The sequence below is a fragment of the Meleagris gallopavo genome, chromosome 3 (assembly GCF_905368555.1).
Source record: "Meleagris gallopavo chromosome 3, MGAL_WU_HG_1.1, whole genome shotgun sequence".
NCBI lineage: Eukaryota > Metazoa > Chordata > Aves > Galliformes > Phasianidae > Meleagris > Meleagris gallopavo.
Window position 1 is genome coordinate 87,648,707 of NC_139406.1, and position 144,179 is coordinate 87,792,885.

Below are 144,179 nucleotides of genomic sequence, written 5' to 3' on the forward strand. Positions count from 1 at the left end.
GTACTTATAAAAAACAACTTGAGGATATTTGTCTGGTAAATCATTTCCCTACACAAATATGGCATTTTTTTCCAAGCAGGTGCAGTTTTGCCTTGTTTCCCCAATAGCCCAAAGCACAAGCTCTGTCAGGATCCAGAAAACAGGCATTGCAATGCCTAACTCCCAAGACACCCAATCTGGAAGGCGTCTGCAGCAGCTAGTGGTGACACATACTCAATAAGACAAACTCTGCCAAAGTGCACTTGTAGTTTCCTTCTATACAAACAAAACCAAAACAACACCCCTCCCCCCAAAAAAAGAATGAAAAAAAAAAAAGAAAAAGAAAAAAACACACAGAAAAACCCAACTGAACAGAAAAACCCAATCACCTGTATCTGTCATTATAATGGCCCAGTAGCCACAGTATTTACGCAGGAACTACTAAGAACTACCTTGCATGCTTTGGGAAGATTTGCTCCATTCAGAAAGCTACTCTAGCCAGTTAGAAACTTGCACTTCCACAGTTTCTCCTGATGCCTTCATGAATCTTTCATTTTCAGTACAGGAGAACACACTGAATATGCCTGCAGGCTACTAACTTTTTTGTTCAACAGTCCATGCATCAAAAAAGAATGAAGAATCTTGAGGGAAAGGGGAGACTTTAGAACTCCACACTTTGAAGTCAGTGCATTAGGCGCTACTGTAAAAGCATTTCTGATTAAGTGTCAAAATTAGGCGATTATTTTGAAAAAGGAGGACATTACAATACTTGTAGCACATTTTTTTCATTCTTTCAGATTAGGCATCTTCCCTCAAGAGTAGGTTCTGGGTTTGGATTTTGAGGAGGTTGTATAATATCTCCTTTACAGAACTGGCAGTGGTATGTACATAAACAGGACATAAAAATTATATTTCTACTGGTAAGTGCTGAAAGTGCTAGCAGTTTCCTATTGAATCTGAGTGTCTTTGAATTTCATCTCTGAGGGAACTAGCAGTCCTCACTGCATTGCATAGAAAGCACACTGAGAGGTTTGGCTTCCATTTTTGTGATCAGACACCTAAAAAATCACTGTTTCAAAAAATCACTGCAGTTCTTTACCCATCTGTCTTTAGTGGTGATGTGAGATAATTTCACTCTAAGTTGCTAGAATGGAAGGAGTCCTACTTCACCGAAAAACTGGTATAGGAAAAAGGCTAAGCAGTGAAGCAGTTCTCAGAAAATTTTTGATCACAGAAGCAGAATCATGAAAAAGTTAGAAGATGCACAAGGCTCATTTTGTCTAAAATTTCTGAGGCTCTCTGTCTCCATTATAAACATGCTCATTAGAGGCCATCATAGCAGATTTGTGTGTATGTTTGAAGTTAAACACTTGCATAACCTTTGGCACACTGTGACCATAGTAATTAGCAGTTATATTGGTAGATATTTTCATCTCTTCTCATGCTAGCCTGTTTTAAATTCTTTAAAGAGGGTACCAAAGCATCATAACATCATTAAATATTGTCAGAATAAGAAAAAATTGGTGAAGAATTTTAATTTCCCTACTAACCCTAGTGAAAGTACAGAGGAACAAACATTTACATTCTTATTTAAATATGTCTTCTTAATAGTCACTAACCATACAGAGCAGACTCAGTTGGTGAAAACAAATCAGCAAATGACAGATTTCATTGGGGTTAACATCAAAGAAACAGAATGTTGTCACTGGACACATCTCAGCCATTTACAGAAAAGTAAACACAGTCTGAAGTCAATATAACTGTTTTCTTAACTAGGATGAGAAATCCCAGTCATTCTAACCATAATTATCTGTCAAAGAAGATAGTGTCTTTTCATTGTTTTTTCATGAGCTAGAAATAAATTTTCCAAGAATGGGAAGCATTGAGTTCAACCATCTAAGCACGAACATCTGGTGTTACCTTAGACTCCTTGAGATAGGAGAATAGAGAGATTCATTTATACAGGGAGAGGCAATGACACAAGATCTATAGGTGATCCACATACATCTGCAACAGTAGCTGGAGGTCAAATCTGCTAAACTAGACATGTCAAGTTGCATTAGAGAAGCTTTTGGTACCAGCTTTCCACCCAAATGAATTCTGTGTCACCTTCATGCTGAAAAGGAGCATAATCCTCAGTGAGCTTTCTATGTCGTGTCACTGGTGGCAGCATCACTGCCATGTTTGTAATGAAAATAAAGAAGTCAGAAACTATAGTTATGGTTGTCAGCACTTTTAACTCACTCTCAATTCTCTCTCCTTCCACTCTAAAATTCATGCTAAAATCACATTGAGAGTTAATTGTTTTTCATATACGAAACACGTTCTACATTTTATTGCTTAGCGTTCATGCAAGATTAAATTTAGAAGTAGGTATTTTGTTTTAAATATCCATTGGATGATTCAGATTGAAGATAAAAAGCATTCACTAAGAATTTCTGAAAAATATTATTCATTCAGGTAAACCTACTTTAAAAATGTAAGAGATTGTGTATCGTAAACTGGATAATCTAATTTTCCAATAAATTCTGTGACTTTCAGATATGAGGGACTAAAAATATTCTCAGGCAGTACAGCATCACCTATCTGCAGGAACACTACAGCATCAGTGTTGTAGAAAACTGAATTCTAGGGTGTGTAAAACTATTGATTTTATCATACAGAAAGCGGATAGCTGTAAGCAAAAGCTATCACCTCTTTGTCTGAATATTGAAGAAGTGTCATAAAATTCAAGATTTCAGCTTTTACCACAAAAAAAAATTCTTAACAGGTTACAGCAGATGATTTATTGCATGTTGCTCACATAGTCTTTTGTTAAACAAGTGAGATAAAACCAAGTATCCTACATTACACTCACAGAAAGAATCTTACTACTTTAAAGAAAGCCATCACAGCACTGAATCTAGAATCTCAGATAACCTGTACAAAACACAGCACAAATAAGTTCATACACTGTTATTACCCCCTGACACTGTGTTGCTTACTGCCAAGTTGTCTTTAACTGTAACACAGTTCAATCAAGCACTCCAGCTCTTCATCCTTGTTTAGCAGTGTGCTTAGAGGTTAATTGCCAAAATAATCACTTTCTGCAGAACTACATTTCCCAGCCTGTTTTGCAAAGCAGTTTTTCCTAATAGCTCTCAAGACCCACATAAAAGGATACCTCATTGATGAACCTCTGTTAGGAACTGGATTTTAAAAGCCAGACAAATCAACCACTACAGCAATTGGCACTACAGTTTTTCTCAATTTGGGGTCTGCAGGTATTTTTTTAATAAAAAGGAAAGAATAATTTTTTATAGAGATCTTATCCTGTCTCAGCTTACTGTACTGTAGCATCTGCACACTGTTGCTTATTGAAACTAATTTATTTATAACAAAGTTTGGAGTGGGAACAAAATTTTTTAAGAATCTCAGCAATACAGTGGTGTAGTACGGGAAAAACCTATGGCTATATTGAGAACTTCCATTTGGGGGCCTTAAATAGTCTTAAAAAAATCATAGTGTTTGTTAATGAGAGATAATTTGATTTTTTATATTATTAGTCCATGCTGTTTTCTATTTCTTTCACACTTAACAACATCTGAGCCCATCCCCCCCAGTTTGGTGAGTTGCTTCTAAGACCATGGACTATCAGAAACGGATTCAGAATTCCAGAGCTTTTCCTTTCTCCGTTTGGATAAAGAAACATCTTACAAATATCAGCAGTGGTACAAAAACTTATGAGTTTTCTGATTTTTTAAGAGTTTGATGGTTCTTATAAAATCAGGCCAGAAATCACTGTAGTAAAGACTCCTGCTGTATCAGTATATCTGAACAAAAGTGAACTGTGTAAAATGATGTATGGATTTTCTTTGCTGTAACTGAAACAAGACAAGTAAAAATTGAGAGCTCAGTGTAAGTAAGAAAGAGCTACCTGTGATAAAGATTATATGAACACTTCTTAGCTTACAGTTATTTTTTTCTTCCAGTGTCTTTTATGCTAACTTGATATTACACATTCAGTGTAATTTTATGTCTCTGAAATGTAGATATGGGCTAGCGTTTCTTATTTAACAATGTTTTTAATAGTTGATTTTTATTTTTATTTTTTCTACAGAGGGATGCAAATATTCATACTGTTAATCACAGGACAGTCACAATAAAGAAATGCTACAAGTCTAGATTGTGCAAACTGCTGGATAAGGATGAACCATCCTCTAAGTTCAATGGTCAGGCTGCTTTCCCTCATGAGAAGAAAATAACTTCTTGTTCCTCAAATTTAAGTTTTGTTTATTTGTTTGTTTGTTTGTTTGTTTCATCTGACTTCTGGTTTCCTTTATAATAGGAAAAAAAAAAAACTAGACAAACTTTGACTTCATTTCTTTCACGGAATTAATATATTTTGTTTTACCACATCTGTAGCAATAATTGTCTCCACTCATTTTAAAATTGATTTTCTGAGTCCTTTTGTTTTGGAGCAGCTTTAAGATTAAACACTGTTTCTGAACTTCACCCATCCCATATTCCAGTGCATAGCAATTTAACATGGCTGAAGCATTAAAATTTTAATTACAAATTTTTTTTTTCCAGAATTTACTCTTCAAAAGCCCATAACTTTTTTGTTAACCTTTCAAAAGTCTGGCCTTTACATTTAATGGGATATTGAAGACTATTAATCTGCAGCTATTTTATTGCAGTAGGTTTTAAAGTTAAACTATTCTAAGAAATAGAGAAACATTTTTTCCTAGAAAGGGGTTAATTGGCACTGCAAATATTATTTTCACAGCTAGACTTGTTGAAGACTGAAACACATGGAAGTTGATATAATAAGGGGTAAAGATAGGCTTTTTTGTTGTACATTTCATATAAGGAAGGGTAGTAGGCAGTTGTGTACACTCTGTGTACACTCTTATGTTCTAAAAGCAAAACATAATCATTCACATTCCTTGGGTTGGGTGAATATTAATGAACATGTTCAGGGTGCATAAGAACAACCTCTATACATAAAGTGAGACAAATGTTATATACATTGCTTCATAATGTTAGAGCAAAAGCTCAAGTCCTACAGTGAGCTCTGTCCTGGCTTGCTCTACTTCAAAGGAGTTTTTAAGTTTAAGGAAAGGCCCATACTTGGAATCTTGCATCTAATTTTTATCAAGGTAGTTCGGCTGATACTACTGTCTCCTGGATTCTTTCCTTAGTTGAACAGATGGATTTCATATCTGTGTGGGGTCTGTTCCACCCTGTTTTTCTACCATTCTGCATCACACAACTCGCTGTTAGACTGCTGTCAAAAAGAAAATACATGTGGATTTTTTTTCTGCATGTGGAATACAACTGCATCTGCCAAGACATTCTTTTATAAAGCTATAATTGACTACTGGCCCATCTTAAAGAAATTTGACTGCTCATATATTCCTCTGTATGAAAAAAAAAACAAACAACAAAACAGCAGGACATTAGCAATGTCGTAGCTAAATACGACAAATCTTGGAATGGAAGCATATGTTTCTTTCACACATTCCCACTTTTATGCTTTAATTTGTTCCAGCCTACCTGAAGTGTTTTTACTCAAATTAGATCTGTTTCTAGAATAAAATTTCAGCTGTTCTATTTATGTGCTATAAAAAATGAGATAAAAATTTATCTGGATATATTTAGGATTGGATATTTTTAGGATTGTTTCTAATCTGCTGTGAAAATCTAATGCAATATAGAGCTGAAGAAATCATTTTATTATCCTTATAGCTATAATATAAGACATTATAAAGTAAAAAAAAATTAGGAATATTAAAAGTCAAATCATCTTTGTCATTTAGAACACTGCATTACAGCTAAGAACATGGCATATTTGTGTAACTTATTCTGTTTATTGAAAAACAGACAGAAAATGAGGTAATTTTAACTGCATGTTATGTCATGTGAACAAAAGATCCGTGGCAAAACACCAGAAAAACATCACAATAATAAATGAAAATATCAGTAGCCAAGAAACTTACAGCAAGGGACTCATTTGTTCTTTAGAATTGCTATGCTAATTTTTGTGACTTGCTGCAGCAGCAAAGTTGAGATTTAGGATGAATGTATCAATTACTAAATAGTGATGCTATAAAGATATCCTTAGCTTCTCAAGGTAATTTAAAAGACCCATTTATACCCCATTTCTCACACACTGCACTTTTACTTGAACTGTTTAAGAGGTGAACTCTCCAAAAGTCAATAAAATTATGCAGTTTCATTAAGAAAACAGAGGTTATTTCCTTGGGAAGTATTATGTTCTAATTCTCTACCAATTAAAAAAAAATCCACTAGAAGCATGTGACTAAAACCAAAATTCAGCATGAGCCCAGATATATGTAACTTTTAAAGAAATTTGTGCTTGGATAAATTTTAAGCTTTCCTGAGCAATTTCTTTTTTTTTTTCTTTTTCTTTTTTTTTTTTTTTAAAACCAAAGCTAACATTCCTTGTTTGTCATTGCTAAAATAGTAAGACAAACTATTGATTTCTAGTAACTTGTTTTTCTTCTGACAAAAATATATTTCTCAATTTAAGTCACAGAATTTCATTAAGTCAGTGTTCCAAATAATTAAGGAAAATGATTGGGTGAGGAAGATAGCTACACTTAATTAAAGCCTTCAAGCAGGGAAGCACAGGCATATTTTTTTCTTAATATTTCACTACATAGAACTGCAATGAAATAGTCTCGCATCTCATGCTCCCTCACTTTGCTAAAACATAACATGTTGACATAAGTGCTCTTACACTTGCAAGCTTATGATCGGGACTATCATTTTTCAATAGAATTATAAATCAAAAATCTACAATAATTCTTATCCACTGAATTCTCAGAATTATTTGAAGAAACGGGTACTCTTTTTGGTTCAATGGCTCCTCTTCCTCTTCTCAGAGATGCATTTCCTTTTACCAGCCCCCAAAGAAACAGAGCTCTCTCAACTCTTATATTAATGCATTCTGTGTTTTGTCTTGTTTCCACAGCACGGTTAGGACTGCCAAATCTGGGACAGCCTCTAGAATTTTTTTTTTTTTTTTTTTTTTTTTGAGACAATCTTTTAATGTGCTACTGCCAGACTGCATTCCCAAACCTCTTTACCCTTGATTTTTTCTCCTAAGATGTTGGCTCATTTCCTAACTCATTTAAATACATAAAATTGCACATAGTTGGAGACAGTAAGATAACTATCAAGATAACACCTCATACTTGTAAAGCTAATACAGTGGTTGCAACAACAGTCTGAACTGTTTGAACAACAGTCTGACCCCTCTCCCTTTCACCCCATCTCCATGTAATGCTACCTAACTTTGTCACCATTCAGAATTTAAACAACGCATGATAAAAACACTTTTCCTCCAGCAGTGAGACAAGTAATGGAAAGATAAACTCTGATAAACAATTTATATTGATTCTTTCTCCCAGATTAATTTACCTTAAGTAGAGAAATAAATATAATGCCATATATTTGATACAATTATTACAAAATGTAACTCAAAATTTCTGTTCTAATTTACTATTATGCTGCAGAGCATTAAATGTCAGTACATATCTGATATAAAAAAATCTACACGTGAAATCAGACTGTTACTGAAATGGAACTTTGCTAATCTATTTACTGCCTAAACTTTAGACTATAAAGCAAGAAATTATTATACAGAGATAACATTCAATTTGCTTAATTCAAAAACTTTGGGAAAAAAAGTATGGATACTTGTTATTTCAAAGTATAAGACCAAAACACAATGAGCAAAAGATGCATTAGTCCTGAAATTAAGACTGTCATGTATTAGATTTAAAAAGTGATTAGTGCAAGAAAAAAAAAAAAAAATCATAAATACATTATTTGCATAACTCTGCCTTTCCACCAACACTTTTTTTTGTCAATACACAATCATGCTCTGAAAGTAATGCCTCATATTTTATTATGTTGGTCCACGACATCAGAGGCAAATGTTGGTAGTATGGCAGCAGAGGTTGAACCTTCCCATCAATATTCCATTACATTTTTTTGCTGTGTGACGGATGGCAGCAGAGGGGCAGACTGATAAAATGTCTTCAGTCATGGAAGTCCATATGAAACAAAGATGTGGAATTGAATTTCTCCTCGTGGAAAAAATGCACAAATTGACCTTCATCAATCCTGCTGAACATTAATGGAGACCAAAGAATGGATGTGAGTACAGAGAGACAGTGGGAGGTGCATTTCAAAGGTGGTGACAGTGACAGTTGGGCACTTGCACTGGCACAGATGTTTACAAGCTTGGCATGCAGGCTGTTATTCATTGCTGGTGAAAACACATGGCTAATGGTGGTGATTATGTTGAAAAATAGCATTCTGTAGCTGAGAATTTGCTATATCAAATAGTGCTACTGTGTTCTTTGTATCTGTTGTCATTGCCATGGAAATAAATAGGAGGTATTACTTTCAAGAGCAACCTACATAAACATTATCACTATATACAGAGCTTAAAATGTTTTCAAAACAGCTTTTTTGTATATATTGATTGCCTATTCCATGATATTACAAAATGAACCACTGAGATACTTCAACATTTCATGGAGGAGCTGGTATCAGTAGTCCACTTGAAAATGTTGGGCCTTAGAAAACACAGTTATGTTGTCTTAAGAGTACAAAAGACTTTACTTGGAAGTCATGCTAGCCTGTGCAGCAATTGCTAGTAAATTGAGCAAATCTCTGACTACAAATGCTTGATGGCTGTTTTCCTCCTTTTCCCCTCTGAATCACAAAAGATACCAGGAACACATGACTGTGAGAACATTTTCCACTGCTTCATACTTTCACTGTAGCACACATGCCTGACAGACTGAGAGTCCTTATAAAATCAATGTTTCACATACTGATTTGCCTCAATACTTTGAGCAGGAGCTAAAATATTGCTGTCTTTCATGGTGAGTTCATTTCCTTTCGTCTTGTTGCCTGTACAAAGCTTAGAAAGAGCATGTTTCCCATCCACAAACAGAAGATGAACTGTCTAAGTGTGTTGTATATAAATTTGATTTCTTTTTCAGTGATTCAGTTGGGGCTCTCCTAACACTGCTACTTTTCTTCAAGATTTCACTTTAGATATGTAGACTCTTGAAAGTCACTCATAAGACTCATTAGTGCATTGTGGACTCACCATAACCTGCAAAGTCCTTACAAAGCATTCTCTGGTTCATTCTAGCATTAGCTTTTGCAGCTGAGTACCTGGACAGAAAAAAAAAAAAAAACCCTACAAAAAACAGTACTTGGTGCAATTTTGGATTTTTTTTTTCCAAAAGAAAAATGGACATTTTACTGTTGTCCATCCCCCCCTTAACAGAAGTTTGAGAATAGCTATTTATAAATTGTTCATGATTACTGTATCTAAGTTAACTCTGTTTAAAGGCAAATTCAATAAACTAATATCACAAAATGGTCTCTATTATATAACTTTAGATTACCCTGACTCTCTGAGGAGTTGAGACTTGTGGAACATAATGAGGATGATAATTTAGACCAGGAGAAATGTAGAGTACTAAGAAGAGAAGAAAATAGTTCTGGGATCATAGTCAGGATGAATTCAAAGATGTTACACAGATGTTGCCCATTATATAAAGAAAACAATTTACTTTTTTTTATTATTATTTTATTTTAACTGTAACAGATATGCGTACACCCAAAAAGAGAAATTAAAAAAAATTGATTCTAACTCAAGAAAAATACTGAAAAATCCCTAGATATTTTCATGCTGGCTCTACAACAACAAAAAAGATGTACGATGTGAAAAAGGCATATAATTCTCTATTAAAATGTGTGTAATAGAATTACACACATTCTTAAAAATGTATTCTATACTGCCTTTTTTCCAATCACCATGGACTTCATCTGACTACCATGAGTTTTCAAGTATAATCAGGAGTGGTTTGGTGACTATGCCAGCCAATTGCCTCAGGACTCTGCAGTGCATCTCATTGGGACCCATAGGCTTATGGATGTTTAGGTTCCTCAGGCAGATGCAGACTTGATCTTTGCTTTGCTCCCCCAGTTCCCAACTTCCACTCGAAGGCTGTCTACAGAGAAATCGCTAGAGAAGACTGAAACAAAACAAGTTGTTTGACCATCAGTTCCTGGTTCAGCCAGGCCAGTCTCTTGCTTTCCTTTTGCTGACTTCCTACACCTGAGAATGAGACCTCTCGTGTCTGAAGGAAAGCTTCTTTAAAGATCTGTGAACCTAATGAAGTTCAACAAGGCCTAGTGCAAGGTGTTGCACTTGGGCTGGGGTAATCGAGGGTGTTTATACATACTGGTTGAAGAACCCCTTGAGAGTAGCCCTGCAAAGAAAGACTTGGGGGTCCTAGTGGACGAGAAGCTGGACATGAGCCAGCAGTATGCACTTGCATCCTGGAAGGCCAACTGCGTTCTGGACTGCATTAAAAAAGGGGTGGGCAGCAGGGAGAGGGAGGTGATTGCTCCCTTCTACTGAGCTCTTGTGAGGCCCCATCTGCAGTACTGCGTCCAGGCCTGGGGCCCCCAGTACAGGAAGGATGTGGAGCTCTTGGAGCAGGTCCAGAGGAGGATGAGATGAGCATAGGACTGGAGAACCTTTCCTGCAAGGAAAGGTTGAGGGAACTGGGCTTGTTTAGCTTGGAGAAGAGAAGGTTCTGGGGAGACCTCATTGTGGCCTTCCAGTACCTAAAGGGAACATATAAACAGGAAGGGGAATGGCTGTTTATGAGGGTGGATAGTGATAGAACAAGGGGGAATGGTCGTAAACTGAGATGGGAGGTTTAGATTAGATATTAGGAGGAGCTTTTTAACACAGAAGGTGGTGACGCACTGGAACAGGTTGCTCAAGGAGGTTGTGGATGCCCCATCCCTGGAAGCATTCAAGGCATGGATGTGGCTCTGGACAGCCTGGTCTGGTGGTTGGTGATCCTGCCTGTGGCAGGGGGTTTGAAACTAGATGACCATTATGATCCTTTTCAACCTAGGTCATTCTATGATTCTATGATCTGCCAGCTCTGCTCTGTTCCTTTGTTCTTGAGAATAGATTCCCAGAGGGTTCTGTTGACTAACTTCCTGAAGAACTGCAAGTTGGCTTTCCTAAAAATTAAGCTTCCTGATTTTATTCTTTGCCTGTTCGATATCCCTCAGGAGTGTGAAATCCACCATTGTATGCTCACTACAACACAGGCAGCCTTCAATCCTGATGTCACCAATCAGTTCCCTCTCATTGGTGAGTAACAGGTCCAGCATTGCATTCCCCCGGTGGGACTGTCTATTACCTGGCTCAGGAAGTTATTCTCAATACATTCCAGGAGCCTCCTGAATTGCCTATAGTTTGCTGTTCTACTTTTCTAACAGATGTCAGGGTGATTGAAGACTCCACTGGACAAGAGCCTGTTATCACAATGTCTCCTGTAGCTGGAGGAAGAAGGCTTTATCAACTGGCTCCGCTACCAGGCAGCCTGTAGTAGACCCCACGTGACTTTGCTTTTCATAGAATCATATAATAGTTTGGATTGGAAAGGACCTTTAAAGATCATCTGCCAGGAGCAGGGACATCTACTCCTTGTGGAACTCCATAAGGTTCCTGTCAGTCTGTTTCTGACATTTAATACCATACAACAAGGTACAAAAGAAAAAAAGGAAATTTGGATGAATAGGTGCCCACACATGCTGCAGTAGCTGTCAACATGGTACCAAACAGCTTGTATGACTGAAAATTTCTATTTCTAATGCAATATGTTTGTTTGTTTTTTTTTTTTTCCTGCAAATCTTGTTTCTCTTAAAAGTAAATGCAATAAAGTGAATAAAACACATAACAAATCTTTTAAAAGAAACAGCTCTAGCAGTAAGTTTCATTGGAGATGAAAGTAGTCTTCGCTTTTAAATGTGGAATAAATGAGGTAAAAGAGAAACCTACAATTTTTTAGAAGAAAGATTCCAAAGCATTTGAAAACATTTCACAGTACGTGTACAGCTACCTGAAAGGAGGTTGTAGCAAGGTGGAGGTCAGTTTTTTCTTACAGGTAATCAGCAAAAGGACAAGAGGAATTGGCTTAAATTGCACCAGGGGAGATACAGGTAGAATATTAGGAAAAATTATTCCCAGCTTTCCATATTGGAATAGGCTGCCCAGGGAGATGGTGGAATCCCTGGAGGTTTTCAAGAAAAGGATAGATGTAGCACTGACAGACATGGTTTAGTGGGCATGGTGGTGATGGGCTGATGGTTGGATTAAGTGATCTTAGCGGCCTTTTTCAATCCTAATGATTCCATGATTCTGTGATTAATAGTATACTCTTGTCTGTTTCTTCATACCCAAGTGCAAGTAAAAGAAAAAAAAAAAAAGAAAAGAAATCAGCCACAGCAATACTAGGGAAAAAATGTTTACTGATAATTTCAATATGCCTAATAGAAATTGACAACTGATATATTGGAATACTAAGGAAGCCAGCACCTACTTAGCAACATGCTAATCAGAACTATGGTGAGTCATATCAAGGACATATTCACTAGATATTTGTGACAAATTATTCCTAAAATAAACCCTGCTTCTATAGGTCTTTAGCTGCATGCATTACAACGAGCTGAAGGCTCAAATAATAATTTCTTAGCAGTCTTCTAAGGTTTGAGCTTTAAATCAGTAAATCAGAAATAAGAGCTATATTAAAGTCGTGTAAAGTCTACAGTAACAGATTGAATTAATGAAACAACATCAGCCATGAAATAAAAATGAATGACAGTAATTTGGGCAGGATCATGAATATTTAGGTGTACTTAGAATATTAGGAAAGAAGACGTAATCCTGAGAATACTGCTTGTTTTGCTGACCCAACAAATACGGAAAAAGGAATTGCAACAAGTTATACTGAAACTCTTAGGTACCAGAGAAACGATGCAACACAGTTACAGCCTTTTCACACACATCACAGTTCTTACCTGTCCTTTTGTGTGTGTCGAAAAGTCCAAGAAGTAAGGAAGTGAATTGCATCGCAGATAGCAAGGGTACTAAAATATCCAAATGCTTCTATTACATGTGGATATAAATTCTGGCTTCTACCATTTTTGCAAGCAAAGATAGACACACTGCCAAGTCAGATAACTGGTGCTTTGAAAAATGTTACTCTGATGCCAGTTCCTGACCAATATACACCTACCGAACTAACTTCCCGAGACTACTATGTATGTATATACACAGCAAAGTGACAAGCATAAAAATCTTATTTATTTTACTGTTGGAGAGTAGTTGTAAAAACAGTTGAAGTGTTAATTTTGAAAATTCAGACTCATGTCTTATGCACATTTGTGCAACTGGTTCTAACTAAATGATCTTCGAGGTCCCTTCCAACCCAAGCCATTCTATGATTCTCTAAAAAGTAAAGCTAACATTTACTGGGAAGTTCCTTAATCAAGTTGGTTTTCATGTCTGTAGCAGGAACCAATCAATCCTTAAAGATTTGGCGCTTCCTGTTTTATTTTATTTTATTTTATTTTATTTTATTTTATTTTATTTTATTTTATTTTTTTGGACAGCAAGAGCTATGCTGAGGAGGCTTTCCAGCTAACTATATCCTAAACTGCCTTCTATAGCTTGCATTTGCCATCTTTTCTGTCATCTTCTATTTTTATTACATCCTAGTGAATTTCACTTGTGAAAACAACATACAATACTTCTTATGTGCAAGTTTTGATTTTCAACAGTAGGATTAAATATGGCAATTTTACACTTCATACATTACTACAGACCTGATGAAAAACAGGTCTACAGACATCCAGTAAGTCTTTTTGTATTTTAAGTCAGGGAGAATTGTTATACTTTGGGAAGAAATATTGTGGTTTTCTGAAACATTAAATGTTTATTTAATCAGTTACCAGGAGGAATATGACTTTTTCCAAGAAATTTGTGTTTTATGCCATTTCTATAATATATCTACTTTTCTTTCTGAGGTTCTGTTTGCTGTAGAGGGACTGTAAATACGTTTTTAGTTTTACTAGCAGAGGTAGGGATTATTTTGCTCCAGGTCACTCAATAAAGATCGCACTCCTACATATTGTCCTGTGTCACCTTCTGCCTGTTTCACAACAGATGGCTGCCTTTCAGGAGGTTTTTTTTTAATAGAAGATGTAGATGTCAGATTGAAGTAAAACACTCATTGCAACCCAACTTTCTGCAGTTGGTTGCATGCTTTTTGTATGCTTGTATGTCTGTCAAGTTTGATGTCATGCAGGAGAATTTTCAAGAATATATTTCTGCAAATCTATTTCTGGTTCTTGTTACTGCTGGGTCAGATTTATTTTGGAAGGGTCGGAAAGAGAATGTAAATCAAGCAGATGTTATACTGTAGCACTGCAAACATTGTTTTATGAGGTACTCCAGTCCATAAAATATAACAAGAAGCAAGGTATCTTCAGTTAAGGGTGAAAGAGCGCTCGTCTTTCAGGAAGGAGCCTTAACCTCTGCTTCTAACTCAGAGTGATTTCTCTCACGTTTTTTCAGTGCTTTCTCCCCCCATCTTGCAGGGTATGACTAAAACGCACCGCAAATCTATTTTGCATGAAATACAAAAGCCAGCGTGACATTATTATCATCACAGAGACAAAACGCTTTCAGTGGTCTTTTCACTGCAGCTAATCGGGTGAAAGTGATTTCGAAATTCAGCATCGTGATTTTGTCTTCAGTGATTTGGTACTTTTATGCTGTGTTACAGAGAATGCATGTCCTCGCTTCCCATGGGCTTTGTGACTGCATGAACCGAATGACCACTATCTGGGGGAAGAAAAAAGTTAAAATCGTGGTTTTGGTTCTCATTTGAAAAGCAAAATTCTCGCCTTTTTTTCGGAGTGACCCCACCCCGCCCCGTGAGAAGCCGCCTCCACAGCCCGCCTAGCGCTCTCAGGGGGAAAAGATGGGGGCGGGGCTTCGGAGTATCCACCAATCGCAATCTGTGGCCGCGCCTTGACTGACAAACCGATGTACCCAATGGGAGCCGTCACAGAGATAGGCGGGGCGACACGGAAGGGGGCTGACGCAGCACCGCCCATAGGGCGGTGGCGGAGCAACGCCTCGGGGAGTGGCTCTGCGCGTTCGGGGCGTGGCTTAGGGCTGTGGGGGGCGTGGCCTGCCCGGGGGTATTTAAACCTGGAGCAGCGGGATTTGTTCACTCAGTCGGTGCGGCGTCGTGGAGTGCGTGCGTTTGTTGTTTGCGTTCGGTGTCGCTTTTTCTTTTTTAACACGCTTTTCTTCGGCGCGCGCGTGTACGCGGAAGGGGCGCGTCCCGGCTGGGCTCGGCGGCTCTCGGAGCCCGTTTTTATCCTTTCTCCTCCGCCCCGTGCGCGTCCACTGAGGGATTTCTTCACGTCCCGCGCCCGGGGGGCTGTCCCCTTCCCTACCCCTCTCGGCCGGGAGCTCGCGGCGCTTCCCTCTGGATGCGTCCCCGCAGCCCCAGGCGGGAGGCGGCCGGGGGGAAGCGCTGCCTCCAAGGATTTACCGCCGCCCGGCACTCAGCCCCGCGCCTTCTCCTCCCCTGCGGGCGCTCCGTTGCCGCCCCGGACCGCTATCGCCGTTATGGACGAGAGATACCTGCCCGAGCTGATGGCGGAGAAGGACTCGCTGGACCCGTCCTTCACGCACACCCTGCGGCTGGTCAACCAAGGTGAGGGGTGCGGCGGGCGGCTGGCGGCGGCCCCTTCTTTCCATCCTTCCGCGCTGCTGGAAGTTTCCGCGGAGACGCCCGGCGCGGAGGGGCGCGGAGGCCGCACGGCGTGGGTTTGTTCTCTATCCTGTGGCTGTTGCTGAGGTGCTGCCCGGCTCCTGAGCCCCGTCCTGCTCGAAGGAGACTGAGGGTGGTTTCCTGCAGTCCTGCTCTGGTCTAGGGTGGTTTAAGATAATCTTCCGTTGTTTAATTTAGAGAGTATTTCAAGTTGAGTTGTTGTGTAGCATGGGTTGAAGTTCTGGGGCGGTTAAACCCTTAAGTGTTTCCCTCTCTTACCCCGAGGTGCTCCGGTGTAATAGCTTGCTGGTTGTAGATGCGTGACTGTTGGCCGGAGCCTGCATCTTTGTCTCGGATCTGGTGCCTCTATAACTCCTGTATTAGGGAGCAAACAACGCGTTTGGTTGCTTTTTCCCAAAACAGCGAACACGCTCTTTTTCAAATGCGCAGCTCCAGACAGTCAGGATGATCGCTCTGCCTTTGACGTGTCCGATCGTGCTGGCTCTTTGTTTCGATGATGCTGAGTAGAAAAGCCATGTGACTTAAGCTGTGTGGCTTCGTGTAAATCACCTGCCTGTTACACATCTCCAAATTTACAAGTCCTGCTCTGTAGATAAGCCTCCGAGTATTTGGGATGGTGGGGTGAAACAAGTTAGGAACCGGTCTTCCAGTGTAACTCAATAGCAGCTAAGTGTTTTTTTTTTTGCTTCAGTTGAAGTGACTCCAAGCTGTATGATGTACTGCATGCTACAGGGATAGGGCTAAATCAGTGCGGCTTCTTCAGTGCATTGACATGCTGCTTGGTGTGTAATGGACTGCAAATGCCAATCTCTAAATTGGATGGAGACTTAACTGCTGTCCAAAATGTTCTGGAGTTACTGTTAGTTTCAGCTGTGGAATGCATGTACTGTGTGACTTGCAGCTGCCTGCCCTTGGGCTGTTGACATTCTGCCTATTTATTCCAATTTTGAATTTGTAGGAGTGCCACTGATAGTGAGAGAAAGCTCTTTGTTAACACAACTCTCTATTTGCCTACTTTCTATTAAAGAAATGCTAAAAGCTAAGCTCAATGGCTCAGAATTTAAGGCTGCAAGTTAGTGAAGTTACTATAAGTTAGTGTTGACAGAACCTTTGCACGATTCATACAACCAGATGTAAGTTGTGGAAGTATGTAAATTATTTCAAATACTACTTATAGAAGTACATACAGTTCTCCAGTTATTACTGTAGAATCATCATTTTTGTAGACTGATAGTTTTTGTAGTTCTCATTCAAATGGGCAGTTAAGAGGCAGAAACATCTACCTGCTTTCGTTGTATAATACTTGGTACCTACTTGTGTACTTGTAGCTCCCAGAGCAAGCGATGTATTCCATAGGAAAAGTGGATGGTTGTGGTTCTAACCTCTTTATTCTAGTCTCATTGGATTTTTTGCTTACACTAGAAGTCTTGCATTAAATCTGATTGAAGTGTTCATGTGTCAGGTAAATGAAGCAAGACAACTATCAACCAATTAACTGTAGCTTAAATAACTGCAGCTTAAAATGTGTAGCTGCTATCTAAAACCCTTTAAAGCAGTAGTACAGTTGAGGAACCAAGTGAGGTGAGTTGGATGTCTAATAGAATTGAGAAACTCACTATTTTGAGAAAAGATGTTTAACAGAACTTTTATCAGTGGCTGGTTCATTTATTTCAGTTGATATTCACATTTAAGTGAATGCAGTCATTAGTGGCAAAGTGTGTTATTTTTGCTCGTTCGTCATATGCCAGGTCCAGTGAGTTCTTTCTGCGATAGAACAGTAAGGCAAATGAAGTGTCTTGTCTATTTCTTTTGAAGCTGAAGTTGCTTAGTTTCTCTGTTTAGAATGAAACGTGTTTCAGAGTTCAGCTTAGCTGAGCTGTGTCAGAACATCTTTAAGTGCTTAAAATAACTAGCTTAATTACGTAATGGTGTTTTGATGTCTTAAGAGCATTACATTTAGGATTTGCATTTACTTTAACTGAAATACTGTAAATAAGCCAACTTTCTTCATAAACTTAGGATCAATGTATAAGAATTCTGTGGTAGAACTTGCGAATCTTCCTGAAATGCTGCACCCTCATTTCAGTTGCTTCAGCACTGACAAAAGAGCAAAATAGCTGAAATAGCTACCCATGCTGAAACTCAGCTTCTAGGCTAGGGAAAAGTGGTCTGTGTACAGACTTCCAAAAATCAGTTAATTACAGCTTTTGCACAGAAGTGGACACATTTGCATGTTATGCTTATAATTACAAACTGTAATTTGGATACATACAAATTACGTAATTGCAAATGATACAAAGAGCTTGACATGCTTTGTTTCAGAGGAGTCACTTGAAAAACAATACAGAGATGACTAGGGTGCTGCCAGAATACTTCTACAGGCAGTGTTGTTGGTCTCTCAGAATTAAGGTGTCTATCTCCTCTTGCCCTAATAAAAATTTTCAGCATTTTGAAAGTATTAAACTTGGAGGTAGTATTTTTCATTTATCCTTCGTGGTATATTGCAGTGCTGTTGCAATATTTTTTTTATTGGTGTTGAACACTGCTCAGGAATTCGGTGGCTGTCTTTTTTGGGATGTAAAACCTATTAAAGATTTTTTTCTTTAAAGAATATTGGTATCTTTAACTGCTACTTAAATTTTAGTGTAGTAGGAATCTTTTCTATTTTTTCTACTTTGAATAAGATTTACTTGTATGCTTGAACATTAAGACTCTTTAAAAATGATTTTTGTTAACCTTTAAGCATGCTATATGTTGGAAGCAGGCATGTTGCTCATAATTGTGTCCATCATAATAAGATTAATTTGCAGCTGATATCAGGCAATGGGAACTAGAATATTGCTTGGTTACTATCTTACAACTTCTGTAAGTAAAGATGAAAGGGAAAGATATAGTTCTGTGAAAGAGCAAAAATCTGGTATAGGTACTGTGTGTCTTTGTATTTTTTCCAAATTACTGTCAGCTACTCTATTTTATATGCAAAAACTGGAAAGTATGTTTTGAATGTAAAAGTGATACTTCTGAAGTAAAACCAGTTCTTTATCATTGTGTAGATACACTTTGCAATGTTTTTGAAAGCTATTAACCTTGCATGTGTTTGTACATACTACAATCAACACTACACTTGAAAAACTTCACTAATGGTACTTTAAGAATGTAAAAGAAGAAAAAAGTTGCTTTATTTGTCATCCTATAGATCTGTGCTGATCTGGCAAGTGTGAATTCTGTGAATGTTGGGTAAGGGATCTGAGACTGCATGCTACCAGAAGCTCACTGAAAACATGTTGATACAGGGCGCGTTTTTTAATAAGATGACATTAAAACTGATGTTTGGTGCTTGTTTTATATAATGTTAGCTATGTAGGTTGAGGGAAGACAGTAATTAAAGTCAGGGCAGCTGAAATCCTTATGTTAAGAGGTAATGAGTCCCAGTGTCTTGTCTGAAATGCAGCTTTTACTTCCACGTAGGCTTGTCTTAAGGAATTTTTCCTTAAGATCTTATTTTAGCTATATTGAGACTTATTTTAGCTATATTGCTTCAGTTGGCAAGGCTACCTTTAAACTCCTCTCAAGAGCAAGATATACAGGAATAACAAGCCTTCTGATCAGTAGATGGCTGTGTGTGCTAGCTGGATGCTGGATCACTGTACTGAGCCATGTGACTGTCTGTGATCAGCACAGGTTTGCTGACTTCTGTCCAAAGCTTCATGAGTTAGTGATCAAATTGCCATCTCTTAAAACCAGTACTTTCCTAAAAGCCAAGGAGGATAGACTGTGTGAGAAGTGTACTGGCTTCCTGCATTGTAGAGAATATTAACCTGCCTTATGTTTATAGCTATTCTGTGCCTGCAATGTAAAAATTGTTAAAGCAGGAACTCAATTTATTACACTAACTCAGGGATGTGAGTTTCTGGGTGCTTACTAAGGATTTCCTTTAATTTTTTCAATGAATAGATGTGTGAAGAATTAAATTTGTCATCAAGCACACTTTTTAGTGAACTGATACACTAACTTTGTGATATAAATAATCTATTTTGTGGTGAATCATCCTCCTGCTTTGAGCACAAACATGGCATGGGACGGACAGATGTGGTAACTTCAGTTCCCAGTCCCTCAATGGTGTTGCACATCCTCAATTTGTTTCTCATTGCATCTTCCACAAGCAAGGAAGTAACTCCCCTTTTCAGTATTCAGCTCTTGTAGGCTGGCAAAATGCTCTTTAGAGGCTATAGGCATTTTTGTAAAGCCAATGAAAAAAGCTGATTGGATTCTGTATGTTCGAGTAATCCTGAATGAGTTAATTTTGTAGTACATGCTTCAGACTGAAAGATTTTTTCAGACCAAGGCCATTGAAGTTGTCATTCCTGGAGGTTAACTAGAAAGCAGAAACTCTGTTATGTTCTAAGAATCAAACTTCAAAGCAATAGTATGTGAAAGCTTACAAGGGTTACTTGGCAGGTGCAATGCAAGAGAAGTTTGTGTCAGAAATACGGATGGGTATGGCTTGATGGCAACCCCATAAAACCAAGCAAGGCTGGCTTAGGTTCTGGTTCTTTTAACATAGCTTAAAAAGTAGTAGGAACTTGAAGAAGCCATCAGATTGTCTCTTCTTTCATCCGGTCTATACCTTCTCTATAACACTTCAGAAGCAGACATTTGTTGTGGTTGGCTCATTGCTTTTTCTGCAGTGAAACTGCCCTGGGAAAGTTGTAGCTTGTTAACAATTAGGTTTGAGTCTTAGTCTCCTAAACGGCGGGGGAATTGATTTATCAGGTATTCCAGTCATGTTAACAGTGAAGCTGGGAAATGCAGCTAAAGATAATCATACATACTTCACCCTGGACTCATCTGCTATGAAGCGTGACTCTAGCCTGCAGCTGCTCACCCATGATCACATTGAGACCAAAGCTGACTTCTAATTTACTTGCACACTTACTTTGGCAGTCAATGAGAGAGATCAAATTTAAAGGTTTCAAATTTAAGCTGACATGGTTTGTCACTTTCAATCCTTTTCGACACCATCCATGCAAATTAAAACGGTAACCTTCTGAGCACTTATTTACTGAAGAAATCAGAGAAGTCACAACACTGAATGACTGCTCCTCTGGCCCATGGCTTGCTCTACTCTACTTGCATGTACTTATAATAATCCGTGTATGTGATATTTGTGGCTATTGAGTTCTCTCTGATTTCAAATTGAGGTATAATTAAGAAACAAAGTGATCTCCTTCCTTCTTCAGGAGAGTGAGGTATCAAAGTTCAGAGTTGAACAATCTTTGTAAAGTGTGGTACTGTGTGTGACTTCTAATTAATACTAAGCAATTTCAGTAAAAAGCATGCTTAAATGGATTAGCTGGTAACTGATGTAACTAATAGCTTACGGTAAATGGGCTGGCTGTTCTTAGCTGAGCTTAATGTTTGTTATTAATAGTGATATAAAATTAAGGATAGATGCGCTAGGCAAATGGTGTACTTTGATAAAGTAGGGAACTGATCTGCTTGAGCAGGACTGTATTTGCTTGAGGTTAGGAAGGATTTGTGGAGGAATCTGGGTTTTGTTGGATCACTGGACAGAGTCCAACTGTGTGATGTTCAACAAGGTTAAAGGTTGGGTTCTTCTCTCATGTCAGAACAACCCCATGCAGTGATACAGGCTTGGGGAAGAGTGGCTGGAAGCTTGCAAATAAAAAAAAGATCTAGAGGCAACAGCTGGCTGAACATGAGCCAGTAGTGTGCCCAGGTGGCCAAGAAGGCAAAATGTGTTCTGGCCTCTATTAGAAATAGCGTAGTCAGCACTAGGGAAGGGGTTGTCTCATTGTATGTGGCACTAATAAGAAGAAACTTGAAATACTGTTTTCAATTTTGAGGCCCCTCACTACAAAAAGAATGAACTTAATGAGTGTTTGCAGATAAGAGGGACAAAGCTGATGAAAGGGACTGGAAAGCAAGATTTGAGGAGTGGCTGAGGGAAATAGGATTGTTTCCTCTTGATGAGAAACCTCATCATTCTTTGTAGTTTTTAATATATAAAGGGGAGCTACAGGAAAGGAGACAGACTCTTGAGCAGGCTTTGTTGTGTTACAACAAGGGGAAACTGCATTAAATTTGAAGGGAGATTTAGGCTGGATATAAAGGAAAAAGTCTTTACAGTGATGGTGGTGAGGCATTGGAACGAGTTGCCTGAAATGTGGTAAGTGCCTGGAGACATTCAGGGTCAGGTGGGACCAGGCTCTTGACACTCTGATGTAGCTGTGGATGCCCCTGTTCCATGTAGGGGAGTTAGATTAGAGGACCTTTAAAGGTCCCTTCCAACTTCAAGGATTCTGATTCAGAGTATTCTGCAACTTGGGTGTTGAGTAACGGCGATTGTAGTTGAGAATGACCTTAGTTAGATGCTTTAGCTGAGCAGAAGTTCCAAGTACATAATCATGTCTTTAAAATGAGGTCATATGGACTAGAATTTCATTGTCTTCTGACATGAATTCTAGATACAGAATTGTCTTCGTCTTCAAGAAGATCATAGAAAAATCAATGGAAAAAAATATTACAACCTTGATAAAAGGCCTATAAGCTTCTTGTTGATCCGATATGTTTGTGAAAATAATCATTAACTTGTGGTTTGCGTGCATAGGTGCCACCACAGAGGTAAACCTGCAAAAAGGCCCTTCAGAATTGTGAAATGTGAAGCAAAAAATAAAGTGAAAACTAAAGCACAATATTTTGAGTGCCTAGTTATTTAATAAGATACTAAAATAAATGGTTCCTTAAGATCTTTGTCAAAATTCATGCATTTCTGGACATTCAATCTTGACTAGTTTTTTTTTTAGGGTTAGTATTGGTAACTGTCAATATCAAGATGCACATGAAAGAACTAGAAATCGTTTCAGTAAACCTATTGCTCTTGCACTTAACAAATTTTCTTTCATATTGAAAGTTCTGCTGTGCTGATCCTGGTATAGTGTAGTGATAGTGGAAACTAGAAATTCAAATCCTTCGAGGGTTTAGTAATTTTCTTCAATTTTGTCAATCCATTTTGGGCTGTACAATAGGAATAATCAGTAGGGGAAGATTCCGTTCCATGTACTAGACAGATCTAGAATGAAATCAAAATTGCTGTTGTTGCTCTGACACTGAACATTTAGCTGCATTCATTGACTGCTCGGTGTAAATGCATTTGTAGTGAAGTGCTTCTGATCAGATGTGATCCAGGAACAGTAACTGTACTCTTGAAAGCAAGTTCTTTTGAAAGCAGATGCTTAGTATTTTCAGCTTTATTTTTCTCCTGTTTTGGGATAGTAGTTTTATTACTTACAAAAAATAAAATACAGAAACCAAAGGAATTTTTGTTAATGGCTTTTTGATTACTTTCCTCCGAGGGTGACAGGAGGACTTGTCAGCCCTCTGCACCCTCAGGGCTTCTGCAAGCATGTTTTGGTCTTTTCCCCTGATTTTTTTGTCACTACAGATGAGATCAGTTTCTAAACATAATGTAACTCAAGCTTTCTTCTCTACACCAGGAATCTCCACTGGGATAGATACGTATGCACAGAAGTAGGGGAAAGTTTGGCTCATTTTGCTTAAGTGAACAGTCATGATCATTTTGAAATCATTTCATATGAAACATAACTAAACATTATTATTATTTTCAACTCTGTCCACGTGATGGGGGGGGTTGGAACTAGATGATCTTTAAGGTCTCTTCCAATCTCACTCTATTACAGTTAAAAAAACTCAGAAAGCTAGAATGGTTTTTCGCTGTATTAATTGATAGTTTCATGCCTACTTCCAGCCTGCCTTGGTTTCAAGAGAATTATCAGAACTGAATTCTGTGTCTTACAAGGATTTCACAAACTTTCTGTGGGGGTTGCAGAGGTTTCTCAAAGAAAAAGTTTTTTTTATGAATCATTTGACTCAGTTCATCTCTTTAGATCCTGTTGTTAGAGAATCTAATTTGCTTCACTTTCAGTGGAGGATCTGCAGCAGATAAGTTGCAATTGCAATGATACCTCTTGCTCTAGTCAGTATTTTCTAGTGCTATCCTAATAACATCCTAGACAGAGACTGGAAGGTAAAATGTGGTCCTTAACACTTGGACTTTAAGTCTGAAAAGAATTACTGTGATCCTGTCCATCTTGTACAACACCAAGTTCTTTTAAAGATTCTTTTTGCTTAATGTACATTTATTACACCGTGGTTGGAAAAAAAGACTAAAGCTTCTATTAGCCTACTATATAAAAGCGTGCAACAGAGGATTTATTAAAACTTATTAAGTTTAATATTTTAATAAAAAATATTATTAAAACTTAATGTTTGTGTTTTTGAAATGTGTTTTTACTGCAGCCTGTCTTGAAGACTTCACAGAAACCTTTTAAGTCCATGTGAAGCTTGTATCAGGAATTTCATCGGTACAGTAAATGCTTGAGGGAATAAATGTATTTCTGAAACTTCTTCCAGTCTTAACTTTTTTCTTTGAATTTGGGGTTCTCAGGTAATTATGAAATGTTCCTCTGAAGTAAGGAAAGAAGTGTTCCACAGTAGAATCTGCTGCAGGATAACTGAAGAGTATCTTAATAGTTTTGAAAATAGGTAACTTTTTTGGTGTCTTTATCAAGAAACAGTATTGTTGTCAGTTGATCACCAAGTATTAGCACTATCATGCAGTTGTTAATTTCAGTCTTTTCTCTCCTCAATATTTTGATGTTCAGATGTGGTGCTCAGGGCCATGATTTCGCAGTGGGTTGTTAGAGTAGGGTAGTACGGTCAGGTTGGATTTGATGATCTTCACCAACCTGAGCTATTCTATGATCTCTTGAAATGCAGCCTGTATCTTGAGCTTGACAGCTGTGCTGTGACTCGTACTGTCAGTGTGTCAGCAGGGGGAGCCGGCATTTAGCCTAACGATTGTCTACTGATGCTGTGAGGGAACATAACTGGGAAAGTGATGTTGGTCCTATTGAAAGAAAGCAGAAAGCTGAACCTGGGTGCTGTATGATATCAGTGTTCATCTGTCATAGTGACTTTTGTAGCTGAATATACTGTCTGTTCCTGGAAATGTGGGTCCCTCCTGAAGAAAGGCAGTGTATGGTTAACAGAGACTTCATTAGTTAGATAATCATTTTGTTAAAATGACTCAATTTAACTATGTAAGTGTGAAAAGTTGTTGGTCAGGGTACGAAGGCTCTAAATGGCCTGCAGAAAGTGGTCTTTGCATCACACTGCTCCTCTGTCCCATAGATTTTTTCTTTTGTTGCTTTGTTGCTCACTGTTTGATCACAAGCATAGGCTTACACATAGACTGCTTATTGTAGTTATAATAGAGGTATTTTACTTGGGATTCAGGGTTTCTAAATACAACAAATTGTGGATAGGAACTGAAATAGCTTTGACCTGTGCTGTTCTCCTGATGTATGTTTTAACTAGCAAGGCTCAGGCCAATTTGGTAAGTGTTAAATTGAGATTTAAGAGCAACACTTCACCAAACCTTTTAACTGTAAGCTCTTAGAATATCATGTAATTATCACTGATTAAATGGAGAGTCCAGGGCAACTATCATTATTTATAAATCTTATGTTCATAGATTGTGCTTAAAAATTTACACATCTGAAATAACAGACCTTGTTTGGAACACAAAATAATAGTTCATAGTTCTGCATAAGGTTAATTAAACGCTGATGTGCATTTCATTATCACATAAGTGGCAAGTAGCAGGTTGAGATGAGTTAGTTCAGTTATTAATAAAATAACGTGTCTGATAGAAATTGATATGATCTGCTCTCAACAAGTAAATCATTGTTTCTCTAAACTTCAGTGGATATGCTCAGCATTGTTAACATTATTTATTGTACTTAAGTAACTAGTAGTCCTGAGAATGTTGTTTCCTGTTGCTTGTGTGCTCAAGGCAATGACCAGAGCTTCCACTGGCTGGCTGTCTTGGCTAGAAGGCTATTAATGATATCTAGATAGAGTGCAAACCTGTAGTTTGCAGTGAGTAAATACTTTGGAAGTTCACTCATTCATTATTCATAAGTCCATGCAAATAGTGCTAATCATGTGGCAGTAGCTTGTCAGCATTTTCATGAAGTGGTTTTGGCACATCATTTGGAAGTTTTTGGTGCTGTTACCAAAGCAGGTTTGAAATCCTTGAGTAATCATCTGATACGAAACTGTGAGAGAGAAACTGTGATCTTTCTCTGTTCAAGTTCAGCACCTTGTAACTTGGCTGTAAGCACTTGTCGGTATTGGATGTCAGGCTGTGTTGTAATAAAACAAATGCTAGAGAGGGTTATTTTCCCTTCACTCCAGTGATGACTAATTAGCTATTTGAATTGTATAAATTACAGTCAATCAGCTTTTGCTAATAACCCCTTTTCCCCTTTTTTTACCTTAGAGCATTTCATCCTCAAGACAGCTATCCTGACATGGTAGAAACTTTTACATGCAACTAATTGAAATACTAACAGAATAGTGAATGCAATTTCAAGCTAGTACATGAAATGAAGAAATAAGAGCAGATGGCCCCTTCAGAAAAATAGATTAAAGAGAATAGATGCTTCTGGCCAGCTACATAGTTAATCCCTTGCTTCTTGTCAAGGGCTACTGCCAATAGAGTTATTATACCAGGGTAAAATGGAAGCTATATGAAATTAATGGGAAAAAGCTTTTTCTGTCACTGCTCTTACTAAGAATTTAGTGTTCATATTTTTGAGTTATTGTAAATAGGAATAATAACCTGTTCAGGTTTTCAGCTTCAGAAATGGATGCTATAATAAAAATAATTCTGAGAATGTAGTTTTGTTTATATCTATATCCAGAGTCTAACGTTTATTTTTCTCTGAAATGCTGACTGTTCAGTCTTTAAACCCTCATGACAGGGATCTGGTGGAAATGTTTGTGATTACTTCTGCTCATGGCTTGATGAGAAATAAAACTTTCCTTGGTTAAATGTTCTTTCTAGTTTTTTTTTGTTAATGGGCAGTCTGATCTTATTCAGTTCATTTAAGAACCTTTATTTTCTAGCTTTATATTAAGCAGCACATTCAAGCATTTTAGTTATTGTTTTTTAACTAGATCAGCTGTTCCTGCACTTGTTCTAAAATACTGTCAGTGAATTAAGGTAAGTGAGGTGTGAAACTCAGCATGATCGATACATTAATGTGTATCTCAATACAAGATCCATGATTTACAGATGCATTTGTAGGACTAATGCACATTATGATTGCTTTGATATTTTCTTTTCACATGCACCCTTAAACTTTCGTTTCCCTTCTTATCAGTGAAACATAGCATACTGAGTTTCTTCTCAGCTAATGTTCATCCTGAGAGGCCAGACCCTGCATTTCCTGAATAGAAGCGCTTGTTTTTTGTAGATTCTTTCTCTTCTCACATCTAGAAATAACTTACTTTTGAAATGAGAACATCAGTGTTTCCTGTTCTAATTCTGAAGAAATGTAAATGTAATTGAATCACCAAGTAGTGATGCCGCAGGTTCTTGGTGTTTGTGCTTTTCATATTGTTCCTTGGCAGACAGAAGTGATGGAGCAATCTGTGAATCTGTGGGTTTATGTAGGCAGAGCAAGTGGCTCTGTGGTCAATGGTAGCTTTGGCATTTTCTGGCATTACTCACTTTATCTCAAGCCAATATAACCAGTCCAGCTTGGGTTTCATTTCACCTCGAATGTAGGTGTACTTGATACATTAATTATTCCACTAAATTTTAATGTGTTGCTTACCATAGAATCACAGAATGACCTGGGTTGAAAAGGACCACAGTGATCATCTAGTTTCAAACCCCCTGCTGTGTGCAGGGTCACCAACCACCAGACCAGGCTGCCCAGAGCCACATTCAGCCTGGCCTTGAATGTCTCCAGGGATGGGGCATCCACAACCTCCTTGGACAAGCTGTTCCAGTGTCTCACCACCCTCTGAGTGAAAAACTTCCTCCTAATATCCAACTTAAACCTCCCCTGTCTCAGTTTAAAACTCTTCACCCTTGTTCTATCACTATACACCCATGTACACAGGTGTTCCTCTTCCTGTTTGTATCCTCCCTTTAGGTACTGGAAGGCCACAATGACATCTCCTCAGAGCCTTCTCTTTTCCAAGCTGAACAAGCCCAGTTCCCTCAACTTTTCTTCACAGAAGAGGTGCTCCAGTCCTCTGATCATCTTAGTGGCCCTCCTCTGGATCCATTCCAAGAGCTCCATCTTTATGTGAAAGCATCCTGAAGTTGCCTGTGAACTGATCCTTGCTGCCTTGTTGATCTATTACATTTACTGTATAACAAACTACAATTCCCTCAGCAAATATATACATATATGCATTTATGCTTTCATATGATAACAGAAATTGTCCATGAGTAAGTACTAGCAAAAGGAAAACCTCTGGAAGCCCTTTGAACTGTCTGGACAGCATAGTAAAAACAAAATTGGAGGTATTAAGTGATTTTTATGTTTAGAAGATTTGTGTAATGTAAACAGTCATCCCAGTCTAATTCCTCCAAAAGCAGAGTGTGTAAACATGACAATTTGTGATAGGTATAAAGCTACTTCACGTGTGGATTTCAAATGTAAATTCATATTTATTTTAATTCGTAAAGGGATCAGACATACAGACAATCTTAGGGCATAGTGTTTTGACATAATGAAGTAAGGACTCTTAATATATAATAACAAAAAGCTTCTCCTACTCTACCATTTATATGCACAAACATGATCAGGTAACCCTTGGACAAGATTTTACTTGCCATTTTGGTGAGTCATCAAGGACCCATATTCTTTCTTCCTCATAATGTGTATTGCACTTCAATTGAATGAAGTTTTTTTACTGATTCCTTTGACACCATTCACAAGTAGGGAAAGCCTAAAATAAACCTCATCTGAAAAAATGGATACAACGTGCAGCTCTTACCAATATTTTGATTTGTGATGTATGCATGTTAAGTTGAAATAGTTCTCATTTAGCCACAGAACACTTGTTTACTGAAGACTAAAGCACACAGAAGCACTATTAGAGATCTCGTATTTAAAGCTTTTTAAAGCACTGGCAAAGATCTCTGAAGTCTTCTGACAGTTTTAAACAACCTACATTTAATACCTGGAAGATACCTGTACAACCATTAGTCCAGTATTAGGCAAGATTTATGCAGCAATGAACATGAAGTGTCATCTTCTTCTCTTTAAAAGATGCTTTGAGAAATGCTAGAGCTTTGCCAGCAACCTCCATCTCAAATGACAGAAGGCTATGGTACAACCTCAAGCTGGTAATCCTTAACTCAGCAATATGTCAGATACCCTTCTGATAAATTCTAATCACTAGTGATGGGTTATAGAAGTCAGTAGTTTAATATCTTCGTTAATACCTTGGCTGATGGAACAAAGCAAAACTTCAAGTTAGAAAAAAGAAATAATATGGCCACAATAAGAAACTGGGAAATATGGTTCAAATACCAGAGCTCTGATGCCATCAAGATGTACCCTGACAGGCGACAATAATTTAATTAGATTTAAAGGTAAGTACAAGCCCCGTACTATAGGAGGAAGAACTCCATGCACTGTGACAAAATGGTAATCAATCATACAGGAAGTAGGTTTGCAGAATTACTGACATTGGAATGTATTGAAAGAACTGAATGTGTATTTGTGAAGAATTTAGTAGAATGGCACTCCCAACAGTGAGCGAAGTGATCCTTCCTTTTTAACTCAGCAGTGGTACAACCACATTTAGCATAGTGTTTTATGCTGGGCTACTGATTGCAGAAGTGACAGAGACCACATCAAGTCTGTTTGGTATTATATGATTAGTACTTCACTATTATCTGACACAGCTCCTTTTTCAGAGATATTTAAAACCCATCTGGACTTTATGCTGAGAAACCTGCAATAGTTGCTGATACTGTGGGAATCAAAAGGATTGTGCTAGGCTCTTTTCAGTGGTGTGCAGAATAGAACAAGGGGTAACAAGCAAAAGTGAGAACACAGCAAGTTCTGTACAAACAGAAGGAAGAACTTATTTACTCTGAGGGTTACAAAGCACTGGAACAATCTGCCCTGAGTTCATGGAGTCTCCTTCCCGGGAGGTTTTCAAGACCAATCTAGATACTTACTGGAGAGCCATTCTGCTCTGAACCTGCTTTGGCAGGGCTGTTGGACGTGACAATCCCTGGAGGTTCATTCCATCCCTTAAGATTGATTGGATGGTTGGAATCCAATAGTTGTGAGCACTGTCCAAGTGAGAAGTGGCATTCTTCTGAGGTCTGTACTGAAAGTGGCATTACTTAATGTATTTTTCAGCAGCTTAGCAGTGGGATTGAGTGCTCCCTCAGCAAGTTTGCCAGCAACACCAGTGTAGTATGGCTGATGAACTGGAGGGAAGAGGGGCCTGGAAAAGCTTGAGAGTTGGGCTTGCACAGACCTTATGAAGTTACAGATGATCTTGAGCATGATCACACAGCATGCACAGGACAACCATGAGATAAGGCCCTACCAGCTTGGGTTCATGAAAGGCAGGTCCTGTCTGAATAGCCGAATGCCTAATATCCTCTGGGCTGGTGACTCAACTGGTTGATGAGGGAGAGGCTGCTTGAGTAGACTACATAGTGGCTAAGACTGTGGTGAAGTCTATCTCCCCCAGTATTCTCTGGGAGAAGCTGGCAGCCCGTGGCTTAGACAGGTCCACTCTTTGCTGGGTAAAGAACAGGCTAGATGCCTAGGCCCAGAGGGTGACAGTGAATGAGCTTGTGATTCATCAGGGGTGCTGATCCCCAGGGGTCAGTAGTGGAGCCCATCCTGTTTAATATCTTTATTGATAGTTCGGATGATTGAATTGAGGGGCACTTTCAGTAAGTCTGCCAAGCTGGGGGGAAAAGTGTTGATCTGCATGAGGGCAGAAAGGCCCTACAAAGGGACGCAGACAAGCTGGAAAGATGGGCTGAAGCCAACTGTATGAGCTTCAACAAAACCAAACAAGCCCAGCATTTTGATTGTAACAAGATGTAAAACTACAGGCTTGGTGCAGAGTGGCTAAAAAGCCATGTGAACAAAAACCATCAGGGGTATTGGTCAAAGTTCAGCTGAAGGTGAGCTAGCAGCATGCCCAGGTAGCCAAGGCTCAGTGCATACTGGCTTGTATCAGAAACAGTGTAGCCAGGAGGAGCAAAGAGGTTATAGCTCCCCTGTATTCAGATCTGGTGAGACGGCAACTTGATTGCTGGTCACAGCCAAAGGATAACAATTAACAGCTCTGTCTGGGTGGAGGTGGGTCAGAAGTAGTGTCTCCCAAGGGCTTGTGTTGGGAATGGTGCTCTTCAGCCTCTTTATCAATGACAGACAATGGAATCGAGTGCACCTTCAGCAAGTTAGTAAATGACACCAAGCTGAGCGGTCGATACATTGGAAGGAATGTGGGAGGGACCTGGACAGGCTGGAGAAGTGGGCACATGAAAACCTAATGAGGTTCAATAAGGCTAAGTGCAGGGTCTTAAACTAAGACAGAGGAGGTTTAGGTTGGATATTAGGAAGAAGTTTTTCAATCAGAGGGTGGTGACGCACTGGAACAGCTTGTCCAAGGAGGTTATGGATGCCCCATCCCTGGAGGCATTCAAGGCTAGGCTGGATGTGGCTCTGGGCAGCCTGGTCTGGTGGTTGGTGACCCTGCACACAGCAGGGGGTTTGAAACTAGATGATCATTGTGGTCCTTTTCAACCCAGGCCATTCTGTGATTCAGTGAATTTCTTCTCAGAAAGAGTGGTGAGTCATTGGAACAAGCTGCCTGAGGAGGTAGTAGAGTCACCATCCCTGAAGGTGTTCAAGAGAAGGGTAGATGTTGAGTGATATGGTCCAGAGCAGTCACAGGCATGGGTTAATGGTTAGACTAGACAATCTTAGAGGTCTTTTCCAACCGTAATGATTCTATGATTCTGTGAAGGACAGGATCACAAGGTACTTGAGCCTTTAAGAAACTTCAGAAGTGTCCAATCCCCTTCTCAATATTATTTTGAATATTTAGAAAGCAACGTGAGGCATATTTGGAGCAGGGCAAGATATGGAAATGAAATCTTTTTTTTTTTTTTTTTTGTGATGGGATAGTACATTTAACTTCTATAGGGTATTAGATATTGTTTATAGAATCATAGAATTGCTCAGATTGGAAAAGACCTTAAAGATCATCGTGTCCAACCATGACCTAACCATACTACCCTAACTTACCCTAACTCTAACAACTCTCTGCTAAATCATGTTTCTGAGCACCACATCCAAACGGTTTTTAAACACATCCAGGGATGGTGACTCAAACACCTCCCTGGGGAGCCTATTCCAGTGCTTAACAAACCTTTCTGTAAAGAAGTGTTTCCTGATATCCAACCTAAACCTCCCCTGGCACAACTTGAGGCCATTTCCCCTTGTCCTGTCACCAGTGAGAAGAGACCAACCCCACTCTTGCTGTAAGCACCTGGAAGAAAGATCCTGGAAGAAAGCAATAAGGTTTCCCCTTAGCCTCCTTTTCCCCAGACTAAGTAGCTCCAGTTCTTCATTCTCTCCTCGTAGGCCATATTCTCCCAGTCCTTCAAAAGCCTTGTTGCCCTTATTTGGACCTGCTTCAGCACCTCCATGTCCTTTCTGTACTGAGGTGCCCAAAACTGAACACAGTACTCGAGGTGAGGCCTCACCAGGGCTGAGTACAGGGCAGGATGACTTCCCTAGTCCAGCTCACCTTACCATTCCTGATACAAGCCAGGATACCATTGGTCTTCTTGGCCACCTGGGCACACTGCTGGCTCATATTCAGCTGACTGTCCATCAGTACACCAAGGTCCCTTTCCATCAGGCAGCTTTCCAGCCACTCTTCCCCAAGCCTGTAGGGTTGCCAGGGGTTGTTGTGATCAAAATGCAGGACCTGATACTTGGCCCTACTGAAACTCTAACAGTTGCCTTAGCCCATCAATCCAGTCTATCCAGGTCCCTGAGTAGTACCTTTGTCCCCTGTGGCAGATCAACACTCCCTCCCAACTTGGTGTCATCTGCAAACTTACTGAGGGTGCAGTCAATTCCCTCATCAAGATCATTAATAAAGATGTTAAATAGAAGTAGCCCCAGTTCTGAGCCCTGGGGGACACCGCTCGTGAAATGTATGAAGGCTGCTCTGAAAGTAATACCTCCTAGTTTATCATGTTGGTCCACAGCCTCAGAGACAAATGTTGATGGTATGGTAGTAAAGATTGGACCTTCCCACGGCTATTTGGTTACATGTTGTTACAGTGTGACAGATGGCAGCAGAGGGACAGTCTGGCTAAATGCTGTCTAACACAGAAGTGTGTGTGATGTAATGATGTGACATTGCATTCCTCCATGGGGGAAAAAAAAATTGCACCCGTTGCTATTCATTGATGCTTGCTAAGCGTTTATGGAGACCAAGCAGTAGACCAAGCAGTGGATGTTATCAGATTGAAAGGTGGACTGCTTGGGCAAGATTTTCTTAGTGATGATGCTGTTGTAGCAGCTGTGAAACAGTGAATCACTTCCACTGGCACAGATTTTTGTGAGTGTGGTATGCAGGTGAAAATGCTTAGCTAATGGCGGTTACTGCATTTTAGCATAGAGTTTTGTAGCTGAGAATTTGCTGTATAAATAGTGTTACTGTGCTCTTTGTTGTGGTTTCCAAGGAATAGGAGGTGCTACTTTCAAAGTGATCTACATAGGGTGTATATGTATATTTCAGTTGCCTTTGGAATTTTTTATGAAATCATGGAACAAAGGAAATGATCTTTTTGTAGTTAGTGGATTCTTGAACTAACTATGCATGAGTTTTTTCTCTGAAGATAATTGTCAACATTAGCTGAATCATTTGGGAATTCTTTGCGCTTTTTTTTTTATAGATGAGCTCCAAAGTTCTACTCACAATAAGACAAATAATAATTTTTAGTGAAGTGGTGAGTGAATCTGGGGCTGGAGCCTATGTTTATGTCTTATTTTCCTGAGCTGAGACTGAATGAACATCTGCTAATATCTCAGTTGCTAGTTTTCCTGCAACAGTTTCAATGTTAGTAAGTCTGAATAAATTTTTTGGTGTGAAGTAATAGGTGTTCAATTAGTTTTAAATTGCTTAAATAAAAAGCCTACTCAAATTTGTCATATTGGTGACTGAAATGTATTTTCAGATCAATGCAGACAGTAGTATTCAGATTGGGTAAGAGAACTTAAAATGCTTTTGAACACAATTTATTATCAAGATTGGTTTAAGTCCTTCAACATGGATGTTATTAATTTGAATATGTTGAATGCTGCAGACATCATTCTAGCATGAACCGCTTATTTTATTGTACATTTAAATCAGATTCATTGTCAATTGCTTCTACAAAGGTAATGGATATAGAGAATATAGTTGTTCTGAATTCAACTATTGTAATAATGCGCATTTGTTAAAATAAATTCCAGTTTCTTATGCGTAGTTCATGATTGAAATATTTCATTTTATACCAATTACAAATTATGGACTACTGATCAAGCTAAATTTGTGTTAAAAATTACATTTTTTCAAAGTACTAAAATGGTGACTGAAGAATATGGGTGGAATTTGTGGAATAATGAAGGTGGATGGGTACAGTAATAGAGCAGCTGCATTGAACATTTACAATTTTATAGTATTTTTCATTCAAGTCTCTTATAACCATTCAGAATGAATCTAGATGTAATCATTACCACAAATATTTGTCCATTATTTTCAAGTCTGTGAGGCTATTTTCATTTTCTTGATTACTCTTGTTCTCTAATTTGCCTTTGCCAGTATTTTCAGAATTGGTAAACTTAGAATGGGAGTCTCCTGAGATCCAAGTGTAGATTTGTTACAGTGAAAAATTTCAAATAAGAAAAATAGTATGGAATGCAGGAGAACTTCACATATGGCATAAATGTAGTCCTTTAATCCCAAAGGCTGCCTCAGAAGTAGTTAATGATGTTCTGTGCTGGAAGAGTTGTAGAAAGTTTGAAACAGGGCAGATAATATTGTCCTTGTTCTTTTTCCATTAAACTACTCTGAAATACTGCTACCACTGAGAATACTCTTTCTCCTTTGGAAGCTTGCTTTTCTGAAAACTAATATATGTTCTTTAATGTAGATCTGTATAAAAATGCAGCCTACTGAGCCACAGTGTAGTACTATTGTTTTTACTGATTTTATTTATTTGTTTGTTTATTTTCCCAACATGATAGCTTAAGGAATGACTGTACTGTCAGGCCACATATCCATCTAGATCAGTATTTTATCTGGTCAGTAGCAGAGGTTGTTTTCTGTCTGTCCTTCTGTCTGTCTTTCTTTCACAAGATGATACTTTCTGAATGATCGAAGTTGGAAGGGACCTTTGGGTCCATCTGGTCCAATCTCTGCTCAAGCAGAGACGCTCAGAGCAGATTACCAAGGACCACAGTTTTTAGAGATTTCAGAGGAGACTTTGCAGCCTTTCTGGGCAATCTGTGCCAGTGCTGTCATCCACACAGCTCTCTGAAGATCAAGGAGAAGTTCCAGTTTTCCAGTTGTGCTCCTTGCCTTATGTCCTTTTGCTAGACTCTGCTGAGGAGAGCCTGGCTCCATCCTCTTTGTTGTTTTTGTTGTTTTAACACTGTATTAAGTATAAATGCAATACACACTTATTTTCTTTGAGTTTTATATTTTGTCTTGCATTGATTTACAAGTTGATTTACAAGAGACAAGTACGCACTATCACATCATTCTACATTAAATGCAGGTACTTAGATTGGCTTAGCAGAGGGATCTGGAATACTAGCTTGTAGTTCTTCTATAGGAAGATTACTTCTACCTTGAGATTAACAGGAAGCAATCCTACTTTGTCATTATCTAATGTATCTAGCAATGTTGTTTGGTGAATTAAGTGAGAAGTAATTGTTGCTTAGATCTCTGCTATGATTAAATGTAAAGAAAAAACCAACATAGCAACAACAAAAAAAACATGCAATTTTTTGTTCATCAGCTAAATTCCTCTACTATTGTATTAGTCATATCCTTGATCTGAGAACATGGGATTTTAATATCTAGTATTAGGAAAAGCTTTAATCACATGTTCATTTACTATTTGTGTTCTCAGAGATGTTATTACTTCATATAGCTAAGCAGCAGTGAATGTAATCTAAGGATTAAGAAAAAGTAAATCTTCCTGTCCATTTGACCTTGGAAATCTGATTGGATTTGCTATGTGATTGGGCATGATTTTTCCCTAATTATCTAGAGCTTCATGTATGTGGATGATAAAGAACAAGTGACTTGTGCAAATCTGATTCAATGCTTAATTTTAATGCTTAGTTTTATTTCGTATTCATCTTAGTTTTGAGTATAATGAAATCAGAGGAAAAACAAATCTGTGATAAAATTTTTTGCTCTTAGGATAACTTTTGTTGGTAGTTCAGTGAACATTCAAGAAGTCTTAGGCTGTTTTTGATTAAATTTTAAATAATATGAGTCAATTCTTGTTTTATAATGCTATGTCAGTGCACTTTATGGCTGCTCAGAAGGAAAAGAATTCATTTGAATTTGAAGTAAAATAGGGGAAAATGTAATCCATTTTCCTAACATTGTTTGTCAATCTCATGAGTTTCAGTAGCTTCTTCAATCAAATGGAAGTTTTTTTAAGCAGTGGGAATTAAAGTAAATACGGAAATGGCTGTTCTTAACATGGTCAATAAAAGTACATAGCTTATTTAAAGTACAAAGGCAGCTCTTCAGTCAAATGAATGATTTTTTTTTTTTTTTTCAAAACTTATTGGCTGCTTCATGTTGAGTGATTATTAGTGCAAGAAGATGATGCTGTTCCTATGACCTTTTGAATCTCACTGTCTTAAGTAAATCAAAATAATGAGTAAATATTGCATTGAGGTTGTCATCAACAAGTTCCTCTAATACTAAACTCCAATGATAACATGAGCTAAGATTTAGGAAATGCAAGTAACATTGCACTGAACTTGGAAGGAATTTATGCAGTTGGTCATCTGAGGAATGTTACTGAGACATTTTTAGGACCTCACTCGTACCACTTAAATGTTTGTAAGTCTGAGAGACCTCTGAATGTTCCTGAAACATTCAGTTGTGTCACACTTATTAGCATTTTCCATGAATATCCTTTAACAAGGATTAATTTGCGAATTCACAGTTCTAATTTGGAATTTTTTAGATCTATAAATGCAACTTCTATGAAAATTTTTCTGGGAACAGGGTAGGATTGCACTATGTACCGTACTGTAACGTTGCGTTCTCAACAGGAGAAAATGAATGTTTAGCTGTATCTACCCATTGATAAAAACACAATGAACATCCAAATTTGAGTCTTAAAGGCGCTTCTTCTCCGTGAGCTTAGGTTACTCTAGAAAGATGACTTGAATTCATCATTAATTACAGCTACTGAAAATGTCTAAAGATTTTATATCTACCTTACTACTGGGAGTCTTCTGTGCGCTGATCTGTTTCAAAATGAAATTAATGTGCTGTCTTGTAGTGTTTGGGTCTTGAATGCAGTCCGATTGTTATTCTGCTTTTCTAAACAACTTCTAGTCCTCCTATTAAATTTCAATATGATTGTATTTGCTTCAGTCATAGGAATAGAACTCTTTTTATTACAATTTTACTATGTGGTAAATATTGGTATAAAATCTTGCTAAAGATCTTCATCCTTCTGGTTTCATAGTTCTGAGTTTTGAGGATTCATACTTGGCGTATACAAACTGTAGTGCTAAAAATCGATGTCATAGTTTGCTTTGCACTCCCAAAACATAAAACTTTGGGTGTCTGATCTTGTTATCTGAAAAAATGAGAGCCTTCTCCTTGTTGTCTTTGTTATATGAGGAAGCAGAGGTGTTGGAAGAAGCTCATTTATATTTCAGAGTACTGCAGTAGTACCATACTTCAGGTATGCATGGATTCAGAAATTCAGAATTCTTAACACATCATTCACCTGCTTTCTGTGAGCTGGAACATTATGCTCTGCAAAATTTCAGTCTTGATTTCATCAGGGAGTGAATTTCAATTTAACTTTACATCTATCTTATTGCTCGTAATTCTCCAGTTCATAAAGTGGCATCTGCAAAACTTCCGTTGTTGCTGAGATTCAGTGGTTGAAATATTTCTCTGTTACCATTTTGCAGGACAGTGTACTGAAATTCAGGGTTTTTCATTAGTGTGCTGCAGCAAAAAGGGCACTGGAAGAAGGTTGCTTTACAGAATATTGATCCTCCCAAATGTTTACACTGTTAGATTCGTATGATTAAATTTTCTAGGGTTTTGCCAAGTAGATTTGAAAGTGTAGTTAGGGAGGTCTGTTCTTTCAGAAACCTTCAGGTTAGATGAAGGAACTAGAGAACAAACTTAGGAGGAGCAGCAGTGAGGGAAATGGAGTTGTTCAGTCTGCAGAAGAGGAGGCCTGAGTTTCTTCTCATTACTTTTAAATCTCATTCCTAATTGTCATCTTGGGTTGTGTCTAGAGATCTCAGATGAGTGTTATTCCAATGTGCTTTAGTTGCAATTCTGAAATTTTGAGAACTTGAATCCACACTTTTGCAGTAGACAGCCACCATTACAACTGCGTACTTTATAGAACTTTATATACAAATGTTTATGTAATAACATATAATAATTAAATTATGTGATATATTTTTAAATTAAAAAAGTAAAGTATCTAAGACAAAATAGTTTTTTCCTTGCTTGAGCCATATGATTCGTAAAGGTATCCTAAATATTATGTAAAAAAAAATATATTTAAAATGCTTGCACTGATAATTTAAGATAATAATCTAAGTATTAAAAACGCTATAAATGAAAAACATGGTTTACTCCATTTTTTATATACAACGGGAATTATATATAATAGTGTCATGCTATACAGTACTGTTTGTGAAGTTATTATTTTTAATTTATATTGCTTTTGAAGATTCTTAGCTTTCAAATAGCAGTATTAAGCTAAGAAAATAACAAACATTTTTCTTTTAACAGAAATTGAAAAATACCAGAAAGGAGAAGGAAAGGAGGAAGAAAAATATATTGATGTGGTCATCAATAAAAATATGAAATTGGGGCAGAAAGTTTTGATTCCAGTAAAGCAATTTCCTAAGGTAAGTGTAGTTTTCATACTACATAACTAAATGCTTATAAAAAGATAGTAATGGTATATCTTAAGGAGATGACTTTTACGTTTAAGATAGTATTAACTCTCTGTAGTAATGCTGTCCTCTAGTCTGCTGTATGGGAATTCTAAGGTAGGAATGTTTCTTGAAATAAATGCACAGAAGAATGTTGCTAGCACGCAAAAAAACATGTTGAAAACAAATTATAAATCATTTCTTAGAATAGTAGAATCCTTTTTGGATAGAAGAAAGAAATAATTACATTTAAATTAATGCTGATTCTGGGCTTAGGAACATACTTTATTTTACACACACAAAAAAAATACAGCTTAAAATGAATTGCCAGAGGAACTCGCTGTGTAAATTTCTTTCTTGTCTTCAGTTTTAGACAGTTTTAGTCTTGAACTGGGTATATGCACACTCTGAAATTAGGCAGTGTATTCCAGGGGAAGTAGAAACTGTTTTGTTGATATTTTTGAATTCCCAGTATTTCTTTATGGTCAGGTGTTAAAATATTGCTGCATGGAAGCATGTTAGACATGCAGTGTTGTGTGGAACTTGATTCTTTTGTGTCTCCAAAAATGTAACTACTAATGTTTGAAAAAAGAACGCAAGCAAAATAGAAGATTGTTAGAATTTGTCAGGTTGGATGGGGAGCTGGGCAACCTAATAAAGTGCCTGATTTATTGGTTACCAATCCTGTCCATACCAGGAAGATTGGAACTAGATGATCTTTAGATCCCTTCCAACCCAAGCCATTCTATCATATGATTCTGCAATTTCTTACTTCCTTGGGATAGCTTTCATTGGAAATGTCAAGGCTACTTCTGTTTCTGCTTGCATCTTCATTCCTTTCCTCCACTTTGCCTGGAAGACTTCTTTCTAAATAGTTTTCTTTGGACTATCAGTGTTTTTCTCTTAGATCATGCCAAGTAATTTGCAGGAGTTTCAGCTTTGAATAAACTTTAGTGAAATACCGTTTCAATGAATTTCTATGTGCTTGCATACCTTTTATACTTGGGCACCTTTTTGGAATCCTGACATGGAATTCCATGTTTATCTAATGATCAGGACGAACTATCCTATAAATACCACATTAAGAATTGCAAAAAACCGGAAGGTAACAAATAGAGGAAGCTTACACGGATGGTATTTCTAATCAAGATGTTTTTCTTCATTTAAATGTTGAGATGTGTAAGCAGTCGAGATTGAAAGGAGAGAAAGCAAAGTGACAGGAAGAGGAGAAAAAATGTCTTTTGAAAGATTCTCTTTCTTTAGCATCAACTTTCCATAAAGATCTAAATACTGAAATTCTTGTTTACAATAACTATTGGGAAAGCCTATGCAGTCTTTTGAAAGGACAGGGATGCTCTTCTGTATGCCGGTAGTAGATGTGGACTTTTTTTGACTGAGCTGGAGTCAAGCCTTGTCTGCGCTATGGAAAGGAACCTGAACTTATATCCAAAAATAGGGCTTTATAATCCTGTATGTTTAGAGGAACAGGATCCAAGGGACAGTAACAGCTGCTGTGCAGAACAAACTTCCCATGTGAGTTCATATATCTCCACTTTTACTTTTTCTGCAGAATGGAGAATACTGGTAACTCCTCTCAAACAAATCTCTTCTACCAAAGGGAATAAAACTATAATATTTTCTGGTTGAAGAGTGTTTTTGCTCCCTAATGGATAGGGAGATGCTCAATATTTCTTTCAGAAAGTTCAATTTTATTACTTATAAGTGGATAATTGTGTAAAAGCTTGCTCGTTACAGATTAAATATTGTCAAAAGGATTTAAATCTCACTGTGTGGGAGTAGCCTGGGAGGTGGGCATGAATTCAGGCTTGTCACAGGCACTCTTGGTCTTCTCTGAAAGAGACCCAAAATACAAGCAGACACTGTAATTGTGTGCCATCGTGTTTACTAGAATTGGGCTTGCTGCTTTATTTCAGAACTGTAATAAATTTAAATACTTTGTACCAGGTGGCATAGCTTCAAATATGACAAACTGAGAGCCTTATTCTGATGTACTGTAGTCTGCAGAGCTTAGAATGCCGTGAACATGAGGGGAGAAAGAGCAAACATTACAACGCAGAAGGTGTAAATACTAATTCTATTCCTGTTAGATACGTTCAGAGTAGGGTTGAATTAGTACTGCTTTATCAGGTCTGTCAGGGGAGATATGAAGGGATTCCAGACACTTTAATGAGCTGTGCTTTGAACACATTTATTATATATTCAGATGGTGCAGAATTTAAGCAGAAGACATAATGTGGTTCTTAAAAAGCCTGAAATGATGCTTTATGCCTCTAGGCCATGCTTTTCTGTGCTTGTATGTGCTTTGCCAGACCATTTTGCCTGCTAGAGGTGTTAGAGTTAATGCAAATATGTCATTTGAAGAGGGTGCCAAATTGATAGTACCTCACAAAAATGGTTGAAGGTTGATTCTGATTTGTGAGTAATTTTCTCCTTTCTGCTGATCAGTATTGGTTACAAATGCTTCAGAAACATGGAATGTAAGGCAGATAAATATGGATGACAGCTGTGTAAAAAGCTCTTCTGCATGTAAATATTAAATCTAGAGCTGTTCTCATCACAATTTTTCTTCTCTCTCTCTGCCAACTGTCCATGCTAAAGCTGTCAGTTAGCATACAAATCCTGGACAAGGATACTTTTAGTATTTCAGATTTAGTCTCTTTGTTAATGAAATGAGCATCGGGTGTTTAGAGCTGACAAAGGTACTATGATAATTTATAAATCCATCAAGCATCAGGAGTACCAATTTGACTCTGACTAACTAAGGTATCCAGACAGTGACAAAAAAAAGGTTATTTCAACTCTGAAATGGTGCAGCTTTTTCAACTTAAGTGAGAACAGAAAAGTTGATTATTGAAGTTATTAAACCCTTAAGATGGTATAGTATCCAAAAATGTTACTAAATACAAATGATTTTGCTAAAAATCAAAAACCATTCTGCTAATGTTTGCCAGTGACTCTGGTAAGTCGTGATGTCTCTTCTATTTAGATAAATAGATGGGATCAATGAAATACCAGTGTATTTTTTTTTTTTTTTTTGAGTTCTCTACACCAAATCAGCCCACCCATGTGCTACTCACCATTCAAATACCTTACTAAAGCTGACACAGAGTAAACTTTAAGTATTTCATCATGCTTTCTCTCTTTAGAACCTCTCCAACTCTGACTCCTTGAATAAATCATAATAGCCTCAACATAGGTCAGGCAGTTCTAGCTCCGATCTGATCAATGCATCATTGTAATGACTGCTTACATTACCTGTCCTGTCAGATGCATTTTTGCAGGATCATGGCTCAGTCCTGTGCATACTCAGCCTCATCACCTCTGACAAACCTAAAGGCGACAGGTTTACTGCAGAAGAAAGCTATTCAACTGAAGTTCAGAGCTGCTGGTTTTATCTCTGAAGGAAATCTGGTATATCTCATGTTGAAAAGTAGTATCTCCCATTTTCCTTTGTTTGTTTATTGTTGGTCTCCCTAAAAAAAATCTCCTTGTTTTCTTGGTCTTCTGCTTAGTAGTTCAACAGTTCATACTGATGTGGATGTGTTAAGTTTGCCTAACTGTAATCTCTCATATTAGAGAGAGTTCACAAAATCACAGAGTTGTAGGGGTTGGAAGGGAGCTCTGGAGATCGAGTCCAACCTCCCTCTAAGGAAGATTCCCTACAGCAGGGTGCACAGGAAGGCGCTCAGATGGCTCTTGAATATCTCTAGAGAAGGAGCCCAAGGAGCCCTCCCCCCTCTACCTGAGCAGCCTGTTCCTAATTGTTTTTTTTCCTATCTTCCATAAGTTAATTGCCATTACTACAATAGCATTTAGTCTCACTCTAGAAATACCTGTACACTTGACAAAGAGAATGTTGCAGTTATTGCTGAATTATTTTCCAGTACAGAAGAAGATGCTTGTGATCAAATAGACAATATATGGTAACAAGGTCATATACTATTCATTTTACTCTCTTCCTGCAGTTGAATTCAAGAAGAACTGAGGAACAAAATTCATGTTGTGTGGTTTTAGTGGGCCACTTTGGTGGTAGGTGGACAGTTGGACTAGATGATCTTGGTGGTCTTTTTCAGCCTTGATGACTCTATGATTCAATGACTCCTGTCTGAATCTTCACAGAAAGTGACAAAATAACCAGAACAGCCTGAATTTTGTCATTTCTATGAAATAATTTATGATACTTGAAGGAATTACATTCTGGTTTTATCTCAAGGTTGGTTGTGCATTTGAATTATTTTTATTTGCGTTCCTTGGAAACACTTGTGCCATTAAAAAATGCAGCGATTATATTTTAGTATGATGACAGCATTATTTGGTGAGACAGAACTGTGTGGGAACTCCACTGTAGGCTGCAGGCCCAGCAAGTCTTTTCTTTTCTGATTGTATACAGTCTTGTTAGGAGTAATTCAGGTTGGCCTAGATTGATTGATTCCTCTGAAAATTTTGTATTGCTGAGATGCAGGAATTACTCTGAAATATTCAGGTGAGGCTTCTGTATGTTCTCATAATGCTGTCTGCAGTCCTGTTCTGAGACATATATGATGAACAAGAGTAAGTGGGAAACAGGATTTTATGCTGCCTCAATGGAAAATTTTTTGAGGTAGGATTCCATTCCAGATTGTTACCTATCTTAAGGAGTCTACATGAATGCTGGATGTCTAACTTGCTATTAGTTTAATGAGGTTTTGTCCAGTTAGGAATTGGAGCTTAGGGGTGATTTAATATACTTGCTATTTCACCAGCTGAATATTTTTGTTGATTCCAGGTCAAGTGTGAAAGTGCAACCCTATAACTTCTGCTGGATATCATGCTTGAAAAATGAATCTTTAAACTTGCACAGACATAGTGGTAGCAACGAAGAGTTGAAGAGAAGTGCTGGCAATGGAAGATCATGATGTGGCAGTATGAGAGTGAAGGGGCTCTTAATCTTTCCTACTACTTCTATGAAATGCCTGAACTTCTAAAAATTTTCATAGCTTACAGATGCATCAGGAGAGTATTATCCTCCCCAGCACATGCATCTGATAAATATGCACTGTGAAATAGTCTGTAATCTCAGACATCTGATTTTGTTCTTCCAGCTTAGTAAACTAAGTGTTCTGACTTCAGAGAAATAGCTTTAATGGATGATAAATAGAATGATGATGATTTTTCGTGGAATCAATCAAAACTGCAGAAATAATCACTTCCACCTTTTGACAAGCTACCATTTTGAAAACTGCTTACAGAACTATATTTAAATACCGAGTAGATTTCCAAAGTTCATAAGAAGCGATTTGCACTATTTCCCCGAAGTGGTACTCTATATTCTCAAAAGTTACTTTCTTAAAGTGTTTTAACTCAACATTTAAAATTAGAATACATATTTAAAACTGACTGTCATGTATAAGGTATTTGAAATATCGTTTGGAGAGATTCATATTTTACACTCCAAAATTAATGCCTCCTATTTTTTTTTTTTTCCTTGGGCAACTACAACAGATACAAAAAGCACAATAAGACTATTCGATAGAGCAAATTCTCAGCTGCATCACTGGATGCGATCCACTGTTTCACCACTGCTGTGATGGCATCACTGCTAGGAAAATGTTGCTCATGCAGTCTGTCTTTCATTGGCCTGGACAGATGGAAGCCAGATGACACCAAATCCAGACTACGTGGTGGGTGTGGTAGGGCAGCCCAGCCAAGTCTGACAGTGTCTTCATGGTCTTCAACTGATATGGGGCCTGGCATTATTGTGTTGTAAGGGCAAAGTTGTTGTCTTTGTCCTTACTGGAAGTTGGAACCTTTGGCTTCGTCAGTGTCATGATGTAGTCAGAATTGATGGTTTGTCTAGGTTCCAGGAAATCCAGAAGGATCACTCCTTTTTCTTTGATGGGGAATTCATGTCCCCACTTCATGGACTGTCATTTTGAGTCTGGCTCATAGTAGTGACATGACATCTCGTCACTGGTAGCAATGCAGTCACAAAACTGTCACCTTCAGCCTCTTATTGGTTCAGTACATTGTGACATACTTAATGCGGTCTCCTTTCTTTTCCTGTTTGAGCCCAGTTGGTGCAAACTTTGATTTCCAGCATTGCCACCATTGTTTCCAATGTATTGAAGCCGATACTCATATCCATACCCAGTTTCATGGTTGTAATCTGCTGATTTGCACTTAAAGGGAGATGCTATTCATTTCATACTATATATGGCCATCCAGTACATGGCTAATCTTTCACGTTGCTGTTACCACTGCTGAAATGCATGTACCAGCCACCATCTCACTGTGCCCAAATTCACTGTTAGGTCTCCATAAATGTTCAGTGAGCGTTGATGAGTGTCAGTGGATGCCATTTTTTTCACATGGAGGAATTCAGTTTTACACTTTTGCTTCCTACTCACTTTTGTGTCAAGTGCCATTTAATCAGACTGCTCCACTGCGATCTGTTGTACGGCAACAAAATGTAATATTAAAATATATCAGCCTCTACTGCTATTTCACAAACCTCCAGCTTTGAAATTCTGGTCCAAAGGTAAAGGAATAGGAGGCATTACTTTCAGAGCAGCCCTTTTAATTATGTGACTATTTAGAATATGCATTCTTATTAAAAAAAAAAAAAAAAAAAAAAAAAGAATTGAACAAAAGAAATAAGAAATAGAAATAATAAAAGTATCTGAAGTCATGGGAAAGAACAAGCCTTAGATTTAGCACTAGAGAACTGTTGAATAACTTTGCTGTAATCAACCAAGTTTCAAGTTGGATAGATGTTTAAAGATCTATTACTGCTGAGAGCTGTGTGGAGCAGAGAGCAGTGTGGTACAACATAAATGATTGAAGCACTTACCTTCCTATAGAAACCATATTCTCTTGGAATGAGTAAGGAAAATCTTGAACTCTTCCTGATTTCAGGCCATTGGAAGGGAAGGCACACTGAATCATATCTTAAATACTTTTTCTTCTAGTGAATCTATCACATATGAACCATTGCAGAAAACTAATACGCCAAGAAAACTTTCTACAGCTTTGGCACTGGATTGCTAGAGCTTTACAGCAAAGCATTTGGTCTGATATTTGTACTTTCACTAAGTATTTTAAGCTGGATGAACCAGTCTCAGCAGACTTGTCTTGATGGGGATAAACGAGGATTACTTTTTCTATTATATCCTACTTCCTGTAATATATACACTTAAACATGCAGCATTGGCATTAATTCCTTTTTTTCCTGAAATTCACAGAGAAGATTAAACGTTCACAAAGAAAATACCTCATTTGTATTTGTAATATTTGTAGAAGTTGCTTTTTTTTTTTTCTACAACTGTTTTCAAGAAATAGCTTCAAGCATTGCCTTGATAAGGAAATACATATCTAGGTAATTGTTAAAGACATATTTTGATCTGAGAATTCTGGAGGAAGGAAGAGCTAAGCAATGATGTCCATAATCTCCAATGTACTTTATGTGCAAAAATACTTAAAATGAGGACTTAGGAATATCTCGAAAGAATACAATCTTTAAGCCAAAAAAAAAAAAAAAAAAAAAAAAAAACCACCAAAAACAAAACAAAACAAAAAAACAAAACCCAAAACAAAGAAACAAACAAAAACCTTACTACTACTTATCTATTAGTGTAAAATCTTCTTACTATGTTAAAAAAAAAAAAATCTCCTATATATATATAGGAGATTCTTTAGTTGTGCAGCCTTTAAAGGTAATTTGTGCAAGGGAAACTAATGCTTTCAGTATAGTTAACCTACATTTTTGGGCTAGTGGACATCATGGCCAACAGGCAGAATCTCATACCTTAGGAATGAGCGGAGATTGTGTTGAATTTAGTAGTACTGATGTGAGACTGAAGGGGTACCATTTATCCACTCACTATTGGAGTGTGTTTTTTGGCGTTAACTTGGCAGTATCTAGTGTTTTTTCCAATTTGGTCTACCCAAAATGTTACTCTCAGTCTTGATACTTTTTACTAAAATGTCTCAACTTTTTTGTTGTTATCTGGTTTCCTAAGGTTGAGTATCTGGCACAGTCTTCCGAATCTTTCTGAAAGCAGTTAAGAGATGACTTCATCTTATTTACTGTAATCCATACTAAGATCCTAATTCTTACCTAAGATCCTGGAAGCTGTTTTAATGTATAGATACCTCTTGTTTTAACATGGATTTATCCACACCACGGAATGACATTCATGGCTGACACTTGTTAGTAGTGGAAAGTAATGTGACTGTTTTAGTACAATGTTAATCTGAAACTAGCAAATTTGAGTACAGTTTTGACTAATAGTGTACAATTCAGTTATGATCATGCTATACTGAGAAGACAATGGAGAGAAGAATCTGACAGCTTGAATTTTGCAGAAATAACAAAGTGACTGTTTGATCTTGCTTGTCCATAGCTGCACAAATATCTTGTTTTTACTATTCATTGCCTAATTCAGTGAGTTTATAGACTTGAGTTCAATACTAGATCAGAATTTTTTTTTTTTGGTCTGTGTTCAGAAGGACAAAAGAACTTCAGGAGTGTGAGGCATAGGAAGCAGCTGTGAACCTATGTAGAAACTTGTGTAAGAGCTAGCTTGGATTTACCAGGTTTACTGCCTTACGTTCCACCATCAGCTGGGCTGGATTTGTTTATTTTGTAATGAAAATTTGTGTTACCATGTTGTGTTTTTTTATCTTAGGTTCAAGTCTCAGTTGTTGATTACTGGGGATCATAATATACTCTGTATACTGAAGGTGCTGGTGAAGGTGGTGGTTATCTTTTTAAGCATTTCAATATCTCAGTGAGATATTTTATGCAAAGCTTTTTAACAGATTCTTCCTATTTAATGTTAATCCGTTCAAGAAATCTAGTACTTGTTCAAAGTAACTTTTGTCTACTGAAAGATTTCATTCAATTTCAAATGGGCTTTATTTACGGAAACTTAGTTATTTTCTTTCCTTTCTGAAATTGACATCTGAAAGTATCATAGAATCATAGAATCACAAGGTTGGAAACGACCTATAAGATTATCTAGTCCAACCATCTTCTCATTACCACTACTACCGCAAGCTACTAAACCATATCTTGCAGCTCTTCACCCAGACGCCTCTTAAACACTGCCAGGGATGGCGACTCCACCACCCCCCTGGGCAGCCATTCCAGTGCCTGACCACTCTCTGAGAGAAAAAGTTTTTCCTCGTGTCTAACCTAAACCTCCTCTGGTACAACTTGCAGCCATTTCCCTGGGTTCTGCTCGTTGCCTGGGAGAAGAGGCCAAACCCCTCTACACCACAACCTCCCTTCAGGAAGTTGTAGAGTGCAATGAGGTCTCCCCTGAGCCTCCTGTTCTCCAGACTAAACAATCCCAGCTCCCTCAGCCACTCCTCATAAGACTTGTGCTCCAGACCCCTCACCAGTTTCGTTGCCCTTCTCTGGACACGTTCCAGGGCCTCAACATCTTTCCTGTAGTGAGGGGCCCAAAACCGAACACAATACTCGAGGTGCAGCCTCACTGGTGCTGAGTAGAAGGGGATGATCACCTCCCTGCTCCTCCTGTCCACATTATTTTTAATGCAGGCCAGGATGCCGTTGGCCCTCTTGGCCACCCGAACACGCTGTCGGCTCATGTTCAGCTGAGCATCAACCAACATCCTCAGGTCCCTTTCTTCTTCACAATCATTCAGCCACTCGTCCCCAAGCCTATAACGCTGCATGGGGTTGTTGCGGCCAAAGTGCAGGACCCGACACTTGGCCTTACTGAACCTCATCCCATTCACCTTAGCCCAGCAATCCAGCTTATCTAGATCCCTCTAAAGGGCCTCCCCACACTCAGGCAGATCCACACCACCTCCCAACTTGGTGTCATCTGCAAACTTATTGAGGGTACACTCAATCCCCTCATCTAGGTCATCAATGAAGATATTAAAAAAGATGGGCCCCAGTACTGACCCCTGGGGGGCCACCACTCATAACGGGTCGCCAGCTGGACTTAACTCCATTAACCACTACCTGTTGGGCACGGCCCTCTAGCCAGTTTCTTACCTAAAGAAGTGTATACCTGTCCAGATCACGGGCAGCCAGATTCTCCAGAAGAAGCCTGTGAGAGACTGTGTCAAAGGCTTTGCTGAAGTCTAGGTAGACTACATCAACAGCCCTTAAGTAGAACTCATTTCTATTGTTGGAAGCATGCATTTGTATTTGTATGTTAAGATTTTTAGTTTTCAATGGTCAACTAGTTTGTTTCAATTAAATTTTCAGCACTATGCTCTGAATAGTTAATTACCTATGTCTAATTATGATCATTTTTTAGTAAAATTCCCTTTGAAAACATAATAAAATAGACTAAAAGTAGCCTATATCAGAGTGCAGCTACTCAACATTCAGAAATATTTTTAGTATAGTCTACTGTAAATGGAAAAATCTCTTTTAAAAATATATGTAGTACTTGTTTTCCTAATTTAGAAGAGTATTTTACTGAAAACATGAGTAACCTGAAATGTTTGAAAAGTTGATGTAGTATTCCATTACATGAAGGTTTCCATTTGTGTTTAACTATAAAGTCCCTGTTCATTAGTAGTGATCATTTATTTAAGAAAATGGCTGATTTGAAAGTCCAATGTTTGGGTTCCCTTCCCTTCCCTTCCCTTCCCTTCCCTTCCCTTCCCTTCCCTTCCCTTCCCTTCCCTTCCCTTCCCTTCCCTTCCCTTCCCTTCCCTTCCCTTCCCTTCCCTTCCCTTCCCTTCCCTTCCCTTCCCTTCCCTTCCCTTCCCTTCCCATGGCAACTAATTATGAGTGTTTTCATTGCAGTTCCACATTTGTAATTATAAAGTCAAAAGTATGGGTAGGAAGGGACTTCTAAGACATGTCTGGTCCAACCTCCTGATGACCTTATGAATGCTCTCAGCTTGGCAGATTTCTGTTCCTTTGGCCAACCTGTTTCCAGTGTGTTTTCCTTGACAGTATCTAAAAAAACTGTAAGGGATAAAATGAGGTACCACAGCAGTTAAAGGTGTCATCTTAGTATTTTTTGAGATTTGATCTCTTAGTTTCAGAAAAGGCTAGTTCATGAAAGGCCTTATTCAATAGCTTGTGTAGACCAGTCATCCATAGCCATTCATTCAGTTGTATCCTGTTTCTAAGTCGGGAATTGAGCTTGCAGGTACTAAAGAGAGAAGAATTACATTTTCATTTTTAATAGGCTTTTTTTATTGCTTGCATTTCTTTTTGTCTCAAATTGAAGTAGGTGAACTGGAGCTGTAGACTTTCTTCATTGTAGGAGAACTAGAGCTGGACTACTTTTTCCATCAGCACTTCCACTGTAGCAACAATGGAGTTTGTAAGAGCTGCTACTGCCCCATTGTCAATTGCTATTGGATTTGTCTAGAGAAACAGGGAGATCAAATGAGCCGTCTAATTATGGAGAGCTCTAATGAGTCTTCCATTGTGGTTCTCTAGTGTTACAGTACTAGAGAAGAGACAACTAGAAAACAGTTGTATAAATGAGGCCAGAAAAACAAGTAGTCCAAAGGTATTTGTTTGTAGTGTCGCTATATATTACTTCTGCCTAAAGCTCTGTTACCATAAGTGGGTCGCTTTAGATTGCAATTGTTTGTGAATATCTTGGTTTTATAAAGCTTTACAGGGCATAGTAAATATACCTGAAGAGTAATCTCCAAATTTGTGTATTATTTATAATAGAATAAATTAGTGCTTTAAATAAGTGCCATTCCATACAAATTTCAAAGTGTACCTCATGTTTATTGGCACATTTTAGTATGCAAAAAAAATCAAAATAGTGGATGTTTACTTCAAATTAATCTTAAAATCTTCTCTAACTATCTTTCAGATTTCATGCATCTTCAAAATGCAACACAGATGGACAAAAGCGACCTATTAAATTTACATACCTTTTCTCTCTGTATACATCTGGGAATATATGTGTTGTGCAGATCTCTCGCGCCTCTTGACTCCATTGAAACCAATTTTGTATCTTTAAATGATAGCAGACAGATTCTTTTTTCTTATTTCTCTGCTCTGGGTGGGGTTTTGAATTTGTGTTTTTGATTCATCTTCCCTCTGAATTACCTTCTGGGCTGAAGGAGCACCAGGTATTCACAGTAGCCAGTTTTGATGTTTTGTGCAAAGGGAGGTGTTTGGATTTTCTCCAAGTAATATTGTTGCTTGATATTTGTGGTGCTCCACTAGCTTCCCCTTAGTTAACTTAATAGTGTTTTGCCCTGGTTATGAAGTGCAGCTGGTTTTGGTAAACTTCAGTGATAATAGAAGTTGAGTGACAGTTGAGAATGCCTTAAAGAATGTTCATTTTGGTTTGAGACAGAAAATATAAGCATATAAATTCTGGATTTAATTCCCTGTTTGTTTCTGTGTTTTAGTGTAGGGTATATGAGTTGCTATATTACTTCATAAATCTTACAGGCAGCATAAGGCAATTCAGATTTTTTCATTTTCAAAACTTTTGTTGGGTGCTACTGCATCTGTGAGGGATTGCTGCCAGCTTTGTTTTTATGGTTATATACCTGATAACAACTGTTGAAAAACTGAATTGCAGTTTGAGCACATCTGGCTTCAGCCTTGAATGTGTCATTTATCTGTGCTATTTGAAAGTTCTTTGAGTTCAGATACTTCTAGGTTTCAGTTGGCATCTGGTAGTCCGTAACATGCTGTTAACTGTCCTACACGTTTCTACTTAATGACTGTCATTTATGATTTAATACTTGTCGCTTTTTTGCACCTAGAACAAAAAGTTTTTTCAGCAAATTTTGCTTGTTTCTGTGCTTAGAAATCCAATGGTCATAATGTCTTTTTGTTTTCTTACAGTTTAACTTTGTGGGAAAGCTTTTGGGTCCACGTGGCAATTCTTTAAAGCGCTTGCAGGAAGAAACACTGACAAAAATGTCTATTTTGGGAAAAGGTTCAATGAGGGATAAGACAAAGGTAAGACTTGAATATTTCAGTAGAGAGTGCTTAAGATACCTAAATTTCTTCCTAAAATTTTTGGAGAGGTCAACAAGTCCTGTGACAAAAAGTCAGGGAGCAAATAAAAAACACCAAATATGCTTGTATTAATTAGATTCACATGGAATCTGTTTTCTGTAAGGAGCCTGTTGTCACAGTCAATGTTGAGGCTACTACAAGTTGTATGAATGGTCCCAAAACTAGAGTTCCTGGGAGAGTAACTGTGGCATTAGCAGTAGCTCATTATAGATCAGTCCTACTCTGCTTATAACATATAATGTTCACGTCACAGTGTTTGTTTTCACCTCAGAAAGACTTTTAGATGAAGTCAAACAAAGACATTTCACAGAAAAGAGCACTTAACATTTAATAACAAATAATAGACAAAGAATAACAGGCAATTAAAGCAAATTAAGTACAAGTAGGAAAAAATAATCACAGCCCTGATTTAGGATGCTGTATACAGCTTAAGCCAACATCTGATTGCAGTTGTCTTAATGGAAGGTATTTGGTTATGGTGACAGTATGCATTGCAAGAAGCCCTAGAAGACAGCAGAAATCTATAGGTTCATGTATGTGTGTGCAAACCAGCTTCATTCTCACTGTGGTAACATATCTGTGAGAGTGGTGAGACACTGGAACAGGTTGCCGAGTGAGTTTGTGGATTCCCCCTTTCTGGAAGCATTCAATGCCAGGCTGGATGGGCCTTTGAGCAACCTGGTCTAGAGGGAGGTGTCCCTGCCTATAGCAGGGGGGTTGGAACCAGATGATCTTAAGGATCCCTTCCAACCCAAACGATTCTATGATCATGTGATTCTGTGATCCTATGATCTGACTCAAGCTGTAGAAAACAAAGGCAGTGCAAATCAGTAACACGACAATCACCATCACCTGCCTAGTGAATTGCACTTTTTTACTGATACAAATTAAAATACTACTTTGCCTATAGTATGTCATGATTTACTGGCCTCCTTTTCTGGCCAGTAATGTTTCTGGCCACTAATGTTATCTAAAATATAAAATCACTTCTTTCTGTTCCTTCTGTATGAGAAGGAATAGTAATCTACAGTGAAGTGCAGCTTAGAATTTAATTACTGATTAACAAGTTACTGGTTAGGCTGCAAAGTTCTGAGATGTGACTAATGCATGCATTTCTTAGAAAATCATAGAATCATAGAATTCTAATTGAAATTTTAATGTGATATTTAACAAAAAATGAAGTTACATCATTCTGTATGATATAATCCTTAAAATGTGGAGAGAAGCTTTGTTTGTTCCAGTAGAAAAATAGACTACGCATCTTTTTCTGTCTGACAGTAATGCAGGTACTGAAACAAGCAATTTAATCATCGCTGCCTGAGCAGTGCTCAAAGCAGTAGTGATTTGGGTTGAAAGGGAGCTTTAAAGATCTAGTTCCAGCCCTCCTGCCATGGGTTGGAACACCTTGCACTAGACCAGATCGCTCAGAGTTCATTTTCTTGTGTTTGGGACCCCAGAGCTGGATAGAATAGTGCAGGTAGGGTCTCTTGAGAACAGGAAAAAAAGAAGCAGAATCGCTTCCCTCAACCAGCTGGCCACGTTTCTCATTTGTTCTTTGGGAACTCATTCATCACACCATCTAAATAAGAACAGAAAATAAATGAGAAGTATTTGAGCAGTGCATTAAAACTAAGAGATGGAAATAATACTGGCAAAAATCCTGCCATTGGAAGAAACCTACTTCTAAAGATGTTACCTTTGAGCAAAGAAGCTTTCCGTTTTATCTTATTTATTTATCTTTGTGTTTTCTATATAAAACTGGTGCACTTGGGGAAAACTGAAAGCTTTCTGCTTTGTAGTACTATTCCTGTATATGAGAAGGAGCTGCTGAGTCCTATTCTGGGTTATTAGGCTTCTAGTGTTGATAAGCAAATTGATACTATTCTGATATTTGGCAACAAGCTTGTTTGAAGTGTATTAGAAAAGTATAAAATTCTAAAAGGCTTTTTAGTTGTTGATATCTAAACATGAACAGACAGTAAGCATAAATGCATCCAAAGCAATTCTAAAGCCTACATTAAAATGCTTAAAATGATGAAGTGAAAAAAAACAAAAGCCTTTGTGTGTTTTTTTTTAGGAGGAAGAATTAAGAAAAAGTGGAGAGGCAAAATACTTCCACCTAAATGATGACCTTCATGTTTTAATTGAAGTGTTTGCTCCACCAGCAGAAGCATATGCCAGAATGGGGCATGCATTAGAAGAAATCAAGAAGTTTCTCATCCCTGTTAGTATTTATTTCTGTATTTCCTTCTTAGGCTTTGATCAAAGTAATAAAATTGTGCGGAATAATCAATTCATAAGGTATTTTATCTTGATGTTCATTAAAGTTATTATCCTAATATCTTGATAATCCCAGGAAAAATAGTTTTTAATGTATAAGGCAACTCTTTTGTTTAGAGAGTGTGCTACCCAGAATTCAGAGAAATCAGAATTCTGAAATAGTTTTATTGAATAAGCATGCTTTGATTTCTATATTTCTTCAAGGTGTATTGATTTCACCTTCTTTTTGTACAATGCTGATAATGTTGCTAAATTTTGTTCTTGATTGGTGTAAGATCTTGAAAATGTGAGAGATTTAGGTAGAAAACTTTTCAGAGGTGCTTATCTTGGAGTGACAGTAGTACAGGTATTTGTGTATAGTTAGTGTAGTAGTATAAGAACCAATTGGATGCCTGTTCTGTATGGCTACTACAGCCTGAGTAGAGCTGCAAGTTCTGCTCTTGGGTGCAGCAGTTGGTGCTGATGACCTACCATATGTATTTGGGGAATTAATTCGCTTAGCATCAATCTGGATCCTTGAAGCTGGAATTCCACAAGTGACTTGAGTTGTCTGTGTGCTCCTTGGCTCTTCTGACTTGCATCTTTCTTAATGAAAAGTAGTTCACATGCTCCTGTACCACTCCATGACGCAAACCAAAGCAAGTTTCATGTGAACATAAGGAGGCACTTCTGTGCTTTGAGAGTGGCAGAGCCAGTGCACCACCTACCAGTGTACGGGTTGCCCAGAGAGGCTATGGAGATTCTTTCTCGGAGATCTTCAGGAGCTGCCTGGATGTGGGTCTGGGCACCCTACTTTGGGGGTCCATGCTTTAGCAGGGATTGGGCAGATTGACCCAGAGGTCCATCTAAGCTAAGCCATTCTGTGTTTACAATTTATGTTCTGTTTCTGAATAACTAAGCACCACATCAAAAATCTGTCTAGAAGTTCCAAGTAGCTTTTTTGACATATATTTACCTCTTTTCATATTCTTCAATTCAGACAAACAAATGGTAAGGTAAGGGAAACCCAGCAGAGTATTTGTAGGAATGCTGAGACATTTTAACATAGCAGGTTACTGTATTTACATGATTCAAATTTGTGTGAAGGCTTAAATATCTTCTTAGTAAGATGTAAGGAGATTGTTTGCTTTAGGGGGCAAACAGCTGTTTATAGATGAAGATGCCGATGATTTGATAAGAAATGCCTTTTACATTCACTGGAAGTCAGAGTGTATGTCTGATTCCTGTGCACGAATCTTATTCCTTCATTGAGCTTAATTTACCTTATGTCATAATAAATATACTTAGCAAATTATAGTCCTTACTGCCATTAAACCAGCAAAATTAGATGATAATGAGCAATTCCATTTATTGATAGACATTTGTACTCATGTTTTGATCATTGCCTTGTTTGTACTGAGCAGAACTGCACGATCTCTTATGAAATGTGAGATCATGTCTTAATTTCCCTTTGGCTTTTCAAATGTAATCTTATCGCAGTTGTTCTAAAAGGTGCAATCTCTTGTTCCCCAACTGCTTGCAGCAGTAACCCCACAAAGGAATGAGGACTGGCTTTGTCCCTTCTATAAGCAATAAATATTGGGTTAACTGCTGCCAAATGCTATTTGATTTTATTTCCTGTAAGGTCTGCTGTGGCTTCTAGTCAAACTATTAGTTTTCTTCCAGAAAGAAGACCTGATTTCAATATATGACCTCAGTTTTTGTTCTGAACAGTGCTAGCTAATTATGCATTCCAATATTAGATGCTGATTCTTTATGGAAGATTTATGGAAGTTTTTCAGTTTCCAGATCAGGTCTGACTATGCAATCACAGTTGGTGCTAGAATGTAAAACATAAAATATCCTTGCAGCTGAGTATGGTAAAATACTACTGGCTTACTGAACTCTTCAGATCCACAGGCAACCACCTTTATATTGAAGGTGAGCCTTCAATACCTGCAACAGTGTGTAACTTTTTCAGAATGACTTGAAAGTAAGACATAAAAGCTTCTGACATTGTTTTTTTTTGTTACTTTTTGTTGTGTTTTTCTTTTTTGCTGTGCTCATCAAGTTGCCTTGACTCTTATCTGTCTTTTGGTATATTCTCTTCCTTTCCTTTAAATTACCAAGTTGCTTTGTTCTTGTCAGACTTTATGGTCAAAAATGCTAGACTTGTGGGTGTTGTGCTTGATTCTAATCTACCCAGAATTCATTCTGGATTTCTGTTCAGTAGTTATCAGAACAATGTTTTTTGCCTCTTCCTTGGGGTAGTGTGACTTTGTTGGATCTCAAGCTTTGTTTTACAATGGAGTCCATATTTCAAACGCTTCATATACACAGTTCTTGAAACTGTTCAGTTGATTCAGTCTTTCAGTTATTTCTCATCCTCTGCCAGCTGGTTTCTCATGCTATTTTGAGAATGATCTCAAAGGGGCAGTTGTGATTTAAATTTCAGATCCTGTTGTAAAACAGTAGATAGACAAAATGCTTGTATAGTGCCACAGATTTCTCAATTTAGTAATTATCTTCATAAATGGTGTATAAAGGAAAACTTCCATATTTTCTTTGTGAAAACTTAAGGGAAGGAGAATGTTCCAAGGATAATTGAGATCTTTGTATTCACAGAAGTATTAATCTTCCTGTGCAGCATAGTTTTAGAAGGAGTTCTTCAATGAAAGGCGGCCCTATGGTCTTTTGGTATCTGCATAGTACATAAACGTAACAAAGATCAGATTTCTGGTAAGAGATTAAGATCATTTGATTTCATAACTGAATTGTAAAATCAGTAGTATTTGGATAAACCTTCCTTCTTTGAAATGGCAAGATTTGCAGAGGATAAGAGCAATTTTTACCATCACTTCATTCTTCTTAAAGTACCTATATATTTTGATACTTAATGTATATATATAGATGCTGAATAAAATATTCTCTTGATTCACTTCGCCATATTCATTCTTTGGTTCATCTTAAGTGGAGAGAAATGACAGTAAAATATGTTCAGTTCTAAAGAGTTCATTGTGCTATCTCTTAAATTCCTGTTATGTGCCAGTTTTGGAGGTTGGCACAAAGTCCCTTGAAAAGACTCTCGTGGATTTGAGAAATACTGTATTAATTCCATGTAAATGACTTCAGCTTTCTTTTCTGTAGACCTTGAGTGAAGATTTGTACTGAATAAGAAGCAAATCATTTGTCTTCAGTTTGTTCATCCTTGCTTATTGTAGAACTGAAGATTTTGGAGCTCTTTTTGAGAGAATGGTCAACGTTTGATTGAATTTCATTTTTATTCTCTCCTTAAATCCTGATTTTAATAGCATAGGTGGCTAATCTATTCCTTCTTCATGGGGGGCTGTTCTGAACTGTGCATTTCTTCTGTACCACATTGCAACACTACGCAATAGATGTTTCCTGCTTTTAATGAGCTATCCATCTTAAATAACTACAGGCTAGATCTCAGCTCAGAGTATAAGACCTTGATTTTTCTATTTTATTTTCACCTGTCATCTACACCATTTTAACATTCACATTTTAAGTGATAAAACTACCTGGAGGTAATATGCAGTAGGGAAGAAAAACATGACCTGAGAGCAAATTGCAGTTAATGCATAGAATTCTTCTAGAAATATGCTTACAGCACGCTTCTGTGTATTAAACTTTTCAGTGGGAAGTTTGTTTAAGAGGAAGTCCTTTTCAGATCTTTGTTTCGCTGCTTGTAACTTGGTATGATGGTTGAACAGTTTGCTTTCTCACCCTTTACTACCCTCCCTTGTTTCAGGACTACAATGATGAGATCAGACAGGCGCAGCTTCAAGAGTTAACATATTTGAATGGTGGTTCAGAGAATGCAGAGGTTCCAGTAGTTCGTGGAAAGCCATCCATTCGAGCAAGAGGAGTACCGGTTCCTGCTTTGACCAGGTAGATGTCTCAGCTGCAATGGAATTTCACTTGAATGTGTGTATTTTAAGTTTATCTCTTCAAACATTTAAAAAACAAAACAATCTACTTAATGTACATTAGCCCTCAAAAATAAGAAGAAAGAATTTTGATTCTTCAAAGATCATTTAAACAGCTTAGGCTGAATTAACTGAATTAACAGTGCTGCTGAATTTATCTTATGAAACTTGAATGATACACTTTAAGAAACACTGTACGTCATACAAGATGTTCGGTCTTCCTGTGGTTGTTTGCTTAACTGTTAACTTCCAGCTGCTCCTTAGGCACATGTAGGGATGATGTCTTGGCCGTGTGGAGCTCACAGCTTTTTAAAAGGTGTTCTGCCTTACAGATTTCAGAGTGATTTTTCTAATCTATGGAATATATGCATTCCTTTTCTTTACTGTATCACAGTCAGTTTTCAAGATCGTGATTACATAGTCTTAGAGAAATGTTGTGGAGATAGAACTTGGATTTTGGCTGCTTTTATTGGAACGTTTTACATAACAAATAGCTTCTGCTTGATCCAAGAATAGGAAAGTTTACTGCTTTTTTTTTTTTTTTTTTTTTAAGATGTTTTGTTTTTGTTTTCACTCTGGAAACCCCCTTCTTTGTTGAAATTCTGGGAATGACAGCTTTAAGTCCTCTGAGTTCCAAAGTGTGAAAGCAAAACTAAATGAACTCCGTAACAGTTTCTTTCAGTCACAAGGAGATTGGGACTGCTGCAGCTAAGTGCAACAGTTTTCTGTGGTGATCTGCTTTCTTTATCATGCTACTACGGATCTTCGTTACAGCAGGCTTGAAACTTAAATTGTAGCTTCTAAAATAGTTTTCAAATAGTGTTTTGAAGTGTTCTATTTTAGTTTGAGCATGTTAGAAGTACTGAGAAATTATTGCACTTAAAAAAAACAAAAAACAAAACAAAACAAAACAAAAAAGACTGTTTATAGTTCTGTGTGTCCCGACAACGATTGTTAACACAATATAGAATGGACCTTAATTTAGGGAATTTACAGTGGGAGCATCATGTAAGAATATAACTGCCTTCTGTATAACAACACAAATTTGTTGCTTTATTCTTAGTCAAGTAGTGTTAAGTAAATATATCTATTCTCCTTTTTTTTATTTTAATGCTTCTCAGAGTAGTGGTAATTATATCTTGAGGTTCCTGTCTTTACCACTGTAATCAGCTATTAAAAAGTATTGCAAATCAGATCTTATTTGATTTTGATGATTTTTGTTTGCTGATTTACTTCAGTACCTTGTTTTTAACTTTTCTACAGATCTCTGTCAGAACTCTTTTACAGATTCTGAGGGTTCAGTACAGACATTTATGGTTTTTCTTGCATGTATTCTTATTCCAAATGTATCCTAAGCTAGTGTTTCTGTGATACTGAATATAAGTAGTTTGTTCTGATCTTCCATCTTTCTCACAGAAGTTCCTCATAAGTAATTTCCTCTGTGAAGTATCTAGTACATACATACTTAATTATCTGAGAATTTCAGTATAATAACAAGTTATCACTACTTCCATCTTCAATAAATTATTTTTTCAAGCTTCCTTTTTTATGCAAGACGTGCATACTTCTATCTATCTCTCAGTTCTTTGCAATTCATTGAATTGGCATGCTCTTGAAGTATCTTCAGGGTAAATGTAAGTTTTATTAGCATATGACTTAGAGATGGCAGCTAAAAACTCTATTTGTTTACTTCATTTTTCACATGATCTAAACAAAACTGAAAGATTGCTGTGTAATTTTTTTTCTTTTCCTTTTCTTTAAGACTTTCTTAAACTTTAGTTCCCCTTTTTCCCCTTGGAAATTGAAGCTTTGCTTTTGCAAAAAAGATTACTTGAATGAGACTTATAATATCTCAGTAGCAATGGTACTACAGCCACTGAGTTCAAGATCTCAAACTCAGTTGTAATGCTGCCATTCCTTTTAGCACAAATTGACTTCAGTGCGTAATATTTTCATTGAAGTAAGACTTTGTTAAAGGCTTTTCCTTCCGTTGTTGAGACAGTTTGAGTTACAAGCATGTGTGAGACCTATAAGAGAGGCTGAAACAGAGCTTTCAGAATAAGAAAATTTACTTGCATATCTTCAAAGTAGTAGGCAGCCTGAGAGGACTTATAAAATTAAGTCTAAGAAAATCAGTTCTAACCTCTCTTTATAATCTGCAGAATATTTTTACATCAATCTTAATACTTACAACATCCTAATGAGGATGTGATAACTGTGTTAAAGTTCCCAATTTATTAAGCCTTTTTATAATACATAATTCATGAATAGTTTCACTTGAATACTAATTTTTGTCTTTTTACTCCTTATCAGACATCTTGAAACTGGAGATAACGTATCTTATAAGGTGCCTTCTTTTATGAGAACTTGTTACATGTATGTTTAGCTCCATACAAAAATTTCTCCTAGTAGAAATTAATGTCTTGTCCTATCATATAAAATTCTAGCTTGTGCACAGGTATTCCTATATATGGTAAGTCATTTCTTAATTATTTCTATTTCACTGTTTCTGGATAGCTCCAGGTTTTCTTGCCTTAATATTTTTTTTTGTGACTACAGAGCCTATACTGCTGCATAGGATTGTTGTGATCCAGGTCAGCACCTGACACTTAGCTTTCTTGAATGTCATGCAATTGGACTCAGCCCAACAACCTAATTTATCCAGATGCCTCTGCAAAGGTTTTCTACCCTCAGCCATATTAATGGTGTAAAGATGAATAGGCAGAGGAAGACTTGCTTTCTGTGGGGTGAGCTGGGTATTGAAGTGTTCAATAATTTGGTGCTCACACTTAAAAATAATATAATGGAACTCTTACTTTTCAGATGTCTACTGTAAAACCTAGACAAAATTACCTATTTGAGGAGCGCTGACTGTAGCTGCCTGTGCTCAAATAAAGAGATACTTCAGTCAAAATAATGCTACAGTGGTTGACTTAAATTTAAAATATTGCCGATGTATGGAATTCTGAATGTTAAAATTAAGGAATTCCAAGCATTTAGTCTCCGAGTAATAACATTTTAGGAGGCTGGTCCTAAATTTCACAAGCATTTTCATACTGGATCCATTCTTGTATGTACTTCCCTCTGTTCTTCAGAGATACTGAAAAAGAGCTTCATAGCTCTAGCAGGTACTAATTTAATTTGTTTTTACTAAAAATACAAAAAGTTACAAACTTGAGCTGTGATTTTGTAATCAGAGTTACTAACTTATGCAGTCATTGAGTGAAAGGAGAAGCTTGTAATAGCATCCAGTATGTAATTAGGGGAAAAAATGTAGCAGGGCTACAGCAGGGCTGTTGCCAAGGGAAACTGATAGGACGTGCTAGATAGAAGCTGACTGTAATAGTCAAGGGCAATAATTACTTTTGTAAATAAATCATAGAAATTATATAAGACTACTATAAAGTAGTAGTGATTATAAAAATTATTACTTTATTACTTGTGAAGACAGAAGGAAAATGTTTAAATAGTTGTGTACTTAAGCTGTATGAGCTGATACAATGCTACTTCATTGGCAGTCAAAAATTATACTACTACCTGTAAATTACTTCTCCAAGTCTAATAATAGACTGGTTTTGAATAGTACGAGTAGAGTGTTTTTCCTCGTGTCAAACTCTTGAGTCAAAAAGCAAAAGATAATAAATTACAAGATTCAGTGGTCTAGTTATTTTTATCTGAACACAGTGAGGTGCACTTTGGGATTTTCATGTAGTAAAGTTATATAATTACTATGCAATCTTACAAATAGTGCTGTAGCACAGTGAAACATTTTTCTGAAAGGCCTGTTCTTTCATCCTTCAATGCATTTGTAACAACAGATTAAGAAAATTGCTTCATATACATTGTTTTTTACTTGTAATTTTTTTCTCATGCTAAATTGCAAGTATAAATAATTTTTAGAAAGGTATTATGGGATATTATTCAGATGCCAAGCAAATATTTTTCATGACATAGTGAACGAATTATGTTACTTTCACATGTTATTCTGGAGTACAGATCAGTGTACCAAAAAAATCCTATGTATATTGAAATGTGATGTTTTGTTTAGTTTAGGCCCTGGGAATAGGACTAAAAGACTTTTTTTCACTGCAAAATCTACAAGTTAATTTAACAAGTTCTAGGAATAAAATGAGTTCTTACTTTAAGCACCTAAATTTACATCCTCATTAAATACACAGGTTTTTTTTCCACTGGTTTCACCACTGCCAGACTGATACAATCTGGAAAATACAAACCAAGTGGATAATAAAAGTGGAACATTAATGTGCTTAGCTGTAGTGATGTTTTAGGGCGAGTATTTCTTTGATAACAGGACTCTGTGGCCTCAAGTGCACAGACTATCACTTTTTCTTCAGAATATGACTGGGGGTCATGTTCACAGCACCAGCCTACAAGCTAAGTTTTGATGTGTGCTTAAGTACTACTTTTAACTGTTGCAGACAGTCCAGTAGATAATACAGTTTATGTTTGTGTATATAAATATACTTAAGGTGTAAAATTTTCTTCATCCAGAGAAATGCAGGGGATTCTGGTTAGCATACTAATATTCAAGAGTAGAGTTTTTCTCATAAATATGGCAAAATAGGCAAACTTTTGTCTCTCGTAGTGCTTATGTACTGCATGTTTGCAGAATCATAAATCTGAGTAAGTACAGACAATGACCATTTTTCTTCAGAGGCTTTCCTTGAAAATCAGGGAAATTTTTTCACTGTGTGTGACTGAACACCAGTACAGGTTGCCCAGAGGCTGTGAAGTTTCCTCCTCGGAGATATAACTTCTGTTCTGTTGTTGGTTTCTATTGGATTCTGTCACATTATGTTGTCCTCAGTTGCCAATTGTAGTCTCAAGTGCCTTAATCTACCTAATTTTTTCCTATATTTAAGTTGTTCTGTACTGTCCTTTGCAAATGAGAAAACAGAAGGGTAAATAAACATACTAGTGTTACAGTTCTATTTATTCACTATTAATTTACACACACACGCTAACAGCACCCTCTTAGTTTTCTGCTTTGAATTTTGGTTGCTATTTTTTCTTTCCTTGACATTCAGTTTGGCATTCAGCTCCAGATTAAGGAGCTAAGGATCTGAACTCATATTACGGTTTGTACAAAGATAGTATAATACTATACTTGCTTTATATGTTCTGTAACTTGTTTCTAAGATAGTTGGCTGCAGCATCCAATGCATTCCCAGTAAGAGAAGTCTCTGGCTTTAGAACTTTGTCCAGTCTTTCTTGATTGTGTTGCAAAAAACTTAATGGATGTTACAGATAAATATCTTTGCATTCTTTGCTGATTTTTTTCATCATTCTTTGATGATTTCAGACTCTTGCCAGCTTTCCTGATTCCAGAGTGTTTGAATGACTTATAGCTGTTTTAGGCTTTTCAAAAATGCCTTAACCTGACATGCTTCTGAGTATTTTAGACTTATTTTAATGGTCTCTGTCCCTCAATTTCAAAGATAGTTTCAGATTTTCAAGTGACACCTGTTTAAATACCTCCCCTTCGGCTCTGCTGGCCTTACTGAATTCCTTTTGCCTTCTCTAAATCCTTTTTTTTTTTTTTTTTTTAAATAACTGTTGTGTATTTGGTGTGACTTAACATGGGATGTACTGGAATTTCTTCCCATGCTGTGTGTACACATTTTGCTCTTATATATTTTTAATCTTTTCAGACATAATTTATATACTTTCCCTTTTTCAAATTAAGCAATGATAGAACTTGTGTTCTTTTCTGTAAAGACATGAATTGCTGTTCAAGAGTTTCCTCTGTGTTATGTATCAGTTTCTATTATTGCTCCTGTCAGTCAAACTTCAGTTCCTGATATCTTCTCTAGTTTCCTAATGTTAGCTTTTAGCTGCCCTGATAGGCTCGCTCTGCATGGATGTAATTGAACTCTTCAGTTATTGGGTTTCTTATCTCTGCAACTTTTTATAGTCTTTCCCAGCCTGATGCAGTTAACATCTGAGTGGTGTAGCTCAGTACTGTACTTCACAGATTGTTCATAAATGTCTCAAGAACTCAGAAAACTTATGTATAAATGTTCTTATGATTTCCCACTATCACTACATCAATCCTGTTAACTTTTTTGAAATGCAGAAGATAGCTTTTAATTGTGTATCTGGCGTTACAATATCTCTCCAAGAATAAACTGATGCAGGCTCTAAAAATTGTACTCTTTTCTTCCTCCAAATGCTTTTCCATGTTTTTCAGCATATCCAATTTCTTCCTTCTTTCACTTATATCCAACATGAAGGATGCAGTGAAGAATATTGTCTTGCAATTCTTGAGTTTTTTGACTGATTTTTTTTTTTTTTTTTTAAATTGGTATTGACTATTGTCTATGCCAGTAGACTAATTTCCCTTTCTTTGGCTTCACTTGGAAAGTGTCACATTTGCTATTTCTTTATATTACTTCAGCAGGCTGTGTCTGGGAACATCACTGCTCACCCCTGCCCCCACTTCAGTGAAGTCAAATAAGCATCTGGTACCCTGTCCTGAGGAGGCATTCTACAGATTAGCCAAAAACAAGTAATAAGCACAGTTTTAAATCATTTACTCTCTGTGTTTTGATCAGTAATTAGAAGCAATTAGATACTGATTTTAGCAAGTGTTTACATTTCTGCATTCTTTTACCATTTATATAGTTTTTAAAATAAGAATTCTCTGCTAAAATAGTACTTTTTGATAAGTTTATTTAAAAAGAAAAAGTTATAGTATGACTTGGGTTGGAAGGGACCTTAACTAGGAATCATTGGAAGTAGAAGATCTTTATGTAATTTAATTGGAATCTCGAAACTAGATCTGGATCTTATTCTACAGTATTGGTGAAGTTGGAAGTAACTACTGAAATCAGGACAGAATATTTTTATCCAATTACTGCTCTAGAAATTAGATAATGGTGTATAGAGACAGTAGTGAAGAATTTTTGTTCATTTTCTTCTGTGTAACTGTTATATTAGACAATAATGGCGTCTTAAGTCTAATATGCCTACAGAGCAGTCATTTAAACTCAATTATAGTAAATGGGGGGAAAATGGACTCCTTTAGGAAGGAGATGTCTATTAGCAATATTTTAGATATCCTGTTGAAAAGAGGATAATTGATGTAAACTTGGCAAGTCGTGTTCTATAGGAAGGCAGGAGAGAACTCTACCTGTAAATGGGTCAAATACATCTGCAAACTGTCCCTGTTTGTCTCTGATTTTTTACTTCAATATGGAAATGTAGAAGTAATTCAAATATAGAATTGTTGAAATTAATGGGCTGCAAGTTAACCTCTATTACACCTTCAGAATTCTTAAAAAATATATGTATATACTGCTACTATTTCTTGTCCTTGAATACACGTATAGGTTATGTCCAGTTGAACACTTTACACATTTATTACATGTCTGAAAGTTTCGTGCAACAGCTGGAAATCACTTCTTTAGAACCAGAAGAAAAATCATTTATTCTGACCCATTCAAGCTCTTGCATGCAGTGTGATCTTTGGACTGCATTTTGGAGCTTGCTCAGGATGAGAAGGGCGATGGGACGGATTCCTCTGTGCAGGATCTGAGTATGAAATAGCTTGACAGGTTCAAATTAACTTGATATTCCTTGTTTGTGATTTCACGTGCTATAAACCAAATTTTAGTGAAGATGATTGATTCCAGCAAATTGAGTGTTTCTTTATATGTGCAGAAAGAATGGCTCAAACTACTGAGAGGTTCATCGCTGAATCATATGACTAGTTTTTAATCTTCCAGCGTTTACTGCGTAATGCATTTAATTGAATTAAAGCATACAGAAATATATCAAACTAAAATGACTCTTCCATAGTTTTTGTCTGTCTGTAGCAAAGCCCGGTTGTCATGCTGTTGTGGGAGGGAGCTACTGAGAGAGATACCAAGGGGATATTTATGTAAGTAATCCATGTATTCACAGGGGCCGTGGAGGGGTGCCTCCACCACCTGCAGGAGTACCGAGAGGGGCACCAGCGCCCAGAGGAGTGCCTCCCAGTAGAGGACCAGTCAGTCGTAGCCGTGGACTTCTAGCACCCAGAGCGAGAGGAGTACCTCCACCTGCAGGCTACCGGCCTCTTCCACCACCTCCGGCACAGGAGACATATGGTGAATATGTAAGTTGAGCTGTTCTCAGAGCTATTAACGTGAGGTGTTTGGATTTTTGAAGGGATGGGCCTGGATGGGATTGCAAAAGTACAGCTTTAGAACCCAACAGAACCTCTTCAGTTAGTACCTAATGAAGTCTTACATCCAAAATCTATGGAGAGTGTGATAATCTTATCCACCCTCTTAGGCTTGAATTGTTTCATATTGCTCAGACTTCAGGTTTTATGTACTATCATAAAGACATTTACAGTGCATTCAGCAAAATATTTATGTAGTTCTTAAATCTATTAGGTTTCTTCTTTTAAAAAATCTGAAAACCCATGTTGTTGGTAGATGTTTAATTCTGGACTTAGAGTAATTTCTACTTTTGAGCCCAAAGCCATGTTTATAGCCATAATACTTGCTCAGTGATTAGGTAATTAAAATGGCTTTATGAATGCATCAGAATTGATCCAAAGAACTTTACCACAATCATCCAATTCACAGTCGTCTCAGTCAGCCTTTACATATTTGTCTTGATTTCACTGCAGTAAAAATTAAACATAGCAGAATACTTTGTACATGACTGAAAATTACAGTTATGAACTGTAAGGGTAAATTTAATTTGTACTGAACTTACAGAATAGTAGGATAAAGAAAAAAGATTATTAAATCAAAACTGTAGTAATAAAAATGGGTTGTCTTAATAGAAAACATTTTCAAGGACAATACTTTTGATCTTATATATATCTTTAAACTCCATGCGCCCTTTTTACAGCATACTCTGTTGTCCAGACTTCGTGTTTCTTCATTCAAGCTTGCAAAAACAGAGCTTGGGAGTTCCAGAAAATGTTTATTTCTTTTCAGATGTCTTCTCCTATTCTATGTAAAACTTTCTTCTACCTACGTTCTATCTTAGCACAAAAGTTTCAAATCAAATCTCAACTGTTGTCCATCAGTCAGAAACATAAGTTCTATGTACCATTGCTTTGTGGATATTGCTAGTATGAACATTTTTTCACGAACCTGAACAATAAAGGATAAACTAGTGTAGTTTATTAATATTATGAGAACTTGTTCTTAAACAACTTATCCAATTGTCCCTTGGCTATGCCTGACTTAACTGTTCAAGGTGGATAATGTAAGTAGGCGGTTATTTCATAAGGCTTGGAAATCAATTAGTCCTGATAGTCCTTTCATACCAATTCTGCCTATTTCTAGACCATGTGTAGTAGATTAAGTGGCAGTTTGATAGAAAGTAAACCTAATTAATTTCTTATTTTTTAATACCTGTCTGTAGCAAGTGTATGACATGGACGTAACAGCCTTTTGAATTGCTATCCTGATGTATGTTTCTTTTGAGAGAATATTAGGAAATACATATAAAAACAGTGCTGTGTTATACAACTGCTAAAAAAAACCAACAACACCTTGTATAAAACTAGATCACTTATCTTCCAAATATCTGAGCAAGGGTAAATACATTATGCTCTAACTGATGAAGCAGTGCAAGCAGATTCATTTTAAAATTATCAAATTTTGCACCTCCTTTGTTAAAATTAAGCATTGCTAGAAAAGTCTGATGAAAACATGAACCATTAGAGTACTGTATGTTGTGTCAATGCATGATACTTCATCCACCTGTCCAATTTTAGCATATAATCAAAGGGCCATAATTGTATATTTTAGTGAGTAAGGAAACATGATTAGAGTCCTATTTCAGTCTTTGCTTTCTAATTGCTGGTAAGTATTAAGTGCTGTTTTGCAATCCTGAATATGCAAGCTGGGTAAGGTGTCACAGTTTGCTGAGAGGACAATAGACAGTAGATGTGAGTATCATTAGGAAGCTATTTAAGCAGCATCTGTGGCGTAGTTTCTGAACCGCAGAGAGCCAGATATCTTACAAAGCAGCCTTTGAAACATTTCTGTTGTGGACTGGAATGTCTACAAAGATCTGTGAAGGTTTTCAGTTCCAACAGATCTCTACTTTGTTCTCTTTCAAACAGTGTGAAACTGTGCAAGTTTGGAAGGAAGCAAGCTATATAGTGGATGAAGCCTTCAAACACTTGATTCTGTAATTCTGTAATCTAAGATGATGCAGAGCTGTCAGTACATAAAATCTTTGCCCTTTTCTCTAACATACTATTATGTACACGGTGTGACAGAAAATGGGGCCATCGCTGAGTCACATGAACAGTTAGTTTCTTCTTTATCACTCCCTTTAATTACTTATTTTCTAGTCCGTCACACATCAGACCAATGAATCTATAACATCTAGCAGTAATTTACTCAGTTCTTCCTCCTGTCTATCCTAATTTCTCTCTTATCTTCTATTACTTAAGAAACTATCTGTAAAAATAAATAAAATCAAAATTGAAAATACCTACAGTAGTCTGACAAATCTGAAGGGTTAATTTTGGAGGCAGTATTTCACACTAGGGAGATGATGCCAGGGGCAAAGACTCTTTCATTTTGACATAAATGGTAGTTAACGTGGGCTCAAAGTCAACAGGAATAGATGATCTGTCCCACGTTTGGATGTTGGAGCACTGGACTTAACTCTTACAGAAGGCTCAAAATAGAGATAGACCGCCTTCATCGCTCAGTCAGCTTTCTGAGAGGCCTATAACACTCTTGGATGCTGGATGTGGCCTTCTCTGCTGAAGTCACATAAGTAGTGGAATAGCAGCAATATCTGCACGTTTTTTTTCCAATTCAGTATAGTTTTTCCATTTTGGCCAGTCTCACTACTGTATCGCATTCAACCCCAAGACCTATTTCTCTTGAACTTCACCATACTGCTAGTACCATGATGAAGTTTTTGAAGCTACTAAACCACAGCTCCTTATCGTCTTGTGTTAACATTGTCTTTTTAATAGCTGTAGCATCAGTTCGTGTGATAGGAAAAATTCAGGGCTCTGCAGCCAGCCAGCTTTATAATGGCTGTTCTAATCTCTCTGCTCTGGTGTGATAAACTTTCTCGGAAGGCTAATACACCTCCCCTTTCTAAATCCTCATATGCTTGGGTCAGGAGAAAGCCTAGTATGAGGTAGAACGATGTCCAGGATTATTTTTATAATACTTGGAAAAGGGAAAACATCCTAGATGGTTGCTGGCTTTATTTAAGCCAGATAGTCTCAGGGATGCTGTTCTCTTAAACAAGAGTTGCTGTATTTACAGAACCAAACATGAAGTAGGTAAGTGAAAATATTTTTCATGTATTTTTAAGCTGCCAATTTATTCCATGAAGGTAAGGAATATAAATTTTCTCCTACTTGGAGATTTTAATCTTTTCCATAATTTTCAATAAGCAGGAAATAAGTAATATTACTCCTTTTTTTTCTACTGTTGATTTCTTAATATTCAGTCAAACGTGGGATTAGAACGTAACTGTTCAATCTCAAGTACTGTCTAGTAACAAATTCTTCTCTATTTTTTTTGCTGTTGTTTTCCCACCAGCTTTAAAACTTTGAGGCTTTTTTTCCAAATTAGTAATGCAGCAATGTGACTGAAGCTGTTCAAGATTAGATTTTTATTTGCTGCTATTTTCATTTCACAAAAATGTTTTGCAAATATCTCTCTCAATTCTCTACTGCTTGAATTTGTTGTGATGCCAAGTCAAGTTCTTTTTTTTAAATGTGTTAAATAAAACTTGATATTTACCTGAACTGATAATCAGTTCTCAGGCATTAAATATTAAACTTTAAACATGTATTTAAAACACACTGTTTATTGAACCAAAAAATAATTTGGTAATCTAGCAAGTTATGGACAAGACTTGCTTAAGCACTACTTTGGAAAACAGTTCTGAATGTCCCTCCTTGTGTGTGGGAGTGATGGCAGAGCTTTAGTCCTGTTTCTGGCAGTTTACTGATGCTTTCTTATGTTCAGACAAGGGTTACCTTAGTGACACATTTTCCTAGTGCCACATGCACAATGTTTAGCAGTTAGAGTTTCAAGTAGAATGCACTCTCATTGAAATATTCTGTAATAAGAAACTGAATTAAGACGGAACATCTAACAGTAAGAGACCTGGGGAACCTTTCTAATGTTGAATAAATTGTAACTTGAAAATGAATGTGAACAATTTACAATGATTGTAAATTGATTTTTTTTTTTTTTTTTTTAATTTGAAGAAGCAGCCTTCTTCAAAGAATTTATAGAGCACTTTGATGTGTAATAGATGTTGATAACAAACTTCAAAATCTAAATTTTATGATCTATTTTCAGCTATCATCTGATTCTGGAAGATCCTAAAGCTTAGAAATTGCTAAAATTTACAGTTTCTGAAGCATACACTTGTGGATATTTCCAGAAATATATTGCTTTTACTGGTGCACAGAGGTGCTTCAGACTGAATTCAGACTTGAGCTTTTAATTGTCATGCTAAGTCTATTCTACAAGGCTATACTCATACTACAAGTTACATCCACTACAGTAGTGTGCGGCTATGCTCATACTGTTCCCTGCAAGAAATGGGGAAAACTCAGAGGATATAATAACATTCTGGATAACAAGATCTACACAATCAGATGTAATGCTATAAGTCTCACATAATTGAAAGCTTGGTTCCACTGAAAGCAGTGGAAGGCCTTCAGTTGAGATTCCTGTTGCAGATATTCACATTTCCTCAGTTCTCTCCGGGGAGCATGTGCTCATCACCATGCTGCTGGCTGTCCTGGTATTCTCAGCGTCATGAGCTGTAGTTTCCGTCCTTTCCATTTTGGAAGGAACTCTAAGAATTCTGTGGGAAGATTAAGGGGAAGGAGGAGGTGGGGGTGGTTTGTTTACAAGTGATGTTTGGCTGAATGGCTAAGAACAAAAGTCTAGACTCCATTTCACAACCCAGTGATGATTATAAAATATGTATGTATCCATTAGTGAAAGGAATGAATGCAAAGCCTTAATGTTTCCAGGTGAGGGCCCATTCAGCTGATCAACCTATTTTTTTAGTGCATCTTCTTAAAAAGTTTATTCAAATTCTCTCAGGCTTAATCTCCAGCATTCAACTTTAATTCTGCAGATGCTGAGCATTGGCTGTAAATACCAAGTCCTTTTTCCTCTGTGGAAAACACCCGATGTAATGGTGATGAGTTTAGAGCAATGAGTGTAGGAGTGTATGCATCAGTTCCTAAAGAATTGTTCATACCACAGTCACAGAACCATAGAATATCCCAAGTTGGAAGGGTCCTATGAAGATGACAGAGTCCAACTCCTGGCTCCACACAGAGAATGAGACACAGTGTGTCTGAGAGTTAAACCAGTACGTAAGATTGTTGTCTAAATGCTTCTTGAATACAAACAGGATCGAGGCCACAATAAATGTTTTTCACGCCTTCATTTTTACCACTAATCTTGTGTTAGGTGGCTTCAGTACCTACTGGGTGTCTTAATATCCACTCTATAAGGTGTTCAGGGGCTATATGGAGTGTAGCTGATAAGAAGTTCTGAAGTTCAACCATTTAACACAGCATTCTGATTTGTAAATATCCTTTCTGCATCTCTTCACTGAGATCACACCAAATTTGGAAGATGTCAAAAAACTGAAAGGGTCACACAGAGCATATTGTGGGAGCAATTTCTTGGAGCTATGTTGATTTTGCAGGGCAGGCTGCTTTTAAACCGGACTTCCTTCTCGTTAACATTAATTTGCTCACTTACTGTTGCTTGTAGAAAAGGAAAGATCTCTTGGAAGTGACAGCAAAATGTTTGTATACCATATGAAAAATGTGAAGTTTTTGTTTCCAAGTGAACATTTCTCAGGATGCAAGGCAAGATATTAGGCTAAGAGCTAACTCAAAAGTCATAAGATTTTATAAAGGATGAAAGTCTTAACTGAATTGAGTTCCAGTATAATTTTTGTTTAACTTTGCAGGAATTACACCATGTTCTGATTTGCTAGGGCATTCACCTCTGCGTGCACTGGGATTGGAACTAGATCTTTGAGATCCCTTCCAATCCAGGCCATTCTGTGATTCTGAATTCTGATATTTTCCTTATAACTTGTGATCATTTTAATCAAATTAAATTCGGATGTTCTTGTTTACTTAGTTTTTTTTCAGTGAAGCTTTCAGTTCCTGGAAAAGGATTTGTCATAACTTCATTCTCCAGGGATTACAAAAATACTCTCTCTTTTCTGTTTCTGTTCCCTTTTGTGGATAATGCTGTGGTTTACACTGAAATCTTACTTGATTTTTAAAGCAATGTGTTTACTGAGTTGTGGCTTTTCAGAAGTACTTAAAGTCAGGGTAAATTCTGGTTAGGCTTTTGGAAAGGAAGTTCAGAACACAAAAACATCGTTTCTTGTCTTTTTGTATGTTTCAGAGTTCTTTTACTTGCTAAGTAGCTCAAGCAAAAATAAATGTTAAAAAAAAAAAGTTAAAAGATACTAAGTCCCACAAGTCGTTGCTTGTTTTCTTTCTTTTTATTTTTTATTTATTTACTTTTAATAACTTAACTGTTAGGATTTTCAAGATGGGCCAGAAGAAACAGTGGAAAAGCTTTCGGTTTTTGTCAGGAACTCAGACATGTTTTTTTGATTATGGAAACAGTCAAATGTTTTGGTGACAAAGCTGGAAAGTTTCTCTTGCCTGCCTATCTTGAGGTTGAAATACAACCTGTATTGTGCAGATAAAATATTTCCCTCTATTATTTCAGAGTTCAAGCTGCTAATCATAATTTGGACCTCTGTGACTTGATGCAGTTCTGTAGGTGTAAGTCTTTGTGATTCTGACTCTGGCTCTTGCCATTGTATACAGGAAAACTAAAATACTCTGACCTTGATTTCAGTGCTGCTGCCTATATTCTTTAGCAACTTCTCTAATTATTGTTTTATTTTAAAGTGTATGAAACAGAACCTACCAGTGCACCTTTCTTATTTCATAAACACCTTGCTTGTTCTGGTTGAATGTGCAATCCTAAATGAGAACAAATGAAAATGTTCAAACTAAGAGCTTAGAGCCTGTGCCTGTTTGCTGCAAATGTACTTGGTGTTATCACTCAGACTTCAGATGGTACTAGCTGGCCCTGCTTGTCCTGATAGCTCGCTATTCCCTGTTATTTAAATGATGGGGTGATGTCATTTTTACGCAGTAAAACGGCTGTTGCTTCCTTTTACCAGTCTAATTTGCCTAAAAAAATCCTTCATTGCTTCATGCTGATATTACCTCATGTGCTTTCTCCGTCAGGTCCATCTCTGCACTCAGTACTTTTCTGAATGTAATAGTTCTTTTCTGAAAGGTAGGCACTCCACCGGCACTGGGTGATAAAGTACTGGTGTGAGTATTAATTTCTGAGAATGATGAGGAAAGGAAACAGAAACCCTTACATTGTAGTGATAACAGCCTTAATTTTTTTTTCCCCTGGGTGAATTTTCTTATTGAGAGAGAGCTGGGAATTTGATTTCTTATTGATTTAATTATTTTTTTTCAGCACTGCAAATGGCCTTGCTAAAATGAAATTTTTACGATTCTTTTTTTTTTTTTTTTGCCTGCTTCTGCCATGCTCTCTTTGAAAGATTGTGAATTTCACCTAAAGATGTACCAAGCACTTATCTGTTATTGTCATTGCTTGCAGGTTATAATCCAAAGCCCCCATTTCCTATTCCCTATGAACAAGGGAATATTTAAAGTACTAGGTTATTAGGAGGAAATGCAGATGTACAAGACAGCACAATTCATGATGTTTTGAGGGTAGTGCAGAAGTTTTGACAGAGATCACTTTCATTAGCTTTATTACCATTTGACCTGTGACTGTAACTTAGTGTTTAACATACTTGAATGATGAATGCTTACATGTTGCCATTGGTTCTGCCTGTGAAAAATTTCTGTGCTACTCTCCACTCTATGGATTTACATCACTTGCAAGCAGTCATTAAGACAATTGCAGGCATCAGTTCTCTTTAAGAGGAAATGTAATGTGATGCTAGCTTAATAGAGTAGTAATTAAGAAGGTTTGAGATTTTACAGAACTGTTTCATATCATTTCAGAGCATCTGCCATATAATTCTACCTAATCTCTTAATTTGAAAATAAATTCCTGAAATCGGGATTTAAATCAGGACAGTCTCTTGTGATACCATTCTTGTTTATATTTCAGTTGTCCTGTGAAAAATATAAAAATATCTGCACTTCTAAGTCAGTTGTAGCATTTTCAGCTCAGTATTTTTTACATTTTTGTATTGTAAGCATAAACTGTGCAGCACATTTGGAACAGGCTGCCCAGGGAGGTGGTGGAGTCACTGGCTCTGGAGGTGTTCAAGGAAAGTGGTGATGTGGCACCAAGGGACATGATTTGGTGGAGATGAATCGATGGTTGGACTATAGATCTTAGCAGCCTTTTCCAACCTTTATGATTCTATAATTCTGTGGTTACTGATTATCTTCAGCTAGAGGTATTTTTTAGCCCTGTGTAATTGGAGTATAGGGGAAGTCGTTGTATTGCTTTTGATAGGTAGTAGGAGTACAAATGCTGTCTGCTACGTGAAGTGCAATAATGGTTTTAAATAGAAAAATAATATCTTAGAAGTAACTGAAAAATGCCAAAATAAGGCATAAAAATGTAAGTATTTGTATGAAGGTGACATTTTTCTTCTGCTCACTTGCTGCAGTGTTGGCCAGTGAATCTGATGTTCTTAAATATACACCTATATTCTATACTTTTTATTATATTTGAATATATAATGTTACATTTACATGTTTGTATTATTTATATAAATATAAATGCAAATATTCATGTTTACATGTTTTATATTAACTGAAACATGTCAGGTGGCTGAGAATCCTTCATATAGGTATCAACTAATGTTAAATGAGACATTTATTGAAGTCACAAGAGGTCTTTTTCAGAAATAAAAAATAAAAATAGTGTGGTTATGATTGCATTAAAATACACTACTTTGCCCAGCCTTGTTAATGACTTCCTGAAAGAGACAGTTTTCAAATCCAGTATGATTGACAGAAAATACAACGTCAGACCTAGTTCATGGACTAGACTTCAGTTGCTACTGTGTCCTTGATATTTCAAGTGCACAGTATAAAAACATTTTGAAATTTGAATCTTTTCTGTTCACGAGATGTCAGCAGCTTTATAAAAATATTCTATTTTTGCAGCATGTAGCACTGGATGTCTATTTTTTATGTAAATTTGTGATTTTTATAAATGTAAATATAGCACTAAAATCAATCTATTTAAGCAGATTATGGTAATAAGCAACAACATCATGCTTAAGTGATAGGAGTCCTACATATAAAAAATAGAATCTAGCTCTTTTTCAATCAAAGCTTAGTTACCTACAGCAAAATACTAATAATGAAAAAGATATTGGATTCACTACTGCAGAAATTAGCATGTGGAATAGTCAGCAGTAATGAATTCCAAGCAAACTTTCTGTGGAAGAGAAAGGTAGCACCAGACACTCAAGTATAATATGAAAAAATGAGCTTTCCCAAAATTCTGTTTTCATTTTGTTGTACGCTTTGTTAACCTGATAAGTCTATTCCTTTTTACTTTGTTCTTATGTTCTTCTATGAGAAGTCATAGACACACCATAGCTTTGGAGTAGTCTAGTTTTCCCCTTTTTTTCCATGCCTGTTTTTAATGAAAAAGATGATATAAATGTGAAGAACAGGACCAATTCTCATTAAATGCCAAAAGGTAAATTTCAGTCTTCTGCTTTCATTTGTTGTCACTGTATGTACACATAGTTTGAAATCCGGGAGCCCCTCTTAGGGTTGGAGCTTTCACAATTGGTAGATTCTATGAGAGGAGCCCAAATGTCATGTAAGTGCTCTGGAACAGAGCAAGTACATTGGCTCAGACAGCTTCTGCTGTTGATCAATGACTCTATTGTTAACAGATGTCTGTGCATTGCATCAATAAGTAATAAAGTACTTGTTCATAATTAAGTGCCAAGAGGCAGTGGTTTTGTGGGCTTAGCATGCGGTGCATCAAGAAAAATTTATATCCTTATCAGATGGGCAAAGAAAATACTAAGATTCTATTTTAATATTTAGTTTCAGGGCAGTGAGTTGATGAAAGAGAAAACAATGAATTTCCTTTCCATTTTAAGCATGCATTTCTTTTCACAATTGGAGGAATTTTTGTTTCCTCTTCCAGACATAGGAATCAGCTGTTATTCACCTCTACCTGCAAATATTGGTAGACATCCTTCTACTAATCACTGTTGGGAAACAATAATTTTCACTGGTCAGCGGTAAAGCAGTATTGATGGGCTGATTGCTTGGTTTTCCATATAAGCACAATATCAAGTGACACGGAAAGTTCTAAAAAGCCTCATAGACAGCAATTTCACAGCTCTTATTTGGTTTGAGGATGTCATTGACTCTGTTTTAGAAAACTTTCCTTCCAGCAGACTGTCAGATTGAGATCACTTGAGGTGTTTTCTACTGGCACTGAACAATCTTTATGTAATTGTCACAAGTAGTTGCTTTTATTGTTTTCAGTTATTACTGAAAGATTCTTTATAAGTTTTCTTTCTCTATGAGCGAGGTTGTTCTTTTGTGATACTTTATTCTTATATTGCCAGGGCTGATAACCCTCTTTCTCAGAAAACATAATTTATATGACATTACATGATCCTCATTTCTCTAACTGCCTTTGTTTTCAGAGGGCTTTCTTACTTGGTGAAACTGGACAAGATACTTCTAAATATTCATTGAGGCCTTTGAGATATTTGCATAGGATTTCCTAATTCTCCTTTATGAGAGATCACTACCAAGGAAATGTCATTTTTACTGATCATTAGCTGAGTTTAGTTCAGCTTATTGTGTTATCTAGTAGTAAATTAGTGGCAATTCTTTATTTTTCTGCATTTCATCTGTTAAGGAAAGCCCAGCATCGTTGTCAACCGTTTTCATATTAAACTTCTGTGTGGTGTGTAGCTGGAGCTTTTTTTTTCAGCTTGAAACGCAGTGCTATTGTGGAAAGAGCAGTATTACACTATATTCTTAAACTTTAGAAGGAACATTATTACATTCCTTACTTTCAATGTTTTAAGTAAGAGTTGTTAAACTCCCACAGGTTGAAGAGTATGCAGAAGACATTTGAAGTAAAGTCATGGTTCTTACAAGTGCTATCTTTTATATCTACATAGGAATATTGAATTTGGTGTCCAAAATAAAGAGTCAGTTACATAAGTCCACAGTCTTTTACTCAGATGCTTTGGTTCCTATCTGAAGTCCTTTCCAGAACTCTTGAAGCTCTATGCCTCTCATGCTTCAAATTCAAGTATGTGTAAACATGAGGCATTTGTACTGTTCTCTACACAAGCCAATGTGTTGAACTAAAAGTTCTGTTTTGAAGCATGTTGCTGCCAGTAGCTCATGAGAATTTCAAAGTTACTGTACGATCTTAGATATGTGTGGAATTAGTTTCTCTGAACATCAAGATTTTGCTATTTTAGGGTGCACATATGTCATGTCTGTTTTTCGAGAGTATAATCTTTCATATTTAGGACTGAGTTACTATCTTGTTTGTGAAGTTTTTGGGGGTTAATATTTTATGTTTCTTTTATATCCTTTCAGGAGTACGATGATGGCTATGGAACTGCTTATGATGAGCAAAGCTATGATTCGTATGATAACAGCTACAGTACTCAAGCACAAAGGTAAGTTTCAAGTTCTGTAGATGAAATACTGTGCAGTTGGAAAGTTAATTTTTCCTTAGACTTTTTCAGATTCATTTTAGGCAACAAAAATATTATAAAAAGCTTATTAGAAATAACCTGCTGTGTTTTGTCTCTAGTATCACGAGTATGAAAGTCAATTACTGAGCGGTTGAAAAGAAACAGAAGTGATTACAGAAGTGATTTATTTTCTTTGATTTTTGCATAAAGAAGTTACTTGAAAATTCCATGAATTACGTAGAAAAATAATGTGTCCAGATTTCCAGTAGTGGGACAAAAAAAAAAAAAAAGCTGTGAAGTACCAGCTACTTGCATTAGGTAGCAATTTGAATTAATAGCAAACACCATGTTGCACAAAGTTTTGCTGATGATCCACAGTATGAGCTGTTTCTAGTGGATACATTTGAAAAGGAGAGGGAATTCTTGTGCATGTTTTACTGAGGTGTAATTTGATTGCTTGGAATAATGAGAGCTTTAAACCAGGCCCACTGGAAGCAAGACAGAAGGGAAGGGAGATGCTGCTGGATGTGCGTCAATGAAAGAATCAGAGAAATAGCATTTAGTTTCAACAGTGTTTACTCTATTTTTTTCAGTGTAGTCTGAAAGACTACAAAACAATTCAAAGCAAAATTGAAATCAAAGCTGTTTGTAACTGACATCTGCTTTACTTTAGTGTTGACACACCCAACTTAAATTTTGTTATATTTATAAATACTTCCCTGTGCCCATCAACTTCATGTGAAAAATCTTAGTGGAAAGAGCCAATGTCATTATTGTTGAGAACTAACACAAGGGAAATATTACCTTTGTATATATGGTACTTGATTCCTATAGTGTTATAAGCTGCTAAAAATGGATTTAAAAAAAAAAGGCATGATTCCAGCAGTGTAGAACCTCCAAAATACAATGCTCTGTAAGCATTTAGAGACCAGCTGCTGGTAATAGATTTTTTTTTTTTTTTTTTTTCTTCCCAAAAAGAAAATTACCAGAATAGTCCTCAACTTTTATGTTGGTAATTCTGTACTATTTTACTGCTTCTAGTGTTGGGTAACAGGGTTTATTGCACATAGCAATCAGATTTCATTACCAAGTCATTTGACTGAGCCAAAACTGAAAACATTGCTAGGCTTTGCTTCTTTTTCACACTAAGGATTTCACTAGGATTTCTTTTCCTTTGAACTAAAATTAGCAAATTTTTTCCTTAGAGATGAAATTGCTCATATAAAGACCTAACAATGATATGTGTATGTGTGGACATTATATATTCTTCTGATATGCTTAAACTTGTTATGGAAGGAGATGCTTCACAAATTGATTACTGTGTGATTTCCACTTAATTTCAAAATACTATTTTTCCCATAATTTTGTTAAGTATGCTAAAAGAAAACAAAAAATGGTTCATTTGTACATTTCTCTTGGGGTGTGGATGCTCATTCTCTGCATGTTTTCTGGTTTGGCAGAAAAGAATATTAAGTTTGTCTTGGCAGGCAATAAGTAGTAACTATCAACAGCCATCTGAGCTACCTAGACTAATAGCATTTAATTTGAATATCAGTAGTAGTCCATATTGCAAAATGTTTTTTAACCACAAAGAGAAGTTTTATCATATTTAGTTGCATTGCAATGTTCTTTCTGTGAAGAAAATTATGGAAAATAGAATTGTTGTCATAGTTTAAACTTTTTTTTATATTTTACCTCACTTGTGGTGCATGGATAGAAAAGATGTTTATGCTTAGAGAGCATTCACATGTTTAAAACGCATTTAATAACAAACGTATTCTTATTTCCATTTGTATGTTCAAAGCAGTGATCTTTTTAAAAAGTAATAGTATTTTAGTGTATCTTCTGGTACTGATTTCTCAAGAATATTCTGATAGTAAAGATATTCTAAATTAACAAGGAAATTTGGGAGATGACTAATAAACTGAAAAGATGAGTTTTGTTTATTAAATCATTTGCAGTAGTTCTTCAGTGCATGAATTCTGTTCCTGCACCTCATTAGAATTTGTTAATATTTACAGATGTATTTTCTTGTGTGATAAAGTTGAGTTGGTTTGGATACTTATTTTGTTTTTAAAGATTTTCCTTATTTCTATGATTCCTTTGTTAAAAATGGAAATTTGCACTAGTATTGAAATAGTTCCAAATTGTTTTTTGCATCTTTAAGATGTATGCATCAGGAGCATAAGTTCTTCAAATTCAGCCATTCAGTACAGTTCAGCAATACTCTCCAGTATTCTTTGTAATTTTGATATGTTTAGTGTAATTTCCAAAAATGGCCAAATTTGAGATGGACTATGATGGTGTAGTATACGAAGAAGAACATACTGTATATTTATAAGTGCAGTGTGGTAGCTCAGAATTTGTATTTGTTTGCACAGTTCTTCATTCCTATTAATCGTTTGAGGCTACCACATCATGTTTGTTTAAATTTCTGTGCTGCTTTATTTAACATTGTCAAGTACGAGAAAGTATCTAAGTCGTACACAGTGTGAAGCTTTAGTTAAAGCCTGTCACAGCATTAATAAGGAGAGAAACATCAGAGTTCTTTCTAAGTTCTGATCCATCTTAATGCCCTGTAATCCTGTAGAGGTTGCTTTCATTTAAAACATTTCCTTATCCACAGTTGTTTGTTCATGCGACAAAGCCCCAGATTGTAGTGCTCGGGGGTGTTTTTTTTTTTAATCAGAATTATTTGCTATGGTTAAAGAAACTTTAAAAAGATATCCCTTGGAGCTGCACTGAGTTTGACTGGTTATCTTAACTGATTTTCAGAAGAGATGTAACTAAATTACATCTAATTTTTTGCAGAGGATCCTTAGACAAAATTTATATTAGGGCAAACTAGTAAGGTGGTTAAACATTGTTCAGTGTTTTCATAAGAAGCTAAACAACCTAAAATGAATTTAACACAAATTTCTCAACTTCTGAAAATCAAACAATTGAAGCAGCCAATAATTTTACTTACAGAGCAATGAAAACTGGTCAGAAGCTCTGATCATTTAAGGGAGATGCATAATGCATAGCTAAAGAAAGCAGCAAAAGTAGAGCTGAAGATAGTTGGTCATGCAGCGCAGATATCCTATTATGCAGTCAGTAATTCCTTCAGGAAATCTGTCGTATAAAAACATATAGTAATTAATATTGAAGAGCTATGTCAAAAACTTGGGGATCTTACAGGAATGTGTGAGTTGTAAGTGATACTACTGTGGCATCTCCTTGTGGGGCTCTTGGTTCAGATACTTGTGTGTGTCAGATGCATGTAGATTTGATAGCACCCCTTACTGAGTGTGTGCATGCTCACACAACACAGCTGACTTAGAGTCATAGAATAGCTCAGGAAAAGACCTTAAAGATCAAGTCCAACCACAACCTGACCATACTACCCTAATTCTAACAACCCTCCGCTAAATCATGTCCCTGAGCAATACATCCAAATGTTTTTTAAACACATCCAGGGATGGTGACTCAAACACCTCCCTGAAGAGCCCATTCCAGTGCTTAACAACCCCTTCTGTAAGAAAGTTTTTCCTGATATCCAACCTAAACTTACCCTGGTGCAGCTTGAGGCCATTTCCTCTCATGCTGTCACCAGTGCGAAGAGACCAACTCAGAGAGACTTCCCAAATCCATCTAGAACTCCAATCTTTGACTCAGATTTATTGCAGAAAATAGTGGGCATTTTTGTGGTTCTGATATTAGTGCTAGAACAATTTTAGTACAAAAACGTAGAGAAGAATGTTGTGGAAGAAATCAGAGAATTTAATGGGGTCTTACTTTTTAGCTGGTAGATCAATCTTGAGATTTTTTTATGTGAAGAAAAAAATCTGTTAATTTTAAATCTCTGAGATGTGTTGCAAATTGAGCGAATGTGTTTTTGTCCCTTAGTGGCTCCATACATGATCTGCACAAGTGTTTGCGAAGACGATAATAGGGCAAAGAGAAACGGGTGCTAATAAATCAATTGGCACTGTCAGTTCACTGTTAAATGTTCTCTAGAATACATAAGATTTATCGCTGAGGAATTGTAGAATAATGGTAGTGTATGGAAACAAAGTCCACTAGGGAGATGTACTACATCATTCGGATTTAGCGTTGCCATCTGCTTAATAGCATTGAGATGACTACAGAGGTACTTATGATCAACCATTCATAGCAGTGACAGATGCTGCAGAGAGTTAACATGCCAGAGAATGAGGTTTGTTACTAAAATTCAGATTATGTGATAAGGTTGCTGAGAAAGGGGGTGGGTTTGTTACCTCTCCAGCAGCATTAAAGGTTTACTGTTTGCTTTTAAGTTTGCTATCAAGAGAATGGATAATGCTGCTACTGTAGCACAAAAAAAAATTTAGAGAACCCCATCTGTCTGCTTGTGCCACTCAGAAGTTTCTGGTAACTCTTCAGGCTTTTCTGCTAGCATTTAAAACTTTTCGTCAGGGAAAAAAAAAATAATGATAATGACTATTTTCATTATTTTTTTACCTACAATGGAGATGAGCAGTCTCTACTATAAAAGAAATGGTTCATATAATCTGTGCCTGTTCAGGGCCAAAAACAGTAAGTCATTCCTGTAGTCATGTAGTCATTCGGTGTTTAATTTGCAGCTGTTATTATTTTAAAGTTGCTTTAGATCTTCAGTCTGAGTGATCTTGACTCCGTTGCAGGAGAATTTAATCTAAACACTGATTAAAAACAGGGAAAGGTTAGCACTTAAAATAATTGCTGGCTTTGTCTAGTTTCTTATGCTGTTCTCTGCTTTCCACATTTCCTTCTTAATCCTCCAGATTTCTCTCAGCAACAACCATTGTGCTGTTGCCTCAAGCAGTGTTTCTCAGTCACTTTTCTTGCATATTGAACAATTACTTCTCTTTAAATTACACCAAAATGCAATGCATTCAAATAACTGCAGTTTGTCTGCAAACTTTAGTGCCATCTTGTCAAGCTAATCTGAACTTTCTGAGTGGATTTACAAATTCTCTTCAGTCCACCTTTCAATGCATCTAGTTCAGTGTGCTTATTCCTTAATGTGTTGAAGGAACAGTGCATGATGCAACTTCAGATCTAAAAGCCTGAGAAAAGAAATGTACATGTGGCAATTGCTAAGAGTGTTAAAAACTCAGTGTTATGGATGCCATGCAGTGAAGCCTTATTCTTCACCATTCATCAAGTGACTGATTCAAGGCAATTTTTTTTTGCAGAAGACTGTACAAGGACTCTGGTTGGAAAGGTTTAAGGAAGTTTGTGGTTAGTAGCTTGAGGTAGTTAATGAAGAAAATATTACTGGATGTCGCATCAAGATCAGGAAACAAAGGTATAAGGTCAGATAATGGTGTTGCTCAACTGATGCCGAATTAATATAGGTAAACTGATTGGCTAAAGTTCTCCAGATTTCTCCATCCCTCTTATAGTGCCACTGAAGTGGCACCTTAGTTTCAGCAAACTGATTCTGAGGTTGTATTTCTTGCCCAGGCCCAGAAATGTGGTCCTGCACATTTTCAATGAAGAACTCAAATTTTCAGTTATATTCTTAAACTGTGCTTAGTACTTATACAAAAGCAGGCAGCGTTACTGTTTGCGAATGGAGGGATTTTGCAAAGAGTTGAGTAGATGGATTTGAAGCTAGCTTATTTAGGTGTTGGCATTTCCATGTTAATTGCTATCATTTTGTTTGTGATGCTTGATGTTTTAAATTTACATTAAGTTAGTTTGTCAGCAGTCAAGCATTTCCAGGGTCCATAAATATGCATTATATGCAAAACAGTGTCTGTTAGAGTAGCTTTTCAAGATGTGATTCTCCGGATTTTAATGCTAGTAGCAGTTAGTATTTCATGCTCTGGCTTATAAATCAAATCAATTCAGAGCACTGTTGGGATAGTGAGAATGGCCACTATTTTGCAATTTCTTAATTGTTGCTTATGAGCACCTGGTATGTAGAAGTTTGTTATAGGCTACAGTTCTGCACAAATAAAACTTCAAAAGTATTATCATAAACAAGGTAATATATCTTTTAACTGAAAATCTCTGCCATGTGGTTTCCTGTTTAATTTTTAGGGTCATTTTTTGGTAGAAATTTCTTTCTACACTTTGTCGTATCTGGTTCCTCAGGTACTTCTTTAGATATATAATTTTCTGTCATCTGTGAAGGTGTGAGAAGATAAAATATTAGTGTCTCAATGGCACAGTCACTTTTAATTGTGATTCTAGCACATGTGTTTCAATTAAAAAAATTATAAAGTTACAAAAATCACTGATCTGAACCCTCAGTACACAGGAATATAGCTAAGCCAATTCAGCGTAATGATGGAAGAAAACTTCAGATGGGTAAAAAATCATAACACAAGTGTTTCACATTGTATGTTCCAAAAAAAGGGGAAAGTTTTTCAAAATCTTTATGTAGGCATTAATGAATGTCACTAGTTCACTACTTAAGAAATACAATTAATTAGAAATTGTAATAACAATACTTAATAAAGAACATTTTTAGATACCAAAACTAATTTAATTTGTCCTGGTTTTTATGTTTAAGTTTACTGTGACTGTTCCTCAGACTTTTGAAAACATACAAAGTGCATGTAATAATAAATGATCCACAGACCTTGGAAAAATCTTCGAATGGTGTTAAAACTGTACAGCAAAGTAGTGTAAAATTGTGAGTAATTGAGAAATCTAAAAACAGAATTTGATGACAGACTTATTTTTTTTCATTTTATATGACTGATTTAATTAAACTTAGGTGTCTGTACAGAATCTTAAAAACAATATGGTTGAATTGGCACAGTATAATTAAAGAGGGTATTTGGTGGGACTTAGAAATCTTTCCTTGACTGATTATACAGGTGGAACTGTGTGAGAAAAGTTAGGTAAAATTGGATCTGTGTAAGAAATACTTGATAAGGAGAAAGAATAATTAACAGTGAATATTTTTTGAACATAAAAGGCTATGAAGATGTTAATGGTTACTTCTGGAATTAGTCACAAATTAAAAATACATTAATTTTAGTGCTTAAATTTAATTAGAGTATGTTTTTAAAAAGAAGGTAGCTTAATCTTCAGTAATGAAGACTATAAGACCTTATATTGAGTAGCGTAAAATGAATTTTGGAATACACAGTTGTGACTTAAGCTTCTACTTAAGAAGATGACTTAAGCTTCAATAATGAAGACTACGTTTAGTGAGATTAAATGAATTTATACCTAGTTGCTAAGCCTCAGTATGCAGCAGCAGGGATCCCAGAAGTATGATCTTTGGAAACAAAAGCTGGATGATTGGACTTCCAGGGTTTACAAATTATTCACTTAGATATGACTTGAAAGTTGTCATATGTAGTAACCAGTTTCATTGAAAGATAAGGAAGGAACAAAGACTACATCACCCGTTTACAGCAAGAAAAAGGATGGCATCATAATTTCACACTTGCAAGAGATTCAAAAATATACATAAATAAGATTAATTTCCCTGATGTTAGGTGGAGAAGGAGCTTCACTGAAAGCTCATGCTTTCCTGGAAGCCAGTGAATAGTAGGCATATGACAGAGACATGAGAAACAGGTCTTTATCAGTTCAGGATGAATTTTTATGTTACAGAATGTAAGCATATGAGCATTAATTGAAAACTGTAGCTTTATCTATTAGAGGTTACCCTGAAGTATTGCTTTTCTTGGAAGAAAAATTCTACTTGTTTCCACTGGTGGGAGAATATCTATTTAATTGGGCAAATTAGACAGTTGCAGAAAAACGTTAAACTTGTACTTTTTTTTTCCTCTTCTTTCTTGAGTTTTGCTTTAGAAAAAATAACTGGCAGATGGAAGTTGTACCATTATGGCATGAGATGCCATGAAAAACGATCAGTTTAGTACCCATCAGAATTCAAATTTTATTGTGATATAATCACATCAAATGAGAGCAATGTGTAATGCAGTTGGAACACTCAACACAGACTCACAGAAGACCAACAAACAAGCCTTTGCTGTTAAGTGGATTCATCTTTTTAATGCAAGATGCATTACTGGACTCTACTGCAAAGTCTAACTGATGCCATTCAGATCTTCGTTATTCCCACTGCTCCCACTGTACTGAGAGTTCTTATCTATTTGGAAATGTGAGGAAGAAAACACGTACTTCAGTGTTAATGTTCACGTTGGTTCAAATTTCTATTCTCGTTTAGCTCTTGAAACACTTTGGTACACGCCTGGATTGTTCAGGGTTTCCAGTTTCGTGTCCTTTGATAGCAGTCTTGTTCTCTCACCCTCAGACTGCTTTGCAAGCCAGAGAAATGTGGGGTTAGTTAGGGTTTGATTCTAATTCTCAGGATAAACCAAAATGCCAGTAGCTCAACTTGTTGGTTTCTCTGCTGGTGCTTTTTGGTTTGATGTTTTTTTTGTCTTTCCCACGGAATCCATGGAATGGATTGTTACTGTAGTCTGGTTTCACTGTAACACTATAGGTTCCTACTATTGCCATTCCTGAGAAGTCATCATACTTGCTTTGTGCACTGTAGTCACTCCTGCTGCTTGTCCTTTGTGTTTTCCTTTCTGAGATATGACACATGATGAGAGTGGAGTCCAGGGGTAAGTGACTTGAATGAGTTTACGGATATCAGTAACCAGACATTCCATGTGGTAAAACTGTTTGCTTTAAGGAAATACATAGACCTAGTTTTGTGCCTGGTAGGTAGCTTCAAAATGCAGATGTTTATGAAGTAATTTCACTGTTCTTCCACACAAATAAAAAATATTACAATTGCTGCCGTAAAAGTAATTTCTAAACAGTGATAGCTAAGAGAATCCTTGAGAGGGCACTGTGGTCATCTTTTTGGATTATAGGAAATAGATTTGCTATTTGTATTATGAGATTAAAATGGGATGTAGTTTAAGAGTGATTGCATAATTTTCTCGTATTTTATAAAGCTTGCACGAATAGGTCTCAGCTGCTTTCTGTATTAGACATAAGCTGAGATGCAGGCTGAGAATATGAGCCAAAGAAACTTCTGCCAAGAAGTGTTACAGCTGTGCAGTAAATAAAAAATATATCTATAAGATCCGAGAAGGGACTCGAATCTTCTCTTGATGTCCTGGTTTCATGCTACCCTTCTATAAGCTGGATTACAGAATCTGTTTTAATGATCCACAAAAGCATTAAGAACATATACTCAACTTAATGTTCAAGACAGTTGTGGAGTTGAGAAGCTTCACTAAGATGATGGTTGTCTTGGCAGTAATACTTAGGACATGCTTATTCCTGTTTGCTGTTGACAGATGGATTTTGATAGCGGTGGCAGCTGTGCATGAAGATCTGAGGGGAGGGAGAGAAAGAGGCTTGTCCTTGTGGAAAAGTTCTGTTCAGATATGATCCTACAAGTCAGGGTCTATCATGTAGGACCTGTAGCTAAAACAATCCTTACTTGTTCTTTTTACATCGCTGTTGTGTGTGATTCTGTAGGACAAAGGTGACATTTATGAAGCTACTCTTAAAACAAAATACCTTCCCTGTTTGGAAGTTTTCTTCGGTTGCTTTCTGAAAATGCTCTGCCTTCCATCAGTTCCAAAATTAATTCTGATATCCATGTATAAAACAGATTTTTCTTTTTTTTAAGAAAGAAAAAAAAAAAAAAAAAAAAAGCTGGCTTTCCTCACTGAGAAGAGGGAAAAATTGAAGTAAAAAGTATTGCATTTCACTGGGCAAGTTCTCCTTCCTATTATTATTTCTATTTTTATATAGATTATTAATTTTGAAGGATCAGACAATTAACATAGATAAGTCATGATATCCTTTTAGTGCAAGTAGAAGATTTTCCCTTTCAGATGTTTGTTTGTTTTGCAGTTTACATAATGTAAAATGAGTCACTTTTTGTTTAATAGATATTTAAGTCTATGAAATGAAGCCCTGCAGAAGTCATTCTGACAGGATTGACAGATACGGGAATAGGGCTCAGCTGCTATAGGCCTCTAAACTTGACAGTTTTAAAATAAATAATCATGTACTGTGTGGAGGGATAGTGCATGTCAATTTCAGGTTGGTTGTCAGAATAAAGACTGTTCTATCACTGGCTGCTGCAGGGAAAGATTATGTTATATGTTAGGCTTCAAACTTTGACCTTATTTCTGTGTTGTATATCACATGGACTGACAAACCACATACAATATTTCTGTTGGGTACAGATATATTGTGTGGGTTTTCATAGTGCACTGTTAGCGCTTTCGTTCAGGAAGTTTTACATTAACAATTAAAAAGCACTCAGCTACAGTTTTCAGATACGTATTTGCACACATCAGGGCTTTACTGTATTTGGCTTAGATTATTTTCTGGAATCCAGAAGTTGCTAGTCAAAAACCAAAGTCTGTGATGATCTTGTTCAGATTAGAAGTGACTGTGACTTAATTTGTATTATGATGTTCTATCTGCTAGTTCATGTTAGGCTATAAATTGCCTTTTCACTCTGGTTTTTATTTTGTTAGCAATCTATCTAATTTTGGAAATGCTTTGTCAGTATTTGCAATTAGTTATTCATGATCATATTTCACACGGATTTCTTTACCCAGCAGTAAAGATTTGGTGACATTGGCTCGTGGAGTATTTATTTTCCAAGAATCATCTTTATGCTCTGTCTGTGGTTAGAAAGAAAAGGGAAGAAAATGAGACATTTTTTTTTTAATATCCTGTAAAGGTGTCTAATAGACTTTTCTTACATAAGGGATGGAATGGGCAATATATAACAGCCTATACGTAGCTACACTTATACAAAATATGAAAGGATGATGGAAGTATCACTTTTAATAGTGCTTGTTCTCTAGGTTCCATTCAATGATCTTACTGTGAATAGAAAATGTCATTATGAAATGGAAAACTGTTTTAGTCCATTGTTGTAGTATTCATACACATTTTTGAATACTAATGACTGCAGAGTCCTGCTTTAAGCTTTGAAATTCTGATTATTATTTCTTTTCTACTTGTTTAAGTGATAGCCTTTGCATTTGTGCACATCTGTCTTGTTTTGAAGATGCTGACCTCTGCAAACACGTAGTAGATGTATAACCCTTGCTTATCCTTTATTGTTGTTTTTTTTTTCCTGTGAATTCAGATTCAAATGCAAACCACTAGGAACTGGTAGACAATGATAGCAAAGGAATTAGTTTCAGAACATTACCTGATAATCTTTGGCACTGTAAAAATTTTCAACTTTCCAATCTGTAGGTGTAATGACAAATGTAAAATTCCCATGTAACATTTTGTACTGTGGACTAGGGTCTCAGTGATGGAAAAAATCAACCTAAACAAATGTAAATGTGGTTTGGTTTTCCTTTTCATTAGTGAACAGTGAGGACCTTTTAGCTGCATTGTCACTTGAATATTTAGTTTCTTTAGCTTAGGACACATCTACATTCTAGATTCTCCTTTTTGAAGTCAGAAAGTGTAATGGTAAGCACTGTTTCTTAAAATCTAACTGCTTTATTTCTTGCTTTCCTTCCTGCTTCCCTCCTGTACAGCGGAGCTGATTACTATGACTACGGCCATGGATTGAGTGAAGAAACATATGAATCATATGGTGAGTAGCTTTGAGCTGAGTGACTACAGTAGTAAAGATGTCTGAAAAAATAATATAATCAAAGATGTAGAATTTCCATAAGGCAAACTTCAGTTCTGCAGTGGCTAACAGCTGCTAGGAATTCCTGTACTGTCACAGATCTCCATATGTGGTTATTGAGAAGAACACTGCAGGAGGCTTCTGTGGTCTATTAGCTAGTGTACTCATGTGAATCTGAAATCAAAGAAACAAACTAAAAGAGAATAGTCTAAATTATGCTGCAAATATCATTTTCATGTCTCATTCAGTGAGATTTAAACCACAAAAAGGTCTTGTTGGTCCTTAGTTCAACAGTTGTTTGCTGCTGAAAGTAAATGTTTCTAGTATGGCCTAACTGGTGGTGAACTCTATACCCGCAAAGAATATGCTGAACTTGTCTGATACAGAGCCAAACCAAATGCATTTAAAACTTTTATGGTCTTTTTGCATTATTTCATTGTCATGCGTCAGTCCTGTGAAATCAAGCAGAGAGTCATTAGGTAAAGATTGTGGAAGTACTTTAGGTGGCTAACAGACATGAGGGCAGGGAGTTACTCATCCAGAGACAAAACAATGTGTAATGAAGCAAAAACCATATGCCAGTAGTAAAGATCACATTTTTTGAGGTAGAAGTGTGGTAGTGACAGGTTTAATTAAAGAAATCTGTTACGGATTAGAGGCATAAAGCATGTTAAAAGGCACCTTTGCTTAAGGGATAAATATTAAATCTCTGGCTAGAGATCAGAGAAATTAAAATCTAGATCATTCAAATATCATACATTTGAGGACTGCTTGTACATAGTATGAGAGTTGTGATTCTGAGTCGTGCATGTCACAGGATTTTAGAACTTAAAAGAATTTCATGAATATTTCTTTAATTATATTTTAAAACATTTCCTGTGGAAACAAAAATTACCTCAGCCAAGATCCTTGTCATGATAAACCAGGTCTAAAGAGAGATGTCCCTGCCTATAGCAGGGGGGTTGGAACTAGCTGATCTTAAAGGTCCCTTCCAATCCAAACCATTCTACAATTCTATAAATATACCTAATATGATAGTTTCTACAATGTCACCTGGTTAATCTAGTTCTTTTTGCTTAAGAGAAAAGTCAGTTCATCAAAAGAGGTGCTAATTTGAAATTTCTTTATCCCACATCACTTTCATTTGGTATCGATAGATAGGTAGATATATCTAAGTGAAATCTTTACTTTTTTCATTAAAGTAAACTCTTTGGCAAAGCAAGTATGATATTTCTAAGTATTTCAAGAATGCAAAAGTACAGTAAGTCCCCTCAGACTGTGCTTACTACTAAATCACAGAATAACAGAATTGTAGGGGTTGGAAGGGACCTCGAGAGATCATCGAGACCAACCCCCCTGCCAAAGCAGGTTCCCTACACCAGGTCGCACAGGTAGGCGTCCAGGCGAGACTTGAATATCTCCAGAGAAGGAGACTCCACAACCTCCCTGGGCAGCCTGTTCCAGTGCTCCGTCACCCTCACCGTGAAGAAGTTCTTACGCACATTCGTGCAAAACTTCCTATGCTGCAGCTTATGTCCGTTTCCCCTCGTCCTGTCTCCACGTACCACTGAAAAGAGACTGGCCTCACCATTATGGCTGCTACACCTCAGATATTTATAAGCGTGGATCAGGTCCCCTCTCAGTCGTCTTTTCTCAAGGCTAAACAGACCCAGTTCACTTAGCCTTTCTTCATAGGGGAGATGCTCCAGGCCCTTCATCATCTTTGTGGCCCTCCGCTGGACTCTTTCCAAGAGATCCCTGTCTTTTTTGTACTGGGGAGCCCAGATCTGGACATATAACACTGCTTTTTATATGTAAACTGTTCTTTACAGCAGTGCTAAAAAACTAGAATAGTTTTTAATTTCTTATACCTTTGGCAGCTGTGTGGCCAGCATTCTTTTGCTTAATATGAGCCTTGTTTTCTCTGTAATGAATAAGCCCCAGAGGTTGCTTTTCATGCATATTACTCTGTTACTGGACAGCTAAGGTAAATTTTAATTCTTCCAGCCTTACAGTGAAATTTGAACTTGCATCTTTTACTTACTAGTCCAAATGTTCCACCCACCTCAGTGTGATATGTAGCCTAGGCACTGGAGGTAACCTCCTTTTTTTTTATTTTTTAATAAAATAGCTGGAATTAGACTATTATAAAGAGATCATGAAATTGTACTCTTGAAATACTTGATTTCCTAATTGTGTCAGCTGACGGCAGATATCTGCCATCAGAGGAAGTTGTTTTGTCGTTCAAAGAAATACAGTGGTTCTTTGTTTGTTGACTGTAATGTTTTTGTTCTTTTGACTTGAACATTTTTGATTACTATATCTAGCCATTTAGATTTCACGTTTAGTTTCTGGATAGCACTGGATTCAGTTGTACACCTGCTTAGTGCAGAGCAGTTCTCAGAAGACAGATCTAGAAGGGGTGTGGTTGCTTTCGGGATTTCTTTTTTTCAAGGATTATATGGTGCTCTGAGTTGTGCTTACATTTTAAAGCATACCTAAGCCACGTTTGTTAAACTCTGAATTTGGTCCTGAATTTTCCTCTTGTTATGAATGCCTGACATTGCCTTCTGATTTTCATTTAATAAGATGTGTTGCTATTTTTTCTTAATATCTATGACCATGAAAATGTCAGAGTTATGAAGCATTAACTGTAGCTCACATTTTTGACAGTTATTTTACTGTCAAAAATTCAAACGTGATGTATCATGCTCTTAATTTTATAACCTACCTTCATATTCCTTGCCAGTTAGAGGAAGTGAGTGTTCAATGAAGTCAGTTGTTGTCTTGAGATTTTTAGTAGCCACAAGTGTTTGCAGTGAAGTTGTGGCTTTTCACTATTAGATTGCACATATGAATTAGGCCTAAATTGGTATTGATCAAAATAAATTTATTTCTGAGTTACTTAAATATAACTTATATTCTTCAGTTATTTCATTCTAGTGTAATTATTAGTCTGTTAATGTACCTGGCATTTTTTACCTTTGCACTATGGAGGCTCAGCTGAATGCCAGAACCTTAGATTGTTTCACCTTAAGTCTTGTCACACTGTGTGCTGTTATGGGCTGAAAGACTAAACTAGCTCATTCAGATCTGTTGCATCCACATTTTTTTTGACCAAGTGTTAAGGTTCCATTTGTGTACCTTGGTTTCAGTAAATAGTGTTTCTATTGATTTAAGACAAAATGACAACATTGGAAAAATATTGAAAGAGGTCTAACTGTGTTTTTCCCTCTTGTAGGGCAAGAAGAATGGACCAACTCAAGACACAAGGCGCCTTCGGCAAGGACGACAAAAGGAGTCTACAGAGACCAGCCATATGCCAGATACTGATTGTACTGTCTGATGTTGTGAAATATCCAATCTCCACCAGTCCTGTATACTGTTCAAAGTAATTTTTTCTATGAACAATCCCTTTTTATTAAATCAAAGCGCTTAAAAATCTGAATGGATGGACTGAGCTTAAAATATTTTGTTGAAAGAACAACCTGGACAGAAAGATATGTAAAACAAGGAACTTTGTTATTTCCAAACTGTATTTGAAAAATAGGTGATCAAAAAAATAACCTTTGATTAACTAGTGTTAAACTAGGTTTACTAAATATGTTAGTCCGTTCTTTTAACATAAGCGTAACCTTTTATTTTAAAGGTTTTCAACAACTTAGTTTTTAGTTTTTATTTTCAGCCATTTGCTAGTTTTTTTCTCTTTGCAAACATGCGTAAAAAGGGAAGCAAATTACAAATGCAAATAATGTGGTATTTTGTAACTCAAGTCTTGAAATGTTCTGTAGTGTTAAGCAAAGTTTTACCCTTGCTTGATACTAAATAAACTTTTGAAAGAAAATCAGTGTGTGTGAGATTAATTTTATGCTCTATCTTATAAAACTTCATAAATAGTAGTAAACAGGGAGAAATCCATTTAACAGCCATCAGCATAAAAGGCTTATATTAAACATCGCACAACTTTTTTTTTTAAAAAAAAGGTATAAACCTAAATGTACGTTTATATACTCACCGTAGATATAAATGCTGTTTAAAGTATCCAAATGGTATGGATCTGCTTGAGTGCCACATTAGATCAAAATATTTTTGTAAAAAATGGGTTAAAATAGCTAATGAATTTTCTGAAAACGATGTGACTAGTTTTCACCTTGTTGAGCGTTTTTTCACTAGTGCAACTTTGGAATTTTTATGAGAATTTTGGTACGTTAATGACCACCTCGCTCCGTGCTGGAAGCAATAAACACAAAGCTTTTAAAGACTTTCTGACTTGACTAATTGAGGTCGCTTTCGTCAGAGGCAGAGGATGTGTAACCCTTAAAACGGTCTTCATTTGCAAAGGTAAATAAATCCAATAAGATTTTAATCTCACTAATTTATTTTAGTTTAACCAATAAAAACAGGGAGACTACAACTTAGAAGGTTTCATTTCAGAATGTAGGAAAGGTTTCAAGAACAACTAAATTCTCATTTTAAAACGTTTAATTTGTGTTAGTAATCTAAAATCCTTAGCTTAGATAGTTAAATGTGGACAAACTATTCCCTATTAAACAACTGTAAAACCTCATAACCAGTAGTTTGCAATATATTATTTTTCCATAAATTCTAGTAACTTAAACATTGCAAATGTTATCTGAAGCTTTGTTAATCATTAAGTTTCTATTATAGTTCAATTTATATTGTTTTCTTTATTTTTTATTTGAAAATATTTCAGATTTAGTAAAATGTTTTTTTTCTCTTGTCAGGAAACTCAACTCCTTGGACAGCCAAGACAAAAACAAAAACCTTAATCTTCTGATGCTTTGGTAGGTACCTTCGCTCATCTCTGAAATTATTAAATAAAAAATGGAGCTTCTGATCGGGTCCTTAATTTTTTATACATGAGGCTTTAATTACATAATGGTTAAAGGTACTGAAATAGAATACAATCAAAATCACTGGCCATTTTCATTTTCTCTGGGAAAAGGCATGATTTTAAATTGTCATTAAACTGAACATTAAACTGTACTGGTGCAGACACTGTCCTCTGGCTGTTTGCTTATTGTGTAAATGTATCTGAGACTGGGAAACAAAAGATATATTTACCTTTGATAGCATTTCAGCTAATTAAGAATTTTATCAAAGGAGAAAGTGAATGAAAGTGAATGTAATTTTATGCTGCTGATTTTCAAATGGGAACTTAAAATCCTGATCTGGTCAGCAGGCTTGTCTAAAGTGGTTTTATAAAGCTGAATAAAGCATTTTGTAAAAAGATTTAAAGGTGAGCATTTCTGCACAAGAAGCAAAGTTAATTTTGGCACGAATGGAGAGCAAGTCACTGAGAAACATTAGCTATAGAATAGCTAGCTGTGCTGTTTCTGATAAATCCAGTACATAAAGTAAGAAATAATTGAACTACTCTGCACAGATATTCTCTTTGCTTCCTAGTTGGACGTGTTATTCTTACTGCTAACTCCATGCACTCATTGCCTGTAGTGGACATGATTTAGAGCTCCATACTTAAAATATTTTATACATTGTATTGCATAGTATATTTAGGAGGCAACTGTCACAAGCTAAAGGATTCTTTTTTGTACATACAAATATGCTTTTAGAACAATTTTGAGACTACTGCGAAGATTTAAAGTAGAAGACCTTATAAAGGTTAGGAAAGCTTGGAGAAGATTTCTGCCTGAATAGGTTCGAAAAGCAAAGATTCAATAACAGAGAAAAAGTAGCTGCTAGAAGCAGCAAAGCGGAGCATCTTTTTAAAAAACACACAGTGAAATTGTTTAAATCTCTATTGACACATTCAATACCATATAATCATGAAATCGTTTGAGCTCAAAGGGACCCTTGAAGGTTATCTAGTCCAATTCCCCTGTAGTGAACAGGGATACCTACAGCTAGATAAGATTGCTCGTAGCCCTGTCCAGCCTGACCTTGAGTTTATCCATGGATGGGGCATCCACCACATTTCTGGGCAACCTGTTACAGTGCTTCACTATCCTTATTGTAAAAGACCTTTTTCCTTGCATCCAATCTGAATCTCCTCTCTTTTAGTTTGAAACCATTTATCTTTATTGTATTACAGCAGATCCTGCTAAAGAGTCTGTCCCCTTCATTCTTATAGCCCCTCTTTATCTACTGAAAGATAATGATGTTTCATGTAAATCATTAAGTATTCATTTGCATATGCGATGGAACTGTATGGCTTAAAACTAAAATGGCTAGTGGTTGGGCTTGGTGAGTAGGTGAACCAGTGAATCAGAAGTGAATTCAACCTTCTGGAATGGTTATGCAAGTTGTATTTTTTGATGTTATCCTTTGTTAGTCCTTCTGTATGAAGGATGAACGTGTTCAGTTCAGGCATACGCTCATTCTACACTCAGAAATATCGGCCTTGGTCTTGTGCCATATCTGCGTCTGACAGGAAATGTAATAATCCTCAACCGTGTGGTGTTCCCATTTGGTATACGTGTCCCACCTTGACAGGAGAGCTGACCATTTCAGTCCTTTTTGATTTGCTCTACTAATGAGAAGAAAATTTCAAAAATTCATTTAAGAAAAAGGTATACGTATGTAGGGCATAACGGTAGTTAGAATGTTAAATCCAGTAAGTCTTCCTTCTTACAGTGCTTCACTTTAATAGATTTTATTTCTCCTATGAAAATTTGTTTACGTCACTTAAAACTAAAATTCTGCATATTTGTAGAAACTGCAAATTTGTAGTATGAATTTTTTCTTGACACTTTCTGAGATAACATGCACTAGTATTATGTTGAGCTGTTGCTTTTTTTTTATTTTTATTTTTTTGGACTAATTTTGGACTAATCCAAATGAAATGAAATCTGTTTTGAACAAAGAGAAAAGTAATCTAAAAAGGGGCCTAAGTCAAAGTGAGAGGGAGAAAAGACAGCCTTTCTTTTATTAAGGCAAAACTTAATGAACGAATAAATGTTGCTTGATTCATTCTAGTAGGATTTTATATTCTTGCACAGGTCAGTTGCTTCATTATTGGTCAAATAATATGATTATAGTGACACAATTAGTTGCCTTTATTGAACCTATTATCATACTTGCATTGAATTCAATGACAGCAGTCTTTGCAGTGGTTTCCCTAAGTCTGTGTGTATTTATTGTACACATTGTTGCCTGATCCTTCTGCTTGTAATCTGACAGTCTTCAGAAAACTAGTAGTTACTACTCTCAGGTTATGTACAAATAAATTCTGTTTTTCTCTTTTTCAGGAACTTCTGCCATGTTAATTACTGACTGCTTAGAACATTGTACTTGTCCATGTGCCTAGGCAACAATGAGACAGGCTTCGGAGTATGAAAACTCTGTTTCTGTATTTCTTGTATTAAAGCCTTAAAGTGTATAATGTTATATACTTTTTAAAATAATTGTATATATGAACCCTTATTTGTTTAGTGACTCAAAATGTTCTACTTGCAGCTCAATAAAGAATTTTCATTTAAGTTCCTGTTACAAAGCAATAATGCAACTTCACATTCCTGTAGTGACTCTTAGCCTTACGCAGCAACTTTAAGCGTGTGTGAATTCTCATAACTAGACTTTAAATATGCTTTTGGAAATAGATTGTCTGATGTATGAACAACATGGATAAATTAAACGGAGGATCAGTGTCTCTTCTGGAAATTTATGTATTAGCTAAACATGAACACCAAACAAAACTCATGGGTAGTAGTGATAATCCAGTTTCCTTCAGAAACTTGTATAACATGGTGTTTTAATTCCTGTCAGTTGTATTATGCTGCTTATTCTCTTTCACTTGGTGTTTGCATAGAATTGTTTTCTCTGATATGCAATCACTGGTTTTCTAGTAGTAGTCCTGGATGAGGCTTTTACACTTTGATTAATCTTGTAACTTACAGTTCTGTTTACTCAATGCTTTCTGCTTTATTTCAATTGTGGTTGTGATAATTTGTAACAAATAAAATTCTGGTAATTCAAGTCCTTGTGCTTTGGAAGTAATATTTAGGAGAAAAAAAAAACAAACCAAGAATGTCCCATTCTTGTTACACGTCCATCAGATGTATTTTTCATGTATTCACTGAATCTCATTCCACCAAAAACTACAACTTGGGCCTAATTTACTTTGAATAAGAAATGTCAGGTAAAATCTTCACACCAAGTGACTCCTCTTCAGCATATATTATTTTCTAATACTGACTATTGAAGAATGGATTGGAATTTTTTGGGGGATTAAGGGAATATTAAGATTTCATGTTAACATTTACACTGATGTGAATGTTTTGAGTAATAAATGGGGGGGAGGAGGGGGAACCAACTCTGATTATAGTGAAAAAAAGTCTACTTCCAGTGTTTGAATATTTAAGTTGATTTTACCAGTTACTCTCAAAGTTGGGAAAGAATTTCCCTGCCGTCATCTCTCACTATATTACAACTGCATTTTTGCAATGTTTACCACAGCAAGCAATAAGTAAATAGTAAATAAATAACATACTTTAAAAGCAAACTCCAAAAACATTTGAGTAAGCTCCAGAGATGGATTGTAATGGATTCTCTTCACACTGACAGACAGGAGCCTCCAGTGTGGAACAGCACCTAACATTTTAAGTGCTGGCCAAGGATAAAAATTATCTATAGATCCTGGAGGGGGTTGGGAGGCTGGAACTTTGATAAGCACAATGCAATTTCACTTGCTGCAGTTTGGACTGGGCAGTAGGATTACTGGCACGATCTCATTTGAGGAGTAATATGAACTATTTAATGAGTAAGATATTCATTCCAGAGTGAGTTTCCTAACACTGATACTGAAATGTTTTGCCAATATTACTTACTTTAAAATATGGCTCCATCAAACCTGTCTAGCATTGCCAGTAATTTTGCTATGTTTTCTAATTACTGAGTAGCCTAACATGGAAACTGATAGGGTCAAGTGAAAGTGGGCTGACTGCAGGCTATCTATTCTGCATTAAAAGCAATTTGCTTGATTCCCCTAAAAACTTGCACTGTGAGTCTTGATCTTCATTACTGCTGGGTTTTATTCTTAGTAAGTGCAAACGTGGTTTTTGTGATCTCTTTTGAGTGAAATCTTGGTCATGTTGCAAGAGAGGAGTGTTTTGTCATTGACCTCAAGACCCTGTATGGATGTTGGAAGGAAGGGTGTATCCCACCTATGCAGTCATTGATGACTCCCACCTTTACTGTGCCCCTATGGTTCTGTGTTATCAGGTCGTAACGTTGCATTAGCTAAAGGTTTGGATCAAGGACATAAGCCTCCAGCTTCAGTCTGCATCCTGGTCTTCCCAGTAGTGTATTTCAGTGTCTAATGATTGTGGTCTAACCACATTTAGGTACATGAATTTTGGAAAAACCTGTAACTGGATGAATTGGATCAAACCTTGGTTATCCATCTTCCTAAAAAATGTTGCTGAGTGTACTTTTCAAATTGGAACTTCTGAGTAAGACAATGGAAACTTTAAAGATGAAAATAAATAGTTATAAAAGTTAAAAACATATTTAATATGCCGATAAATGGTACCTTGGGTGGTAAAATTGCCAAGTAACTGATGTCCAATAACCTTAATGCTGTCAGAACTGAGCAAATGCACAACAAGAATCGAGCATCTTTGACTTCAAGTTTATGAAAAAGATTAATTGGTTGAAGGGGCTGAGAATTACTTTTCACTAGCTCAGCAATTTTTTTTTCCAAGACAGCTGTATTTTACTTAGTGGGGAAAAAAATGCCCCTGTGGTAAAGGAAATTATTGAAGATAGTTAGTGTTAAAGCACATATTGCTAAGATGATAAATGTTTGTGCAGCCTTGAATGAGTTTGCAGTGCACTGGTGCTTGTCTTTAGGCAGGCTGTCTCTACGATTGCAAGCTGAGAGTGCATCTCTGTTGGCTTGCATCTTTAAAATGTTCAGAAACTTTAGCCAAGGGCAGAAATAAAGCTGCTTTGCTGTATAGTTCTTTTTTAGTCTCCTTATTGGAAAGTATTAAGAGAGTATGAAATGGTGACATTACTAAGAATAGCAAATGAGGGAAGAGACTTTCTGGAAATTTCCAGCTTTCATCATACTTGTGATTTATGAAATAAAAATAATTTAGATTTAATTAGGGTATGGGATAAAATTTCTCAGAAATGTGTTCTTCCAGATATCAAAATAACTCATGCTATTTCAAGATAGAAAGCTACTGTGCTGTTCCTGACTAAAGAGGTTCTGCTCCTATCGCCTTGAGAGAAATCCCATGTGAATCAGTCCATGGAGTCAGGTTCTGCTTTTGCAAAACTAAAGTTATCCACAGTTCATTACGCTTGGAACAATTTGGTGTAACATAGCTTAAGTGACCTTATCTTTATATAACGTATCAAATCAAGAGAGAAGAATTTCATCTGAAGTGAATTGCTGTCCCCTCCCTTGGTGGAGTCAAAGAGAAGGTTGTTTTACTGACCTTAGAGTGATTTTCCCCTCCAACAGAAAACATTCTGAACTGCTCCAAATGCTGACTCAGGCAAACAAACTCAGTTGTTCATTGCTTCCTAAGGCAAAGGATTAAAGTGGTAACTTGTGCTAATGCTGTTGACCTGCCTGTGAAAGATCTGACCCCCTTCACCCCACCAAGCATCTTCATTTGATATTGTCTCGTTTCCTTGTTCTTCTGAGTGGTTTCTTTTTTACTTCTTCATAATTTGGAAGTGGCTATTTCCTGCGTACCTCTTACTGAGAGAGAAGATGCAGACTCCGCGTGGACAGAAATCACTGCTGTCATTGAGGAAGTATCTGAGATAAGCATCTGTTTTGAAATTAATTCTGGTAATTCAGTTACCAGCTCATAAATCCATAGATGCAGTCTTTCACCTCCAGTGTCAAGAGACTGCTATAGAATTGCTTTGCTAAATGTACTTTTCATGAACTTTGGGCTTCTATTAGATGGTTTTGCAATGTTTATATTGCAATATGAGTATTTACTGTTTAAAAAACTCATTAGACTCTTCAGGATAGTTGATGACAGGCTTGAAAGCCGATGAGAGGACCAAGTATATGTTAACTGTGGTGAATTCTGTCTACCTGAATTGTGGAGGTTATCTGCATTTATTGACTGGCATTTTCCAAAAGCAAAACTTAACCATTTTCAGTTTATAATTTTCTTTTTTACTGAACTTAAGCTTCTTAACTTACAATGGTTTGAACAGAAGCTTTAATTAGACATTTAAAATATACCAGGGATGACATTCTCAGTTATGCAGCACATTAATAAGCGTGTACTTCTTCATGGTTCACTTATTCTATCATTGTTCTGTCAGCAGTTGAGACCCTCTAAGATTGTTATACTTCAGAAGAAGTTGAGAAAGCAGAGAGGATCCTCTGGCTTCTTCCTCTTGAAAGAACTGTAACAAATAAGGAATTGCAGCAAAGTTTCTTGATACATTTTATGGTGGTGATCATCAATTGCATTTACTTTTTTTTATTATATTTCAGACAGGAGAAAATGGAAGTTAGAATAAGCATATTAATTAATGGGAAACTCTGGATGTGGAAAAACAGGTAGTTAAAAAAGCAATCTAAATACTAAAAGCAATTTGTATTTCCAACTCTGGAATGGAAGAAGAAAGTTTCTATGCTCCAGAGCACAGCTTTCCTGAGCTAGTCTGGGAGGCCTTGTAATGGCTGCTTCAAAACAGCATATTTTTTGCACACAGTATTCCCTACGTGATTCCATGGGTCTTACTCTTGAATTAGATATATCTGATGTTAAGAAGTTGAAGCGATCTGTCCTAGCTCAGAGGGGTCTCCTGTAAGAGCAAAACGTGGGTTCTATGCATGATCTCTGATAACTGTGCTATCTGTACTAACTAGTCTGGCATTGGCATCCCTCATACAGCAGTAGTAACCTCATTAACTAAGCAGATAATGTTTGCAATGCTATTATCAGTACCTCATTGAAAGGTCGCTATGTACGCCTGAGTAGTATTTACATGCATGTGTACATAATTTAAAGTACTTGGTAAATGCTCTTCAGAAAAATAATTCAAAGGACAGAAGAAATCTTACTGTGAGCGACTTGAAAAGCTTGATTGTGGCTTATAATTGCTTGCACAGGGATAGAATAAAAAGTACTAAATGACACCAGTAGTGGAAAAAAAAAACCTTAAGAACTAATGCTACTGTAAAAGCTCTGCAATCTTAAATGAGAACCAACCTGGTGGCCTTCTATGATGCTGTCACATGCTGGGTGGATGGGGGAAGAGCGGTAGATGTAGTCTACCTTGATTTTAGAAAGGCATTTGATACTGTCTCCCACGACATCCTTATAACAAAGCTGAGGAAGTGTGGGATAGACAAGTGGACAGTGAGGTGGGTTGAGAACTGGCTGACAGGCAGAGCGCAGAGGGTCGTCGTTGGTGGTGCAGAGTCTGGCTGGAGACCTGTAACCAGTGGTGTCCCCCAGGGGTCTGTGCTGGGTCCAGTCTTGTTCAACATCTTCATCAATGACCTTGATGAGGGGATAGTGGCCACCCTCAGCAAGTTTGCTGATGATACGAAGTTGGGAGGATTGGCTGACATGCCTGAAGGCTGTGCTGCCATTCAGAGAGACCTGGGCAGGCTGGAGAGCTGGGCAGTAAGAAACTGGATGAGGTTCAACAAAAGCAAGTGTAGGGTCTTACAACTAGGGAGGAATAATTGCATGCACCAATACAGGCTGGGGGATGAGCTGCTGGAGAGGAGCTCTGCAGAGAGGGACCTGGGCGTCCTGGTGGACAGCAGGTTGGCCATGAGCCAGCAGTGTGCCCTCGTGGCCAAAAAGGCCAATGGCATTCTGGGGTGCATTAAAAAGAGCGTGTCCAGCAGGTCGAAGGAGGTGATCCTCCCCTTCTACTCTGCCCTGGTAAGGCCTCATCTGGAGTACTGTGTCCAGTTCTGGGCTCCCCAGTACAAAAAAGACAGGGATCTCTTGGAAAGAGTCCAGCGGAGGGCCACAAAGATGGTGAAGGGCCTGGAGCATCTCCCCTATGAAGAAAGGCTGAGTGAACTGGGTCTGTTTAGCCTTGAGAAAAGACGACTGAGAGGGGACCTGATCCAGGTTTATAAATATCTGAGGTGTGGCGGCCATAGTGGTGAGGCCAGTCTCTTTTCAGTGGTACGTGGAGACAGGATGAGGGGAAATGGACATAAGCTGCAGCACAGGAAGTTTTGCACGAATGTGCGTAAGAACTTCTTCACGGTGAGGGTGACGGAGCACTGGAACAGGCTGCCCAGGGAGGTTGTGGAGTCTCCTTCTCTGGAGATATTCAAGTCTCGCCTGGACGCCTACCTGTGCGACCTGGTGTAGGGAACCTGCTTTGGCAGGGGGGTTGGTCTTGATGATCTCTAGAGGTCCCTTCCAACCCCTACAATTCTGTGATTCTGTGAAGTTAGGCTCACAAGACAGTGGTTAGCAATAGGAGCAAGCTAAATGAAGGAGAACAAGCTTCTGAGTGTTTTTCTACATAGGAGAATAGGTTGAATAATAACTAATAACTGCATCTGAACTGAAACTGTGGATCTGTGATGACTGTATAAAAATTCAAACCATCAAAAGAAAGCTTTTTTCTTTTTCTGATTTACAAGCTGACGGTGTATTCCAAGGTTTGAGATGGTAAAAATACATTTTATTAACAAGAATTCTCTATTTTGGTAGTTAAGAAAACAGTAATTCTACATATCTCTTACTGCTTTTTCAAATAGTAAAAGCCACATTAAGCCAGTATTTACTAGTATTAATGTGTGAATACAGCTGCTGTTCCCCATTCAAGAAACATTTAGAAATACTGTTCACTATGAATTATGCTTTTAATTTTTTTTAAAGCATCTAGTTATTTCAACAAAAGTCTCTGTATGTTTGATCAAAGAAAAGAAATTTGGAGGGTTTTTCTGTGACAATTTATGCATCTCAAACTCAGACAGCAAACTCCAGACTGGTTGCTCAGACTCCTGTCACAGGCAACCAAGAGAAACTGGCTCAAATGATAACTCATCTTTCCTGAGACTGAAGTACATTGAGATCAGGTGTTTCATCCTCTGAAAGCAACAGGCTCTTTCCCCATGATTTTGTGGGTGATTAGACTCATTTGTATGTTTAATCTTTAGATGTCTGAAGTGAGGCATGGTGATTTCCACTTATATTTCAGTTCCAAATCTAGGTTTGTTGATACACTGAAAATAATGGCAATTGATATGGTTTGGAAATAAATAGAAACTTGGAAAATTTCACAGAAAACAGCCGTCACAGTAATTTGTGAAAGATGTGGTTTGGTACACAGTATAGAGGGGATTTTACAGAGTAGGAGTAGGTGAGAGAGGTGTACATAACCATGTTTATTGCCTACCTTCCTCCTCTCCTTCTATCCAAGGTTTAGCAGAAAAAGACTTATCCTTTGATAGCTGCCATTTCAAATGTTCTTGTGACGTGGCCTTCTTGGCTTGTGTGTTTCCATACCTAGTGTTCATTCCCAGAGCCTTCTGTTAAACGCTGCTACACACTTCTCTTTGCTCATAAGCACTTTAAATCTAAGGATTAGCTTCAACATTGGCTGAATCGACTCATACAAGAGGAAATTTATGGTTATGTATAAATGTTAGCTGCTGCTTAAAGGAAACATTTAAATGGGATTGGCTACAGCAAAGACTGGAGACTAGAAAATGTAGTTGAATTTCTGTGCATAAAAACTTAGCACAAAGAAAGTAAAATATTTCCTATTTCAACTTAGTAGCTAAAATATTAGTATCTAGCCTCCAGTAATAACCATTAGATGCCTCATAGAAAGAAAATAAAAGCCTTCATTGTACTTTTCCAGTTATGCAGAGCTGTATAAATAAGATTAGTTCTCCTCTGGAATATGGGTAGGAAATCTTTTAACTAAAAACAGAAAACATGCAGCACTTCCACTAATGGAAATCTAAGGCTGTATATTCCTATGGTTCTTAACATCTGAGGAATTTGCAGACTTTCAAATTCTATTGTGTTAAGGAAGAGGTAATGTACATAGATCATTTTTGTACTACACAGAAAAAGAGCCAAAACAAGCTTAATTTTTCATCAATGCAGTTTTTCAGTGGATAATGTGCCAGTAAGTCTTTTTATTTTTATTGAACTTTTTAATTTTGATGTTCTTTAGAAACCCAGAAAAACAGTTGTTTCAGAGTTTAGAACAGAGTTACTATTTCATTTCAAAATAAACTTATTCCAAAGTCCTTTTCCAAAGATACATATTTTGAAAGAAAAAGTGGAAGGGATAGAGAAATGCATCTTCACTCAAATATTCCTCTGTTCTTCTGTACACTGGGCTAATTGTCCAACTTTTCCCAAGCCAAGATAGTTAAGAGCAATCTAAAACAAAAGAGGTTGTTCCTTCTTTCCCTTTTGTAAAGATACATAAGAAGAAGGTTAAAAACATACAGCATGTTTTATTGTTGCTTTTTCTCATCAAGTCAGTAACAGTCACATCTTTTTTTCTCCCTCAGCCAACGGGCATAAGACCATTGTAACAATTTTGTTCATTGCACCTCTAATTGATTCTTGTAGGATGCTATCGGAATCTGTGAGGTTTTCAAAGGTATTTACAGTGTCAGGGGAAGTAAATTCCTCCAGTTCATAAAAAGGCTTATGTGCTTCAGGTGGTTCTGGACCCACATAATGTGCTCTTAAGTCTGGTCCTGCGGTTGTTATGGCTTCCTCTATGGACAGCTCTTAGAGAGAGCAGTGGATGAAAGGCAGAAACAGGCCAGCCAGATATGACTTGTCCAAAGGAATGTGGGAGCACTCCTCCAATGCTAGAGCCCTCCTTTGGTTGTCTAGAGGTTATCTGACACATCCTTATCAACCCATACGTACTGCTGTTGAAATAATTGCAGTCGTTAATATAGTAGTTAATTTAATAATGAATAATCACTCTTAACATGAAGCCTGTGTTTCCTCTTCTGCTTTCTCGCTTGTACAAATGCAGACTGTAAGAGAGATGATTACAAATAAGTTCCTGATAATCAGAATATGCTCGCAGGAAAGAACTGACTTCCTTATGCTGCTCTGCTACCAGTCCCATTAGTGCCATTCACTGACAATCCTGTTCTGCTAATTCAAGTGGAGTATTGTGTAAGTGGGAATGCTGTTAATCAGCGCTTGAGAAACAGAGCTACTTATTAATCATCCCTGCAGATCTTTTGTTCTGCTATGGATACATCTCAAGAGCAGGCAATGTACTCAGGAATTTGTTTTTCAAAGAGTTTCCTAATATATATTAAAAACAAACAAACAACAACAACAACAAAAAACACCCTAGCCAACTGCAATTTATAATTTACTTTCTTTTGAGCAGCACTGCCTTATTTAATGTGTCTATGAATGTATTGTTCCTATTAGCTTATTGCTAAGTCCTTTAATGTCCATCCAGAGCCCGTTATTTATTATCTCAGTTCAGGACCCTGTTGACTCAGTGAATTGTGCAGCTTTTGATACATATTTGGATTGTTGCCTTTCCTTTCCTTTTTTATTTATTTATTTATTTTTAACCTTCTTGGAAACAGCCCAAGTTATTAGCACCAGCATTCTCAGTCTGTAACCAAATGTTGCTCCTCAGTGAAAATATATCAGCAGTTATGACACTTGTACAGCTTAAGTAGGAGCAGAGCAGCAGTATCAAAGCAAAGCGCCCTATGAGGTGGTGGTTGCCAACCTTCAAATAAGATATCAAACTTCGCCACACAGGAGTGTTTAAAGACCGTGTGGTTTGGAAACTTAATCCTCTTCTCTGTCCCAATAATCTGATAATCTGAATGGGTAATGACAGCACAATTTGTCTAGCAAACTTCCTGATCCCACTGTACTTTCATGTGCAATTTTTCCTTTCCTGACAAGTTCCTGTGTGCCATCGCTATATGTTGTTACACAGCTGCTTCTCTCTACCCCAGAGAGAGCTGCATTTCAGCAGAAGGCAAAGCCAACTGCTTTTCTTCAAGCATGTGAAATTCCCGGGGAGAAAAGAGCTCCGACTCTTCTGCCTTATTTCACTTCAAAATCTTTTTCCAGACACCTGCAAATTTAGGAGTAATGGTTCAGATATTGATAGAGATATCACAGAATCACAGAATCACAGAATCACAGAACTGTAGGGGTTGGAAGGGACCTCTAGAGATCATCGAGACCAACCCCCTGCCAAAGCAGGTTCCCTACACCAGGTCGCACAGGTAGGTGTCCAGGCGAGACTTGAATATCTCCAGAGAAGGAGACTCCACAACCTCCCTGGGCAGCCTGTTCCAGTGCTCCGTCACCCTCACCGTGAAGAAGTTCTTACACACATTCGTGCGAAACTTCCTATGCTGCAGCTTATGTCCGTTTCCCCTCGTCCTGTCTCCACGTACCACTGAAAAGAGACTGGCCTCACCACTATGGCCGCCACACCTCAGATATTTATAAACCTGGATCAGGTCCCCTCTCAGTCTTCTTTTCTCAAGGCTAAACAGACCCAGTTTACTTAGCCTTTCTTCATAGGGGAGATGCTCCAGGCCCTTCACCAACTTTGTGGCCCTCCGCTGGACTCTTTCCAAGAGATCCCTGTCTTTTTTGTACTGGGGAGCCCAGAACTGGACACAGTACTCCAGATGAGGCCTTACCAGGGCAGAGTAGAGGGGGAGGATCACCTCCCTCGACCTGCTGGACACGCTCTTCTTAATGCACCCCAGAATGCCATTGGCCTTTTTGGCCACGAGGGCACACTGCTGGCTCATGGCCAACCTGTCGTCCACCAGGACGCCCAGGTCCCTCTCTGCAGAGCTCCTCTCCAGCAGCTCATCCCCCAGCCTGTATTGGTGCATGCAATTATTCCTCCCTAGGTGTAAGACCCTACACTTGCTTGTGTTGAACCTCATCCGGTTTCTTACTGCCCAGCTCTCCAGCCTGTCCAGGTCTCGCTGAATGGCAGCACAGCCTTCAGGCGTGTCAGCCAATCCTCCCAACTTCGTATCATCAGCAAACTTGCTGAGGGTGGCCACTATCCCCTCATCAAGGTCATTGATGAAGATGTTGAACAAGACCGGACCCAGCACAGACCCCTGGGGGACACCACTGGTTACAGGTCTCCAGCCAGACTCTGCACCACCAACGACGACCCTCTGCGCTCTGCCAGTCAGCCAGTTCTCAACCCACCTCACTGTCCACTCGTCTATCCCACACTTCCTCAGCTTTGTTATAAGGATGTCGTGGGAGACAGTATCAAACGCCTTTCTAAAATCAAGGTAGATTACATCTACCGCTCTTCCCCCATCCACCCAGCATGTGACAGCATCATAGAAGGCCACCAAGTTGGTCGAGCACGACCTCCCCTTGGTGAACCCATGCTGACTACTCCTGATAACCTCCTTTTCTCCCAGTTGTCTGGAGATGGTATCCAGCACAAGCTGTTCCATCACCTTTCCAGGGACGGAGGTGAGGCTGACAGGCCTATAATTACCCGGATCTTCCTTCTTGCCCTTTTTGAAGACCGGAGTGACATTGGCTATCCTCCAGTCTTCAGGGACCTCCCCTGTTGTCCAGGACCTCTCAAAAATGATGGAGAGCGGTTCGGCAATGACCTCCGCCAGCTCCCTCAGCACACGTGGATGCACCCCATCAGGTCCCATGGACTTGTGGACCTTAGTACTGCCTAGGCGCTCACGCACGTCCTCTTTCCTGACTAAAGGGAAGTCTCCCATTCCCCAGACCCTCTCACTAACCTCCAGGGTGTGGGATTCCTGCAGGGGAGCCTTTTCACTGAAGACAGAAGTAAAGAAGGCATTCAGTATCTCTGCCTTCTCAGCATCCCCCGTTACGAGGACCCCCCCTCACTTAGTAAGGGGCCCACATTCTCCCTAGTTTTCCTTTTGCTATTAACATACTTGAAGAAGCCTTTTTTATTATCCTTTATCACTTTAGCTAGATTCAATTCCAGACGGGCTTTAGCCTTCCTCGTTGCATCCCTGCAGGCCCTGACTACATTCCTATATTCTTCCCAAGTGATCAGACCCTTTTTCCACATTTCATGGACCTTCTTCTTTCCTTTGAGCTTGCGCATGAGCTCCTTGCTCATCCACAAAGGTCTCCTGCCACCTTTTCCCGATTTCTTGCTCACAGGGACGCACCGATCCTGAGCTTGGAAGAAGAGCTGTTTAAATGCTGACCAGCTCTCAGAGGCCCCCTTACCTTCTAACACCCGAGCCCACGGGATAGCTCCAAGTAGGTCCCGGAAGAGATCGAAGTTGGCTCTCCTAAAGTCCAGGGTAGCAATCCTACTTATTGCTTTGCTTCTTCCGCTCAGGATCTTGAACTCCACCATCTCATGATCACTACAACCCAAACTGCCCCCTACCTTTACTTCCTTAACAAGTCCATCCCTGTTGGTGAAAATAAGGTCCAGTAACACCCCTCCCCGCGTCGGTTCCTCCACCACCTGCATCAGAAAGTTGTCTTCAACACACTGCAAGAACCGTCTGGACCGTGCGTGCCTGGCTATGTTGGTCATCCAGCAAATATCTGGATAATTGAAGTCCCCCATAAGCACCAGTGCCTGGGAACGTGACGCTACATCCAGTTGCTTTTGGAAGGCCTCATCAGCCTCCTCATCCTGATCAGGGGGCCTGTAGTACACCCCCACAACAGTGTCACCCTTACCAGCCTGCCCCTTGATTCTCACCCATAAGCTCTCCACTGCTACATCACTCTCCCCCAAGTGAATTTCAATACATTCTAGCTGCTCTCTCACATAAAGAGCAACTCCACCACCCCGCCTAGCCAGCTGATCTTTCCTAAAAAGCACATAGCCCTCCATGACAACATTCCAGTCATGCGAGCTGTCCCACCATGTCTCCGTGATCGCGATGAGATCATGACCTTGCGACCGCACGCAGAACTCCAGCTCTTCCTGTTTATTCCCCATGCTACGCGCATTAGTATACAGGCACTTAAGAGAAGCAGCATCCCTCCACCTCTCTCCAAGCCTTTGAACTCCACTGTCTCCACCCATCAAGTCCTGTTTGGAGCCTCGAACTGGCCCCTCAGTCCCAGCGGTCGTCATTTTGTCCCCTTCCCCCTTCATACCTAGTTTAAACACCTGTCAATAAGTCCCGCCAGTTCCTCAGCTAAAAATATCGGTCCTTAAATTATTATAGCCCTGAGAAGAGGACTGGTTCTTTGCATCTCCCCCCATCCCCTAAAAAATTCACCAATCTCTTCTTGAAGAGACAGACTTTTAGGCTTACTAAATGTCTGCAATTAAATTTCAGTGTTCTGGAGATCATTTGTATTTGATATTGATAAAAAAAGAACTCTTAAGGTTTTGCCAGATGTGCCCCCTTGGCTTTTCTTGGAATTAGTTAAATTTGAGTTTATGCTTATTCCTTCTGTATCTTTTAAGCTGACTCCCAGTTTACACCAGGAGAAAACTTAACCTAAATGTCTTGGTAAAAGTAGGCAATAAGTAAGCAATCTGCAATGCAAGTGAGATATTAAAAAAAATCTTTTTCCTCAAGATGGCAGAAACACAATCTTGACAGTTTTCCATAACACGGAATGAAGACAACAGAGAAGTTCTCTTGATACAGATAGCCCATTGCAGATATTTTCTTCCATCCTGTTTTCTCCATAGTCCCTGTTATCTCACCAGCCTTACTTCTTTAGCATCTCCAGAATGTAGATCCTCTGATTCAGAATGCAATAGGCCTGACGATGTGGTGGAAAGAGGCAAGATACCTGCTGCTGTTGTGCAGGTATCTAAAATGTCTCTACTGCTTTGGTTTTGCAGTGGTTGATTCCACATATGTGAACTTCATCAGTAAATTAGCTACTGAATCTCTATGGGATGAACTGTGTATGGTTTGGACATTCAGCTGGAATGGAATTTGAGAGTATTTTAATTTAGGAATACTGTGGAGAATCATAGAACCATAAAATGGTTTGAGTTGGAAGGGAGTTGGAAGTTGTTGGAAGGAGTTGGAAGGGACCTTCGAAGGTCACCCAGTCCAAATCTCCTGCAATGAACAGGGACACCGACAGTTAGATCAGGTTGCTCACAGATCCATTCAGCCTGACCTTGAGCATTTCCAGGGATGAGGCATCCGCCATCTCTCTGGGAAACCTGTTCCTATGCTTCACCAATGTTACTGCAATTTTTTTTTCCTTCTGTGCAATTTAAATCACCTCTGTTTTAGTTTGAAAGCATTTCCTCTTGTCCTTGCAAAAGAGTTTCTAATCTTCTTTCTGAACAGATCTCCCAATGACAGCCAAAGCCAATTGCTCTTAACCTTCAGCTCACTTCTATGCTTTCTCTTTTCCACCTGTCATATTTAAGTCTGTGTCTGTGGGACTTGCTATTTAACATGTATGGTAGATCCCGTTTGACAAACCTGATTTCATTCCATGACAAGGTGACCTGCTTAGTGGATGAAGCTAAGGCTGTCGATGTGGTCTACCTGGACTTCAGTCAAGCCTTTGGCACTGTCCCCAACAACATTCTCGTAGAGAAGCTGGCTGCCCACGGTTTGGATGGGTGTACGCTCCTCTGGGTGAAGCACTGGCTGGATGGCCGTGCCCAAAGAGTTGTGGTCAACGGAGTTAAATCCAATTGGCGGCTGATCACGAGCGGTGTCCCCCAGGGCTCAGTACTGGGGCTGCTTCTATTTAACATCTTTATCAATGATCTTGATGAGGGGACTGACTGCACCCTCAGTAAGTTTGCAGATGACACCAAGTTGGGAGATAGTGTTGATCTGCCACAGGGGACAAAGGCACTACTGAGGGACCTGGATAGACTGGATCAATGGGCCAAGGCAACTGTATGAGTTTCAATAGGGCCAAGTATCAGGTCTTGCATTTTGGTCACAACCACCCCTGGCAACCCTACAGGCTTGGGGAAGAGTGGTTGGAAAGCTGCCTGATGGAAAGGGACCTTGGTGTACTGATGGACAGTCAGCTGAATATGAGACAGCAGTGTGCCCAGGGTTGTTCCAGGGGAGGTTTAGGTTGGATATCAGAAAACTCTTCTTTACAGAAAGTTTTGTTAAGCACTGGAATAGGCTCTCCAGGGAGGTGTTTGAGTCACCATCCCTGGATGTGTTTAAAAACCGTTGGGATGTGATGCTTAGGGACATGATTTAGCAGAGTTATTAGAGTCAGGGTAGTTTGGTTAGGTTGCAGTTGGACTCGATGATTTTAAGGTCTTTTCCAATCTGAGCGATTCTATGATTCTATGTTTTTCTGTACTGTATTCATTTGTGTGTAGTGAGGCATGTCCTGAGTTTATTTTCTTTGTCCTGAAATTTTTAAGTAATCATTCTCACTCTCATTTGAACCAACTCTAATTGCACTCTGCTTATTATTAGATACGAAAGCAAACATTGGAGGGAAGGGTCACACCAAGCAGGCTGATTCTGTGGACACAAACTAGTGGAGCACAGAACGAGATGTATTTCTGATGCTTTTTTCCTATTTTTTTGAAGTATGTAGTTGAATTAAAAAAAAAGTTCTTCTGACCTATATAGGTGGTAATCTGACATCAAGCTCAACTGCAATAAATAAATTAGCTAAAATATTGTTATAAATGCACTGAGACCAGCATAAGAAATCCCATTCCTGCTAGCAGTGTCCATGGCTACTCAGCAGAGAAGACTCATCTCTCCTTTTGCTCTCAAAAAATGCAAATCCAATGATTCTTTTAAAAGCCCAATAAAGGGATCTAAAACCTTTTTAAGAAGGCCACAGGAGACAGCACCTGCCCTTCCTTTCCTTGTGTAAGCACTGTATCAGTTCTTAGCAATAAGACTTCTAGGAAATTACCACTGATTCTGAGGTTGGATTTTACCATCACCAGCTTCCAGTTCCACTACACTCTTGTTAACACTGTCAAAACAATGTTAACGTGTTTTCATATGAGCCTACAGAATGAATTAGCCCAGATCTGTTACCAACTGTTATCATTTTGTACTGGAAAATTGTTGTTAATGAGAATATGACATTATTTCAGTAATAGACGCAAATCTAGAAGGCTATCATAGAATCATGTAATGGCTTGGATAGGAAAGGACCTCAAAGCTCATCTAGTTCTAACCCCCCTGCTGTGGACTGGATTGCCAACCACTAAATCAGTCAGTGGATCAAGCTGTCCAGGGCTTCATCCAACCTGGCCTTGAACACCTCCAGGGATGGAGCATCCACAGCTTCTCTGGGCAACTTATGTCAGCACCTCATGGAGATACTTCCTAAAATTGTGAAGCATGCCTCTTCACAAGAGCCAGAACTGACATAGCAGGAAAATGTTTCTTCAAATGGTGTAAGGCTAGCAGAATGTAGCCCTAACAGTACAAATGCTACAGGGAGAATAGCTATTATGAGAATAAACTCTAGTGATAATACATATTAATATTTCAAAAGAGAAAAAAAAAAAATCAAAATACAAAGAGTGATTCAGATAAAAAGGTTTCACAGTATTTAAAAGTCCCTACATTGTTCATTAACTTGCATGTTTACGGTGCTATCTGTACAGAGGAATGTTTGTACCATGCTCCATCACAGTGAACAGCAAGGGGGAAGAGGGAGCAGCTTCACTAGTCTAGTGGGACTGAGAGCTGTGCTCAGCAAAGCCAGCTCTTTTCGTCCTTTTAATAAAATGACAGTAATTTGACAGTAATAAACATTAGGCTGTCACTGTAGTGTAGCAGTTTGCAAATAATGTTGACATTATCTTATGCTTCTTGTCAGAATGTGGGTCCCCTTTATTGGCTGATTAATGGGGAAAATGGATAAAATTCTTTAAATCTGACAAAAAGGAGCCTGGATTGCACTGGGAATAAGCTGTCTTTTTTTCTCCTCCCCTCCCTTCCTTTTAAGCCCTGGTAGTGCTTTTTCATTTCCTTTTTTTTTTTTTTTTTTTTTTTTTTTTTTTTTTTTTTTTGCCTCATATTGAGCATTTGTGCAAAGCTGTGACAAGTTGAACATAAACGGTAATGTTGTCTAAACTACAGGAAGTGTCATTTAAAGAAGTCCCAGTCTGAAAGCTGAAATGCTCCTATTTTTTTTTCCCCTAGAAATATATACCCCTGAAACAGCAAAGTTTTTTTGTTGTTGTTATTTTTTGTCAAAATGACCTCATTGTTAACTTCTATCCTCCTTCTTTCATTGACTGTGTCTATTTCTACATGCTACTGATCTAATACAAAAGATGATTAGACTTCCAGAGTTCCTTTTAGGGCTGAATTTGCCAATGCTTTGCCAGAGGTTTCCTCTGTCACTGCAGTCCATGTCCATAAGCCAGGAAGTCTGCCATACCAGAACCCTGGAAAACACATCCTTCCAAATAATGTACTTTATCTTTCAGGTTTTCCTTGAAAGGGAGCTGACTCTAATTAAATGACTTTGGGAAGATTTGGGCTTTGCATGTGTTCAGTAACAATATATGCCCTGAAAGCATTTCATGCTATTGAAGGTGACAATCAGAAGCAGGCTATTGGATGTATGCAAACACTTAATAAGTTTATCAACTGTCTTCTTTATAGAAGGGAAAGTATCACTATTTAGACAGAGCTTCCTTTGACGTCAGGAGGTCTCTATTGCAAACTTCTTCTCAAAACAGGGCCAGCAATCGCATCCAACAATATCCTTCATGGCCTTATACATTCAGATCTTGAAAATCTCTGAAGATGGAGATAGAACAATGTCCCCCAGCACTTTCCGTGCTCCACTGGAAAAACAACAACATGCTTCTTATATCTGGTCCAAACCTATTGTTTTCTCTTACTACATATCACTGTGAAGACCCTTGCTCCATCTCCTTGACAATCAGGGCCTGCTGTAAGGTTCCCCCAAAGAAACCTCTTGTCATAGAATCATAGAATCGTTAATAGAATCGTTGGAAAAGATCTCTAAGATCATCTAGTCCAATCATGCACCTACTGCCAATATTGCCCACTAAACCATGTCCCTCAATACATCAGCTCTTTCCTTCAATATCTCCAGGGACAGTGCATGGAAGATTCCATGTCTTCCCCGAGCAGACTATTCCCATGCCCAACCACTCTTTTGAAGAAGAAGTTTTTCCTATTATTCAGTCTGAATCTCCCCTTGAGGCCATTCTCATCTGTAATATTGCTAGCAACCTTGTCACATCTCCTTTTCAGGGATTTGTAGAGAGCAATAAGGTCTCCCCTGAGCCTCCTCTTCTCCAGACTAAACAATCTGAGTTCCCTCAACCACTCCCCATAAAACCTGTGCTTCAGATCCTTCACAGCTTTGTTGCTCTTCTCTGGACACAGTCTAAGGCATCAATGTCTTTCTTGCAGTGAGGTGCCCAAATCTGAACACAGTACTCGAGGTGCAGCCTCACCAGAGCTGAGTACAGAAGGATGATCACCTCCCTGCTCCTACTGGCAACACTATTTCTGATACAAGCCAGGATCTCATTGGCCTTCTTGGACACTTCAGCATACTGCTGGTTCATGTTCGTCTGAGCACCAACCAACACCTGTGGATCATTTTCCTCCTTTGTCCAAACTGAAGAACTTCTATCCCTCAGCCAGTCTCTCCTGAGCTAGTGTTATAGCCCTGACCATCTCAGCAGTCTTCACTGAACTTGTATTAGTTAGTTGACTTTTCTTTAATGAGCCATTTCACTTATATTTAAGTGATTTGAAATGTAATGTGAGTTAAATACTGAAAACACTGTGGACTTGACAGTAAGTGCTCAGACCAGTTCTGTGATGGATAATAACTTGCCCTTTCCATTTCTGAATGTATAGACAAGAGGAAGGAATTATCTCGCTTTCTAGATGGGATGCAATGGTATCTCTCAGCATGGACAGAGGTTGGACAGAGGTTGAATAGTTTGTCATTGCCAGAGTCATGCTTATTACCTGGGTCCTTAGTCCTTTTCCAGCTTTGCTGTACTAGTCCTCAAAAATCTATCTGATTTTACTGGTATGAGGTGGGAATTATGGCTGAATTGGGAATGAGTGTCAGTAAGTACTCCCAAGAGGCACATGACACCCTCTACAGGAAAGTCAGCAGCCAATATTAAAAATCAATTAGCATTTCCACAGTACAACCGTTGCCTTGCAATGTATAATGACCTTTACAGGCCAGAGAAAAGCCCGGTTAATTTACAATATAAACCAGATGGTAATGTCTTTCCTCATTTAGGTGGCCTGTGATTAAACTCAATTTTCTCAGCCACCAATTGACCTTTATCCATCTCCCACAATTTAGTGAATGGAAGTTGGTTAAAGCTAACGGGGTGTATAGATCACGTTCTGACAACTTCTCCTTATAACAATACACAAGTGGGCAGTGAGGCACATCTGAGATGCAGTCATTTTAAGCACATTTTGAATTTGTCCTGGTAAAGGAAAACTTGTTGAGACGCAATCAAGTTACTTATATGTCTGTCATGCCCTACATGTACGTTTTGCATCCAGTGAGAAGGTTATAAAACTAGTCTTCTCTTCACTGTTGAGCTGTATTGGAGGTAGTCAATAAACTTGGTTGTTCCATTTAATAGGTGAAGGATTACACATTTGTCATATCTTGGCTTGTGTCCCAGTAAACATGAAAAGAGTTTACCCTGTGCCTCCACCTTTGTAGATCTGTCTATTTTCAAAGAATATTCAGTACTTGATAACTTAGAGGGGTATAGTGCAAGTCTTTCAGTCTTTTCACAAGTTCTTGTGAAAATCCAGTATCTTCTCCATACAGATACAGACAGTTGCTGGCCTTAGAGGTCTGGCAGATAAGGATGCAATAGCAGTGGCAAAATGAAGTGTCCCAGTACAGTTTCTTCCCTCTCCTATGATCCAGTGCACTTGCTACTCTAAAACAACAGTAACAAGAAGACAGATTAAGTCGGCTTACTTACTACATTGGCAAATCCATGCTGAGGATAGAACTAGTTGGCATTTTGTTATAAACCATCCATATTTAAAAGTGTGTGTGTAAGGAAAGTACTTCAGTCTGAGGGATTTATCATTTACAATTGCCTTTTTACTGGGAAATCTTGGCTTTTACAAGGCTGCAGCATGTATGTGGCACACTTGCCTTACCTGGTAAGGCTCTCCCACATAACGTGTTCCTGTTTCTTGTACTGTTCCTCACAACTACTGTGCCCTGAACAGTGTCTCAGGATATCAGATCCAGTAGTCTGCTTTAACTGGTAGCTGATTTGAGCCATTGGTTAACTCTATACTCCAGTAATGCCAACACATCATTCAAAGGGTTTAACTTATGGAAACAGCTTAGCTTTGTAAGAATTTTTTTTTTTTTTTTAACATAAAAAAAAAAATTAACAAAATTTTCTTCTAATGAAATAGTAGGAAAGGAAGTAAGGGGAGCATAGTTTTATCATGACATATTCCTATGGGCTCATCTTTCCCTCCTTTGCTCATGTTCATGCTGCTTGCTTTGTCATAAGTGATGCCTGAAATTGCTTCCCCACTGCAATTGTCTTTCAGAGCATTCCTTTAATGAGGCTTACTTTAGGATGGTTTTATTTCCTTTCCAGACCCCAAAGGTGTCAGCATATGGCAATGAAACACCACCACTGAATTACTGTCTCTTTTCACAGTAATTAGTTTAGACTTTTGGACTACATCTATCCTAGCTAATTCAACAGTGCCAGGGAACATTCCCAAGGATGAGAACTTGGTCGCCAGTCGTGTTAAATGGCTCCTGTTATGGTTTTCACTGCAGCCAACTGGTGCTCTCCCGAACACATCCTGGACACATTTTGGGAATCAGCATAGACCAGAAACCATTCCCAGTTAGCAGTTTGGATATGCTCACCCAGTTTGCAGGCTAGAAGAGTTTAATAGTACAAATACAGACCACTCTGTGCCAAAGAATGATCCCAGGCATACATGCATTTCTAGCATAACTGTCTGACCATATTGCTACCCAAAAGCAAAGTCTTTCACTAAAAACAATTCTGTTTGCTGTTACTTCTTAAAAACTTTAAATGTTTTTTTTAAGCATATGTAACACATAGCATAGGAAAAAGTTTCTGTGCTACCTGAATTGGTGTTGTTCATAAATATTATCTTTCATATGTTGGTTATGCAAATATATGCACATATTAATTATATATAACATTAATGTGTTAATATGTTATGCATGATATGTTACATATTATACATTATATAGAATCAAAGCATCATCGAAGGTTGGAAAAGACCTTCAATATCATCTAGTCCAACTATCTGCCTACCACTGATATTTCCCACTAAATGATGTCCCTCAGTACAACATCTAAGCATTTTTTGAACACTTCCAGAGCTGGTGACTCTATCACCTCCCTGGACAGCCCATTTCAGCACCTAACCACTCTTTTTGATAAGAAATTTTTCCTAATATCTGAAATAATCTGAACGTCCCTGGTGCAACTTCAGACCATTACTTCTCATCCTATTCTTGTTACCTGGGAGAAGAGGCCTCCACAACTTCCAGGGAGTTGTGGAGAGCAGTAACATCACCCCTGAGCTTCCTCTTCTCCGGGTTAAACAAGCCCAGCTACCTCAGCCGCTCCTCATGAGACTTGTTCTCCAGACCCCTCACCAGTTTCGCTGCCCTTCTCCAGACATGCTTCAGGGACACAGTGTCTTTCTTGTATCCAGTGGCCGAAAACTGAACACAGTACTTGAGGGGCATCCTCACCAGAGCTGAGTACAGAGGGCCAATCACCTCCCTTTTCCTGCTGGCAACAGTATTTCTGATACAAGCCAGGATGTCATTATATATATTGGGCACATTTCACAGATGAATCAGGATTGTGTACTGAAAGTGCTTCATTGCCTAGAAAAATTGATCTTGAACCAATTACATAGATTACAACAAATGCAGAAGTTGGCTTAAAATAATCTTATTCTACTTGCACACTATCCTTCTTTTGCTTCACTGGCAGGAAATTTGCAGCAATACATGGAATTTCAGTTCAAATTTGGGAAGATTCTGAAAATAATTCTGTTTTCATGGAATGCATAGATCTGGATAAACAAGTTCTACTACACTGCATGATCAAGTTTTATATCACTAAAAATGGAATAAAATTTTATTTTTCCATTTCAGCCAGCTAAATGTATTGACACATTCTATAAATACCCCTGTGCTCCAGGGATATACAATTAAATATCCTCAGAATGTAATATCAATGGCAGCAAGTAATATTGATTGATTTCACAATACAGGTTACAATATTCACTTTAGATAGTCACTCAATGCTAGTTACCAAAATACACGCAGAGGACAGATGAAGGTTATGGAATTGTTTGGTGAACAAAGTTAAGTCTCAGCTATGCTATGTTCTGTGCATGTCATTACTTTTAATAATGTAAGGATTTGCATATTAGAGGCCCTATTGACCATTAGTAGCTACACTTCAAGTCAGAATTAACAATGGTAGAAAGACAAACAGAAAATAATAGCCCATTAATCTAGGTGAAGTTAGGCATTTATTTGAAAGTCACTGGTAGAATAGTTTTATTCTATTCATGTAATAGATACAGAAGGAAGAAGGAAAGGTAGTGGCTTTCCTACACATTTCAGGTTGGTATCGTAACTGGTACAACTACAAACCCACATTTTTTCCTGTTTAGAAGCATTTTTTTTTCAGTGTCCATAACGTCTAGCACGTATGTATTTGATTTCATTTATGTACTGTAACTTCTACTACAAGCAATCCACTAAATAGAAGGTAAATGGAGGGATTCTCTAATACAGATAGGCTGTAAATCCAGAGGCAACTTGTTTGATACTTTTCTGCTTCTGTTGTTCCTTTTATCACTTTTCCTTTGCATTGCAAATAGTTTGCTGGAATAGCTACTTACCTTTTCTTATTCAGAACCACTGGTCTTCCCATTACATCTGCAACCTCTAAAGCTCTGTTGTAATACAAATGAATAACAACACCTACTAAGAAAATCAAGATTCACTATTCTTTTGATAAAAAATCACTTCCTCAACAACAAAGTAAAAACCCCCTCAAAATCACCTCAAAACTTAGCATAATTAATTAATTTTTAAAGTATCATATTTATAAAATTACATAGAAAAATAGTACTGGAAACTAAAACATTTTTGTACTTGATAACTTTAGTCTAAGCCATCTCAAATTCACTGAATTTCCATTTTGTTTGCAGTTATTTGAGGTGACTGGGAAAGCAAGGGATGTGAACTGTGTCAGCCAGGTGATGAATGTGGTAGAGATCACTCAAGTCTCCTCCTACCAGCTGAAATGAGGATCCTCTCCTTTCCCCAGATGGATGTAGTCAGCCAACCACCTGCAACATTGAGCTGTTGCAGCCCAAACACACTGACCTGCAAAGTCCAGGAAGAATTAGGATTCCTTTCTTTATTGCTGAAAAGAAACTGGAAGGAGTCATGGCCCATAAAGTGGAAATTAGCACACTGAGCTCCGTCACTGTGGTGACCATCTGTCTCTGGCAAGCCTGCAGATTCGTTTAGCTGGTGGAGACACATGGTGCACTGAATTAACAGGAGTGGAAAAGACAGAAACTTCAACTCACCTGAGCTCTGTAAAATTACTTTTCTCCATGATGTGGCAGCTTTGTCATCTTTTACAGTGACTTACGAGTGATCACAAACACTCTCTGCGCAGAGGCCAGTCTAACTCTCCTATTGATTTTTCCCAGTCCTGTGTGCCTGCTTAATAAGAAAAATGTTGCTTGAAACCGACTCTGATAATCTTAAAGATGTTATTTACTTTTTGAAAGGTGAGGTGGATTATGATTAATACGGTGAATAGCTAAAAGCTAATAGAGTCAATGCTTCTTTATATCTCACAGTGGTCCCCACTCCGCGCAGTCCTTATGCAGGGAAGAAAGTAACAGCCAAGCCTGAACTAAACACTCTCAGTTTTCATGTTTGTGGAAAAGGTGTTTATATATTTATTTATTTATAATTGTGCACAGGCCTCCATTTAATCACAGGAGTTGATGCCATGCTGCTGCATAGAATGGGGTTGACCAACTCAGCTGTTTGATGGGTAGAACTTACTTCTCCACCTCCTCTGCCTCTTTCTGGGGTAAATCTCCTCAGGCCCCCTTCCTGTTCATCATCTGAGTAACCAGCACGGCTTTACCAAGGGTAAGTTCTGTCTGACCAATCTAGTGGTCTGTGATGCCATAACTGTGTCAGTGGACGAGTGAAGACCCACTGATGTCATCTATGTAAATTTCAGCAAGGTGATATGTACCTACCCTGCTACCATATCCCTATCTGTCTTTTCTCTACACATCCCTTTTCTGAACTCTTCCCCTTTTCACCCACAGTCACATTCCCCTGGCGTACCCAGTCTCAGCAGTTCCCTTAGGAGTTGCCTTAGTTGGGAATAGCCAGCTGCCAAATGTTTTGTGTTTCCCCCCACTGGAAATGGAGAAATGAAACTGTGGAATACACAGCATCTCCTTAGCAGGTGAGGAAAGATGGATTCACACATGTAAGTTCTGCTGTTCCTTGCTGGCTCCCAGAAGGGGCTCCAAGGCTCCATCAGCCACTAACATGTTGTACGAGATCTGTGTTGAGTCTTTCCAATAGAAAAGATAGGAACAGGATTTTTTTTTGCTATTGATTATCAAAACAGCTCAATATAAAAACATTGTAGGAAATGGAGTTTTACTGGAACCACAGTTGCTCCCAGTGTTGCTGACTCTCAAAGACAGAGCACCATTCATTACACACTTCCTGAGCTCATCCTCCTTTCTCTTGAGATCACAGCATACATTTGTCATGTTGTGTGGGAGACTACAAACGCCAGTGCTTGCTTTGATTTTCCTCTTGGCATCCCAGCTGGGCAGTGATATGTTGTCTTGTCATGCTGCACTACCACTTAGTTTTGATATTTTTTACACAATGGCATTGTATTTCCCAACATCTTACCTTGAAATTGGAGCTGGGCCAAAATGGATAGAAAACTAGTATCTAAAACTTGTTAAAATGGAATAATAAATAAAAAGTTAAAAAAACTTGATGTATTAGTACGCTTAAGGGAATTTATCTAAAGCTTAGTTTGTGTCATTTTTTAACGCAGAAGTTTAAGCTGTCAGTAGTTTTTATACAGTTAAAATGCACTTAACAAAATGACTTTAATAAAGCATTTACTCAGTACAGAAATCCTTTTTCCATACTCTAAATAAGATAAAAAAGAAATTCAGTCAACTTAAAAGATAACTCTGATTTTTTTTTTTCTTCTTACTGATGCTGGGAGGAAGTCATGAGGTGTTTTGTGAATTCCCATCAGAGATGTTTAGCTTTTCATCCGGGACTCATTCTGCTGAGGAAGAAAGCACAATTAGGTTAGTAGCATAGCAGAGAAACTGTCATGCATCCATGAAGCATAACAAAAGCCCAGAACAACTCTCGATCACTAGTCATTCCTCACAGAGAATTGTAATTAAAAACACTGACTGCATGAGGGTTTTGTTTGTTTGCTTCTGTTATCTCTCTCATTTGCTTTAACAAGAATACAAATACACATCAGAAAGATACTGACGGATATGATTCTATTATTTTATTAAAAAGATGTGAGCAGCAAAACAAGTTGCATAGTGGGTTGTCTGCTGCTGTGGAGTTTCATGTCAAGATAATTGATGTCCATTATTCATTATTTCTATGGGTGGAAAATTTGTAACATTCCCCTCACATGCAGAGACTTTCATCTTTAAATTTTAGCTAAGATCAGGTTCACCTTTCCTTTCATTTAGGCTTGCTTTTGCATATTTCCACAAGTAATGAAAACATTTATTAGTTTAAATGTAGATATTCACTTCCAGTTATGCTAGATTTTTCATTATCATCACTGGACACGAACAGTCTGTTAAGCATCTCAAAAGCATAGGCCATTTAAGATGTTCTAGGCTTATCCAAGCCAGGTAGGTTCTAGGCCACTAGAGGCTAGGTAGGACAGCTTGTGGAGTCTCAGATCATAGTAGATGTTTCTCTATAGGCAACTAAATCCAGACCAAAGTCATGACAGACAGACCTAGTGCATTATTGAACTGACCAACCATCAGAGGATTTGTTCAGTTGACGTTCCAAAGACAGCTAATCCTTGTTTTGATGCCCTATGATATCTCACACATCCACATGATATAGAACTATAGAATGGCTTGGGTTGGAAGGGAACTCAAAGATCATTTATTTCCACTCCCCCTGCTGCTGGTAGGGTTGCCAATAGTAAATTAGGCACTAGGTCAGGCTGCCCAGGACCCCATCCAATTTGGCCTTGAATATCTCCAGAGATGGGGCATCCGCAACTTCTTTGGGCAGCCTGTTCCACCAACTCATTACTCTCTTAGTGAACATTTCCCCGACATCTAATCTAAATATCCATGAGACAGCATTGGCTAGAGCTCTACATCCATCTAGAGCAATAGCTGGAGGCTGGGTAGCTGTCAAGCATGGTTATCCAATTGGGCAACTAAGCTGAATCCCTGTTTAAGAGATTGTAAGTTCTCCCTATGCTCCTCTGAATTTATTGACTGTTTCTCCATTCAGTTGCTTAAGCACAGGTGTCTAGAGTCAAGATATCTGAATGAGATTAGTAGATCTAGCACACAACTTACGCTGGGAGACCAATATAGTGTTCCTGAATCTAGGGGAGAAGTAAGATGATCTAGAGTCTCTTAAACAAAAGAAGATGCCTACTTTTAAGGCAACTGAATCAATTTCTAGATCTCTCTACGTTGTACTGACAACATTGGATCCTATTGCTAAGATAGACACATAAGTTTGGCGTACTAATCTGTAACTGCATCTCTCTTACAGTATTACTAAGGCCACTACCGATCTGTCAGGTTTATTTGATAGCACTATTTTAAGGTGTTTTGTTTAATTGTTTTAATATTAGAGTGCTTAGCATAAAACTGGATGGACTACATAAACCCACAGTCACCCAAATGTCTGTTCCACAAGAACAGAAGACCCACGTGCTTGCTTTTCACTTGCTTCACTCTTTTTCAAGCTTACAAATGCTTTCCTTACCTTAACTCCCACATGTAGGAAAAACCTCTTTATTGGAATTCATAACCTTTGTTCTTTTTATTCTCAGATGTACCCAGCCTCTTTTCCTTTCCCTCCCTTCATCTGTCTGAATGGCTTATCTATTGCAGCCCTTCTGGCATTTAACTTCTGAGTTGTCTGGGCAAGGACTGTACTGTGATTTCACTTTTTAGCATCTAATTCAAAGGGATTCTGATCCCCAGTGACAGTCTTTCAGCATTCTTGCTTTTCCAGTAATTCTGTCTCATGTAATAGGCAGCTCTGGAAGTAACTGAAGATATATTAAGCATATAGCAGAATGAGAATTCCAAGAGAACCTGAGTTAAGGCCAATTCTTTGCTTTTATTGCATACTTTCTTGTTGAACAGTTCAAATTGAGGACACAGTGTCAGCCTAAATTTACCATCTTTGCTTACCTCATGGCACAGTCTTCACATTATTTTTATGCAGTTTACTCAGACATACAACAAATAAAGGTCATTGCCTTCCACTTATAAGAAGTTTTATTTCTTTGCTTTAAGAGTGAACTTGCTGCTAGTGAAGAGCAGATCAAGAGTGTGGAAGAGTTTATCACCCGTGGTGCATATACCATTGATAGTACAGCAGCAAATGTAAAAGAAGGCAGCTACTCCTGCTAGCTTCTTCAAAGAGATACGCATGAGCTGAGGAATGAAAACTCAAGAGATAGATGGCATGTGCTAATATGTGGGTGGAGAATATGGAGAGCTGTTTCTTCCACACATTCAACTAGTCCAGAACAGAGCGTGGAGTGGATCTCCAGCTATGGTGGGACCACAGCAATGTCTGAGAATTCCATGTTTTTGTGCAATTCTCCTGCCAGGCCATGCCACAGGCTGACTGGAGAGATAAAGGTGGATGATCCCCCATGCTCCACGTCTTAGTTGAATGGTGGTCCTTGTCAAAACCTTGCACAAGAGATGATGCCCTGTGCCTTGAGACTTTCAAGGCGAGGTTGGTTTAGGCCCTGGGCAACCTGACTTACCTGTGGTGTCCCTGTTCATTGCACGGGAGTTGGAATAGGTGGCCTTCATAGGTCCCTTCCAACTCTAAGGATTCTATGATTCTTCGATTCTGCCACACAAAGATTTAGGAGTCTTCTGTTAATTCATTTGGATGTCAATGAAAGTGGTATTATACTCATGTAAGAAAAGTAAGCAGGGAGAGGGACAGCTATCTCTGGGAAACTGTAAGGCAGTCTGGAATGAAAGCTGCACTTCAATTCTCTAGGGAGTGGTTCTCCAGATAGGTGAGGAAGCTTGAAATAAGACAATGTCAGAACATCTGAAATATTTAGAACTAGACAACATTTAAAAGTAAAACTGGAGAAAAGTTATACCAAAAGAAACAGAAGAAAAAAAAAAATCTGCTATTTTTACATATCCTAAGGGGTAAGTGAAATACTGGGAACTTCACATAATGAGATTGTACATTGTCAAAACCATAAGGGACTGAAATAAATACGTAATGTCAGAATCATAAAAAAAGGAATGAAAGAATTAAGCTGTCCAGTAATGACCTCTTCTGTTTTTGACTTGTTTTTCCTTAAGCATCAGTTCTGTAATCATATTCCTTCCTTCCTTCCTCTACATCAGAATTAAATGTAAAATTTTTCATGTTTGTACTGTGATTGTTCATTTCAGTCTCAACATTTTAAACGCGTGTCTTGCAATGACTGCAACACTGTGTAATATTTGAAGAACACTGAAAGGAAAGTAACCTGCAACCCAAAGGATCAGTCAAAGAAAGATATGCACTAAGATTTTCCCTGTCCCACAGGGGATCACCATCTTTTTGCTTGGTGGCAATAACAATAACTGCACCACAAATATCATTTTCCATTTGGTGACTGCAATATTGACAGAAAAATTTCTTCTTTATCTTTAGGAATTGTCTGGAATTTAATTTCTAGGAAAAGAAGAATCTTCACAAAATGAACTAAGTAGTTAAGTTTGCCATGTTATTGCTTTTATTAGTAGAAAATAGAAGTAATAATACTATTTGCACAATAAGGCTTCTGTAGCATATAATGGAATATAAAGTTCCTTTAAAAAAGAATTCTATAAATCCTTCAAGCAAACAAACAAAAAGGAGAAAACAATAACAAAAACAGAATAGATTTCCTATTGAAGTAACAAAATGAATGAAAAAGTAATGAATGAAAAATAAATCTTTTTCAAAATAATTACCATGTATTCAAGTGACACAACCTGCTGAACAGAAGACTGAAAAAACCAGCTCAGTATGAAAAGTAACACAAGCCATGCAGAGGAGTGTCACAATGAACTTTCTCAGCTCTGTATACTGGAACATTCAGATTTGTTCACTAGATCCAGTATGGAAGATCCTGCAAAACAGAGCTTCTTTGCAATTCCCATGGCACTGAACCAAGCAGACTGATGATTTAAACAAGACATCTAGTTTTCCAAGTAGATATGCAATCAGAATGGAAATGCATTGGAATTTTTTTTATTCATGCTACACTGGATTTATCTCACTATAAAGACACTTTGCAAAGTCCTGTCCTCAGGATCAGCACTGAAATGTCATTCTAGCTAACACTTTGCATTAAAAAGGGCATATTCTATGAAACGTGAAGCTGGCTCTCTTACTACTTAAAAGGATCACCCTGATAGAGTATAAAACGATGAAGAAAAGAAACTACATGTTTTTGCCTTGGAAATGTCAGTAGTGGTTTTTGCTTTGTGGATGTGAAGAGGAGTGAGAGAAGCTATATTAAATTACCCAACTGAAGAAAAGGAAAACAGGCATGCTGCTGTGAGACAAAGATGTTGTATATGGGCATTGCCTGCTATCCTCAGCCCCTGCCCATAATGCATTTAGAGAAATGTTGCTATTGTTTAAGTGAATAAGTGATATTAATTAACAGAAGAAAAGCACTGCAAATTCCTACGTGGATGCTTCTAAATCAGTTTAAACTAGAATTATTTTCCATTGAGGCAGCTAGGAATAATCGTAAGTGAAATGCAATTACTACTGTTTTACTCTACAATAAGGAAGTCAGTGAAGGTGCAAGGGCCGCTCCGGAAGTAATACCTCCTATTTTATATCTTAGCCCACGACGTTAGAGGCAGATGTTGGTAGTATGGTGCTATTGACATTTATCAATGATTACTGAACGTTTATGGAGCCCAAACAGTGGATGTGAGAACAGTGAGGTGGTAGGTGATGTATTTCAACTGTGGCAACAGCAATGCGAAAGACAAGACACGTTCTGCACTTTCAGAGACTATATGCCAAAATGAGAACTCCTTTTTCTTGCTTTCATACAGGTGAAAAACAAAAAAAGTGTAACGAGCAGCAGGCTGAAGCTGCTCAGAATTGATCAATTCAGAAATAATTGTGCAAATTTGAGGTTAATTTAATGTTTCTCATGTGCTCCGTAACTCTTTGCCTATCTCAAACATTTCAGTCCACCAGATTACCAAAGTTTCGAATTGTTCACTGTTTCTTGACACCTTTCCTGCTGTGTGGGACAGTCTAAGGACAGGGAGTGGTCTTTTAGATCCTCAGGAGCCAAAACTCAATCTGTTAGCTAGCAGGATGCTGGGCAGTCAGGGCCTCTGAAGTTTCCACTCTTGTTCATCTCCTTCAAAGCCAGAAATCAATCCTCTTTCAAGGTAAATTTTGATTGGTACTTCTCCTCTGAAAAACAGGAAAAAAGTCTAAATGTCAGATCTTCTGTGAAGGTGTTCCCTGCTCATGTTCTTTAGTCCAGAGTCCAAGACTGGCTGAACCAGGTCTGGCAGATGTGCAAAGTGGTATTGTTTTCTTCAGCATGTAGCAAGAGAAGTGCTATCACATGGTTTCAGATGTGGCCATTTCTCAGTTTTCCGTTACTGTCTCATTAGGTCCATTTCTATGAGGGAGCCTGAATTAAACCTTGATTTGTATGTACGTTGCTCCAAAAGTAATGTCTCCTATTTATTTCCATGGAAACTACAACAGATACAAAGAGCACAATAACATCATTTGACAGAGAAATTTCTCAGCTACTGAATACTATTCTTCAACATAGACACCACCATTAGCTATGCATTTTTACCAGCAATAAACAAGGGCCTGTATGCCATGCTTGTAAACACCTGCACCAGTTCAGGTGCTCCACTGTCACTGTTGCCACTGCTGAAATGCACCACCCACCACCTCATTATGCTCACATCCACTGTTTGGTCTCCATAAAAGTTCAGTAAGTGTTAATGAATATCAATAGGTGCAATTTTTGCTGTATGGAAGAATTCAGTTACACACCTTTGAATCACGTGCACTTCCACGTCAGACACCATTTTGTCAGATTGCACCTCTGCTGTCATCTGTCACATGGCAATAAAATGCAGTGGTATTATGGTGGGAAGGTTCAACCTCTACTGCCATACCACCAATATCCACCTCTGTTGTGGGCCAACATAATAAAATAGGAGGCATTACTTCTGGAGCAGCCACCATGTTAAATACCATTATTACCCCAACTGGTGTCCTTTAAGTTAACAGAATAAAGAATCCATCAGCTTTGATGGAATTAAGTTCAGATTCATCTGCAGTTTTCCAATTTCTATTCACTGCTTGTTTCACCCACAGGAATTACTAAAATGTTGCTAAGAGGTTAAATTAGCAGAAGTAAAAAAGAGACACAAGAGATGAGATCCCATATGGGTACGCTTGACTCACCAGAATGCATAATCATGTGTTGATCTGTTTTTCCTGGCTACAAAGCTATCTCTGAGTCTTTAAGGTGTTCACTTAGATCCTGATTAATCAAGGTCATCAGCTAAGACAACCAGTCAGTCAGATTTTCATAAGTAGTAATATTGATACAAAAGAGGTGTTGAGGACACGAGTCTGATTTACATAATCCTAATTTGGCCATAGACATATTTCAAACAAAATATTTCCCCTCTGGAGGTGCAAGAAAACCAACCACTTCTTATTACATACAAACTGTTATGTGAGGGCTTTTCTCCTTTCCCCAAGAGACAGTTATGGTGCTTTATTAACCATGAAGTTTTATGGCCCTTCTGTTTTTTTATTCCCCTTCACTTTTGCATGCAGATTACAACCAAGGCTTAAGGGCATGGTGCCAGATCAAATACAGGCAATATAATTTATTTTCCTTTAATAATAACAAGACAATGCTTACATAAGCAGTAACATACTTCAGGATATCAGAGCACTAGTTTCTGTATACCTGACTCTGTAGAAAAAGATTGACTGTATAACTTGCTGGTGTTTGTTGCAGTCTTACAGATGTTGTCTATAGGCAGCTCTATTGCTACTTCTAGCTGTGTTCAACTTTGGTGAGTCTTCATATTCTCTCTATGCTAGATCAATTAGTTGTCCTCTAGAAGATACCAGTTTTCTTTAATTTGATAACACATCCATCTGTCAAGGTATGCTTTCTTTAAAATCCTCTGCATCTGTGAACTGTCCATTTTCAGATAACATGCTTAATTCAGGCACAGAAAATGAAAGATTGGATGGAGGGATGTATATGTTTAATACTCCTATAATTATTTATAATTAGCGTAGATGTAATTACAACACTGTTGTTGGTGTTTATCAAACTAATTTAATGAGATCTTTTCAAGTCTCTTTGGGATTCAACTAAGTATAAGCAGATGATGATCTCCTTATTCCTTTCATTTCAGCAGGATTAAAGCTTTCTTTTAGACTTTGCTGTCCTTCCTTTCCTCCCTCTGCCCAAGGCAGGACATGAGGGGGACAGGGGCTGCTGCCAGCCCGACTAGTGGTACTCAGCTCCCATCTGCTCAAGGTTGTTGCTAAGGTACATCTACTGCAAAGAACAGCAGCACCTTTACCTTCCCACCTGCTCCGCACCAGCTCCAAGGCCTCTGCTCCCTCTCCTTGACTCCTCAGACAGAGAAGAACCAGCTGCTTCTGCTCCAAGATTGCCTAGAAGTTTTGTTTTTTAAATCTCTCTTTTCATTTCTTTCCCAGTCAGTCCTCAAATTTAAGCACCAGCTGCCACTCCTCGAGGAAGTCTTTTAGCATGCTCCCTCTCCATGTGAATCTCAATTGTTAAGAGATTTTTTCTCCTTTGGGCTCACATATTTGCTGACTTTCCTTGATCTGGTGTGGTACATCATGATTTGGGCCTTCAGCTCCAAATGGTTTGTGTATGGATTTGCAGCAACAGGGTGGGAATTCTGGTGACAAGTTCCTTTCACTGTCCTCTTCTTACATACATGAACATGTGGTTTGGATTTCATAACTATATTCTTGTAGGGAAATAAAAAGTCATGTGCCAGGCTATCCTCTTATTTTAATGATTACTCCATTTGAATTAACTGTACTCCTTTCAGTATTTTTTGAAAGGTCTGTGGCTGATGGTGTGAGATGTGATTTTATAAGAACAGAAAAGCTGACCGCACATGTGATTATGGAATGATATACAGTTGAGTAAAAATTCTTTATCTCTACTGAGAGCTAAAAAAAGTTCATAGGAAGAGTACCCTACTATGAATAATCTTCTTATTTCTAATGCCACCCAGCCATGCAGACTTAAAGATAAGTACAGATGAACTAAGAGAGGCTGAACTTATTAAATGTAATGGAAATGGACTTTAAATTTGGTGAATCAAAATTTTGCATTAGCTTTTTTCTTTAATACACTCAAATTGCCACTGTAGCAGTTCCATTTTCCTCATCAAATTAGTTAAGTGGGAGATGAAGTGATGCAAGTTCTGATCTATCAAGGAATCATAGCCTCTAAGCTGAAACAAGTGAAATATGGAAATGGCTGTTACAAAACCAGGCCTGATGCCAAGGGGAAATTGAAGCCTTTATTTTCTTCCAAGACTCTTCTGAAAGTTAGCTTGTTCCTCCAGTGAATGCAGTAGTGCCTGCCATATTCTATCATTTCTTCCTATGTTGGATCATCCAGCCTGTTTTACTCCTTACTGTCAGCAGCACAAAAAAAAGAGACTTATTTTGCCTACACTGACCACAGAGGGAGGAACAGTGTGTCCCTAAGGCAGAGCCAGGAGGTCTACAGTTCTCTGTTAGTGGTCTTTGTGGCCTTAGCCACATGGATTTTGTGGCCTTGAGCATGGATTAAGGCAAAGTAGGGGTGATGTGGAAAGGAAGGGTAACTCTCGATCTCACATATATTTATGATTTATGCACTTACAAAAAACATTTTTATTCCATATATGAGTGAAACAGTATTTCAGCAGCAACAAAACAAAAAAACAATGTAATTCTCAGACAAGAGCCAAAAATACATGCAATGCAACACTTCAGAATCTAACCATCATCTTCATAGGAAAAACTGCATTGGAAAATCAAAGGTTTTTCTTTTCTTTCATTCACGTTTAATTTCCATTTCATTTTGAAAGCAAACATCAAAAAGCCCAAACACTTACTCATTTTTCTTAAATTAATTCCTCTGTTGTAAAACACCCCAATTAGCAAAGCAGTACAAATTTAAAAGGTTGTTGAAATCAGCAAAAATATACAAAAGTTTTGGTCTTCAATAAAAATCCTTGTCTGTTTAAAATCAATTTGGTCACTGTTATGCTATCCAAAGTCATGATTCCGTAAATAATAAAGTGTGTGAGTAGCTTGCCTCTGGTTACTCTCCTCACGAGTCAGATGTCCTTATGGATTTGCAGGTTGGGGGCTATGAACACTGTGATTCTTCTCTCAATGGAACCAATGGAAGCTCTGACAGTAGTTTCAGATGGAATGGGATTTTTAGTGAAATTTTTCATAAATCTAGGGGATCTCCAATACTGTGGGATGACTTCACCATGGCAATAGGTTGAGTTCAGTTTTAGACTAGACAGGTGAAGCAAGTACATTCCCCAGGAAAGCTGGTACTGTATAAAGTATCTCTGTTTAACAGAACCAAACCAAGCATCATAGAATCATGTAATGGCCTGGGTTGAAAAGGACCACAATGATCATTTAGTTTTAACTCCCCTGCTATCTGTCACAGGGACATCTCAACTTGCTCTGGAGGACTGAGATGTAGATTCCAGGCTCTGGAGCACACAGCAAAGAGATATCCAGGCAGGTTTTTATGGGCAATTTGTGTACCCTGAGAAAGACGGTAGATAACAGTTTTGGTAGTGAGCTGAAGCAGTTCGCTGCATCGCTCTCTGCTCTATGCCTCAAGGGTGCACTGAGCAGTCAGTTACTATGGGAATCTCTGCACTTCACCTCTGATGCATTGGGAAGACATGCACTGCTTTATCGACCTGGGAAGATTATTTCTTTTCTTTCTTGTTTTGCTTACTGCAGCAGCTGTTATTTGATGTTATCACAGGTTGGGGAATGATGGGGCGTTAGAGTTCTTTTTCATTCATTCTTCTTTAGGATGTATCGATAATTTACATGGCAAAATGAGTTATCTATTTAAACCATATGTTCTTTAATTAAACTTTCAGGTACCCAGGGACGTTGGTGCCTGAGCAAACAGGAAGTCCAAAGCTTTTACACAAAAAAAACGTGAAAATTACAGTTAAAAGATCAGTTTAGATGAACAGTGAGGATTATTTGACTGTTCCAGCTAATGCTCACAATAAATCAGGGCTGGGGCTTTTGCCTCTGGTTTCTCTGATCCCTCTTCCACTGCTGCAAAGATACAAAACACAGTAATTGTGTATAAGGCTGCCAGCTCCCTATTTCCCACCCCTAACCAAATACCAAATATTCATGTTAAGGAACTGATTATAGGGTGTGCTGTTAGTAGTTGCTTTTTTTTTTTCTTCTTTTTTCCCCTTTTACCATCTGTCTGCTGTGAATACATCTGAAATCCCTGGCTTTACCAGCTAAAATGTACTCAGCTACTCAGGTTTTTTTTCTTTCTAATTATCATTTTAATTTGCTTCTGCTCAGCTCCCACACCTCCTCCTCCTTAACAGATTGTTTATGTTTTTCCAAAGAGCTTCTGACAATTGCTTATCCTGCTCTTTGCACCCTTCCCTGCTCCTCATTCCAGAGATTGCTGTCTCTTGTCCCTTTCCTTGCTGCAAGTGTGCAGGAGTGAGTGTGGATCACAGCCTTCCAACTGTTACTGACAAATTGCCCCATGCAATAATCTGTTATATTAAGAGATTTTTTCCTGTTATTCAGGTCTCCCTGTTCTGCATTAGCAAGTGGGACTGATTCTAGTGATTACAATGAGGTTTGGTACAAGCATGTTATTTCTGGAAATTGATACTTCATCCAGTGACAACACCAAACTGCATAGGAAGCTGCTTACTGAGACTTGACTGAGATGTGCCTTTTAGGTAATTGCCTCTTGGAAAAGTGCAGTCTTCAAAGAAATTATGGGACCAATCCTGGGAACATCGCATCAGTGAAAGATTGAGGAACAGTTGTTCCAGGCCGTGGGGCTCGATTCAGATATGGATACAAACAACTAGCATAAGGTCTAAGTGAGACTGATGTGTCTAGCTCCAAAATCACACTCTGACACCTTTTCAGGCACCATTCAAGGCCTCCCTTCCTTTGAGCCACTACCTTCTGTCTAAATGTGATCCAGGAGCAGAAACAAGGCAGAGTGAGGCTGGTGCCTCCTGAGGATCTCCACACAGTGTTTCAGATCTTACCTAACACTCAGTGACAGAACTGGGTTCCTCAAGAAGCTGTTGGTGGTAGTTTTATGTAATACCTAACTTCATTATCACATTTATAGATATCTATAAAAAACATTTTCTGTGACGTCTGCATATAAATTACTGTGAATTTCATGGAACATACATCAGTGCATAGAACACAATACATGTGAGGCATAATTCAGAACAAACTATATAAGCACTATTCTGTGTAATTGTATATAAATCTCTCTATATATGTGTTCTATATAACATAAAGCCTAAAAAAACCCTACTGATTGAAAGATCCATCGATGAAGCAGATCTTGCCTGGGACTTGAGCGTTCAGTCTGTGCCTTCAGGTATGAGCTGTCCTTTCTTCAATGGAAAGGCAGAGAAGGGGATGCAGAAGTGACAAACTTCAGTCCCCTGTTGAAACTGAGCTACTTACTATACAGAGATAAACAGTAATTTCACCAGTGAGAGACCGTGCCAGCAGCAGGCACCTTGGCCTTCAAAGGTGTGGGAAGTGGAGAAGGAGATGGATAAGGTCTATTTTGTAATTTTTCTTTTACAGCAGTTTTTTAACTATGAAAAGTTCAGAAGCATTTTGTCCTGCAGGTTCTTCCCCACAAATTGTTGTTGGGAACTAAGCCCTCACAATTCTTTGAGCCTCCTCCATCTCTGAATCTAATGCATTTGGGAGATATATTTTCCTCTTTTCTGAATACTGCTTCTGTGCGTCTGCAAGAATAACAATGAAATCAGCATATATGGGCTACCTATTGTATTATATTGTTATATGGATAGAAATGCTGGAGAACAGCAAAACCCGATGATGACAGATATTGACTATAAAAAAGAGTTGGCTGGAGATAGAATGTTTCAAGACTGCTGAGAACAAAAGAAGTAATAAGGTTAAAACTAGGGTAAGACATAATTGCGCTACAGAGTGATGGCTCTACTGGTTTGAGTATATGTCAAGAATAAACCTGGAAAGAATATCCTCAGTGCTATAAAGATACAAGAAAAAGAAAGAAAAAAAACAACAACAACAACAAAAAAACCCCCACAAAACCAAACAAAAGCAGAGACAGTCCAAAATATATTGGATGTATATGATAAATATATCTAAAGAGGTGTAAATAAGCCCTGAAGCTTGTATAAAACAGAAAACAATGGGAGGATATCATGTTTCAAGCTTTTCTAGAGTAGCTGGTTTTTAGAATACTGTGATGTTTAGTCTGAATTTTACTTTGAAAACTGCTAAACAGAAATTCCGGTCCTTGAAAGAAAATTATTTATGGTGATTAGATTTTGAAGAGAAAATCTGACAATACTGTTCCTTGAGGAAAGCTACTAGTTACAGACTTCCAGTTGGACTTTGTACTACTTATCATTGCTATTTGAGGCTGAAGCTCTTGCCAATATACTGTCAACTTCACCATTCACTTCTCCAGCCTATATCTTACCTTACTTTGGCTAAAAAAAGTACAACATACGATGTTAAAGGCCTTGTGAAAGCCAAGATATACAACTTTGTGGTTAATTGACTTCGTATTGTGGCTCGAAGCCCACCCAGACACTCACTCCTCACAGGCTGAAAAGGACAGGGAAAAAAAAATATGATGAAATAAGTCATGGGTCAAGATAAAGACAGGGAGATTATTCACCAAGAAACAATCATGGAAGAAAGCAATTAAACATAGGGAAAACTAATTCAATTTAACGACAATTAAAAACAAAAAAAAAAACAACGGGATGAGAAACAAAGAAACAAACAATACCTTCCTGCCCGTTTCCTATGCCCATTGCTCCCCCATCATTCCCAACTCCTCTCCCCTAAGAATGTCAGGAAGTGAAATGGAGGTTGTGTTTGTCCAGCCCCAGTCCCTCTCAGTTGCTCCTTCCTCCTCACACACTCTCCTGCTTTACTGGCCCTGCACTGGGCTGCAGTCCTTTAGGAACACCATGCTCCTGTGGGGGTCCCCATGGCTGCAGCTCCTTCAGAATATGTCCTCCTGATGTGGTGTGGGCCCTCCCTTTTTGGTGGGGATCTGCTCCAGGTGGGCTCTGCAGGGCTGTAGCGGAATCCCTGCTATGGGCCTGGAGCCCCCCCTGCCCTTCTCCTTGGGCCTGGGTCCGCTCTGCTGCTTCTCCATGATTCTGGGCAGCCACTGTCTATCATGTTTTAGAGATTGTGTCTGACAGGTGAACTCCCGGTAAATGGGAAAAAGAAAACATCACTCCCATTCTTGAGAAAGATAAAAATGAAGACCTAGGAAACTACCTAACATATGTGTTAGTCTCACATATGTACCTGGGAAGTTCATGGAACAGATCCACCAGGAAGTTATATTAAGGCACATGCATGATCATTGACAGCCAGCATGGCTTCACTGAGGGCAGATTATACCTGACCAATCTATGGCTTAACCTTCTATGACTGAGCAACGGCTTCCGTAAACAAAGGAAGAGCAACTGATCTCATCTACCTAAGCTTCTGCCATGTCTTCAACACTGTCATTTATCAAAGACAATGACCTGGATAGTGGGTTTGAGTGCATCTTCAACAAGCTTGCTGATGACACTAAGCTCAGTGTCTGATCAAACAGAAGAAAGGGATGTTATCTGAAAGGACTTGGATAAGCTTGAGAAGTGGGCATATGAGAATCTAATGAGATTCAGCAAGGGGTTACCATGACCCAAGTGCATGGTGTTGTACTCAGGTCAGAGCAATCCCAGATTTTTTACTCAAAGGGCAGTGAGGCCCTGGCACATGTTGCCCAGAGAAGCTGTGGATGCCCCATCCCAGGAGGTGTTCAAGCCAGGTTGGATGGGGCCCTGGGCAGCCTGAGCTGGTGGGTGGCAACTCTGCCCACTGCAGGGTGTTTGAGCTAGATGATCTATAAGGCCATTTCCAAACAAAGCCATTCTGATTCTATGATTTCTCCTCAGCCATGCCCATGCTGAAATCTGTTCTCCAGGAGGCACCACCAGCTTGGTGCTGGGCTCAGCTGTGCCCTGTGGTCAAGCTGTTGAGGCCAGCTGGAACCTGCTTGAGTCAGCTGTGTCCAGCACAGGGCAGCCCTGGCCGCTACCCAGCGAGGCCCTGCAAGACCCTGGAAAGCACCCAGGCATGGGCAGCCAACACACATATCCATCTCCTTTATCCACACAGCTGTTCTCTTCATATAAGACAAACAGCTTTGTCAGGCATGATTTGCCTGTGGTAAATCCATGCTGAGTGTTTCCGATCACATTCTTATTCTTCATGTGCCTGGATATAGCTTCTATAGTGATTTCTATAGTGATTTTCTCCACAGAGACTGTGGTGAGGATGAAAAACCTGAGGGTCCCCATGAACCCATCTTCCTGACTTTCCTTGAAGGTGATGTGATGTCTGCCCTCCCCCGGGCATCAAGAAGTTTCTCTAATACACATGACCTTTCTTAGAACATGGAAAGCTTTGCTTTTTGGAAAACAACAACAACAACAACAACAAAGGAATATGTCTGCAGTTTAGTCTTTCAATAAAGCAAATTAAAACAAAGAAAAAGCAAAAGTAGACTTCTCACTGACTCGTTGGTAGTGTATCCACTGTACATTAAATTCAAGCTAAATTTTTTCCTGACCTTTAATCTGCTCCTATGAAAACGAAACCGTGCAACAGAGACCTTTTTCTTGGTTAACTGAGTGGATACAAGAGACCACAGGAATTCTTGCAAATTACAGGGTGACAGGCTGGCCTGAGCCAAAGGATGGAGAACAGATGAAAGACCCCAGATCTGAATCTGTTACGAGAACAATGAAAGACAGCTGAGGGGAAGACAGAGGATGTCAGCTATACAGTAATGCAGATTTTACTACAGTATAGCTACTGACCCTGAATCCTCATGCCAACCTGCGATGTTGCAGTACTGACTGTAAGTAAGGTTTTCAGCAGAGCAAGGACCCTGCCTGCAGAGTTGATCAAACAGGCCATCAATCAACTGCTTCACATTATGTACTTAAACCTCCTTCTCAAAGTCAGGTTATAATTCATACGACTGACGACCTCCCAGAGCAGCTGTGTTAAACTTAAGGTAAGAACTGCAAAAGGAGGTAAAGCAGCAGTAAAATTATATTTCTAGTTACTAATAATAAACACCAGAACCCCTTTCCATGACCTCTTCTTAATGGGTATCTCATAAAATCATAGAAATGAGGGATTTTAGCTCACCGGGGATTACACTTGCGTGGTAATGAAAGGAGGAACATTAAAGAGATTGCTGGCATAGGAAATTGCTGATCATGCAAAGAGTGGGCAGTGAACATGGCCTTAAAGAGATAGCACTAGCCAAGTGTGAAAGACAGGCATTGTTTTCTTATTTGATTCTGCAACAATGAAATTCCATGGAGCTGGCTGAATTTTCAAACCTTAAAGGAACTCAGCACTCAAGAGAGTTGTAATGTCCCATTGCAAAACCACCACATTCCCTCTATGCAGCACTGGTGAGGCCGCATCAGAAGTCCAGTTCTGGGCTCCCCGGTATAAAAGAAACATGCACATACTGGAGAGAGCCCAACAAAGGGCTACCAAGGTGATGTAAGGACTGAAACATTCTTCCTACGAGGAGAGGCTGTGAGAACTGGGGCCATTCAGCCTAGAGAAGTCTCAAAGAGAATCTAATCAATGTGCATACATGGCAACTGGGAGTATGCAGAGGACAAAAACAGTGCTGCCCAGTGCCAGGACAAGAGGCAATAGGCACAAACTGGAATACTGGAGGCTCCCTCTGAACATCCAAAAGTACTTCTATGCTGTGTGGATGATGGAACACTGACACAGGTTTCCCAGAGAGATTGTGGAGTTTCCCTCCTTGGAGATTTCAAAAGCTGCCTCAGTATGCTCCAGGGCACTCTGCTCTGGATGTTCCTGCTGAGCAGGAGTTGAACAAGATGGACCCAGAGATCTCTTTTTACCTCAATAATTCTGGGATTCTGGGGTTCTTTAGATCGATCTAGTGGAGTAAAATGGAGTAGGTAGATCTTTCTATCACTAAAAGTGAAAATAAGGGAAAAATCTGAACTTTGGTTTTGCTTTAAATACATGTATTTAAAATCAAATTCAATATTGTTGCCTACCTGCTCTTTTCTATTGTCACTGGCATGGACAGTAGAGAACCATAATGTCAGAGTGCAAAGAAACATGATAAAGTGATCATAAGTAAGTACTACCCCTAGGAACACATACCATCCCACAGTCTGAGTGTATGAAAATGTTTATGTAGTGTGAGAAATTTGCATCCCGGGATTAGACAAGATATTGAATACAGTTGTACTATGTTGTAGATTTCTGCATTTCTCTGGTCTTTCTTTCTGCTGAGATTCTGTATTCTTGGAATAAAATTTTGTGTTGCTCAAAAATTTCATCAAGGGATGGGATTGTGTTTTTCTAAAGATGAAACTACTCTGGAATCCAAAGCAGCACAGTAAGTATAGGAGATTGTTCAAAATTTTGTCCAGTACTTGGGAACCTCTCCTATGGTATAACATGGTTCATAAGATATCCAAAGATACCTTTGCTCCTTTTCAGAAGTATCCCTTCTTCATTGAATCCTCTTTGCCACAGCGATTTTAAAGGGGAAGACTTGGAAGAGCAAAGGCTTGTGTAGAGCAGCCCAATATGTGCTCGGTCCATGGAGATCCCATTTCTTGGCAGTGGTCCCTGAAGAATATAAATACAAGGACTCCATGTCTTGAAGACCCTTGTTCTAGTTCTCAGTGCAGTCACAGACTTTCTTTTTGACATTTGGCAGATGGCATCGTCTCTGTTAAATGGCATTTTCCAATCTATAAAATGAGGCTGTGTGGGGAGTAAGCAACATTTCCACATGGGAGTGCCAGAATGTATTTTCCTTTCCTTAAGCACGGCAATGAAAACTGGGCCTGCAAGGGGTGATTCTCTCATACATAGGATGTGGCTTCTAGTGGTTAGGAGTTCCTAGTTCTTGTGTCCCACAAGAATGTCTGGTCATGAAGACCAGGAAGACACTACCCTTCCAGATGGCTCCTTCTTTGTCTTCCCTGAGATCCTGATACTGTGCAGTGCCTGAAATCTTTCCATGGGACATCGTTTCCAGCCATATTATTTCATGTCTGTCTTCTTTTGGTGGCACTGGGGAAATCTATAAATAAACATATGGCAAAGAAAGGAAAACATAATTGCTTTGGGACCCAAGGGAAAACATGAAAAAAATTTCAGTGGCTACCCAGCATCACATTCTGTTCAAATTCAAGGTAGGTATAATGCAGCAGGAATGCATTTCCGCCTGAACTAAAGAGAGCTATTGCTTCTAAAATAAATTTTACTTTTAAGTATTGGTGGTCATATCATATGTCAACACTGGCTTGCTAACTCTCATAAAATATTGAAAACTAGTAAAAAAGAGAATCTATCAAAATTGGTTGTCAGGAGAAAAAATATGCTTGTCAGTAAAGACTTTAAGATATTTTAAGAGAAAATACAAGGAGGATTTTTCCCATAGTCTGGTTTATGTTCCTGAACTGAATTCATATTTTAATATGTAATATGGATTTATGGGCTTTTTTGATAGTTTGTACTATAGATTTGACACAAACTAGCCATGCAGTGTATCATCGTAAAGAGAGGTGGGAATCCAAAATGACTTTAAGAATGTAATTGTCTGGAATTGAATGGAGGAGTACTTTTTACTGTGTTATCTGTATTTATTGTGATTTCATTTTCTGAAGTTTTATTAAGAAAAAAATTGGGAGAGCCAGTGAAAAACAAAATGACAATTTTCTCCCTTGTAAATTGGTTTTGTTGTTGTCAGAATCTCTAAGCCTCTATTTACTTTTGTAAATAGATCAGCCAAATTCAGTGAAGAAACACCACTGTAAAATCAGTGCAGGTCTTTTCTGTGCTGTGTTATATAGCACTCCTCCCTCCCACCACCTTTTCTTGTAAAAGAGCCAAGAATTTAAAGGAATGTCTGAATGCCATATAATAATAATTATATTTTGCTTTTCTGTACTTACTTTCAAGACCTTTAAATTCTGTGACAGTCCCCAGTTAATCACAGGAAAGATCTCATGGAGAGATCAAGGGTGCTTTTTAGATATGCCTGGAAGATCTGAGAGCAAGATTTCTCTGGAAAGTGCAGTAGCCACTTACTTCTCCTGCTATTTGGAATTCCAAGTTCTATTTTAAAAGGGTTTTGTTCTAAGAAGCCCTTTGCTTCCTTCACAGTAAACTCTTCCATGACTGTCAGAACTAGGCAGCAGCATCCTTAGAACAGAACATACTACTAAATGCTTTTAGAATGCGAGGTGAAACCTGGAAGGTTCTGCCTCTACCAGCAGACTGGCCCTGGGGAAAGGTTGCACACTGCAGATTATATGGCTAAATTCCCTTCTCCAAACTGTCCATGAGAATGGTTCTGTTCTATGCTGTTCCCTGGACTACTGTGACTGTGATCTGTAAAAGTGCTAGAGAGTTTGCAGATAATTAAAGGAATGTGCAATTACAGGCAGTGCTGGCACTTTGTTTCTGGTCCTATTTCATCATTCTGGAGTTAGCCAAAGAGACAGTGTCAGTCTTACAGCATCTGTGGACTCTGGTTCAGCTATGTTGAAATAGTATCTATAGGTCTCAGATCAAAGCAAGACCTGATGAACATTCTTGGAGCTAGCATATGCCCGCTACTCACACATCAAAACAGAAAAATCAAGAACATGTTCAGAAAGATGCAATAACTATGTCAAAATCCAAGTCCCTAGTAGAATAAGAAAAATAATTCTAGTGTCCTGCTTCCAGATTGCCATATGGCTTGCTAGCTTTGTGCATAGTAATAACATGCTGTTAGAGGGAGGTCAAGTCTCAGTGTGAAACAACAGCATCAGAAAAAAATCTCTTTCGTTGTTCAGGCAGGCTCCAAGCTACTACAGCTTGGAAAGATAGTGCTAAAACAAATCCCACATCACTATTCAGGAATTCTCACACATCCATCTGTGTTACATATGTGCCTCATGCAAAAACAGAAATTTGGCTTAGCCATTCCCAATCCATTTATTTGCATCAGTACTGTGCAGTTCTACATCAGTTCTATCCAGTTCTTACTACCTAGGTTGCATTGGCTTACACCTAAATTGCAGGAACTTCTCTTAGTTCTTTGTAATTCTAAGTAATTCTAGTCTAAGAAACATTTGTTTCTTTTTCTTTTAGCCAGAATTCTTCCTGGTTGAGTAACCAGGAGTTTTTGTGCTGTCTCAGTTTTGTGCTGACGGTGAAGCCATCTTGGAAGGTGAGCACATAGACAGTCTCAGGTGGGATATCCTTGCTGTTCTCTTTATACACACATCTAAAAAAAAAATCTTTTCAAACTTAATCTATTTTCCTGTCTGTTGCAACATCCCTCCCTACCTCCTATTCCCAACATCAGTGTCCTAATTTCCTCCCTGACTGATTGCATGAGTCTTTTTTCCTTCTGCTGCTGTGGTTACTGTCATTGTTACCTGTGTTATTTGGAGAAGTTTTCTGCAGTTCAGTTAGGCATCTTGAAGCCAGGGAAAAATGTGATAGAAAGTCACAACGATTGGGAGGCATTCAGTGGGGACATCTGCTGACAATTCTGTTAGGTCAACAGCCCATGGTGTTGACAGCCTGATAGTCTTGAAACTTAGAAAACTACAACACTGGAAAGCTGGCAACTCATGCTGCCAGAAATCTGAGGGTCACTTGTCATAACAAATGCATGCACAGCTCCTGATCTGTCAGGGTAAAAACTGAGCCTGGAAGATACTGAATACCTTTGCCTGCTGTTAAGAGAAAAGCAAACCGAAAATGATCAGCTTGCAGATAGGCTTGGCCTGGATTTTCTTACAAGAACACATCTGCAGTGCTGTGAAAGACACAAAAAACTGCAGGGAGTTCAGGAGAGGGCAAACAAGGTGACTGGGGTTGGAGCATTTGCCCAGTGAGCTGAGGATGAGGCAGCTGTGTTGTTCAGCCTCAGAAGGCTGAGAGAACATTTTAATGGAGACTATAGGGAATATGGAGAGAAATTGTTGCTTAGAACGTACAGGGAAGGGCTTGCAGATAACAGATGTTAGGAGTGGTTATTAAGAAAAACTTTACAAGGATGGTGGTCAGATTTTTGAGCAGGGGCCCAAATAGTCAAAAATCACAAGATAAAGTGTTGACCAATCTGATTTTAGCTGGCCTTTCTTTAAGCAAGGGGTCAGACCAGTTGGCCTGCAGAGGTCCTTTCCAACCAGCTGGAATTCTTAGTCCACAGGTTATCTTGTAGAAACTCTTGCCACAAACATGCATCATGTCTTTGTAGAAAGTAAAAAAGAAAAAAAAAAGCTTTAGCTAAAGTTAAGTTAATGGCTAAAAACTAATGACAGTTAGTGGAATCCATTAACAAACATTACATGGAAAAGAAAAGAAAAGAAAAGAAAAGAGAAGAGAAGAGAAGAGAAGAGAAGAGAAGAGAAAAAAGAAAAGAAAAGAAAAGAAAAGAAAAGAAAAGAAAAGAAAAGAAAAGAAAAGAAAAGAAAAAAAGAAAAGAAAAGAAAAGAAAGAAAAAGAAAAGAAAAGAAAAGAAAAGAGAAGAAAAAAGAAAAGAAAAGAAAAAAAAAAAAAAGAAAAGAAAAGAAAAAAAAGAAAAGAAAAGAAAAAAGAAAAGAAAAGAAAGAAAAAAGAAAAGAAAAGAAAAGAAAAGAAAAGAAAAGAAAAGAAAAGAAAAGAAAAGAAAAGAAAAGAAAGAAAAGTGTGGTAAACATAAGCAAAACTGCAAGCTTTAAATTATTTTGAAAGTCTAAAAGGCTTTCAGGGAACTCCAAATATCCCACGGTAATGAAGAAATAAGGTCACTGAAAACTTTTTCTTCAGAAAACATCAAAGTGAGATTATTTGACACTTTACATTTCAAAATGTGAAATGTGACTTAGAATTCAGTTTTTTTGGTCTTCAAAGAGAACCTATATTTGTTCCATTTTATCATCTCCATCTAATCCATAATGTCAGAAATAATCTGTAAATATGAGGTAGAATAAATTTTTTGTTGTAACAGGATACTTGGCTAGAGAGTGTGCACAGGGATCTCTGAAACAAGAAGCACCTCAAACCTTTAGAAATCTACTTGGCAAACCAGTAGAACTGAGGTTCTTTGTTCACTGTTGGTTACAGTCACTTGTCATCTTCTGAATCTCCATCCTTAGTGAAATTTTTCAGGTATATCCTTTGTCAGAAGGTCACAGTTTGTGGGTTGTTAATGAAAGTTCAGTTCTTTAGATGTACAAAATGAAGGCTGAGTAAAAACACCACACCATTTTCACTTCCTTTTGCCACTGTTTGCTTTTATCCAAACATTTGATTTAATCTATGTGGACAATTGTGTAACTCTTAGATTGAAATTGGACATTCTTATTTTATATTTTATTGTACTTTCTCCATTAAGCTAAGGCCAATTAGTTCTATTTATGTTGCCCCTGAGCTTTTCATTTTCAGTTCTTGCTGAAATATACTTCTGATCCCTGCAAGACAATTTGGGTAGTTTAGATTTCAGAATGGACTGCTCCCAGCAGAGTCCTAAAAAGACGTAAGGGCCAACTATTTGTAACATCCATTGCTTGTTCGTGAGGTGGCATATGCAGGACCTCAGGTAATCCATGGGACAGATTACTTTGGAATGGCTGAATGGAGACTGCAGATGGGTCTGCTTTTATTATCAAATGCAAAGGGGACCACTTTTACAGCTTGCAATAAAGTCTCTGTTACAGAACACCACAGCTCTTACTTTCTATTTGTATGGTTGGCATGGCCACGTCTCCTTCCTGCAGAAAAGCATCAGGCTCTTTATGGCTACCACTGGAAACACTGAAAAACCCCATATCAGCTGTTCCATCTGGAGAGACAGGGTAAAAATATCCAATTATGCAGAATGTCAGGACTGTAGAAGGCATGTCAGACTTGGAAGACAGTCATTGTTGAGCGTTCTTCACAAAAATCTTCTACCTCTGTAATCTTCAGGTATCTTTGCAGCCAACCCAATTGCTCAACCTAACAGATGTCAGATCCAAAGAGTGACTTGCCATCAGGAATTCATTAAAAAGGTGAAAAACAGCCTTCCCACATAAGACTCAATGAGTCATTAAAAGGAAGAAGGACCTTTCACTCAGGCTGCACT

General features: G+C 37.9%; 2 protein-coding genes across 4 annotated transcripts; one reads left to right on the plus strand and one right to left on the minus strand.

The window, feature by feature from the left end:
• Window positions 1–15,119: 15,119 nt before the first annotated feature.
• On the plus strand, window positions 15,120–93,195 carry KHDRBS3 (KH RNA binding domain containing, signal transduction associated 3). Of its 3 annotated transcripts, none has more exons than XM_031552981.2 (10): window positions 15,120–15,617; window positions 38,679–38,797; window positions 51,651–51,767; window positions 53,905–54,051; window positions 57,859–57,998; window positions 64,455–64,565; window positions 65,963–66,155; window positions 77,670–77,752; window positions 89,254–89,312; window positions 92,593–93,195. In XM_031552981.2, the coding sequence occupies exons 1-10, from the start codon at window positions 15,530–15,532 to the stop codon at window positions 92,682–92,684; spliced, it is 1,149 nt and encodes a 382-aa protein (XP_031408841.2). In that variant the 5' UTR covers window positions 15,120–15,529; the 3' UTR covers window positions 92,685–93,195. The 3 variants fall into 3 exon arrangements, with proteins under 3 accessions (XP_031408841.2, XP_085077855.1, XP_085077856.1); XM_085221729.1 differs by having other exon boundaries at window positions 64,458–64,565; XM_085221730.1 differs by lacking the exon at window positions 64,455–64,565.
• A 13,252-nt stretch (window positions 93,196–106,447) lies between these two features.
• LOC146544804 (uncharacterized) lies at window positions 106,448–109,466 on the minus strand. Its single transcript, XM_085221731.1, has 2 exons — window positions 108,705–109,466; window positions 106,448–108,603 (listed from the first exon to the last, which is right to left on the minus strand). Exons 1-2 carry the CDS (start codon window positions 109,428–109,430, stop codon window positions 108,535–108,537), a joined length of 795 nt encoding a protein of 264 aa, XP_085077857.1. The 5' UTR covers window positions 109,431–109,466; the 3' UTR covers window positions 106,448–108,534.
• Window positions 109,467–144,179: the final 34,713 nt, after the last annotated feature.

What these genes read in the sequence shown, in the direction of transcription:
- KHDRBS3 (XM_031552981.2), top strand. Translation starts at nt 15,530, where the DNA reads ATGGACGAGAGATACCTGCCCGAGCTGATGGCGGAGAAGGACTCGCTG. An exon ending in TCAAGAAGTTTCTCATCCCT is followed by an intron (nt 54,052 to 57,858) that starts GTTAGTATTTAT and finishes CCCTTGTTTCAG; the next exon opens with GACTACAATGATGAGATCAG. An exon ending in CCGGTTCCTGCTTTGACCAG is followed by an intron (nt 57,999 to 64,454) that starts GTAGATGTCTCA and finishes ATATTACTTCAG; the next exon opens with CAGGCTGTGTCTGGGAACAT.
- LOC146544804 (XM_085221731.1), bottom strand. Translation starts at nt 109,430, where the DNA reads ATGAAGGGGGAAGGGGACAAAATGACGACCGCTGGGACTGAGGGGCCA. An exon ending in GACTTGTTAAGGAAGTAAAG is followed by an intron (nt 108,604 to 108,704) that starts GTAGGGGGCAGT and finishes CCTGGACTTTAG; the next exon opens with GAGAGCCAACTTCGATCTCT.